We start from the raw sequence: 144,179 nt of genomic DNA on the forward strand, positions 1-144,179 counted from the left end.
TGTTTTGATAGAAGATGTTATTAGATTGAGTTCCTATATTTATGTGTAGATTGATGTTCTTTTCTTTTTTTTTATTGAATAACTTATTTGATTTTTTTTCCTTAAAAAAAAAACTTATTTGATGTTTTTGTATTTGATTTCTATTTTTATGCGTAGATTTTATTTGCAAAAAGAATTTAATTTATATGCACCGTCGGTGTAACGTTATTTTGCACATGCGACCAATAATATACCGACACATTATGTATGGTCATTAAAAACACATGATGTATCATATTCATTAAATGATGTGGCAACGCGTCATTGGATGTATGTGTAAAAAAAAATTACACCGACGGTGCACAACAATTAAACTCTTGTTATAGTAGAAAAAATTACTAAAGAAGTTAGGAAAATATAACTGATTGCGTGCGTGCACATAGTAACGTAACGTACGGGAGTGGTATGAGGTTGTATCTATATATATCTTGTGTGTATGTAAAATAACTTTAACACACATAATCACTATTTGATGTACTACATTTGTTCCATATGTCTCATATTTTTCATGGTACACTACATCGGTAATATGAAGGTTGTAACATATCAACTTAGAGACTTAGCTTGAAGGTAATGAACTAATGATATCCAATATTTGTTTGTTCACAATATTTTGTTCATTTTGTCTCACAAATAGCTTTCAAAATCTCGTACAACACACATGAGATTATGTATGTGCATGAAGACAAAAGGTTGATGATGAAAGATGTGAATTTTGAAAGGGTAAAATGCACAAAATATAGTAAACAATGAATGGTTGTAGATGAGTCTTTAAGTTGATATGTTATGCCCCTCATATGCATGATATTATCATGGACTCCATTTGCCTCCAATGAGCTTCATATGGTTGTGAACTTTTTTTTGTTTCTTCTTTTGAATTGGTAATTTTTTTCTTTTGTTGATAATCTTTTGTATTAGTAATTTGGTTCAAGGGAAGGTGACTCTGGTAATTAGTAAATTTACTATGTGATAAGTCAAATCTGACTAAAAATTGTTGCTATCAGAAATTAAGCTTGAATTCTCCTGAACGATTTATCCTAAAGATCGGTCATCAATAGCTTTTACATGAGATCTATTAAACTATATCAATATAGAAAAAATATTATTAGAGTTTTATTGCTTCAAAAAAGATATTAGTTTTATTGTAAATAATTGTTCATTAGTTTATTGAGAATCATTAAGGATTATGTATACATGATTGCTCATTATAGTTTGTTGAGAATCATTAGGATATGTATTATCGGTCACTTCTCCAAGATTTCTACGGGGCATAAATCATGAATATTATTATAACACGAATTTTATAAAATCTACTGTTAGATTGAAAATTTATAGATGACGCTCAATTTATTAGAGAGAGGAGGAGGGGGGAAATTACAAAATTGTCATTGCACATATATACAAAAGTTATGAATATTTTCTTTATGTCAATATTGTGTGAAAATAATTGTGTTTGTTTATCATTTGTTTGTTTTAATCCGGTGTTGTATAGTACTTGTTTTTCATCAAGGAATGAATGAACTTTCTTAGAATTTGAGTCGGGTCTAATTCGTACTTATAAAATCGACTGCTTGAAAGATGATTTTTTTTTTATTAAAAACTTATGATCAACGTTTGTCAAAAAAAGAAAATCATAGTTGGTTTTTTACTTATCATCAAACAAATCTATAGTGAAATATCATGTTGATTTTTCCAAAAGAGATCATGACCTAAACGTCTAAGCACGTGAATTATGAATAGACCTAGACACGCAAACCATGTAAAATGACAAATAAAACATTGATTGTGATGTGGTATACTATTGATTGCGATACCTTCGAACGAACCACACTATTACCAATACCAAACCAAGTCTTTTTCCGTTGATCAAAAGCTCTACCAAAATAACCAAATAGGTGAATATTTTCATTTCTTAATTTAATACTGTAGTAATAGTAATAGATGTGTTTATATGGAGATCTGAATCAAGTACTTAATAGTAAAATATGATGTTTGTACTTTGTACTATAAGATTAATTTAGTATGTAATTATTGGAGACATTGTTAGACTGACTAGAGTTTGAACTTATTTTCCGTATATAAAATTTGGGGTAAATAGTGTGATACCCCCTGCAAAATAGGCGAGTTTTGCGTTACCCCCTGCAAAATATTTTTTTGAGATTACCCCCCTGCAATGTCAAGATTCCTTGCGTTACCCCCTGGCTCAACAAGTGGGCATATGACATGGACGAATCTTGACGTGGCATGACACGTGGAAATTAATTTATTTTTTATTTATTTTTAATTGCCAACTCAGTAATTATTTATTTTTTAATTAAAAAAAAATGAAAAAAACTTTTTTTTTTAAAGAAACCTTTTTTTTAAAGAAATCTTTTTTTTTTTAAAGAAACTTTTTTTTAAAGAAACTTTTTTTTTTTATAGAAATTTTTTTATTTAAAGAAACTTTTTTTTTTCGTTCCGTTCATATGCAGCGATTGTTCTTCGTTTTCAATTTCAATTTGGGGGTTAGGGCAAAACGATTGTTCTTGCGTTACTATGTGATTGCAGTTTTTTTTTTTGTTACTCTATTATTATTAGTTATTATTATTATTAGTTTTTTGGTTACTATTATTATTATTAGTTTTTTTTTCATCTTCGTTTTTTTTTGGTTACTCTATTATTAGTTATTATATATATATAAGAATTTTTTTATATATATATAATAACAACTTTTAGTAAAAAAAAAAAAAAACTTTCTTTTAAGTAAGTTCATAAAAATATAACAACTTTTAAGTTTTTTTTTTCATTTTTTTAATTAAAAACCCACATTAATTAATGAGTTGGCAATTAAAAATAAATAAAAAATAAATTAATTTTCATGTGTCATGCCACGTCAAGATTCTTCCATGTCATATGCCCACTTGTTGAGCCAGGGGGGTAACGCAAAGAATCTTGACATTGCAGGGGGGTAATCTCAAAAAAATATTTTGCAGGGGGGTAACGCAAAACTAGCCTATTTTGCAGGGGGGTATAACACTATTTACCCTAAAATTTGATATTTATATTTATGTCGAATGAGATAAGCTCGCGAAAACATTAAAAAAGAAAACATTAAAAAATATTGATATGCATAAAGGTGAAAGTTGCAAGAGAAAGATATGCAAAATGTGGTACAAGCAAAGCAATCAAGCAAGACTGAAAACGCGTGGATTAAATGGAAAATAATTCCCATTCCTTTCATAATCGTCCAAGATTTAAGACAAACTAATTTATTTATTTAACCTATAATAATATGAAATAGTTTATTTGATTTTTTAAAAAAAAAGAAGGTATTGGACATACCAATACAATATAGAACACTATAGAGTATAGACAAATTTTTAATGTATGGAACAATTTATTATTTTATACGATGTTTAATGGACGCATGTTATTTTGTTATTTTAGAATAAAAAGTTGTCATATGGTTAGTTTAGTAATTTTCAATTTTTGTCTAATTCTTAGCCCCTCAGTTTTTTTTAATTAATTTTTTTTCAATTTGTTCAGTCTTAAAACCAAACAATAAATATTAACTACTAATTTTAGTAATTTAATAGAGACTTATATTTAAGAACAAACTTTACGACAAATATGTGTTTATATGTAGGAATACAAAGAGTATTATTTTTCGAGAACCAAATTAGATTTCATTGTTTTTCCTCATAAAAAAATTATGTTTCTTGACCAAAAAAAAAATTATGTTTAATTATTATTTTTAATTAAATGTGTTTTTAAATTGGTTACGTTCACATGTACCCTGTTGACATAAGATTTTAAAAATATTTTAAATTGGTTCCACCATTGCAGCTCTGTATTTGTGTTCAACGTGGGAATATCACCATATTTAATTAGTTTTCAAGATTTTAAAAAATAAAATTAGTATCCGGTAAAAAAAAAAAAATAGTAAATCACTTACCACCAGTATAGTAGAAATCTATTAATTTTTTTTTTTTTTTGTAATTAGAAAAACTTAACTTCATGAGTTATCTTAAAATTTTCCTTTCTTTAAAGAAGTGGTGTCTATAATAGATTACAACATGAATGGTATCCAGAGAGCCAAGACTTAGGACAATATAAGTGCCATGGCATGGGACCAACATTATACTTATATTGTGCTAAGTCTTACTATGTCCAAATAATTCATTTTTATTTCTATAAACCTATTTGGCCTATTTAAATAAAAAAACTGGGAAAAAACAACCACCGCACAAGTACACAATCAACAAACAATATGAACACCACCACCACCACCACCACCATCATCATCATGTGCTTCAATTTCTTCGTTTTGTAACACCAGCATGTTCCATGATTATTTTATCTAACCTTATATGTAGCAAACTACATGATACTACTATTATATACAGAAGAATATTCTTCTTTCCTAACTTGCAGCTTGGCATTCCTTCCCAATACCTAGGAGCTTGCCTGTGTCCTTTATGGGAACAAATCCAACATCAAGATTACCACAATAAATGTCCAAGAACTTTTCCCTACTTGGCCAAATTCCAGCTTCAAATACAATTCTAGCCAACATTTTCACATCAAAGTTGACTATCCCTTTATTCCAATCATTAACCAAATCATGAGATAATTTGGTGGAAGAATCCCTTGAGCTAAACTTAATCTTCACATCCTTGTCACTTGACTTCTTCAAGTAGATGGGTTGCTGCACAATATCCCTGGAGAGCCCCACGGATCGATAAAACACCGAGACAGAGAAAAGGTCAACCATAATTTCTACCTTTCTGTTTGGATTTGTTATGTTTAGTTCAATCTCAAATGTGTCTTTGAGCTCCGAATCAGAGACAGTGAAGTTGGACACAGAGATTGAACTGACTCGAAAACGAGGTTCATGGGGGTCCATGACACTCCAAGCTATAGCAATGATGACAGTTAACAAAAGAAAGAGTAAAACAAATGTCCAGGTAAGTCGGCGGACTACACCGAAAGTAGAGGATTTCGGTGTCCCCGAAGAAGCATTAATGCCTGTATGAGAAGGCTGAGGCTCCATGTAGAATTTGGAACTAAGGTATGTGCTAGGGAGGTATGTTAATTTTGAACCAGAAAGAACTTTAGTATTGTCTCTCTTTAGCAAAATAACAATCTTGTAATAGAAGGTGAATTAGGCGAATGTATAGTGTTAAATTGCAAAAGGGGAAGTACGTATATTTATTTATATATGGTAATAACCATGAGGAGGTGGCAATTCTTCTGGCGTATAAATTGGTATACTTTAAAAGGTAAGAAGCAGCTTCCACGAACCATCCTAGAAATAAAGCATGAATATGAGAACTGAGAAGCCAACATTAAGGGAATCACACGTAGATACATACCTGAATAAATATATAACAGTGAATTAACAATCTGCCAATAAGAAAAGAGCATGCTTAATAAAGGTTTCTTGTGCCAAAATGTCTCTATCTTTGAAGACTACTTGTCGGTTTTGTAGAATTTATTTATGGACGGTTAATTTCATTATTTACAAAGCATTCATTCCTAATTGCTAGTTTAATTATGGTTTATGACTTTCTGTGTCATTATTATGTATGTCTTGATTTTTTCTTTCTGATGTTTAGTTTATTCCAATAAGTCATAATTCTGATTGACCATATCTAGGAAGATTGGAGAATATTGAAGTGTACATAAAAATTGTTAACTATGTATGGCATGGGGCAAGGCTCCTCCTCGTAAGTAAGCAAAATTCATTTTAGAGAGTAAAAGTAAGTAATATCAACCGTTGATATACAAATCATAGGTGTTTATAATACCAACCATGCATTGATTTTCTCACTTTAGAAGAGACAAATTTGTTGGCCAGGGCTTCTTAAACAATTGACAGTAAGTTGATGCTATTAATTTGAATGGTTATTATTTACAGTAGCACAAAGGCACTGAAACAATGGGAAAAAAATGAGAAGAAATGATAAAGCTTGTTTGTTCTCTTAATTCAAGTGGCACTTGTGTACTAATAAAGGAAAAAGAAGAATAAAAAAAACATACCAAGAATAAACCTCATTAACTACGTCCCCCACTTTCCTCAAAGATGAATCCTTTCAGACTTTTGGCCAACCAAATGGCTGTCTCCCTTGGGGAGACCTTATCTTTTCCAAAGGGCTTCAAAACAACTGCAAGTTCCTCCAATCTATTTTGCTGCAGCAAATCTGCAGACAATTCTAACAGCCCTTCAAGTGCATCAGCTCTCTGCTTGGAAGATTTAACATCCAATAATTCCTTTTCTGGCATTTCCGCTTCGGCTGTAGGAGGGTTATATTTGGTATATTTAGCGGAGTCAGGTTTTGAAACTAGTGAGTCAGGGTTTTTCACATTATGTTCCTCAACACCAGGATAGTTAGAAAAAATTGACTTCAAGCTCAAGTTTCTGATTTCCATATTATCAGTAGTACTTGAGTTAAGGCTAGTAACTTCAGAGCAATTTGAAGATTTAAGGGACAAAGGAGTTCCCGCGTTTCTCATTTCTAAATCATCCTTTACAATGTTGATAAGTTTACCAACATCTACATTTGTAACTCCCGTCTCAGTTGATTCCTTTACTGGAAGCTCACTTCCAATACGATAACTGCTATGGCGTATAACATGGATGACATCATCAAAAGCTGGGGGAAGATGGCCAGAAGCTGGCCTTTCTGTTGCTGGATTCTGTAAAATCATTCTCTTCTCGTCTTGTAAAACTTTCTGGCTTGAAATTTTAGTAGATATATTCAGAGGAGCAGTTTCAGCCACTGATGAGACTCTTTCCCTCACCATGAATTTCTCGTCACCAGTCGAGACGCACATAAACTTTGACTGGCTAACTTTACCAGGCCTACTATTTGGCAAGCTTACTGGACTAACATCACAAACAGACTTTTCTCCAGAAATAGGGAATGGATGCCTAAAAGTTTTAATTGAAGCCATTTCCTTAGAAATATCTTGAAGGTCATTGATTTCTTGTGTCACTTCGGCAGAGGGAACATCACACTCACAGGGACCAGATGTAGTTGTTTTATTTACGAGAAAGCTGTCACCAGAAGCATACATTACCTTAGGATGTTGAACTGAGTGATCCAGAGTTAAACTGGGACTTAATTTCTCACTACTAGTAATGGTATTCTGAAAAATTGGTGTAAATGGAGAGGTTTCACCATAAAAAATTTCATCAGGTTCGCTGCTATCTGGAAGTGATTCCACCTTTTCAGTGTGATTAAAACTCCCATGTTCAGGGAGTGTTGGTTCACTCAAGTCAATAAAAGTGGTTGCAAAGTCAGAAAATTCGAATCCTTGAATAGAGACGGAAGGTGAGACAGAAATGCTGTTGTCTGTTTGCATTCCTTTGGTACTCCTTTCAAAAGCCTTCAAAGGCTCTCTAGAAACATGTGCTAGATGGCCCCTAGTCAACTGATGATGGCCCATCTTTAGGTCCTGAGCTATTTTATTTGGACTTATCTGTTCTGTATCATTTGCTGCATTTCGCATATCATGTGCGGCCTGCCTTATACATCTCGGAAATGAGGGTGGTTTAAGTAGGCTTGGAGGAGTCTTTTGTTTTGGCTTGGCAGGAATTACAGCTTCTGCTACTACCTGTTTGATAGGACAAGAAGGCGACAACTTATGCCTAGGTTTATTTTTTGGTGTAGACTCTATCACCTGTAACTTCTGATATAGATTAATACAAAAAAATTGTGTCAGTGCCATAAGGATATCTTTAAAAGTAACTAATGGTAAAGTATATCATCATTTCTAATGGTAATGTACCTGATGTTTTGTAGTATGTGATCCTTCGATTCGTTTTTTACAATTAAGTGTTGCTTTTGAAGGTCCGATAGTTGGCACCTCTAAAATAGGCTTCAATCCAGTAACACCAAAATCAGGCTTCGGCAATTTAGACAATGTCTCTGTATTGATTTTCTGTATTGATATACCACCAGCCTCCATCAAACTGCCTCTCATTGGAGTACTTGTCTCTCTAACCTTTTCATGTTTTGGTGCTATCATTACATTCTTAACTGCTTTTACTTGCTTAGATCCAACATTAGAATGGTGTTCAATGTGAGTTTGCTTCCTAATCTCCTGTTTATCTGTTTTGGCATTGACATTGCTGGAGCTATTTCCTTTTCCACCTGGCATGAGAAGGTCAGACCCATTATCGTCAATTGATGTCAGGTCTACCTCGTTGATTTTGTTATCACCCTTTGGTGCTGCTTTTGCAGCGTTTCTCTCACTTGACATCAAACTACCTTTATCACTACTCCAACTATTACTGTTTTCACTTTCGGCCATGTTTTCCCGAGGAACATGGACAGAAGAAATTGGCTTTTCAGGAGAAGAGGCTGATGGAGGACAGAGAGACGAACGATATTGATGAACATAAGTCTGCAAATAAGGGTGCTTTAAGATATCGGATGCCTGTAAAATACACCAGGATAAGTACTGACGGGAAACCTGTTTTACTTGGCAAATAATGTTATTCTTTGAGAGAAAAACTTACTGATGGACGATGCTCGGGGTTTTTCCTCAGCATGCCTTTTATCAGTGTTTTCCTGTATTTGTGAGTTTACAGTTTAAGGTTTTCAGTACGCATACATGCGTAGAGAGGAAAGTCAAAACGAAAAAAGAAAATTATATGCCTCTGATTGTTCTCAACTACATGTTCACTTATGATGCTTAACGAAAACCAATGTGATTCCTAAGAGTAAACAAAATTTTAAGTTGTGCAACAAATGTAATGTGTAACTGTGCCCTAAAGTTCACCCACACAAACATGTGCATCTATACTAGTAATTTTATCTTTCTGCCATACCTACTTGACTTCAAAGGGTAATCTTAATTCAAGTGATCACTGACTTAATTAGAAAATTAATGATATTATATGCTAAGCTTAGCAAAAGTAGAAACTTACAAGGATGGAGAGTAACAGGGAGGCAAAGCACCAATAGAGGATCGATTTATCTTGCTTATCAATCCATCCATATCCTGAAACAGTACCATTCTTATCAAGAAAAAAGAACCATGATAAGTTACATTCACATACATAAATATCAATATGATAGGGTAGAGAATCACATAAAGTGTAACCAACTGAAAATATCCAGCAACTCTATTAACCAACTTACAAAACCAGCATAAATTTAGAGGTCTATCACAGATATCAGAATAGCAGCCAAAGTATAAGGTCACAATGAGGATTCTGGAAGGTGGTAGCTTGTATGATTCTGAAAGGTGGTAGCTTTGCAAAATAATGCCTTAATCTGGATAACAGCCAAATTCAATTATTCCTACTTATTCTAGTTTTATTCCTTAGACCATTTACACAAACTGATACCATATCTTTTTTGCTGCACAAAATCATAAATTTGGTAACAACACATAAAACTAATACACTAAAGATTGCAGAATATCTATATATAGAGGAAATCTTACAAAAGCTTTGAAAGCAGGGCGGTGAGCAGCCATCTCATATATACAACACCCTGAACCAAAAAAAAAAGTACTTAAACTGAAGCATAGCCAATATCAGATATTCGTCAACCAAAAAAAAGAAAAAAAAAGTTACCTAGTGACCAAATATCAGATTTTAATCCATAAGGAATATCTGTAAGCAGTTCAGGACACATGTAGTTGGGAGTTCCTACCACCTGCATACACATACTTACAACAATTAGCCATTTCCGCAACTAGTGACTTCACTTTATTATGAAATAAATGCAATAATATTTATAATATAGCTTAAAAAGATTGGGCCAGTCATATTATCAACATCCAAGTAGCTGGATATTATTAAAGGTTGGATTCGATCCATACAAATATGAGAAATAATGAAAACAAAAAGTACATTACAACATAATCTACTATCAGAATCAGATCCAATTAGAAACTAGAAAATTCTTATCACTAAATGAATAATAACCATATTGGTCTTTCCCTATCGACTTTGACATAAGGAAGCTAACTTATTCCACTCAATTTCTACATCCATTTTTTTGAGAGAAACTTGCCCTATCAACTTCCCGTTCATAACCATAATATTATTGGATATTTGAGAGAAACAAATAAGAAAAGCTTGCCGACGGCATCAGCAATTAAGAGAAAGAGAATGGTACATGACTTAATATTTCTATATGGCTACAGATCAACACCATCTTTCCAACTATAGAATATTCTCCATACCATAGACACAAGTTATAGGTACCAAATATCATCCTTATAAATTAACATACACCTAGCATCAATATGGAACTTAGACACTTTTAAGTGTGATCAACCTAAATCAGAAAAAAAATATTCACAGGATAACATAAACAAATTTAAAATAAAAGAAAAAGTGGAAGCATTTGAAAAGCAGAAGTAAGTTATTTTATGGATATCAAGGCTATTGTATTAGTCTTTCTGATCAGCTACAATAAATAGGCTAGCACGTTTATAGAAGAAGCAACAAGCTTAACAACAACAAAACAATCAACCAGTTCCCAATTTCACACCTACCGAAGAAGTCAAATCATCTGCTTTTAGTGTCTTAGCAAGTCCAAAATCCCCTATATAAGTATCAGGAAATTACAGACAAATTAAGGATGACCAATTAATCAATCATCTATCTCCAATGTAATATAAAAAGGTATATGAACTCACCTAGGCGAACATCTTGATCTTTTGTAAGAAAGATGTTAGAACACTGTCAGCAGAATTTGACAAAAGTTAACTTGGTACATTTTCAATTGGAATTTAGAAAGAATAAAAGGCCGTGTAGGATTTTTCATTGATGTAATACCTTTAGGTCACGGTGTAAAACAAAATTTGAATGCAGGTATTCTACTGCCAACAGTAATTGAGTAACCCATTTGCAGATTTTCTGAGCAATGCAAAATATTTAAGCAAAAATTCAAAATTTTAAAAAGTTAAAATCTAAACAAGAATATATACCTCCTCAGGAAAGTAAACCCCATTAGATTTTTTCATCAATGCTGCCCTGAAAAAATTTGAAGAGGAAACAAACACAACAAATTTTAAGCAATAAGGTTTTTGAGCTCACAAACTTTTACTTGACACTCAGCGTAGAAGTATTATTAGTAAGACTCACATGTCTCCACCTTCACAGTATCCAGTAACAATGCAGACATAGCAACCCTACAATACAAGTAAAACAATCACAAACTTAGATGAAAAGGAACCAAACAATCACAAACTTACCATACAACTATCTCTAGTCTCTAGTTTACAATAGAGAGAGCACAACACTGAAAACAACAAATTGTTGAAGTGTGTTAGAACAAGCTAATGATACAAGTGATTTTGATTATCTTGAATTAAATTGATTAGATTAAAACCGAGTTTGAAGGGATGTAAATTATGTTTCAATTTTACCATGAAATATATAAAATTTAGCACAAACTTTTTAATTCAATGCAATAAATTTTTTTATCACTCTTAATCAAACTGAAATTTGGAACCAAACACTTGTGTGTTTACTAAAAATGCATCGAGTTTACTAATGTTTATGATAAAATGAACTTTATTTACTAAATTATTCTTTTTTTTTTACCAATACTAAATTATTCTTATTACTAATACAATGGTTATTTGTGTTCTGTGGATGTGGTAGATTGAGATATTGGACAAAATTAATCAATAATGCATTGGAATTTAAAATCTCTAAAGCTTAATTCAATTGACAATGTCAATATTTTTAGGTTGGACACCTTCGCCAGAGTTCGAACGCGAAACTTTGCAGTCATATGCATGAATTTTAGTTGGTATTTACAACTTTGTCTTCGGACCAAAGAAATTTTAAAATGAAAAATAGTGAAACAAGCAGATAGTATTAGCTATGTTCCTCATTTCAAATTACCACTAAATATAGACCTAAATCCATTTTTAGATATCTAATGTGAAAACAAAATGTCAAACACTTTTCACAATCCAATGTGAAAAACAAACACACACAAACAAACTCAAGCCACTAGTCACTAGTGTTGTAACTCACCTTCTCAACCCAAGCCTCCTTGAATTCAACAATGTAAGGGTGCTTAATTCGAGCAATAAGAGCCATCTACAAACAATTCCCAAAATCAACTACTCAAATTCAAATCAACAAGCAATAAACAAGATTAAACAATGATCCACAAAGCAAAAACCAAACTACTTCTTCTACCTCTTGATGTGCAGATCTTCTACAGCGTTCCGTTTGCCGCGCAAGCCTAATTTTCTTCAACACATATCTACAACAACAAATAAACACAAAGCAAAGCTTCAATTCTCAAATTCTTCTGAATCAATTCAAAACCAAAATCACAACACAAAACGCAAATGCAGTACCTCTTCTTCTCCACTTTGTGATTAACAAGAATTGCAGCACCAAATGCACCACGACCGATCTGTTCCATGATCTCATACTGATCCATCTTAGAAACCATTGCAATTTTGCAAATGCAAAATCGATTCACCAAAACACGAAAATGTGTATAACAATAGCAATTTGAACTTCTTCACTGTAAACGAAAATTCAATTCAATTTCATAACCGTTTGAGAAATGAATGAACGTTTTGGGTTTTTGTTAATGCTGTTTTGCATGCTTTGGTTATACTCAACTGTTTGTTCACACTCGGCAATAATTATAATTAAAAGAATTAATTGTATCAATTATTACTATTAAGGTAAAAGTGATATCTTATGCAGTAATTGCGATGATTACGGTTTATTTTAGTTACTTAAAGTTGAACTAGGAGAAGAAGAAGTGGGTTTTTCTCTCTATCATGAGATGAAGAAAGTAAAGAGGGAGCCGGTTAGGGGCATACACAGACAGCTGGTATTCCAACTACTTCCCAGCCCCACCTTTCAATTTTCGGTCTTGTATTCAACTTTTCTTTCATTTACTTGAATTTAATTGGTCAATGAGATTTCCATTGTTCCGAAGAATTTGAGTTTGAATTTTTACGGTAATAATTTTGACTAGATTTTACTAGATTTTATTTATTTCGTGATTAAACTCTCAATTAGCAAACTCGCTTGTGTAAGGGTTAAAAACCAAAAAAAAAAACAAAACTTTATTTATTTATTAATAGAAAGTTCTCCCAAAAAGTTGACGAGAGCATAAGATAGAGCCCTCAAAAAGTTCCTTTATTGAAACTCTTACCAAGGGAAATGGATTAACAACACTCGATTTCAATGTATTGACGTCGTCTGATTAAGTCAGATGATTTAGATTTAAAAGTAATTTTACTCTTTTATAAACATTAAAATTTTCAATTTTAATCGAACAATCTTAATTTTATTGAATGCATATAGTCATGGGTGTTGACTGCATCCAATCTAGGTCCCATATTTAGCTCTAAAATTTTAGACTTCGATAGAGCTTGGTCCTCTCAATGCAAAATCACTATCATTGCAGCTTTGGTTAATCTTATCAACTTTATTTGGTTTGCTCGTAACACTAGTACAAATATGACATATTACACAAGTAGTTTACATCTGACGAGCATATGTCAGATGTAAAACGCTATATGGAGTAGCATTTACATCTGGTAGTAATATCCACTGAAGGGAAAAATATATAGACATAACTTGTTACATCTGGTTCTAATATCACCAGAAATAAAACTGAACGCGGTGGCAATATTGTAATTATGACGAAAATTATCTAAAATAAATATATATCTGGCCATATATAGAGTCAGATGTAAAACGTCATGTTGAGTAAAAAAAAAAACAAATTTTTTGGAACCAAACAAGTGACTTAACACTCACACGATTGAGACACTCTCGCCAACTTCAAACCCTCAAGAACAACAGGGAAGGTCACACGATTTTACCAAACCCTCAAGAACAACAAACCCTCAATTCCTCTCTCGATTCGAAACTCACTCAATCACGACAATCCCTCACTCTCACTCGTCCTCTCTCACTCGTTCTCTCAATTTCGTCATCTCTCTCGCGAACCCTAGGTCCCAAATCGAAGTTCAGTGAAACAAATTGAAGCTCGTCTCAGATCGGTAAGTTCGGCTTATGAACGGCTTGCCTTGGATTTGCTTATTGTTGATCCTATGTCGGATTTGGTGGCTTCGGTTTTTGAGAAGATTTGGTTGAGTCCGGCGCCTTCAAAAATTATCGCGTTCTTCTGGCAGCTCTTGAATTTGCGTTGTTATGTTATGCCTTTTTAGATTTTTCAAATTCAATTTGTTCACTCTTTTTAGTAACTTTTCAATTGCTTCAATTATAGTAATAGTTTTTATTTCAATTAGGTTTTAGTACTCAAATTCTACAATTCACTGTATAGTATTGAAAGCATGTCTTTTCAATCAAGGGGATTTATTCTAGGGTTCTACCGTTTTTGGATTTATACTACAATATGGGTTTCATGGTTCTCCCTTCAGTTACTTTGTTTTTTTTTTGTTTTTTTTTTTGGTGCAAACTGTTGAACAAAATTAAACGTGTGTTTTGTATTTATGTGTTAAACAGAGAGAGTTTGTATGAAGACGAGGAGTCTGATCCGCACCAAAGGCAACTTGCCGCACTACTTTTATCAAAGGTCTTCTGTTACTTGGGTGAGCTGAATGACTCACTATCCTATGCCCTTGGAGCTGGTCCTCTGTTCGATGTTTCAGAGGATTCCGACTTTGTCTATACTCTTCTAGGTGAGTGAGAATTGTTATTTGCTTTTATTCTATTTCATTTAAAGTCGTCGTATACAGATCTTGCAACTGGACTGCACTGCTAATATTTGTCCTGTTGGGTATTACTTGTTAGTGGTTTTATTCTTTTCAGTATAATAATCAACTGCAAAACAATGTCACTTTTATATTAATTAATTTTGTTCTACAATGAATTCATGATATGTTCCACTTGACATTTTATAAAATCTTCTCATACTTTCATCTAAAGCTATAGATAAATATGCTAGTTTCAAGTCTAAGGCGGCAGCAGAGTCAAATGATGAATCTACCAAAGTGGACCCTAGACCGGAAGCAATCGTGGAGAGGCTGTTCGATAAGTACGTATAAGCCACCGTACTTATTCTTGTGTTTTTTGTATCCAATTGTCTCTTCTTAACACTTTGAGTTTACTCATTATTTGTTGCTTTTCCTCAATTCAGGTGTATAGTGGATGGAAAATACCAACAAGCTATGGGAACTGCTATTGAATGCAGGAGATTGCGCCTTGTTTACTATACGAATGGCAGCAGGAACCGTGTTATTGTTTCCGGCGGTGATTTGTTTGTCGTGCGCTGCTGGGTTTTTTCTGGAGTTGTTTGTTGTTTTCCTGCTGCTTTTAGTTTTCTGGTGTGTTTATAGTGTTTGCGCTGCTTTCTGTTTTTGCTGTAAGGGGTTTTGGTTTTAGGTGGCTTCTCCTTGTGAGATTTTGTTTTGTTATCAGGTTTTAACCTATTTTCCTCCTTGTTTACTTCTTGTACCTAAGGTGGTTTAATGAATATGCTGTTTCTAAAAAAAATAAAAAATAAAATATGATGTTGAGTTATGAAATATTAAAATACTGTTGCTGAATGTTCTCTGATTGTGCTCTTTATTAACTCACTCGTATTCAAATGTCTTGTTAGGTTTTCAATGAGATCAGTTCTTGCCCATAGGAAGGAGAAGAAAGGATTTCAGCAGCTAGGATCAAAGAAAGAATTCATCAAAACTTAAGGTTAGGGGAAGACTTGTGTTTAATAATTGGGTGAATTAGATTAGGTTTTATGCTGTCTTTAATTCTTCCTTTTGATTTCTGTTTGTGATTCTGATCATTGATTTTGTACTTCGGAGTGCAATTTCTTTTTGCCTTGATCTGCTATAATTTGTGCATTTACATTCTGCAACTTTGCTTTGGGATATTGGTTTATGCATTCATGTTTTGAGCGTGTATATTTTCAATTGAAAATTGGAAAGAAAATCAGAGTTTCTAATTCAGAGATTAAAACCATAAATTATTTGGGACTGTTTTGGGATTTTTGGAACTTAAAATTGAAACTTTAATCTCACCTTTTTAATTGATATGGCTGAGGTTTGCTTGTCCCCTGTTTAGTATATATAGGAGGGAAATACAGGATTATCAAAAGATATATAAGAAAGTACTCTTATTTGATTAACTAGTAAGTCATTGATGAGTAAGAGCTTATATTCAGGTACAATCAGGTAGGTCATAGACTTATAAGAGATACAAACTAAATATAAGACATAAAGAAAATAATAAAAAGGTATTGTTATTACATTACTGGTGGCGTGAATGTCTATTTAATCCTTGAGTGGTGTCCTAAATGGGTTACTTTTGAGAAGATGATGATCTATGAAGTTTGTGAAGGGGAGTTGGTCATCTAATGTACATAATAACTCGTTACTGACATAGAGAGGAATGTGGTCATCTAATGTTCTAGAACCATATAATGTACATAATATATTTACAACCTATCTCCTTGGTTGTAATGACTGTGGATATTATGTAATGAAGAACATGCTTGACATTGTCACCGCTAGTATTACAAAGAATTGGATGGAGGTATTTTTTTTCTTCTTCTTGATTGGCAAATTGATGTAGTTTCCTGCATTCTGTGTAGTTTCCTAGCTGTGTAGGACTTCCTTCCACAATTAGAAATTCTTGTAGTTTCCTAGCTGTGTTTCTTGTTGTAGTTAGCTGTGTTTCCTGTCCTGTTTCCTAGCTGCATTAGTTGTTGTAGTTTCCTAGCTGTGTTTTGTATTTGGAATTATAATGGCATCATTTTAATCCTAGCCTTCTCACTTCTCATATGCTTCATTCTTGATCATGTATATGTATTGTAGGTGTTCGATGATCCCACGTCATTAACCGAGGAGGAGATGTATGAATTGCGAAACAACTGGGCTACTTGTTTTCTATGGTCATCGCTAATACATCCATGTCAGGTAACGGAACTTGTAAGCATGGCTGTCTTCGAGAATTTAGAGGTCCTGGGAGAATAATAAAAATGGCCCCCCCTTATAAAAAAACATAATTTTTTTTTAAAAGAAAGAACATAATAATATATTTAAATTGTAAACAATTTTCAATAACATCAAGAGTAATCGTTCATTCTTGTGACTAATAAAAAAAGGTCATATTGTAGCATTTTTTAAAACAATTTCATCAACCAAGTCTTCATATTGTATATTCTCCAACAAGTTATCCTCAATTGCTATCAATGTTAACCCATTAAAATGTAAATAATAACATCAATAGTATAAAAAAATAGTTATATATATTTTATTTTTTTTGGTAATAAAATACATTTTTAAGTTAATATCAATAAAAATTGATAGTATTTTTAATAAAAGTTAATTTTATAAATATAGTTTTTTTTAATAAGTAAAGTATAGATATTATGATTAAAATTCGATCAATAATTGACTCAATGATCATTAATTCAGTCTATGTTTAATTGTGTTTAACATCATTTTTTTAAACCTTTTGATCTCTTAAATTGTTTTTGAAAAATCTGTCAAAAAGTTGAAAAAATGGTGAAGGGGGGAGTTGAACTCACACCCCTTACCTCTCAAAAGAAACTTGCAATCACGGGATAATTGATCGATACTTGTTCAATATAAACTATAAATAATATTAAATTAAAATTGACTATATTTATTATGAATAGTTCTCTTAAAATTAAAAAAATTGTCTCATGCAAGACTCAAACTTGCCACCCCATGATACTGAAATGTTAGGAGCAATGCGAGGACCACTCAACCAATGGACATTTCATGAAGTACATTGTCCGACAAAAAACTACTTATCCAATATTTTAAATGATGTGCTTCAAAAAATATTTTGAGGCCCCAATATTTTGGAGGTCCTGGGCTGGGGCCTGGTTGCCCTGACCCAAAATCGGGTCCGCTTGTAAGTCTTCTTCCAATTCTATTAGGAACTTTAAATTTCTTAAGATGTTCAAACTAGATATTCAATATCATAAATGCTCCAGTGACTAAGAAAGTTATTTGGAACCCTGCTTTGTTTAATTGGACCAAATATAATACAGACGGAGCTTTTAGAGGCAATCCTGGCTTGTCTTCATGTGTTGGTATTTTTAGAAATCATGAAGCTGATGTTTTATGTTGTTTTGTTGAGTCTCTGAGCATTATCTCTTCCTATTTTGCTGAACTTTGTGGTGTTATGAGGGCTATTGAATTGGCTCATCAAAGAAACTTATACCAATCTCTGGATATAAACAGACTCGATCTTGGTAGTGTTAGCTTTCAAAAATTATGGAAAACAGAAAGTTACTTGGTCTTTAAGAAATAGATGGAAAAATGTCCAGGTGCTTCTTAGAGAGATGAATTGCATAGTCACACATACTTATAGAGAAGGGAATGAAGTGACAAATATGCTTGCTAATCATGGTCTTTCCTTAGACGCTTTTTGTTTTTGGCAAGAAACTCCTTTGTTCATTATTTGGATCCTCTTCAGTATTTTTCCTCATGTTTTCTCTTATTTTTCTTAATCCAAGAGTTGATTTTCTCTCATTTCTATTCTTTGTGATTTACTAACTCTTCGATTAAGAAAAAAGAAGAAAACATGGAAAAAATTAGAGAAGATCCAAAACCAAATTGTTGTGTGAAAAACAAGCTAGGAATATCTAGCTTTAGATTTTCTACTTGATGGAGTTTAAGCCTATCACCACTCCTATGTATTATATCTCTTTTAATATATTTCTTTTTTTTTTATTTTTGGAAAAGGCTAACGAGTGCCTTTGGGACACTACATATTTTCGGTCTTTTTTTAAGCTCATTAAATAATTAGTATATCTGGTCTATAGACCTAATCAATACATCAAATATTTAATGAACCTAAAAAATAAATTATTTTTTATAAAAAGGATTGTGGGAAGTATTTAAGGACAGTAGGGGCTAGTTAGCATGACCCTGTTATGTTAGGGTATGATAACATGTGTCAGGAATAGTAACTATTTATTATAAAAATTAAAATTTAAACTTTTGAAAAATTAAATGCATATTTATAAGATAAAATTTTAACATTTGGTACTTTAAGATGTATCTTTGACCAGGAACGGAGCCAGAAATTGAACTTAGGGGGGACCGAGTATAACATATACAAAAATTTATAAAATAAATCTAAAGTTAATATTTGTGAATCTATATTTTATGGGTCATTTTATTAAGTCGGATTTTGTGGCTCCTCTATTTTTATATTTATTGTAATTTTGGTCTAAATTCATGCATTGTACCATAAAATTTGTGATTTTTTACATAAAAATTGTGAATTTTAATCTCAAAAGACAGTTTTTTTTTTTTTTTTTACAGTTCAACAGACATATTTTGTTGTCAAATTCAATATTGCAACAATAAATCAATTTTTTTTTACAAAAAGAAATATCATTTTTAGTTGAAAAAACATTTCAAATTTACAACAAATTTGTAAATAGTGCCTAGAAAGTTGAAATAAAAAGGGGACCAATTTTGTGGGTTTAATAAAATAGGAAGAAAATAAGGGAAATTACACCAATAATATAATAAAATACTAGTATAAATAATTTTTTTTTTTTAAAAAAAGAGGGGGGACTGTGGTCTGTGACTCTCTGCTGGTCCCCCTACTAGCTTTGTCCCTGTTTAAGACACATGTTAATATTCATTTTTTATTTTTTGACTTACTCTCTTGAGGTCTCATTTTACCTCACAAAAATGAGTCCAAATCTCCGCCATTTGTTTCTATCTTTGTCCTTCTGTAATTTGCGCATGTCTCTCTAAAATTTTTATAGAGAAGATCAAAAGAAAAAAGGAGAATATCCAAACTTCTTTGCAACTTTCGCCTAATAAAATGAAGCTTCTTTCTTTCTTCATTATTTTGTAAATAATTTAATCTCCAACCGAAAAAAATTAATTAATTGAATGAAGTGATTAATTAATTCTCTTTAAAAATGAATTATATAGAAAAATCCAAACTTAGTATTTAGGTAGAACAATTATTTTTCGATAGCTAACAATTTTGTTTTTTATATATTACAACTGAATTTAGAGAAATATAATTATTTTTTACTGCAGGCGCATCTTCAGCCAGCCGATAAAATCTCTCTTTACAAAGCAAAAAATACCAAAAGAATCACATCAATCCTTTTCACATTTTTCCTACGAGATGACTTCATGCTGTCATATTTTGGACGGAGACAGTAAATTTCAAACCAAAAAAGTGAAATAATCCATAATTTCCATAGCCATAATTTCTATCAAGTCGACTTATTCAGAATGGTACAACCAATTATGACTACTTTTACCTTAAACTCCTTATCCAAGTACATGTATGTAGGTAACGAAATAGTAAGTCTAAACAGAGATAGATAGACTCATAGTTACATGTGAAGCTCATATACTCCAAAAACGACGGTGAAGTATCATGTTCAATACGTATTCGATATCGATATTCGTCCGATATTTTCCGATACACGTGTCAAAGAAGTATAGGAAATTAATATTATTATTTTTTAAAAAAATATAACTGATACGTGTCGGATACATCTCTGATACGCGTAACAGAAAAATATCAGAAAATTAATACTCTTTGATAATGAAAACGTAGGAAAAGAGACTGATACAATTCGTAATTTTTCTTTTTATCAGGACTTGAACTCTGGATCTCAAACTCCTTAACCATTAACTCAACTAGCTTAACTAGCTGAGTTACTCATCTCACTCCCCTTTTTGGGTAGTACTTAACTTAATATATGTAATTCTCACTTGTTTTCTCAATTTGAGTAATTTGAATATTAATTTTTTTATCATTATCGATTTTAGTTATGTTTATATATTGTGCATTTATATATATATATATATATATATATATATATATATATATATATATATATATATATATATATATATATATATATATAAAATTTAAAATTTGATTTTTAAATAAAGTATCGCGGCCGTATCGTATCGAGAATTTTGAAAAAAATTCTGTATCGGTGTCGTATCGTATCGGTATTGTGTCACGTATCGGGGTTTCATTTGATTTTTTATAGGGTTAAAAAAAAAATTAGTCTCTAAAAAATTATTGAATTCTATTTTGTGTTTGTATAAAAAAAACAAAAAAGAAGACATCTTTTGATCCTATAAAATTATTATATATGGAGTTTTAATTTATGTTGTTAAATTAATGTGTATTTTTGAATAATTATTTAACATGTATAAATTATTATCTTTATCTTTCAAAATTTTAAAAAATCAAATTTAATTTTTCACGTTTTAATAAATTAGAGAGTTTATTTTAAAAAAATAGTATTTTAAACACACCTAGAAAAATTAATTAAAAAATTTAACAATAATTAAATAATTTTTAAAATTTTGAAAAATAGCAGACTATAATCGAATGCATAAAAATTTTGTTGGGATGAACTCATGTCACTTTTTTTATAGGAATCAAAAACAAAATTTAGTAATTTTGTAGGGAAAAAAATTTAACCTTTTTATATTAATTTTAACAAAAATAAAAATTGAATTGAATTAAGAAATAATAAAAATATTTTTCTTGTAACCAACATGGGTTGTCTTGGTGGTGAAAGTTTGAGACCTTGAATTTACTCCTCTTAAAGTTTGAGTTCTTCCTGTTTTTCGTGTTGGACTAATCCATAAAAAACGAAGTTTTAACTATATGTGAATACACTGTCCATCTTTGTAAACGAGGTCTCGAATTCGAGCCGCGATTTTTTAAAAATGTGAATACACTATCCTTTTACCATAAGCAAGTTCTACCATACACAAGTGCATCATATGGTGTATGGTGCACAAGTCATCGTTTCCATTATAACAAATATGAATTTTACAAAATCCACAATAATTTGATCGAAAGTTTATATCATATAGATCATCCATAATTTTTTTAGAAAAAATTGAAAATCGGTTGAAATGTTATTGTGACCCGTCAAAATTAACGGTTTATGAATTTTTATTAAATACCGTTAATATCCGTCAAAGTTTAGGTGCTTACCGGAACAGTTTGTTTGAAGAGTGCACAACATTCACCAGAAAAGTTAAAAAATGAAAAAGTAAAAAAAAAGAAAGTAAAATAAGGATAAAATGGTAATATTTTTAAATATATATGTTGGTGTAAAGGGTTAAATGTAGGGGTAAAAAAAAAATTTCCACGATCATGTCATGGCCGGCCCGACACATTCCTAGGCCCCGGACAAATTACAAAAAGAGGCCCTTTAAAGATAAAAAAAGTAATAAAGATCAAATGTTTTTTATTTAAAAAACACTTTTTTTAAAAAAAAAAATAGTTATTTTTATTTAAAATGTAAATAACATCAATAATAAATAATATAAAAAATAATTATATTTTAATCGATGGTAATAAAATACACCTTCAAATTAATATCATTAAAAATTAATAGTATTTTTAATAAAAGTTGTAACTTAATTCTAGAAATGTAGTTTTTTTTTAAAAAAAAGAGAGTAAAGTATAGATATTTTGATTAAAAGTATATGATTGAAATTCTTTAATAAATTTGATTCAATAATTGAGTATATATTTTGTTGTAATGGGTTCAACATCATTGAGAAAATTATTGAATCAAATTTATTAAAGAATTTTAATCATATATTTTTAATCAAAATATCTATACTTTATTTTTTTTTAAAAAAAATTATATTTCTAGAATTAAGTTACAACTTTTATTAAAACTACTATTAATTTTTAATGATATTAATTTGAAGGTGTATTTTATTACCATCGATTAAAATATAACTATTTTTTATATTATTGATGTTATTTATATTTTAAATAAAAATTACTCTTTTTGCATTTTAAATAAAAATTATTTGAACTTTATTAATTTTTTTAATCTTTAAAGGACCTCTAATTTGTCCGGGACCTCGAAATGTGCCGGGCCAGCCTGTTGAAGATGATCCTTTCAAACCAGACAACATCTGTAACACACATCATCACAAAGTCTAATTTTAGAAAGTTTTAAATTGCGGACCGCATCACCTGATGCGGTCCAATCTCATTAAGACTTTTTACATTAGCATCACCTGGAAAACAATGTTTTAAATTGCGGATTGCATCACTTGATGCGGCCGCAATATTGCGGATGCGGATGACAGCGCAACCGCATCAAATCACAAATGCGGTGTGAACTTAAATCACACGCGATGCCAAAACGAAACCGCAACGCATCGACGTTTTGACAGCAACAGGTAGAAATTTGGAATCTCGATGAACATTTGAAGAAAAGAAGAAGATGAAACACACTGAACCACTGAATTTTCACTCATATTGTTTTGGGTTGGGTTTGGAAGTTTGGTTTTTGTGCTGGGTTTGGTTAAATTGCCATTGTGGTAGAGATAACTATAAATAAAAGATATATAAGAAATTACAATAATTATAGTTTTTATTATGTGTTTGTGCGGATAGAAATTTATTTCACACCGCAACAGTCGCAATCTGCGTTGCAGCAACCGCAATGGCCGCAACCACAACACCGGCAATCCCAACCGCAGAGAGAGAGAGAGATGTGAAATTATTTTCAATTTCTTTAAAAAAAATTATAAATGATCTATATTATATAAATTTTCAATCCAACAATGAATTTTATAAAATTCGTATTCGTTATAGTTTTTTACGATTTATGCACCATGGAAGACTTAGTCTTCCATGTTAGAACTCACCATGTAAGAGTTCCATCAGAATTCACGGCAAAGGTGCGGCGGTGATGAATAAAAACGACGAATGGAAGACACAGAGAAAGAGAGATGTAGAGGTAACAGAGGGATGCGATTTGAAGATGGAGATACAGAGAAAGAAAATTGAAAGGTAGAAGAAGAAAGAGTGTATATCGTTCATATGAGAAGAGAAGGAATCTTTAAGTTCTACTCTTAACCGTTTGATTATTTATTTTCCATGTGTCAGTTACAAATCTCAAACAATCAAGAGCAGTAATTGTGTGATGCAGTTTTGATGTGTAATCTAAATCTTTCATTGATGCTATTTTATTTTGTATTAACCCCCTGATTTCCATTGAAATGGAATACCGATAATCCAGAGTTCGGCCGCGAGATAAATAAAGTTTGACAAAAAAATTCCATCAAAAATAAAATTCGAATTCTCACAAATAATTTGTCATCAAGGGTGGGCAGCGGGTCTGGTAGGACAGGTTCAGGCCCAAAAACACCACCCAACCCGACCCTTTTTCAAGGTTCAAATTTTGAGATTGTGTTTCTCGAGATATGTCCTTTAACTTATCATGTATTATATTGAATAAAATAAAAGCTTATAGTTTATATAACCCAGACAAGTTCTTTTACCACTTAACTAATTTTAGAAAATTGAACCCATTCATTTTAACCAGTCTAAAATAAAAAATGTGTGACTGACATCCTCAACAACCATTCCAATTGACTATTTTTCAAATTCAAATTATTTGCTTTGAGTTGATTTGTAGGCCAATGTCCACCCCTATTCATCATAAGAGGAGCTACGAATAGACTCAAAACTAACTATTTGAATTGATTACATTTAGTAAAAAAATATACATGTTAATGCATAAATATTATGTATGCTAAAATACCCCTATTCAACAAACTGATTATCTTGGGTGGGATAACTGATTAAGATAGTTGAGCTAAGTATTAAGGAGCTGGAGGTCTAGGGTTAAAATCCTAGCAAAAAGGAAAAAAACTAACGTAACATTATAATATACTCCAATGTATCTAAAAAATCTACGATATAGTCTAAATACATCAATATTTCAATGTATTTAAAAAATGAATTTCCTTTTATATTAAGGACGAGGGACTACTAACAATTTGCAATTAAAAAAAACGATAATCTTTTATTTTGATAATGTAATCAGATTGTGCGACAGAGAGAATCAGAAATAGCTACATCCCAAAAAAAGTTTGTAGAGACTCAGAAAGGAAACATGACGTATACATTGATGATGCTCACTCTTACTATTTGACATTCCAAATCAAATCAAAGATCCTTTTCACTTTTTTAGTTCTTTTTTCACATTTGAAATCATATATTTTAAGCTAGATTTGCATTTTGCAGTAGCTGCAGCCAAATGATTCTCGACAACACTCCATATATATAAGACGGCTATGTCAGTCACAGATAGATATATACAGAGCTATAGTACAGATATTGCTTCCTCATTAGTGTCTTTAATCATTATTTTTTCTCAAATGGCTGCATCATATACATCATGCATTTTTAAATTATTAAGTTCTTACCACTATAAATATATGTCTCCTTCTTCATAAACTCCATGCAAATTATTAACTTCTCTCTAAAAATTATGGCTTCAAAATTCATCTTTTCTTCTTTCTTTATACTTGTTCTGTTTTGCTTGCTTCTTATGAGGGAGACTTCTGGTTTGTCATTAATTAATCTTTTTTTTAATGTTCTAAATTTTTTCAATATTTTAATTTTAAAAATTAATTTAGTTATTTTGTATCTTTTTTTATTCATGTATGTTGTTATAATATAAAAATTCATTACATATATAATAAATAATGTTTATTTACTTGTAGGTTGCAATTCTACATATGCATGCTCCTATGCTAATGGAGGAAGTCTTAGAATGATTCAAAATAGGAAGGTTTGTCACATTATTTTAGGCTTCTAGCATACATAATATTTATGCATTAAAATATATTTTTTAGTCAAAAAAAAAAATTTATTGTAAAATATATGCTTATCATATGTTATTATTTTTTTGTTGGTGAGTACATGTATTATTATTAATATTTAGTCAAAATAAAAATAGGGTTTTTTTTTTTCTTTTTATTTTCCTAAGATTCATTATTTTATTTTATTTTTCTAGTTTAGGAATATATATTGTACATTTCTTACTTAACTTATTTGCTTGTGTAGATGCTGTCTGGTTTGAAGGTTAGTCTAGAAGGATCTTCAACAAAGATGAAGTATGGTGAAAAGGCAGTGATTGGAGAGTTGAGGAAGGTTCCTAGTGGTCCAGATCCATTGCATCATCATAACATTGGCAACCCTATTAAGCCTGAAACTCCTTAAACTCAATATGAAGAAAAATTAGTTTCTATGTTTTGATCTAGTAATAGTATTATTAGTTACAAGTAGTCATGCATGTGAAAAAGCAAGTTTAAGTCTAGCAATTTTGTTGTGTTTTTGTGGAAATATGTAGCTTTTTTATTTTTGTTCTTTCTTATGTTTATTAAGCAGTTTGTAATTTCATGCATTGAATTTTAATTTAGCACCATCTGTATGTCTTTAGACAAGGAGTACTATTTTTTTTTGGGTGGTATCTTGTTTTAAAATATTTACACACATGTTCCATAATCTATTTTAAATTTAAATAGATTGTGAATTTTAGGACTGGTAAAATCCTTATGACCATATCAATGTAGTTCACATTAATGATTTTTTAAAATGAAACTCAAACTGTAAAGTTTTAATTAATCAAATTTGTCCTTTCTTTGAAAAGCCAAAAATTTATATGTGGAAAATAGATATTTTGTTGGTGATAATATAATGTTATTGATAGATGAAATAAAAGTTATTAATAATAAATTATTGATAATATAATTATTGATAGATGATATAATGTTAAAATGATAAATTATTGAAAATTTATACACGAAATAAAGAAACTAGAGTTCGAACTCTGATTATGGTGTCTTTGTTTTTTGTAGTTTCTCTTGTACGAGTCTCTATTCGTCTAGTGCAAAGACATGATTATTATTAAGGAAAATGTTAAATAGTGCACCCGGTGCACTGGTTAACACATAAATACGGAAATTTTGTCTTAAAACTCGTGCATTCAATACATTAAAAGTGTTAAAAATTGTTTTTATCAACATTAACTTTATGTTTTATTTCTATTTTGGGTATGGTTAACAAGTAAATCGGGTGCACCGTTTAAAATGACCCTATTATTAATAAAATTTGCCGTTAAAAAAAATAGGGTCTTGTTAACATGTGCCCTAAGGGCACATGATAAGATACCTAAATATAGAAATTTAGCATTTAATGATACAAAATATTAAATGTTAAAAGAGTTGATTACACGATTTTCAAAAGCATATTTTCACATTTATCTCATTAAAATGTGCCTTAAGGGCACAAGTTAACATTTTTCAAAAAAATATTAGCATTTCTATAGACCCATGATTTTGTGGACAATTTTTTAGGTTATTAAATTGGAGAGATATATAGTGTATTGTTTATTAAATAAATATGAGTACTTAGTTTGAAGGTTTCATGTTCGTTAACTTGTGTCAATTTTGGTGGGTTAGTTCATATAAAAAAAAAATTGACTTTAAATAAGATCCTCATAAGTGGACGATAAAATTAATCTCCTCAAATTAGTCAGTTTATATGCCGAATTCAGAGTTTTTAAAAAAATATGAGTACTATTATTAAACTTATAAATAAGTAATAATGTGTATATTAAAACCCATTTAAGTACTTAAAAAAATATTCTCAATACCCTTTTTAAGTACTGAAAAAATATATTCTCAATTGTGGAGGCTAGGGCTGAGCATGAATCTGCGACCCGACTAGAAATCAATAATACATTGAAGCATTCAGTCGGATGTGGGTCGGTCTCGGGTTAACACTTGCAAAAAATCGAGCATGAATGGTTGCATAGGGCAGGTGCTGGTCTCTTAAATTCTATCTCTTCGTAATAAAAATCGACCGAACAACCATTAAGATGCAATTTATTTTTTTTCCTTCTCTCACTCTCTCTCAATCTCATATACTATTCGTTTTGTTGATTTTATCTATCTTTGATATAAGAGAGAAATATATTTTACTAGCTTATAAAATGTTGATGAAAGAGGTGCCAAATATATATTTATACTTCTCTTCTACTTAATTTATTATTTGTCTTTAGATCTACAAATTTGAAACAATTAACATGTCACTCTCTTTGTTTTTTCATTTAGTTCTTCTATCTTTTGTTACATTGTGTACAAGATATTGAACTATTTAAAAATTAGGAATTTTTTAATAATGAATTTTTAAATGTAAACAAAGTTTCAATCTAACCCCTAATAACCAACTCATTCTATCCGCTTCCCGTAAGATCTGCCACCCGAACAAACCGAATATGTAAGCCGTCGAAATTGGGTCTAAATACGATGGATGTCCCTAGTGGAGACTATTTTAGTCCTACAATTTGAACTAGTAACAAGAGTATTTATTTATTTATTTATTTATTTATACTTTCCCTATATTTTCTGGTTTTCAATAGAAGTATTCATATCCAATTCCAAATATAAATATCTCTTACAATAAAAATTGAAAACTAAATTTGTAAGCTCAATTAACAAATGTTGAAATTATATTATTTGCAACCAAAGAAGATTTTTTTTTTTTGAAAAAGAAGAAATATTGATAGTGTTTGAGTTTAAACTCGATTTTTTTTTAATTTTATGCATAAATTATATGTGATACTTTTTTTTTGTACAATTTTCTGTTGTACATTTACTAGTATTATTCAGTCTAGGCAACGAAAATAAAGTTGAATATTCTATGTTCTGAGAAACAAATTGTCAAATTCTGTTGGTTACAGCAATTTTATGGATTTGGACATAAACAACATTGACATGATGTTTTTTAGCTTCTTTCGCCCGCATACTACAACAACAAATATACGACTATAGACTATAGTCTGTCTCTATATACTAGAACTATATTCTTGTGTGGACTCTAATAATATGCTGAAGAAAGTCTATTTGTGATAGAGTTACTATTTTAATTGTGTTAAAATAAGTGATAGAGTTAACTATTTTATGTTTGTTAATGCACAATTTTAATTGTTTTTTACTAACATTTATGTTTATTTATTAATGAAATGATTTTTTTTAAAGTAATTTATTAATGAAATTATTAAAGTAGATTATGTGGAGTCCCCGTGAGCATAACTCAGTTGTTAGGGACGTTATATGTAAAATGCATGGACTGAGGTTCGAACTTTGATACTTTCATTATTTCACTTTAAAAAAAAATGAAACTCTATAGCCACCAAACAACTCGACAAAAAAATTATGTGAATTTTTGGTTGGAACAAAAAATTTATTATACTTCGCAGTCCAATTTTGAATTATGCCCTTTTCCTATCTCCTAGAAAGAGAAGAATGAACCAAAAAAAAAAAATAGATTACGTGAATAATCATATAATCAAAATGTTTCATTTATATTAACATGCACAAGTTATTTATCACGTGGTGTATGATGCACAAGTCTCGAATAATATTATAAAGAATACGAATTTTATAAAATCGGCCATTGAATTAAAAGATTATATCATATAGATCCTATATAGAAATTTTTAGAAAAATTAAAAATCATTTAATATATTATTAAGACCATCAAAATTAACGATTTTTGAATTTTTATTAAATATTGTTGGGTCGTGGTAAACAGTGCCGCCGGAACACTTGTTAAACATACCAAAAATAAAAAGAATTAATGTTGACAAGACAACTTTTTACCCTTTCAATATACTGAATGCACCAGTTCCAAAAAAAAAATTCTTTATTTATATACTTCCTCTGGTCCTTTTTATAAGGAACACTTTGGAAAAAAAATTTGGTCCTTTTTATAAGAAACTTTGACCAATTTTCAAATGTTTTAAATGTTCAATTTCACTTATGCCCTTATTTATTATGAGAGAGAATTTAAAAATAAGTAAGTTAGTTGAATAAAGAGTAATTAAATAAGGGTATACATGGAATAAATTTAAATTTGTAAGAGTATTAAATGAAAATAACTATGTTAAATGTGCTTTCTTGGTCTGTGTAATTTTTTCAAAGTGTTCCTTATAAAAAGGACCGGAGGGAGTATTTAAATAAGGCTTAATTAATAAAATAGTCCCTTAAAGACATTTTTGGTTTCACATAGGTCCCTTAAAGAAAAAAAGTCCGAATAGGTCCCATAAAGAAAAAAAAGTCCGAATAGATCCCTTAAAGACATCTTCGTTAATCAGTTTGGTCTTTTCCGTCCATTTTTTTGAGGACCAAATTGATTAACGGAGATGTCTTTAAGGGACCAAACTGATTAACAGAGATATCTTTAAAGGACCAATTCGGACCTTTTTTTCTTTAAGGGACCTATTTGGTCCTTTTTTTCTTTAAGGGACCAATGTGAAACCAAAAATATCTTTAAGGGACTATTTTACTAATTAAGTCTTTAAATAATGCTCAGACACTATTTAATACTAGTATTTTCCTTTTAAGAGGAAAAATAATGAGAAAAAATGGAGAGCGTAACTCATTCGAGACCGGTGAGAGTAACAAGTTTCTCAAATGTTACTCATGATGACGTGAGTTAATAGGATGTGACAGCAATCATCTCACTATTGTGACGCAATTGAGATCAATAATTTTCTATTTTCAAAAATACTCAAATCTCCATTTATAGGAGCGGCCGAGCGGGAAAGGATCCTCTCCGGCATGTTTTTTACCGTAGAGTGTTCCGTTTTAATCATATTCATCCAATTCTATGGGATTTATTATAATAGTAAAACATCAATTGTTGAGATTTCACTGCAGACAATTTACACTGCAGAGGATCCATTCCCTTATAGGAGCACTAATATATATGTTTCAGAATATTTGTGATTTATTTATGTGTGTGTTTGGTTGTGAGAAGAAAGAGAGAAGAGAGAAAGATGTGAGAAAAAGTATGAGAAGAAAGAATTTGGTGAGATTTGATGTGTTGTTTGGTACAAGAGAATGAAAAGAGAAAAAGAAGAGACAAAAATATGTTTAATTTTTGAAAGGATAATTTAATATATTTTTATTTATTTTATTATTTAATTTAAGGCAATATTTTTATAATAAAATAATAAAACTAAATAATACTTCATTTTGACTATATACACTATTCATTTATCTTCTTTGACCTTATTTTTCTACTAATAAATAAAAACAAATATTAGCAAATAAGATGTTGGATTCATCTCGATGAGTATTTTCGAAATACAATATTTTTGTAATTTTTACTATTATACAATTAAAAATATTAATCATCAAAATTTATGCATTGGCATGCATGACGCAGTCAACTGACTCACTCATTGTGGGACGAATGAAGTACTACTAAGAAACCAACTTACACTTGCTGCACGTTGATGATGTACTCCCTTCGTCCCAAAATATAAGAATTCTTTGACCACTGCACGTATGTCAATACATACTTTTGATTACGAATATTTTTAATTATCTATTAGTAAAAATTATAGAAATTTGATATTTAAAAAATATACATCTGACGGTGGTTCTGCAAGTGCACAGAATCACTACCAAGTAATAAAGTGATAAGTTTATCGTTCTCCACAGGGATTGTGCCAAAGTTACTAGTTTCGAAATATCGCTAGTTGCTTTCGCTTTGTTTGTTTGAAAGGTATCTTTTGCGAGTAATAGTAAATGACAGGAAAGTAAATGACAGAAATTAAATGACAGGAAAGTAAATTTGGTGTTCATGATAAACTCTCTTAAGATAAATCTATCAAAGTTGTGGAATTTAAATTAAACTAGGAAAAAGAACAACAAGAAACTACTAAATTCCATAACTTTAATTCCTAGTTAAAATGACTAAACTCTCATGGGTTTCATTCCTTCTTACTTTACTTCTGGGTCAACCCAACCCGAACGGGAAGAAGAAGGTCAGTCAAACAGTGGTCCACTTTTTACATTTGTTGAGGCAGACCAATTGAGCATTTCCCCAATTTGATTAAAACAACAAAACATAAATATACATCTAATAATGAACCGTCATCAATTAAATCACCGTTTAAATCGAAAAAAAATGAGGATCTTAAATTTTTATTTCTTTAGAATATCGTCAACAGTTATTACAACTATTATATTGAGCTTTGACTTATTTTTAAACCCAACTAAATCAATGTCACTATTATATTGAGCTTGGACCCGGACTAGGGTTATGATTGTGTAGTGGATTTGGACCCGTAGGAACCTGCCTCAATCCTCTAAAATATGGCTTTTCACCATTCCTGATTCTTGATAATCCAAGCCGACCAACCTTCAAAATAAATATTTTACTCAATCAAACTAAACAACATATGCAAAAGCTTAGAATTTTAATTTAGAAATGTTGTATATAAAAAATACAAAATCTTTTTAATTGAGTCTTTAAAAATGAAATTGTTTTAATGTCATCTTCATTGATAAGATTTGAAAAAAAAAATGCTTTAAATAGTGCCACAAACCTTCCTGTTCACAATCTCATAAGGATTTTCTCCCTTATCATCAACACAAGCATATGCAGAACTGCAACCTACAAAGTAAACAAAATTTATTTATTTATTTACTATTAATAAAAAGATGACTCAATAAAGATATGTTCATTTTTTGTAAAAGAACTAATTAAAGCATTACTGCACAATATTAGGTTATCCATGTAACACAACCATCAAATATGTGATTGTTATCAATCGGCCTAATAATTGAATAAAAAACATGAATAAAACAAAGAAAAATATAAATCAAGGTTTTTTTTTAAAAAAAAAATTAAAAAAGTGAGAAAAGGATATGTAATTATAATAGAACATTGACAAACCATAAGTCTCCCTTATAAGAAGCAAGGAAACAAGAAATAGTATAAGGACATAGGAAGGAATGAATTTTGAAGCCATTGGATTAGATTTTAGATGACAAATGTTTGTGGCTAATTAGAGTAATGCAAATTATATAGTAGTAGGATTTGAAAGATGGTTCATGCATGGTGCCATTTTTTTTTGGTACATTGCATGGTGCCATTTTTGGAACAAAAAGATTAAGCATGAATGTATAATGTTATTTCGCCCCGTGATTAATTAAACATCGAATTGTTTTGAAAATAATTAAGCATTGAATATTTACTTTTTAGATTCATAGAATGTTTGATGTATATGGTCTATAATATGGACTAGATACATCTAACATTTTATGAATTTAAAAATTAAATTTTTTCTTGTAATAAGGACCGGAGGGAGTATTGACTTTGAATATTAAATTATTTTAATTTGCTTTCAAATTTTTATTTGGAGCATAATTTACTAGCCTTGGAGTCATGTTTTTAAAAACATTCTTTAAACAATATGTCAATTTCTTGACCAAATAAAAAAACAAATTGTTTTAGTCAATTTTTAATTGATTCATCAATTACTGTGCACTCAATATTCATTACTACTCCTATAACACATATGAATATTTGTCGAAATTATTAGTCGTTTTGACTATATTACATAAATTAAGAAATGTAATTCTTTGTAAAAAAAAAAGAAATGTAATTAAAATATTATATGAAAAAGAGAAATTATAAGTTAGTTTATAAAATTGTGTTTCATTAATTCTCTAGCGACACACAAATCAGCAATGGTTGGGCAATCGTCGCAAAGTGCTTATTTTCTTGTAGTGAAGTGAGAGTAATAAATAATTAAGAGTATAATAAAAAAAATACATTCGCTTATATGGCATTTGGTTTTGTTGGATTGCGAGCTCGCCGCTCATTTATGCAGCTTATTTGGTTGCGTTGCGTTTCGGTTATATGGCATGAGCGAAATAGCAGAGTCTTTAAGGAAATCGAATTTATCATACACCAGACGTTGGATAAAGTTAAATTATATTCACTTTAGTGGTTGAAAGTTCGCAATGTTAATCTTGGCCTAAACACCCACGAGTTATGAAAATTACAACCGATGGACATAGTTCATTCCTTGGTATAATCCTTTAAAACACAAAAGGAAAAAAGAAAAGCACAATTGAGATTTTTTTGGATTAATGTTGTTTTATCTTGTTAGTGTTGTCTGACATTTTGTATTATTTTTTGTAGTCTTTTTTGGCACACCTTGTGCTGAGAAGATTATTTGGTCTCTGTTTTATATATGATCCATTTTTGTTCAAAAAAGAAAAAGCACAATTGAAATTTATTAGTCGACGCATCAAATAACTTTTAATTGAACAACAATTTCCCTTTGTTATTTTTTATGTCTTCTCACTCTTTATGTTGTAGGTTTCATGGTTACATCATTTTACGATACATTAACACCAATAAAGAATCACATGTTTCGTGCTTTGGGATGCGTTTGAGTAAATTGATAAATTGTGGGAGAGGATATATTGGTGTTCATGATACTCTTAAGCTAAATCTATTAAAGTTGTGGAATTTAAATTACAACTAGGAATAGAACAAGAAACTGGTAAATTTCATAACTTTAATTCCTAGTTCAAATGACTAAACTCTCATTTGGTTCCATTCCTTCTTACTTTAGGTCTGGGTCAACCCAACCCAAATGGGAAGAAGAGGGTCAGCAAAACAACGGTCCACTTTGTATATTTGTTGAGACAAAAAAATCGAGCATTTTACCAATTCGATTAAAACAACAAAAAAATAAATATGCATCTAATATTGAACCGTCGTCAATTAAGTCACAGTTTAAATTGGAAAAAATGAGGATCATAAATTTTTATTTCTTTAGAATATCATGAACAGTTATTACAATTATGATAATTTATGAAATTAATCTATTGGTGCACCACTTATTTAGGCAGTTCATGTACTCAAAACTGACTGATCCTCAACTTTATGATCTATGACTTGTTTTCAAGCCCAACTAAGTCAATGCCACTATTATATTGAGCTTGGAGGGGGAGGGGGAGGGGGAGGGGGAGGGCTATTGTGTCGTGGATTCGGACCCGTAGGAACCTTCCTCAATCCTTTAAAATATGGCTTTTCACCATTCCCGATTCTTGATAATCCAAGCCGACCAACCTGCAAAATAAATATTTTTCTCATTCAAACTAAACAACATATGCAAAAGCTTAGAACTTTAATTTAGAAATGTATATAAAAAATAAAAGGTTTAATTATACTTTTGGTCCCTTATCTTTATTTTAGATTTTAAGTTGATCCCTTATATTTTAAACGTTTTAAACTGGTCTCGTATCTTTTCTTCTATTTAATTAGTTTTTTCCTCCCGTCAAATTTTTTACTAACGCTGTTAGATTTCGACACATGGCAAACGAGATCCACACTTGGACAGACACATGGATTTTTTTTCCATATCATTTTTATATCATTTCCTTTTAATTTTAAATTAAAAATAAAACAAAATATAAAACAACGTTAAATCTTCATCGTAAGTTCATCAAACCTCTTTCATCTTCATCTTCTTCAAACCTAGTGACCCATTATCTATATCTTTCAGCTAATCAAAATCAAGAATCAAGCATAAAACAAATCCGAGAAACAACAATCGAAATCTGAGAAACAAATCAAAATCAAGCAAAAACCCCTACAAATCTATCTATTTTCTCTAAAAGATAACAAAAAAATTTGTAACCCAATTCCAAAACCCTAATCCCCAATTTCGACCTAACACATCTCCTCTCCAACGAAATTCTCCTCAAAATCCTCTCCAAACTTCCCAATCGATTTTTGTATTCATGTTGCAATTGAATCTTGTTATTTAATTTTGGAATGATGTTGTTCTTGTTGTTCATGTTGGAATGGTGTTTTTAAATTTTTTGGGATTCTGCACATTTGTAAATGCTTTGTTCTTGGCATAATAATCAAAATTCACAAGTAGTGCTACAAAGTAGTGTTCTCATTGCCTTCAATATTTTTCATTACATATGGCGTTGAAGCTTTGTTTTCTCCTTTACAAAATCTTAAAAATGTGGTTCATATGATTTTGAGAAGAAGGGATTAAGAAAAGAAGCTTTTTGTACAAATGAACCAAGACTCCAAATCTAATTGTTTTATATTTTGTTTTTGTTTTATTTTTAATTTAAAATTAAAATGAAATGATATGACAAATGATGTGACAAAAATTCATGTGTCTATCCAAGTCTTGTTCGGTTTGCCACGTGTCGAAATCTAACCGTATTAGTCAAAAATTTGACAGTAGGAACTAACTAATTGAACGGAAGAAAAGATAAATGATCAATTTAAAACGTTTAAAAGATAAGAGACCAACTTGAAACCTAAAATAAAGATAAAGGAACAGAAGTGTAATTATGTAAAAATAAAAAAATCTTTTTAATTGAGTCTTTAAAAATGAAATATTTTAAATGTCATTGGAAAAATAAAATAAGAAACCATGCTTTTAATAGTGTGACAAACCTTGCTATTCACAATCTCATAAGGATTTTTCCCCTTAGCATCAACACAAGCATATACAGAACTGCAACCTACAAAGTAAACAAAATATTTATTTATTTACTATTAATAAAAAAATGACACAATAAAAGACATACGTAAAAAAAAAGACATGTTCATTTCTTGTACCAAAAAGGCTAAACACATGAAATTGTACTAAAAGAATAAACAAATTCTTTTTTCCAACACTTTTTTTTGACACATTTTCCAACACGTTTTTAGTTTTCTAGTGTGTATACTCTAAAATTAGGTAAACTTTTAAGTACCTTAAGAGTATGGTTGGATATATATATATATATATATATATATATATATATATATATATATATATATATATATATATATATTTATAGTGTTATATGTGTGATTTAAGGACCGTGTAAAGCATTAATGCACAATATCAGTTTATCCATGTAACACAACCATCAATTATGTGATTGTTATCAATCGGCCTAATAATTGAATAAAAAACATGAATAAAACAAAGAAAAATATAAATCAAGGTTGTTTTTTTTTAAAAACAAAACTAAAAAAGCAAGAAAAGGATATGTAATTATAATAGAACATTGACAAACCATAAGTCTCCCTTATAAAAAGCAAGGAAACAAGAAAAAGTATAAGGACATAGGATTGAATGAATTTTGAAGCCATTGGATTAGATTTTAGATGACAAATGTTTGAGATGAATTAGAGCAATGCAATGCAAATTATATAGTAGTAGGATTTGAAAGATGGTTCATGCATGGTGCCATTTTTTTTGGGTACATTGCATGGTGCCATTTTTGGAACAATAAAAAGATTAAACATTGAATACCCCCTTCGGTCCTTATTATAAGAAGAAATTTACTTTTTAGATTCATAGAATTTTTGATGTGTTTGGTCTATAATATGAACTAGATACATCTAACATTTTATGAATCTAAAAATTAAATTTTTTCTTATAATAAGGACCGGAGGGAGTATTAACTTTGAATATTAAATTATTTTAATTTGCTTTCAAATTTTTATTTGTAGCATAATTTACTAGCCTTGGAGTCATGTTTTTAAAAACATTCTTTAAACAATTTGTCAATTTCTTGACCAAATAAAAAAACAAATTGTCAATTTTTAATTGGTTCATCAATTACTCTACACTCAATATTCGTTACTACTCCTATAACACATATGAATACTACTCCTATAGCAATGAAGTGCACCCATCCAGCTTCTTGGATAGCAGGACAAAAGTTGAGGCAGTCATAAATAGCGTTCCATAAGCTACTCGCCAAAGGACATGAGAAAATTTGAGGAACATGAGAAAAAACAAATTGAGAGAATCGACTCTCGTGAAATGTTTATTCAGTGTTCAACATTAAAAAATTGATCAATTCATTTAAAAAGTATTTGAAAACTAAATACTTTTTATCTCAAGGTTGTTTAGTTTTATGAAAAGAAAGATGGAGGAAAGAAAATTTGTGAAACCAATGAATGAACTTGGACTAACATTAGTCCAAAGTCCAAATTCATTCATTGATTTCTGTAATTTTCTTGCACCCTTCTTTCTTCAAATCATACCAAACACACTGTAAAATAGAATCATCTATACCAATACAGTGTTGTACAAAGTGGTATTGTGATAGACAGTTAGACCCCTTAATTATTTTGTTCAGGTTCAATCTCTGACTGATGCGAATGAAAAAAATATTTGTTAAAATAGGTCAACTCCTTAAATATATCTCAGTTACCGCAGAGCAAAACATCATAATTTAATAGTTACACTTGATCTCTCGTCATTTGTTGGATATCACAACGTATAATAAGCGATAAATGTAAACATATTTTAAAAGTTATAGTATATAATCGATTGCATTGATACATTGAATGATGTTAATGATATGTAACCAACATAGTTAACTCTTACTTTATTGTATGCACAAAAGAAAAAAATCTACAAGCAAAGCTTAAAAGAACTCTTACCTGATCTCTCTTTACGTTGTAGGTTTCATGGTTACATCATTTTCCGGTACATTAACACCAATAAAGAATCACATGTTTCGTGCTTTGGGATGAGGATATATTGGCGTTCATGATAAACTCTCTTAAGCTAAATCTAGTAAAGTAATGGAATTTTAATTACAACTAGGAAAAAGAACAAAAACTAGTAAATTCCATAACTTTAATTCATAGTTCAAATGACTAAGCTCTCATTTGGTTCCATTTGTATATTTGTTAAGGCAGACCAATCAAACATTTTACCGATTTGATTAAAACAACAAAAAATAAATATGCATCTAATATTGAACCGTCATCAATTAAGTCACTGTTTAAATCAAAAAAATTGAGGATCATAAATTTTTATTTCTTTAGAATATCATCAACAACTATTACAATTATGATAATTTATGAAATTAATCTACGGTGCACCACTTTTTTAGGTGGTTCATGTACTCAAGTGACCGATCCTCAACTCTATGATCTATGACTTGTTTTCTAGCCCAACTAAGTCAATGTCACTATTATATTGAGCTTGGACCCGGACTAGGGTTATTATAATTGTGTATTGGATTTGGACCCGTAGGAACCTTCCTCAATCCTCTAAAATATAGCTTTTCATCATTCATGATTCTTGATAATCCAAGTCGACCAACCTTCAAAATAAATATATTTATCATTCAAAGTAAACAATATATGTAAAAGCTTAGAACTTTTAATTTAGAAATGTATATAAAAAAATAAAAAATCTTTTTAATTTAGTCTTTAAAAATGAAATTTTTAAATATCATTGGAAAAATAAAATAAAAAACCATGTTTTAAATAATGTGACAAACCTTCCTATTCACAATCTCATAAGGATTTTCTCCCTTAGCATCAACACAAGCATATGCAGAACTGCAACCTACGGAGTAAACAAAATTTATTTACTATTAATGAAAAGATGATTAAATAAAGATAATGTTCATTTCTTGTGCCAAAAAGGCTAAAACACATGAAATTGTACTAAAAGAAAAAACAAATTCATTTTTCCAACACTTTTTTTTTTACACATTTTCCAACACGTTTTTAGGACTCTAATGCTACTATTTTGTATTGTGTGTATGCTAGTATAAATTTAGGTAAAGTTTTAAGTATCTTAGAGTTTGGTTGGATATATATCCGGGTATGCTCTAAACATACTTTATTTAATATTTAAATTTTATTTTAAAATAAAAAAAATCATAGCTAATGAATACATATTCAATAAAATTTTAAAAGTGTTCACTTAAAAACTACATAAATCATTAATAAAACACAAGGTTATAAAAAATTAAAATGAATACCATGCGTGTGTGCATTTTTATTGTTGTGAATAATGTATGTAATACACAAATTTATAGTGTTATATGTGTGATCTAAGGATTGTGTAAAGCATTAATGCACAATATCAGTTTATCCATGTAACACAACCATCAATATGTGATTGTTATCAGGCCTAATAATTGAATAAAAAACATGAATAAAAACAAAGAAAAATATAAATCAAGTTTTTTTTTTTTTAAAAAAAAAACTAAAAAAGTGAGAAAAGGATATGTAATTATAATAGAACATTGACAAACCATATGTCTCCCTTATAAGAAGCAAGGAAACAAGAAAAAGTATAAGGACATAGGAAGGAATGAATTTTGAAGCCATCGGATTAGATTTTAGATGACAAATGTTTGTGGTTAATTAGAGTAATGCAATGCAAATTATATAGTAGTAGGATTTGAAAGATGGTTCATGCATGGTGCCATTTTTTGAAACAAAAAGATTAAGCATGAATGTATAATGTTATTTCGCTCCGTGATTAGTTAAGCATTGAATATTGACTTTGAATATTAAATTATTTTAATTTGCTTTCAAATTTTTATTTGGAGCTTAGTCAACTTTTTTGTAAATTTGGAGCATAATTTACTAGTTTTGGAGTCATGTTTTTAAAAACATTCTTTAAACAATTTTTCAATTTCTTGACCAAATAAAAAAATTGTCAATTTTTAATCGGTTCATCAATTACTGTACACTCAATATTCATTACTACTCCTATAACACATATGAATACCCCGTTTCAACTTAGTCGTTTGACCAGATTACATAAAGTAAGAAATGTAATTAAAATGTTATATGAAAAAGAGAAATTATAAGTTAGTTTATAAAATTGTCTTTCATTAATTGTATGAAAAAGATAAATTGAAGAATAGAAATAAGTGAGAGTAATACATAATCAAGAGTATAATAAAAAAATAACATTAAATGTTTCATTGATATTGTAAAGCGATTTATAATTGGGCACAAATATTTCCCTCAGAGCAACTTATACTCTACCCGTTCATTTTTATTTGTAGTTTTAGATTTCTGCACAATTGCCAATACACAACTTTGATTGCTAATATTTTTAATTATCTTTTATTAAAAAATTTGAACATTTTATATTTTGAAAATGTATACTCGTCGAGACAAATTGAACAACATCTTTTATGCTAATGTTTATTTTTATATATTAGTAGAAAATTACGATCAAATCATATTATATGAATAGTGAGCACGATTCTCAAACAACAAAGAAAAAGGAACAGAGTGTGTAATTTTGAACGGTGGGAATATTGTTGACTACGGAATAGCATACTAAATATGCTTACATTCATTGTTTGAAGTTTTTGTTTTTGTTTGTAGATAGACAAAATGACAAACCAATGAAAACTCACATACACAACATGAAGAAATCGGGGTTTGAACCCAGGTCATAATGTCCAACCTATCAATTTTAGCGTTTCTGCCAGTTGAGCTATGACTTGTAGATGAAGTTCGCCTGTTATTATTCCTAATCAGTATTAATTTACTTTCTTGAATATTGATGCCCTTAATGACTAATTCTAAAATTAAATATAAATGGATGAATTTGGGTCGCTCCATAGTTGCTAATAGGTAGGGGCTGTTACTGGTTTGCTTTCCTCCTCCCCTTTTAGTAACAAAATGTACAAGACAGAGTTGATTGATTTACAGAATCATATTGAAGATATGACATTTGCGAAAAGAGAGTGCAAGCTTTACTATGACGAAACCTAAATGTTAAGTGCGTCCATCGAAAGTCATTCGGAATCCAATACAAGAAGGCAGTTGAAGTCCCCTCACTCTTAATTTTATGGGAAGACATCACGCTTCGCTTCATGGCCTGTCCCTCGGTGTGGTCAGTACTCCATACTGTTGGGCAGCGAAACTTACACTTGGTAACTAAGTCAAGTGCGAAGCAATTACCCCTTTTTGGAAAGTACCCCTCTTCGATCTTTTATTAGGTTGGCGCAAGGTACGACATTGGAGTTTATTAAAAAGGTAAGAAGGAATGACCAGATGTAAAGTCCGCCTAAAAGAAAGAATCACGAGTTTACTCGGTGCTTTTCATAAATTTTGAACCTAAGTCTGAGATTCCCTTCAAGTATTAGCAATAAGTGGATATGAATAAAATATATTATAATACTCGCTATTATAAAAAAATAGTTGAATTGCAGTTTTGATATTATAATTTTCACAATTTTGTGATTTTGGCCCTTAATTTTTAAAATAGTACTTTTGACCTAATTTTTACAAGGAAAATGCTAACTGAAAGTTACCATGAAAATATAATCATATAACATTGTGTGGACGAATATTTTTAAGTGGATGAAAGTGACTTATATTCATTTTGAGGAGGTTTGGAGCCACTTCAACAGTTTTGGGGCTTTGGTGAAGAATAATAAAAATGCTAAAGGTCGCCATCTGATTTGGTTAGCTACCACGTGGAGTTTATGGCGTGCTCGAAACAACACAATGTTTAGAGGAGTGGTTGCTAATGTGTCTGTCATAGTGGATCAGATTATTTTTATTACGTGGTTTTGGTTTATAGGTCGTATAGGGAACAATTCTTGTTATAAGTTCTCTGATTGGTGTATTGATCCATTAGCCTGCCTCCATAGTATATAATGGAGGTTCACCGAATTGTAAGGGTTGAGTACACCTTATACTCCTTATAATTCAATTATTTGCTTATCAAAAAAAAAAATATAAGATCTTGTTTGATTTATTTTGATGAATATTTTTAAAATATCAAATTTCAATAATTTTTACTAATAGATAATTAAATATATTCGTAATCAAGATTATGCATTGACATACGTACGATGATAAATAAATTCTTATATTTCAGGACATATAAACAACAGAGCTGGTATATGGAACGACTAATGATTCTTAACAATTACAGTAAGCTTGCTAACTACTACCTATTAAGCTAACAAAAGGCAAACGGTGGAGGCAAATAGGCGGGTGGTGCCTCGTGCTAACTACTACCTATGATTTTTTTCATTTCTAACATTAGTTATTTTGGTACTGTAAAATGTAAAATAAGAGGGAATTTCCAGTTTGCTGAAAAATAGTAAGAGGGAAATATATAGGATGGTTGTTCGCGGTGCGGTTTAGTTCGGTTTTGAGTATAAAAATCATCATAACCGAGAAATAAAAATGCATGTGGTTCGGTTTGGTTCGGTTGATTTTTAAAAAGTCATCCAAACCAGAACAAACCAAACCAATGCGGTTTGAATTGATTCGGTTGGTGCGGTTTACAACATAACATTTTAGTAACGAATAATTTTAAACATAAAAAAAAACCTTGAAGTTCCAAAATTACCAATAATTTTTTTTTTTATCTAAATTAAAATAACATTATAGTATCTTACAATTTTAAATATCCAAAAAAAGAACTTGAATTTCCAAAATAACATCACAGTTCCGATAAAAATTGTTTATCTAAAATAACATTACAGTATAAAATATAAAAACAACTTGAAGTTTCATTAATTTGGTCGACTGACTTGGTAATTCGGCTATGTATATTGGAATATAAATATATTAAAGTAACTTAATGCGGTTTTTGCGGTATCCGCAGTTTTTGTGGTTTTTGATTTGATTTGGTTCGATTTGTGCTTTTACTTTTGGATCCGTTCGAATATGATCACCCTAGTATAGTAGTATATAGTGTGCCGTGATTTTCTTTGTTGCAATTAATTGTAAAAAAATAAAAATCAGAAAAGGAAATTAGGTGGGGCGTATATCACATGGGGCGCATAAGTAAGGCTTATGCACCATGCATAAATACCCCAGATTATTTAGCGCGTTCCCAGATTGCTAGCGCCTCTCAGATTTCTTAGCGTGCTCCCCAGATTTCTAGCGCACCCCTCAATTTTTTTTTATAAATTTTTTGATTAATTTTGATTAATTGAATTTTAGTTTATTGATTAGGGATAATTTTCAGAGTATTATGTATGATTAAATGTTTTAGTAATTAGTTTTAAACTAAAATCATGTTAAAATCATTTTGCTGTGGAATGGTTTCAGAGATATGTACTCCAAATCCATTAGATGTACTTAATCATGCCAAAATCATTTTGCTGTAGAATGTTTTCAGAGGGTTGTACACCAAAACTATTAGATGTATTTAATAATTTTTATGTTAATTGTGATAAATTAAACCATAATTACAGTACATGTTTTAGTATGTAATTTTAAATTAAAATATGGCTATATAATCATCCAACACAATTAATTTAAAATGGGTTTTTATAGCATGTACTTCAAAGGAACAAAAATAATTATTTAATTGAAAATGGGGGCGCGCTAGAAATCTGGGGGAGGACAAAAAATCAGGGGGCACACTAGAAATCTGGGGAGGAAAAAAAACTCGGGGGCACACAAGAAAATATGGGGGGCCGCGCAAGAAAAAAAACCCGGGGGACGAGAAAAAAAAAAACTGGGTAGCGCGAGAAAATCTGAAGGACGCACTAAACATATGTGGTGCGCTAAACAATTTTCATTATTTATGAATGGTGCACGAGGAAAAAGCTTATCCACAACGGTAACCACTCCGGTCGCCGGTGTAGCAGCTTTGTTTTTACAAACATGCAATTTTAAGCACGACAACAACCTCAATTGAATTTTAGTCTCTTCTTCAATCAGAATCCGACAAGCAAGAAGAAGAAAATAGCAAAGGCGAATCAAGCAGTGCTCATATAAAAACTAGGATACATAAATTTTAGGTGATGGCAAAACCTCATGAACTCAAACCATTCTATGCAACACTTCTTGACACATGTTCTTCCACAAAACACTTAAAAAACCTCAAAACAATTCACGCACGCACAATCAAATTTAACATTTCACACAATGATTTCATTAGAACCAAACTTGTTTCTTCTTATGCTTCATGTGCTCAATTACACCAAGCAAATATCATTTTTTCATTCACAAATCGCAAACCCACTTTTCTATTCAATTCTCTTATTAGAGCTTATGCATCTCTCAATATGTTCTCTCATTCTTTATCACTCTTTAGGCAAATGAGTTTTTGTTATAAGCCTTTTGATTGTCATACATTGCCTGTGGTGTTAAAATCTTGTGCCTCGTTATCGGCTTTAAGGCTTGGGCAACAGGTTCATGGAGCTGTTTTGGTAAATGGGTTTGGATTCAATTTGAGAAATTTGAATGCTTTGATACATATGTATGCTAAATGTGGGTGTTTAGTTTTTGCACGTAAAGTGTTTGATGGAATGTGTGAAAGGAATGAGATTACTTGGTCAACAATGATTGGGGGTTATGGAATGCATGGTAGGTTTGAAGAAGTTTTTCAGATGTTTAATAGAATGATGGAAGTAGGAGAGAGGCCGGATGGTGTGACTTTTACGGTTGTTTTGACTGCGTGTAGTCATGGTGGTTTTGTAGAGAAAGGGAGGGAAATTTTTGAGATGATGAAGGTGAGGTTCGGGGTGAAACCGGAGCTGAGGCATTATACATGTATGGTGGATATGTTGGGGAGGGTTGGTTTGGTGGAAGAAGCAGAGAAGTTGATTTTGAAAATGGATGTTGAGCCTGATGAAGCTGTGTGGGGTGCCCTATTGGGGGCTTGTAAAACTCATGGGAAGGTTGATGTGGCTGAGAGAGTTGAAGAGAGGGTTAATTGGACAGAACTGACTGTTGTTGCATCCTCAATTTGAAATTGATATATATTTTCTCATAACAAGACATGGTTCTTCATTCTTTTATATCACTACTAGTAATCTTAGTATATGGGACCTATCCCATCAAGGGTGCTAGAAAACCAGTTGGTATAAGGTTCAATTTTCCTCTAAATGTAAATGAGATTTTGGTGTATAACATTTTTCTTTCACAATTGTATCATTTATTTAAATTATTTAATTTATAATTTTTGGATATTGCATATCGCTTCTGCTGTTTCGTTCTCTTTTAATTATGTGTGCAGGATTTCATCGGCTAGCCTATATTGTCGGATTAGTTTGTCAGAAGCAGAGCTGTTTGTGAGCAAACGTCTTGTCTTAATACCCTGTTTTGGTTGCATCTCATAAGGTTATTGCCCGGCTGTCTTGGGACGGAAGTGATTTTGCTTCTGAAGCCTGAGCTTTATTAAGTGGCTTGACGCGAGATCCTAAGACACGATATTGTTGACAAGTTTTCTGCTAACTGTGTTGTTGCTGCGTTGAGCTTTTGTGTGGCTTATTAGCTTGGTTGCCTGGCTGTATTGTTTTCTAAACCCTGCTGGCAGTGCTTTCTTTTAGTTTGGGCCTTTTGTATTGGTCAGATGTAGGTACTGGTTGTATTGGCTGCCATTTGAGTAATGCTTTTGATCATTGCTGCAAGGGAGGTATATAACTCTATGTAATGAATTCTTTGTATCAGACATCTTTTGGTGTTGTGAATTAGCACACCTTGTGCCTAATTCACCCTTTAATACATTTTTACTTCTTCAAAAAAAAATTTCATTTATAATTTTGTCTTTTTGATACAATCAAACAATTTTTTTAAATAACCACATATTGTAATTTCAGTTGTTTTCTAACAGATTGTAAATTCCATGATTTATTACTTAGAATCCGTTGCAAGTAAGTTATAAACACAGTCTACAAAATAGAAGAAAAAGATAAGGAGAGGAAATAAAAAAGGAAAATAGATAAAGAGGAAGAAAATTGAGAAAACTAAGCTTTTTTTTAATAGTCAGACATGGATAAGCAAACAAAGCTTTTTTTCATAGTTTGATTTTTTCTAGAGAATTCATCTAAGATGCAATAAAAATTGACTATATATCTTTTTTGCTACATGACATGAGGCAAAGTTTAGGTCTTAATGTTTTTGGATTTGTACACAGAGTAAACTATGGTAATAAATCACTTTGTTGAACTCAATTAGCAGGTCTGTTGTATGAGTTATGTTTTTGTGCAACTTAATCACAAAATTCAATCATCCTCATAAGATTCTTTTCCAACAAAATCAGGAACATAGCCACATAATTGCAGCTCAAACGACAGAAGCTCCAAGGCTGAGTAAATATTGTCGTTCTCTTCATGATATTTATCACCAGACACAAAATTGTGAATGCTGGAATCAATCTCAATGGAACTAAAGCCTGGTTTCTTTCGTAAGCCACGGTCTTTCATTTCCATCCTAACCTTGCTTGCACCATCCCATTTTCCAACAGCAGCATATATGTTCGAAAGAAGCACATAATTGGAATCTCCCTCCGGGTACAATTCAACAAGATATTTCATCGCTTTTTCAGCCAATTCAACATCACCTTCAGTCCTACAGGCTGCAAGCAATGACCCCAAAACCACTTCATTAGGCTTCATGGGCATTTTCTTGATCACATCCCATGCTTCCTCCAACCTCCCTGCTCTACTATAAAGATCAACTAAGCAACCATAATGCTCAATCCTTGGCGAAACTCTACAAACTCTCGTCATGTCTGCAAAGATTTTTAGTCCCTCATCAAGTAATCCAGCATGACTGCACGCCGTGAGTGCACCCGTGTAACTGATTCCATTCGGCTCAAACCCTTCCTTCTTCATTGAATGGAAGAAATTAAGCGCCTCATCTGCAAGCCCATTAACAGCAAAACCAACAATGATCGAATTCCAAGACACCAAAGTCCGTTGAGTCATCGCATCAAACACCTGACGAGCAAGCTCTATACATCCACATCGTGCATACATATCTATCAACGAATTCAAAACTCTAACATTCTCTCTCAACTCTTTCTTCATAATAACAAGTCTATGTACCCACAAGCCAAGACCAAGTGCACCCAAATTAGCACACGCTGAAATGATAGCAATAACAGTCACATAATCAGGAGCAACACCAGCAAGCTGCATTTCTCGAAAACACTCAAGAGCTTGTTCATAACAATCTTTCTTCACAAACCCACCAATAAGCACAGTCCAAGAAACAGCATTCTTCATAGGCAATTTATCAAACAGTTTGAGTGCATTTTCAACATCACCATTCTTCATATACCCATCAATCATTGTGTTCCAAGAAACCAAATTTTTGACACCCATTTGATCAAATACCAACCTAGCGTAATCCAATCGGTGACATTTAGCGTACATGTCAATCAACGCAGTACCCACCATTACATCGTTCATAGCGAAACCATATTTGAAAGCATAAGCGTGTATTGTTTCTCCAAAGGCTATGCTAGTTTGGGAGGGATAGTGAGCGCAAGCAGAGAGAAGTGTGATGAGAGTGATGTTGTTTGGTTCAACTTCAGCTTCTCTCATGTGAATGAATTCAGAAGCTGCTTCGAGTAAATTGCCATTTTTGCAGTGGTGAGAAATTGAGGATGTCCATGCTACTGTGGGGTCGGTGATGGGTTTGTGTTTTTGAGAGAGGGTTTGGTTTTTGTTGGGTTTGTTTGTTGGAGAAAAAGTGGAGTTAGGTTTTTGATTTGGAAGATGAAAATGTGAAGGTGGTTTTGGAGGGTGAGAGTGTTGTGTTGGAGTGGTATGATTCATTGTAAGATTCATTGTTCATGAAATTCAAAATTCGGTTTCTTTTGGGGTGGTAACTGATTTTTGGTGGTGAATGGTGATGGAGTTATATATAAGGAGGAAAACATTTATAATTTTATATTAAGGTTTTGCGAGTAGTATAAGAATTAAGCAAAGTCTTATATGAGTTTATTTTGATAAATTCATTGAGTTGAGAAGTAATTTTTTTGGTTTTCACCCTCTCGTTCCTAGGAGAAGGGGATCCTAGTAGTCCAGAGTTTGGGGCGAGTTCTGACATCAAGTGGTTCCAGTTTCCTCCCAAATGTAGTTGCGGGGATCGAACCGTGGTCCTCCTTACCAAGTTCAGCGCCAATCACCACTAAACCAACTAACATTTGGTGAGTTGAGAAGTAACTTTGATTAATGTGATTGATGTGTTTGGATTCACATTCACTTCTGTCAAATAACGACACAGTTTCACGCTATAATCAATAATGGTCGTTGATTTGAGATTGGACGGTTCAAATTTAAAATACAGTTTTATAAAAAAAAATGATCTCAGCCGTCAATCAGATATCAGACAGCTTAGATAAGTTACAACACCCTGTTGTAACCGTGGCAAATCTTGTTCCGTGATTGAGTTGGAGTGATTAGAAGTGACCAGACGTTGAGCAGCGAACCGTCAACGTTGAAATACCTGCAAGTACTCTGACACTCAGGTCAGTATGAGAGCAAAAAGTGTGATATTTAATAAGGATATGAATTGCATACCTTCATTACATTGAACGTTTGTGAGTTATTTTCTTGTGATATTATTTACATGTTCATGTAGGTAGAAAATAACTCATCTAATTCTTAGGGTAGACAAGTTCTTTTGGTATCTCATGCTGATACAATAACCAACCTCATACAACATGAACATCACAAGAAATAATAGCATATTTTTGTTTGTTGACATAAACTTTTATAATACATATTACATAGCATCTTTATATGAATATAATAACTTGCTTTGTAATGCATATTCAATACTATCAAATAGAAATTGTTTCTTTGTGATGTAGGCCACAAAAATGACCAAAACAACATTTATCTACATAATGGTATACTCTGCAGTATTTTAATGTCAAAAGCAATACAAAGACTAAAAGCAAAAGAAAAATAAAAGTAGACATGGTGAATCCAAGTCAATTTTCTCAAGAACAAATAAACAAGAAGAACAAAAATCCACTGAAATCAACTCATAATCATCTAGCATCATTAGAAGTGAAAGAATCAGCAAATCCAGTAGGCCTCAATGCAATACTTCCTTTACTGTCTTCAAGACTAGCAGTAGTACTATAGCTAAACTCATTGCGTTCTGCATCCTTCCAAATTTTCAACAATTGAGGAAGTTGTTGAGTGTCGTCAATTGCGGAATAGCAATCGAGTTCATCGTTAACCGGTCGCCATTTCTCCACTAATGCTCCTAATACATTGACAGCATGACTCATATCTGGCCTATGGTATGCTTCCCTAGCAGTGCAATGTCCGGCAAGTTCTGCTACAATAGTTATACTTTCATATGTTTCTTCATTTGGTTCCAAAGCTGGATCAATGGCAGACATAAGCTTTTCTTTGTTTGATTTAATTCGCCAAAACCATTCGGCCAAGTATCGGATTTCCTCTGACCGGCTCTCGTCAAGCGCCGTTAGTCCGGTTAGAAGTTCCATTAATACCACGCCGTAGCTGAACACATCAACTTTTGTGGTGATTTTCCCCATCACTGAAACACATTAAGACAAACATAGTACGACGCTTAGACACCACACATATACGTAATATGACCGCTATGATGCAGTTCTTTTACATTGAACTATGGGGTTAAAATTACGATTGTACTCAAAATAGACGAGGGGAGATAAAAAGATAAGATATACTTTCATATTCTGTCCCAATCCGATGTTTGAAAACTGAGCAGGATATATGATAAGTTAATCACGTCACCGATCATGCAGTAGGTTACATATTTTCCATAGAAATGAGACATGTTATGTTAACTACCTAGAAGTTTTGATTTTAACAACATTGTGAGTGAACATAAAAAAAAGGAACTACATGCTGATGTTGAAAAGACTGTAGTGATTCCGCGATTAATTATATGCTGTCAATGCTCAATATCTAAATATATTTGATAGTTAGAACTTAGAATAAACAGAAGATTTAAAGCAAGGACATACCAGCATATTCAGGGGCAAGGTAACCAAATGTCCCGGCAAGTTTGGTTACTATAGATTTTTCGCCATTCGGGGCAAGCTTCACAAGACCAAAATCCGAAACTTTTGCGCGAAAATCATTGCCTAGTAGAATATTAGAAGACTTGAGATCTCTATGAATAAAGGTCTCGCGAGCAAGACCATGAAGATATTCCATCGCTCTAGCAACATCTAGTGCTATTACAAGCCTTTGTGACCAAGATAAAGGCTTCAACGCGAATTTTCTCCAATGAAAAAGATGTTGACTCAGAGCACCAAGTGGCATATATTCATAAACTAAAAGTCTCTCATTGCCTTCAATGGAATACCCTAAAAGAGATACCAAATGTCGGTGACGAACCTTAGAAAGAACATCTATTTCTGATTGAAACTCATCCAATGCCTTATTGCCAATAACTCCATTCTCCATTCTCTTTACTGCTATATTGGTTCCATCTTCTAACTCCCCTTTGTAAACAGTCCCAAATCCACCGCGGCCTAGCTCATTTTCCGATGCAAAATCGTTAGTAACCTTGCGTAGCACTTGCACCGATATGACATTCTTACCAGCCTCAATTAAGTAAGAGTTTTGAGTTTCACCACTTAAGCTACTCAGTGAACTTGAGCCAGTTTTTCCTGATAAGCTTCCAGTGTTTTTGCTTGAAACCGCAATTTTAACTATACTTCCTCGATCAGAAGGATCTCGAGGGTGAACCACAATGGAACTTGGAGCATCCGACGATGCTTTCTTGTTCTTAAAGAAACATAAAACAACCAAAAAAGCTACAACTGCAAACCCTGCAACTCCAGCCACTGTTGCCACTGTCTTGAATATTTTATGATTTGAGCTCGGAACCGGCTGGTTCAGTGAAGATGGAGAATGTGAAGGGTTGTTCTCCGAACTCGGTCCACTGTTGCCACTAATAGTAGGACTAACACTCCCTCCAGTGTGATTATTAATTAGAAAGGGGTTACCGACAGTAATAACTTTCACACCCTCATGAAAATTTGGCAAAGGAGATTCAATATTATTATCAGTTAAATCCAACAACCTCAACGATTTCAATTTAGTAAAATCACTAGGAACTGCGCCGGTTATATTATTTCCAGCGAGCCTAATTTCAAGAAGTGAATCTAACTTAGCAAGTGAGGGACTTAAACTACCATTAAGCTTATGTTTTGGTAGATTAATAATAGATACACCAGAGTTTGAATTGTTGCAGCTTAATCCAAACCATGGTCCTGTGCTACTTGTACATGGTTTATTACCTGACCAATCAGAAATCAGAAACGATGGATAATTCAGATTATTCAGAAAATCAAGCAGTGCTGTAACTTCTGAGGAACATTCAAGTCCTGGCTCAGTTTGACAAAAGAGATTATCATCATAAGAAAAGTTTGCGGCTTTAAACTTCGGTATCGGACCCATAAGCATGTTATTGTTCAAAACAACTGAATCAAGGTTCATTTCGGCTAAGGATTTTGGAATCAGCCCAACAATTTTGTTACTATTGAGATTGAGTTCCTTCAAAGAAGTGAGATTTCCAATATTGTTTGGAATTGTACCTGAGAATTTGTTTCCATGTAGCCAAATCTGTGTTAAGAAAACCATCGAAGCAATAGCATCAATAGAACCTGTAAAACCGCTTTCTCCTTCTTGATTATTCAACCACAAAACCTGAATTGAAGATTGAGCAAAAGTAGCCGGAATCATACCGGAAAGTTTGTTGTTTGAAAGCCTTAGACTAGTGAGAGATGGCAATGTGCCTAGAAAATCAGGCAAAGATCCAACCAAATTACAATGAACAAAGGAAAGTTCAGTTAACTGTGACGAATTCTCCAAATCCGCAGGAAATGACCAACCATTAGTACTCACATTGAGTTGATTTTCTTCCAAAGACAAAATCCTAAGACTTGTTAGTCCATTGAAGAAATCAACAGGAATAGCATCAAATGAATTGTAATCCAAGAAAGCAAATTCCAATTTTGATAAACCACGAAAACTAGGTAACATACCAGTAAGATTGTTTCGTTGAAGACCTAAATTGGAAAGTTCTGAGAGTTGGTTAAAATTTTGTGGCAATTTTCCTCTAAGACCAAGATTCTTAGCTTGAATCTGAGTGACTCTATCATCAGAACAAAACACATAAGGCCATGAAGGAGAACCACATGGATCATTGTTACCTTTTTCGGGCCATTTCAAAAGTTCAGGATTTTCTAACCCTTTTCTAAAATCATTCAAAACTTTGAGATCATTAGGGTTTGTAGCACCATAACATATTGTAATCATTGAACAAAAAAGTATCAATTTTGAAACTTGTTCTATCAACATAACTTCCATGATTGGCCTAAAACAAAATAAAAACCAAACATTAACAAGGAATGAACTTTCCTAGGACACTCAAAACTTTGTATATGACAAAGATCAATGTCTAAAAATGAGACATTATAGAAAGAATGAAAGAAAAAAGTTTAACATGGGAGTGTAAAAATGAGTGCTAGCATAGGTAGTTATTATTTATTGTTACTAAAACAAGGTATGAACAAGAGAATTTTGCTTTATTGAGAAAATGTTGTATGGAAGATTGAGAAATTAAATTGCTGAAATGAGATAAAGACAATAACAAGAGAATGTGATTGTGCAGTAGTACCTTCAACTTTGACAATTTGTTTTCTTCTTTTTTCACTTTATTCCACCATGACTGCCACTAGGAAAACCTTCTTTTGCTTTCTATTTTTATTTTACACTCACTCAAAATTGATTCTTGTTTATGTAAATTGATTATGATTATGATTATATTTTCCGAGCAATTATAAAGATTAATCTCACAAGTCTGCTAAAACTAAAATGACTAATAAGTCCTTTCAGTTACTAATCAGGTGCGTTTTTAAGACTGAATTCGAAATAAGACATTTGAATAAATTAAAAGAGAGGCGAATCATCTCATTTAAGTAATTTTAATTAATTTAGATTTGAATGATTTGAATGATTGGTTGGGTGATTTTTTGTATTAAAAAATTGTGGGGTGAATCAATGAATGAAATAAAGGAAAAGGAAGTTTTAACCATAATTTTGTCGCATAGATTGGTTTTCTAGTGGATGATATTCTTCCACATATAAATTAAGTGGGCCATTTTGGTCTTCCTTTGTGATATTTTTTTTCTATAAAAATAAAAAAGAAAATGTGGTTCATGGATAGATTTGTACTTTTGAGGCGTAACATCAGCAACAAAAGCAACGTACTACTGCTTTAAATAAAGTTCAAGACTAGTATGTATGAATTAAAAAAAAAAATTACTATATATTTGGAATGAAATGTATTTATTTAATTAACTCCCAAAAAAATATGTGTTCTTAACAAAAAAAAAACAAGTTAATGTGTTATTTTGGGCATAGAAAAGAAAAGATATGTAAATTTTTTTGGAGAAATTTGTGAGTATCCATCCACTCAAGAATTTCTGAAAAATATGTCAAAAAAAAAAAGAATTTCTCAAAAAATTGTAATATTTTTTTTTGTTTTGTTTTGTTTTCATGTGCTGTTATTTGATTGAATGAATAAAATGAGGAAAAGAATCTTCATACTAATTATAGATATCATTGGACTATTTAAAGAAAATCTTCATACTAATTATTAATTAAATGATATCTATAATATACTTACTTATTTTATCCTGCGAATTTCACTGAATAATAGGAGTATCAAGGTTGAACCAATTTAGATTGGTCTGATGGTATTGGTTTGATACTCGAGAGTGTACTCCTCTTTAAAATCTTAGGTTCGATTCTCTCTAGTGTCAATTTGGATGAACTATACTCCTCCTCACCGGAACTTCTCACACTTTTGTTCTTTTTTTGTTGGTATTGAAACAAGAATCACATGCAAAAGAAACCGGACACCCATTATGGTAGTCATGTGTTTGTTGAATGTTGATTTAATAATTTTTACGTACAAAACCAAAATAAGAAACAAAAATGGTGGGTCTAGTCTCGTTTATAGGCTTTGATGGTGGAAGCTCGATTTTAAGAAAATGCTCCGCTAATATCGGTCGGTATGCAGATTTTCTTTAAATAGTCCACAATTAACTTTTAAGAATTTACCAACAATTGAAAAAACTTAGCTTCTAAAGCAAGCAGCTAATTTTTCTACACACATTTCCACTAAAATAACCCAAATAACAATCCCTAATTTGGGAAAAAAATTTGGGATTGCATTCTATACTAAATTATGGATCATGTCTAACAAGAAACTCTTTAACATAGTAATAATTCACTCTATTTTGCATCATGAATAATGCTAGCAACACACTCTTTAACAAACACACTCCAACACACTCTATTTTATTGGTTGAAATTCACATGGGTCCCATAAAAAAATGTGGACCCATATAATTTTTATGGGACCCATATAAATTTTAATCAATAGAAGAAAGTGTGTTTATTAAATAGTGTGTTGCTAGCACTCCTCACTGCCTCATTTACTTCACTTTATTGCATAGTATTATTAGCTAGAACATGAAATGCCTCTGTCTGTTTTAAGACCAACTTCAAACAGTGTAACATGCATTGTCAAATCACATTACTAATTTCATGTCGAAGCATATGCCAAGAATACTCACAATTCCCATCAATACCAGCCGACAATGTTTGTTCATACCTTTTTTCTATGGTCCCTCTTCTAACCAATGGGGATAAACACATTAGTAAGGTCAAACTGCATCAATTTAAAGGTATATATTCAATAATTAGTGCTATTTATTTTAATCCTCCACTAAATGCAGTGTGCATGTTTTGGTTTGGATGTGGAGCATTTTTATATTCCCAACTGTTAATAATAATTAATAATAATAAGTCACAATATTCGCATAAACATTACAGTAACAAAAAATTTAAAAAACCAATTTCAGGAGAGGGCTGAAACCACTTGATGCCAGAGAATTAACCCCCGAATCAGATTAAACTGGTGGTGAAAGCAAAAAAAAAATTTAAAAACCTATTTGCAATGAAATATCAAAGTTTCAAACATTACAAAAGGTTGTAGAGAAAGTAAATATCACAAAAAGTTAATCTGTTCTCCACAATGGCATTTTATCTTTTACATAATCTTTAATGGCTTCTATAACTTTGACAGAAAATGTCTCGTCTTCTGGATAATAGGCAACATGATCTTCCAGTAGAGGCAATGGTAGGTTGAGAATACCTTCAAGTGTTGCATGTAAACAATATGCTGAATATGTTACATGATATCCACCTTCCTGCACAATAAGAAGTCGTCCATCACTGTGCCTCGTCACAAGACTATGAACAATCCGCCCGATTTCTCTATAGCCTTCCATTGTTAAGCATTGCCTTCCATTTGGATCAAACTGAAGTACATGCAGAGTTTAGTGTAAGTGGATTTGGATTTGTTTTGTACAAAGAATTATTAAACACAATCTTGTTTGCCCTCAGAGTCACAATCTTTGTATTAGGCTCTGTTTGGATAAATAGTTCAGATAAGTGTTTGTAAATAAGGGCTTATGTATAAGTTATTTCAATAGAAAGATAAAATAAAGTCAAACTGTTTTTATATAATCTATAAGTCATTTTATAAGCTATCCTAGAAAGCTTAAAGAAATAAGCTGAAAACAGCTTATGGACATGAAATAAGTTGTTTTTATAAGCTCTCACAAGAGCTTATACTAGTAGACTAGCTCAAATAAATCAACCAAAACAGGCCTAAAGTTCATCCCATAAAAGTCATGCAAGTATCTTGTCAGGTTTTGATTTCTATATGAAAGCACAAGACTAAACCAAGTCTATAAAAACTCCACAATAAAATGCTAACTACAATCAAATTATGAATGAGCAACAGCAAAAAAAAGATAAATAGAATAACTTACTGCACTTGAGTCTTGTCCTATAACCAACACTATCATATCAGGCTCAAATTTATGGATTGATGGAACAACCAACTCATTGAAGGCATATACATATCCTTTGTCCCCAGTTCCGTTTGGTAGAGGTATGTTTAAGTTATAACCGTACCCTTCTCCTTCACCTAGCTCATCAATAGAACCACTCTGCGGATGAGACGGACCCCATGATCCATGGTTCATATGAAGAGAGATGGTAAGAACTTTATTAGATGAATAAAATCCCTCGGCCGTACCATTTCCATAATGAACATCAATATCTATAACCACGACTTTCTTACATCCAGAATCTAAAGCTAATTGTACTGCTAATCCAGCGTTGTTAAGGAAACAGTATCCATCAGCTTGAGAAGGCTGAGCATGGTGACCGGGAGGTCTAACCAAAGCATAAGCAACTTTTCCATGTCCATCAAGCAAATGCTTCATTGAAGATAGTGTAGTCCCAGCAGCAAGAAGTGCGGCATCCCATGATCCAGGGTTCAAGAATGTGCCAGCACAAAGCATCTTTCCCCCTTCTTTATCAGCTTCTACCAGTTCATTTATGTACTCTAGAAAATTTCAACATTTGAAATTACATCAAGCACTGTTTTGTAAGTATAGCAGGGTCAGAAAAATGAGAGAATATCAGAGAAAGTGAGAGAAAATGGCTGACATAATTTGTGGAACTGAACTGTAATTTTGAATTATGATTTCTCAAACATACAGAAATATTACATAGGAGTTATTTAGCGTGTTAGAGGATAAAGAGGAAGCGCCGAGGATTAAAAAAAATGCTGCCAAGTTCGTCGTTATTGCAGATCAACTTTTCAAAAGATGATTCTCCAACTCGCTCTTGAAATACCTAGCTCCTAAACAAGCATAGTATGTAACAGCCGAAGTATGTGATGGAGTTTGTAGAACTTCACATTGGAGGGGTAGCACTAGCATCAAAGGAAGATTGTTCCACCTATGTAAAGAAGTGTGATAAGTGTCAGAGATTCTCTAATCTTCATCAAGCTCCCCCAGAATACTTGAGCTCAGTGGTTTCACCTTGGCCCTTCTTTAAATGGGACCAGATATTGTGGGTCCTTTCCCTTTAATGCAAAGGCAGGGAAATTTTTTTACTGTGGCAATGGACTACTTCACCAAATGGATAGTGGAGCAAGTTGTCACTATCATGGTAGAAAGGATCAAAAAGTTTTATTGGAAGACGAACATTTGCAGGTTCAGCATTCCATAAATGATAGTAACTGACAATGGAACTCAATTTGCTAGCACAAGTATGACCAATTTCTGCAAGGAATGAGGGATACAACTTAGCTTCACATCGGTGGAAAAATGCTATAATTCCAATTGAGATAATTGAGCCCAACGTGAGAGTCCTTTTTGCTCAAATGGGAAAAAATGCTAATAATTTGTGGGCCAGCTTAGACCTCCAAGGGGAAGTACGAGCTCGAGATCACTTGAAAGAAGAAGCGAGTAAAATGAAGGCAGCATGGAGGTGCGACTCAAAGGTAAGAATAAGGAGTATCAAGCAAGGAGATTTAGGACTGATGAGAAACCCAGGAGTTGAATAACCAGGGAAGTTGCACCCACGATGGAAAGGACCGTCAAGAGTCAAAGAGGACATGGGGAAAGGAGTCCACCGCTTGGAGCACTTGGATGGGTAAAAGGTACCACGAACCTGGAATGCAGTAAACGGGGGAGTACGAGAAGGGAAAAAGAAAGCGAGCAAGCTTTAATTTTCATTATGTTAGCTTAAAGTTATGTTGAAGTAGGTGACAATGAAGGCAAGAATGCCAATAGTTTATTCTTCTTGTAATGTTTCTTTTATCTTTGTAATATTGCAATCAAGGTTGCTTTCCAAAAAATTGTACACCTCCTACGTTATAGGAAAATTTAATGCCTTAATAAGGTGCTTGGGAAAATGGAAGTTAATGAATGTAACAATATGTATAAGTGTCGTGCCATGTCAACGTTGGACAAGTCTTCAATCTGAAGTGTGGATGCTACGTAGGTTACAAAACAGTTGCAGTTTACAAGACAGCAAATGACTTACTGCAAACAATCTAGAACATAAGTAATACAAATGCTGCTCACAACACAACCAAAACACATTCCGAATTACCTAAGCACAAAACTGAATGCTAAAATATAACACACTAAAACCCAGAGTATAACTACAGTACAGCAATATGCACAAAATAATTCTTCAAAATAAAGTGAGAAAATTTTAACGAACATGGCCGAAATCGTCTAATGTGGCTTCTGATGTGGTCATAATGTGAATAAAAATTACAACGCCACATCAGCAATCCTGCGGCTGCAATTGCGGATGCGGACCATAATTTAAAACCATAATCCATTCCATTTCCATGCTACTAACCTAGACTCACATCTATAAAAAATTTAACTTTGTAAGCAAAGCACAAATTTTGACCAAAACCCAATGTTACTCCTCATCTAAGAATACCAAAAACCTCTATGATTACACAAGTCATGCCAATAAACACAATATATGAATACAAAATGATAAGAATATGGGTAAAATTGATAGTACCAGGAGTGTGAAAAGAATGGAGGTCAGTGATGAGAGCAGGTCTCCCATGGTTCCAAGAAATATGAGGAGAAATAGGACCATTTTTAAGGATAGAGACCATGTTTTTGACTCTGTCTGAGTTTTCAGGATGTTTCTCCAACACCTCTAAGAAACCAGGATCAATTCCTGTGTCAAAAACACCTTTGCCTGTATCATGGTTGAGCATTCCATCATGCCAGAAAACATCGATTTTGTTCACTGAGGAAGATTGGGATGAATCTGTATTCGTTGTTGCCATGGGAATGAATGACTGTGAGTGAGGTGCGACTTAGTTGGTAGGGATTTTAGTGAAAGAAATTGTTGGATCATATTTATATCCATTTATAATATGGTTTATTCAAAATTTTCAATAAATCTGATTAAATAATTTTTCCTTTCCAAAATATAAGAATAAGGCTCAATTTTTTTCGTTTTATTATAAAAAAATAAAGACTCAATTTTTTCGTTTTAAATTAACTTTATTTTATTTAAATAATTAGATTAAGATTGGACGGTCACCAATATCTTGAATATGTGAATGCGTGATCACATTGAATTTAGTGAATTCATTTTTAATTTTTATAAACAAATGCATCTTTGTGAAGCTTAACATAGACGAAGCTCAGAAGGATAGTACAACTAGGTGTGAAGGTGTTATTCGAGGTAGTCAAGATAGTCGCTTAGTGGTTTCACAAAGGGTGTGGGATCTTGTAGTGCATCGATCTGTAGTGGAGTTGTGAGAACTTTTTGAAGGACTCACATATGCAAAGAGAATGAGGTTTATGGCTATTGAAGTGTAAAATATCACCATTGAACATAAAATATTTTAGAACAAAACAATTTGTGTACACACAACTTTATTCTCTAATCTCTTAAGTAACTATTTCTTCTTTTCGTGTTTAGCTTCAACCATATTTGATTTTTGGATTTAAATCCTTTATTGTTGTTGTACTGTGTAGCGGTTGTAGAGAATTTGTATGATGTAATCTTCGCAATCACTCACTAACCGTAACAACATGAACCGAACCATTGCTGTCAGAAATCGGTTGCACAATTCCCCTATGCATTAACTCAGCCGGCACAAAATTCGCAAGCGAAGCTAATTCGTCAACAGCTTCACAAATTTGCTCAACACAAATCACAATATCAATAAGCAATGATGCAACCGTAGAAGCCGGTATTATCTCCAAATGATCAGCTCCTTCCCATGGATTTGTTCTTAGTATAGATTTAAGAGATTCAGCAGCATTTTTAGCATTTAAAACATGAGATTTAGGTGTTGATGACTTAGACATTTTTTTAATCATCAATGAAGATTCTTTTAGGGCCTTCCCTAACTCCATGCTAATAGTTGTGCATGATTCTTGAATTCTGCTCCGAAATTCATATGGGGTCTGTATTGAAAAACATGTTTAATTAGCATACTAATTAAGTAACTAATTGCTGATTTAAGAATAAATGAACCACATTCATAATTTGTAATGTAGAAATGAGAAGGAATTTTTTGTGCCATACTTTGGAATTGTGGAGATATACACTAAGAGCTTCAAGTTTGTAGGCACAAAACCGTGTCAAGTTCCCAATCTTTAAATATTGCTTCCATGGATGGCGAAATCTGAACCGTCCATGACGAGGTTCCCATCTTGCCAAAACAGCCTATCAAAATCCAAAGAAAAATTAAATAACAAATAATGTAATTTTTTTTTTTGGTCAATAAATCAAGCCCAAGTGAATAGATTCACACTTAGGAGAAATGGAAAATCTGATATTCAAACTTCAACATCTCTAATAATATTCGCTAGTAATTGAGCTACTTTACGGGACCAAATAATGTAATGATCTGCTAATGTTGTAAAACTTTTTTTTAATAGATGCATTATATCACATAACCGTAGTAATAATATATCCACAAATATCTATAGCGAATTGTCATAGGATTTATGTGTATATATACAAATTTTATAGCGTCAGCATGTATACTTTAATTTCTTAAAGGCTTAATGAGATTATTATTATTATTATTATTATTATTATTATTATTATTATTATTATTATTATTATTATTATTATTATTATTATTATTATTATTATTGTTATTATTATTTTTCGTAATAAAATGTTACTCCCTCCGTCCCAAAAAGAATGACCCATTTTGAATATATGCACTATTCATATATATTGTTTTGACCATATTTTTCTACTAATAAATAAAAATAAATATTAACATATAAGATGTTGTTAGATTCGTCTCGATGAGTATTTTCAAAATATCAATTTTTTATAATTTTTACTATTATACAATTAAAGATATTAGTCGCCAAAGTTATGCATTGGCATGCGTGTTTCGGTCAACTGGGTCATTCTTTTTGGGACGGAGGGAGTATGCTAGAGAACATAGTTATTGGTCTTCACCATTGTTTCTTCACTGCTTTTTGAGGAGAGGACACTTTTATATCTTTCAAGAAATTGCTTATCATTCTCAACTTCTGTATTCTCAGAATTGTTGAAATACTCATCTCCAAATCCTGCGTTTGACAATGTTTCCATTAGTTTGAAATCTCATGAGATGTATTAATATCTAATAGGAACATTGCAACAAATTATATATCATACATGGTACTTCACATGAACATGGTAGGGATACTGTGTAGAGATTGAAATACGAACTCGATATTCTTCACTTATGTATATGAACCGTGAAATTTTAGCCATTATAGTACTTGACAAAATAAAAACATATAGTTTAAAATAAAAGTCGTTCGGTCTTATAAGAATATTTCAATTGATAGCTACTAATTAAGAACATTATTGAAAAGGTCGAACCCAAAAATTCCCCAATTTTCCACACTTATAACCAAAAAAAAGAAATTGTTCAAAAGGCATTTATATTTAAGTGTTAATTTTGACTAAATGTTCAAGGATTTAAGAACTTTGTAATCCTATAGTTATAAGATATCACACATCAATATGCATACTCCTCTTCAAATTAAAATTTGTCCATCAATTGTTTTGTTACACTGGTAAAATAAATTGATTTTTGATCGAGAGAGATTTATAGTCATCAAAGAAAATAAAAGTAAAAGACTTTTTTTTCTTTTTCAAGTAACTTAATAGTTAAAATTTTATCTTAAAATAAATAATTAGAATGTTTGAAGTTTGAACATCAATTTTTACATATAAAATACGATATTCTTACCAATTAAACTAAACAGGGTGAAAGATTTAAATATTTCTCCAAAAGAATCAAAACAAGTAAAAGACATTTATTCATTACACACACAATAAAAACAACAAATAAATGATGTGTAAAGGAAGACATGGAATTTAGTGGGAATCAAACAAGCTAAGTGATTATTGGACGGTGTTTATTCAAACAAGCAAAGACATGCATTTTGGATTTTACCATACACCCCCATTTTACTTCTATTTCAGTATTAGGTGTAGAAAACTATCTTAATAATTTACACTTGCCGTGTAGAACAAATGTTAATTTTTTAATTTATTTATACTGTAGTAAGATAGTAAAATATGATTAAACGTTTTGTTAAAATTTGTTTATATTACTAGTGTCCAATTTTATTTTTTTCGGTTTGTTACTAGTGTGCAATTATTAAACTCAAAACAATGTAAATAGTTCTGCATGATCTTAAAGGCAAATGCATGACTAATCAAAGGAAATATAACTAGGTAGTTTAACTTTAAGGTCTAATGAAAATAGGGTGGAAACTTAAGACAAAAAAAACTAGATGATCGAAGGCCTATAGGTAACAGAAAAATATTTATATGGTCACAATATTTAATTACACTCATATAAAATCGGATCATAAAATTTGATTAAACGTTAGTAAAATAAAAATACATACCTTGTAAGAACTCCGCAACCTTTTCAATATTGCCAACAATTTTATTGTGAAGATCTTCTCCAATCCAAACAGGGCATATGAAAATACACACTGTAATAGCTATACAACTCCCAATTATGATCGTTAATAACCTCCCATAAGCAATTTCTAGAAGTTCATGACCAGTCATATCCGAAAGAGATATCAAACAGAAGGTTAAGATGAATATGATCATTCCATAATCATATCTCGCCTTCAATTTAGGAGAAAATCTCATAAATGTCACTCTTTCAGCTGTAAAATAAAGGGAAAAAAAAATGACATCCTGAATAAAAATAAACAACTTAATTTTTCAAGTCATACATAGCTATGTTAAGATGAATATAGGGTCTGTTTGTTATAGATTTTTCTAAAATAGATTCTTATAGTGTTAAATGATTTTGTGTAAATTTTTTTTACAAATAAACTTTTTATAAAAGCTTCAAATGAAAATTTGGTTTGAATAGTTATTTTTAAAATGTTATTTTAGGTATTTGATCATTTTATTGAAAAAAAAAATTGGATATCAAAATTTCGAAAAATCTCTAAATTTTGAAGCTATTTCAAATAGATTTTCATAAAAATCATTTTTGAAATACAACTTTTTGTAAAAATTATGATTTTGACTATGTTTTGATCTTCAATAATATGTGTATATGTTATATGATTTCAAAATTAGTGTTTAAATTTAGAGAAAAAAAAACGAATATAAAAAAACTTGTAATATTTTAAAAAACGATTTTAGAAAATCTATTTTCAAAAATACAAAAAAAAAAATCTATTTTTTTTAAAGCTGGAACAAACAGGTCCATAATTGATCGAGAATATAAAAATTATTTTTATTGTCGGTGTATATGAACTAAATATATTAAGTATTAGGAATGAATAAAATTACACTTACCAATCACAAAGACAAAGATTGAAGTCATTACAACTTTTCCCTTATCCCCACAAAGAGTGGCTAGTTTGTTACTTGCAACACCGAGCGCACCCGCTAACCCCGTTGCCAACATCCTATTGAAACCTTTTCCGAGTGTTGCACCTGAAAATTAATGCCATTTGTATATCTTTTAACAACTAATATTAGTATTGTAGTGCATTAGAGGAGAGTGTATGTTTGTAGAAAGCTCTTAGTAATAGTGGGTTTAACTCATCCTTACAAAACCGGCTTTTAAGGTGAGGCTTTTCTCTAATATATAAACACTTAGTAAGACCATCTCTCAACCGATATGAGACTCTTAACAAAAACGTTGAACTTATGCCTCCTTATCACTCAAACCCTCCAAAACATAAACCCAATTAATAGATTATTACATAACACATAACTATAACTACTAGACTAGATAAATTTGAATAATCGATGCAAATTTTAGGAGCGGAAACATATAAATTACTCTTTTTTTTTTTTTGTGGTTGAGCGTTAAAGATGCAAATATTAGAGACCTATTTTTGACAATAACTTAATATTTTTAAAAAATCGTCTTACCCACAGAAAGTTCAAGGACAATAACAACGGTAAGAACGGCCCATATTACGTTGTCACCAAAACCATAGAAAGATGGACGAAAATGATGCAAAATATAAATCAAAACTAATGCCAATCCAACTTTGAAGGAATGAATAACCCTTCTAGGGTCATCTTGGCCAAACTCTTTTACCATATTTGTGACCTTCATTAAATTAGCCCATGATTTCTTAACCAAGGTTCCTAAGGTATGTGTGAAGCTTGTAGTATCTTCAACATTTGGTGAGACCATTTTGAAATATTGCTCTTAATTTTAAGGAATTATAGTTCTTGAAAGTTCACAAAAAAAAAATGCAAGATTGGGAAAATATATTTGCCTTATTATATGAACTTAGTAATATTTTTTTCTTGAGCTATATGGGCACATATATATACATGTTAATGTATGTATGATGAGGAAGCTAGAGTTAGCTTGTTAGTGTTTGAGTAGCTTTCTCAAAATAGTATCTATTTTTTTTTATTAATATACAAAAAAATTATTATTTATTTAAAGGTCTTAAAATTAGTAATACATGAAAAATATTTAATAATACTTTGTTGTTGTGGAAAAAATGGCTTATGAGCTAGCATAGGAGGTGTTTAGATTATTATATGAGGAACCCTCCCGGTAATTGATGTAGTCGGTGGTCCTAAATTGTACACTACAAGAAGAAAATTTATTAATGACGTTCAAAAATTGTTAGAACCATGAAAAAAATTGGGTGGCTTTTAGTATGAACTTATGGCTAGATGGGTGTATATAGTTTTTCTTTTGATCATTATAATTTAATATAGTTTCTTAATCAGATGCATTGATCAAATCTATGGTTTGACCTGATGAGGAAGCGAGAGAAATTTGTTGTGTTAGGCACAGGCGCAGAGATATAGAGTCTCACACTTAAAGGAAAGATGTTGTGGTTTGTTAAAGTCCCACATTTAAGAAAAATGAAACTGAAGAACTATATAAGTTAGAGATTCCATAAACACAATATCTTATAAGGTTTAAAGTGAAGATATAGTGTTCAATCTGCTTGTATAATTGCTCGTAGTCTAATTATCGATACAATCTAGTGAAACTCCATTTATGATCAAACATATTCAAACTTTTCACAGTTGTGTGTGCGTCTTCTTACTCCAAAGTGTGCGTCCTTACCCAAAAAATAGAAATAGTAAATCGTACCATTGGTGTTCACCCTGTCTTCAATTGTTACCACTAACCTGCTTCATCTACTCCCATCTCCTACGCCCTTCACTACCGGCCAACCACGGTAAGAAACCATAGAGGGAGAAAAAGAGCGACGACAAAGGAGAAGAGAGCAACAACTCAAGTATTTTTTATCCTAAAAATTTATATAAATGCTTGGAAAATAATATTTTAAATCAGTTATTAAAGAAGTTTATTTAAAAACTAAATATTTTAAATCGATTGTAAGAATAACCGATTTAAATTCTAGCAAATCATTTTGAAACTTCAATTGAATTACGAAAATGTAACTGGATTCAAAATAAGGCCATTTTAATCCACATTACACACCGATACACACACATATTCTTCACATACTATTTAAGTACGGTTGTATAGACTTGTAGGCCTCACGTTTTATTTCGTTGTTTGTCTCATTCAAAGATTAAGGATGTGGGACAAAATTACTCCATCAGTTTCTTTTTAAATGTTGTTTTAACATAAATTTTTTTAACTAAAGGTAATGAATTGCTGTATTTTTTTTTCTTTCCAATTCTACGCTCATTTAATCTACGATTTATTTCTCTTTCCAAATTAATTTAGCATATACGCTCTTCCTATTTCCATAAAATTTTATTGAAAATGTGAAGTGGAGTTATTGAGAAAAGAAAGGTATAATTGATAAATTGAACTTTAAACCATCAAAATGACACTTAAATAGGAAAAAAAAAATTCTTTTAAAATGACATCTAAAAAGAAACGGAAAGAGTAGTAGAAATCGTTAAACTTATGCCTCCATATCACTCATAAATCCAATTAGTAGAATATTATAAGTTCACATATGACAATAGCTACTAGAAAAAAGTTGAATTATCAATGAAAAATTAGAAGTGGAAGCAAATGAATTATCTCTCGTATATTTTGAGGTTAAGTGTAAGAGATGCAAATATTAGAGACTAATTTTAATCTTGTCTCCCCTTATTTTCGTGAATAACTTAATTTAAAGGAACTTAATTAATAGAAACTTACCCACAGAAAATTCAAGGACAAGAACAACGGTAAGAACGGCCCAAATTACATTTTCACGAAAACCATAGAAGGATGGATGAAAATGATGCAAAATATAAATCAAAACTAATGCCAATCCAACCTTGAAGGAATGAATAATCCTTCTAGGGTCATCTTGGCCAATCTCTTTTACCATATTTGTGACCTTCACTAAATTAGCCCATAATTTCTTAACTAAGGTTCTTAAGGTATGTGTGAAGCTTGTAGTGTCTTCAACATTTGGTAAGATCATTTTGGAATATATTGCTTTGAAATTTACGTACTATGAACTTAGTCATATTGTCTTGAGCTAAGGGCACATATATATATAGGGCGGATGCTGCCATGGACAAATGGTCCATATGGGGCCATGTTTAATTAACATTGGATGATGAAGGTTTACCACATCATACATGATACACCACTCACACAATAATCCATCCGTCCCAAAACAATTGTCCCCGTTGACTCTTGACATTTATTTTGACCGTATTTTTTTTACTATTGTATAAAGACAATTATTAGCAAATAAGATATTGTTTGATTTGTCTCAATGAATATTTTTACAATATTAAATTTTTAATTTTTTATAATTTTTCATGAAAGAAAACTAAAGATATTAATGAATCAAATTATGCATTGATATGCGTAAAGAACCATTGTTTTGGGACGGAGGTAGTAATTGCTTTCAACTCCTCCTTTTTTCCCTCTCTCCTTCACTGCCCACTAGTCTGACACTCACCCTCTCCAATGTGACACATCACGCTGCTTCAAAATAGAAGCACCGCTCCCTCCGTACCACAATATAAACAAGAACAATCAAAAACAATAAAATAGAAACAAAACAACAAAAACAATAAAAAAAAACTATAGAACGTTTGGTCAATAAAAAAAATATAGAAATAATAATATGAATACAATAAAAAAAATTATATGTGAATCTATGTATAAAAATATGAACAAAACAAGAACAATAAAAAGCTTATAGAAAGTTTTAGTCAATACAAAAAATTATAGAAAAAAAAAGATAAATACACATAAAAATAGGAATATAAAAATAGAATCATAAACAATATTTTTCATATAAAAAAAAGAAAAACAATATTGCTACCAAGTTGTCGTTGGAGGAAGGTAAATGTAATTTTCTTTGTAAGCGCTCTTTGAGTCCTAGGGTCATCCCTGCCTCGGTGCCTTGGGCTAGGGCACCATCCTCTCACCCTAAAAAAAGAAAAACAATATTGCTACCAAGTTTATCACTCCCTCCGTTCCTTTTTACTTGTCGTGTTGGAAAAAATAATTTGTTTTAAATTATTTGTCGTTTTGAATCAATGATAAATATTTGTCCTGTATTTTATTATATTTATCATCGATGAGAACTAATATTTCTATTACTTAAAAAAAAAAAAATTGTTATGCACAAACCCTTTTATTCTATAATTTTTTATGCTTGTATTCATGTATTTTGTTTTGTTCCTATTTTTATGCTTATTCATTTTATTTTTTTATATTCTTTCTATAGTTTTTTTTTATCTTGTTTTTTCTATATTCATTCTACAATTTTTTTATTGACTATAATTTTTTTATTGTTTTTTATTTTGTTCTTATTTTGTTCTTATTGTTTTCTATTTTGTTCTTATTTTTATATCCATTGTTAATTACTCTTATGTTTTTTTTAATGATACGTACTCTTATCTTTTCCAATAAAACTAATTATTGCTATATATTTGAAAAACTAAAGTTTGATATTTTTTAAAATTTGTTTTGATATTTGTCAAAAAAAATTTGTTTTGGTATATAACATATTAAATACCTTACCAAAAAAAATAACATATTAAATTTTTATTTTTTTACATAATATATTAACCGGAGGGAGTAATTAATTACTTTAGAGTCATGCTAAACAGTGACCCCGAGACAATAGTTAAACATACTAAAAAATAAAATAAAAAGACAAAATTAATGATATGAATGTAACTTTTTACATCTTTAATAGGTTGAATGCACAAGTTTCAAGATAAAATTTCTATATTGGTAGACTTAACTAGTGTTGGGGGTACTGTTTAGCATTTCCATTACTTTATTTACAAATTTAAAAGATAAACTATAAAATTCAAAAAAATTACAAAATCGCAAATTTAATCTCTGCAAAAAATTAATTAAATTAAATAAAAATCTAATCCACATTTACGTATGCATAGTCTACACCCTTATCATCTTTGCCACTTTGCTTTCACAACCACACTTCTCTCGTTATCCCTTCAATTCAATTTATGACACCTTTACTTTTTGGTTTGTTATTGTGATTGAAGATTCAATTTGGTCCCTTATTTTTAAAACGTATTAATTTGGTCTCTTACGTTTTAACTGTTTGCATTAGTTAGTCCTTTCTGTCAGTTTTGTCACATGTGACAACTAATTTGCATATGTGGACAGATACGTGGATACTTGGACACATTGACACGTGTATAGTTCAAACGGTGTTAATGACAAAATTAACGAAAATGAATAAATTGAAACCTAATGGAAACGTAAGAGACCAAATTAATACCTTTTAAACATAAGAGGTCAAATTAAAACATAAAATAAACGTAAAAGACCAAATGTGTAGTTAAACTACTTCTTTCTATTATTTTTTACTTTTTATTTAAGTAAAAAATACGTTACATAAGTTAACAGTTTTTTTTTTTAATAAAATATGTTAAAAAAATTTAGTGTAATATATATGAGAGTGATGGAGAGAGAGAGAGTTGAGATGAAAGAAAGATAATGTGTTGATGGTGCATGACATTATTATGGGTTGTAGATTAATCTAAAGGCAAATTAGCCTATTTTCATCATGGACCATTTGTTAGGCTGGTCCATGTTAGAATTAGTGTATATATGCATTGTATGATAAGAAAGACGTGTATCACGTGTCACACATTTTTTATTTATTTTTGGCATTATGTGTCACACTCACACATTAGCTTGTTAATGTTTTAGTTTTTTTGACTAAGCTTGTCAATGTTTTAGTTGTTTTCCAAAATAGTACTGCTACGTACTTTTTAAGTTGTTAAAAAAATTTGTAAAAAAAAAATTGTTAAAAAATTATTCTTTATTACTTATTTAAAGAACTGAAAATTAATAATACATCAACCCAAAAATATATTTAAGAAAACTTTGTTGCGAAAAAATGGCTTATTATATATTGGGGACACTATCGAGTTAAAGACTACACAAAGAAAATTTATTATTGACGCTCAAAAATTGTTGATTACCATGAAAAAAATTGGATGGCTTTTAGGATGAATGTAACTTATGGTTAGAGGATTTTTACTTTGGAATAACAATCTATCCTACTTTAAAACATAGATTGTGGTTGGTGCAGTAAAAACAATAGTAAATGCAGTGTAGTCGGCTATATAAGAACCGTCCGATTAAAATTAGATAAGAGTTTTAACATAGTAATATTTGAATCTGACTCAGCAATTGTTGTGGATCTTATCGTCAAGGGATGTCTGATCAATCACCCGAGCGTGACTATAATTTCCCGCATTAATCGCCTTAAGATGCAAGATTAGGAGATGTCCTTTCATCATATTTATAGGCGCAGACAAACCAGGTGCAAACTGCCTTGCGAGACACACTCTTACTATACCTACGGGTATCCAAATTCTTCATAATCCCCCGCTGGGTTGTGTTAGTCTTTTGTGGCAGGATAGTGTTGGTTTCCATTTTAGTCATAGAGTTCCTCTTTAGTTTGGCCTAACAACTTCCATTAATTGTAGAAAAAAACAATTTAAGCTTGGATTTTCTATTTATAAATAAAGGTTATGTTAATTTGTGCCCTAAGGGCACATGTTAAGCTACCTAAAAGTAAAAATATAGCATTTAATGAAATAAAGAATTTAATGTTTAGAAAATTGAATACACCACAAGTTCAATAATTTTTTTCCACATTTATCTCCTTAAAATGTAGGTGAATTCTTCGGTACACATATTATGTGGATGTGTACCGGTACACCGCTGATGTGGTTAACAAGTAATATAGTAACTAATGCAGATTTGTCAAAAAAAAAATTAATGCAGATTTTGTTTCTTTATTAAGTTTTTTATATTAAACACTACTTTTTAATATTGGCAAATGTATCCTTCCAAGATAAATCAAACCATGCATAATATCTTTCAACTTATATATGATTTTCAACAAATTCAAATATTTTAATAATATTCTAATATCTTATAAATAATATTATTTTAGTATTTTGTATTTTCTTAAAAATTAAAATATGATTTTAATAACTTTTTTAATTATTCAAACAAAAAAACTTTTAAAATTATTAATATGATTGATCCAACTACGATTTTAATATTTCAATATTATTACCTTTCTATTTTTTTTAATATTATTAGTTTGTAAAGATTAATATTCATTTACCACCTAATCATTAGTGCATATAATTATTAAAAAATATTTATTTTTTAGTAAAAAAAAAACTTAAATTTTTTAATACGTTTATATATTTATTGTAATATTGTTAATCTTTAGTGATTCGTTATATTTTACAAGATTAAATAAGTTTGTTATCGATACAAAATTACTAAATTTAATTTTTCATCTTCATAAGAAAATGTCATGTTTTGATCCCCACAAAATGTTTATGCATGCAATTTTGGTCATGTTGTAAAGTTGATGTATATTTCTGATGATTTTGCAAATATGTATAGCGTATTATAAAAATTTTGTCCAAAAGTAAGGAGCACAAAATTTGATTTCTAGGTCAAAATATTCGTTACTTTTATCTTGATATTTTGATTTACAAAATTCATATTTAATTCGTCTCATATTAAAAAATACTAAAGTTTTGTAAATGAACTTTTGATATTGTTCTAGACATGCTTAATTGTCGAAATTTAAATTCATAAGTTATTGTTAGTCCAATTAAGTGATATTGAACGACATGCTTAATTGTTAGTCTCATTCCCACTTGGTCAAGTTGAATAGTGAGATTGAGAATGTTTGATCTCCTTAGTTCCTTTCGGTCTAATTGGTTGTGACTTAACAATCCTTTCATAATAACTAGGTTTCTGGTGTAATAGTTTGTCCAACAATATGAGATTGAACAATGTTAAAATTCAACTTTTTAAGTGTTTATCATTTCAATTAGGTCAAGTTGAATAGATTACCTGAGATGAATTGATTCCCTATGTCACAATTGAGAAAATTAGTTGAGACTTAACACTCATTTCATATGAATTACGTTTCTTGAGTCATAGTTAATCTACCTAGTTGATGTTGAACTGTTACATTGTCGACATTTAAATTCTTAAGTGTTTTACATTTCAATTTAGTCAATATTTATTTCTTTGGTTCTTATCGGTAGAATTGGTAGCAACTTAATAATCCTTTTCTGATAACTAGGTTTTTGATTCACAGGTAATCCAATTAGTTGGCATCGAAATATTATATTGCTAAAAATTTAAATGTCACGAGTCTCGTTCCAATTAGGTCGTATTGAATTGTTTGAGAAAAAAAAATTAAAATCAAACACGTACAATACAACTGAAGTTGTCCTGTCAAGTCCCTTAAGTTTTAGCATATCAAACGCACCCTTAATCATAGTTGGTAGAATTACTCTTTTTTTTTTTAAGAATCACACACTACATGAAAACCTCAATTTTCTAATAAAACTTGTTGAGAGCTTATGTAAGTAAAGCCCTCAGACTTATTAGGGGGCTTCTATGGTACATATGAAAAAATTCAATCTACCGATACATTAGATCAATTAATAATTATTTATTAAATCAAAAAAATTAGTTGCCGATTATTGTATTTCAGAGATAATAATTTCATAAGAAAAGACACAATTTCAATGTTTTATAAGCAATACACAAACGTTTTTACATTTTTTCATAAAAAAAAAATCAATATTGACTATTATGAGTGACAAAATTTTTATTTTTTTTATAATTTTGATAAATAGTATTTAGTTATTATAATATTTTAAATGATAAAAAATGATTTATTTTGGAAAAATATTCATTTACCTAATAATTTAATGATCTAATATATCGGAAAAATATTCATTTACCTAATAGAGGTCTGGATAGGGTTCAATTTGAAAGCAACTCGCAGGTTTTAACTGAAGCTATTCGAACGAGGCATAGTGATAATTCGGAATTTAGTTTAATTGTTGCTGATATTATCTAAATTATGTTATCGTGTATAAACTTTGAAGTGAAGTTTGTTAGGAGACAAGTGAATATGGTTGCTCATTCACTTGCTCGGGCGACCAATTCTTGAGCTAGTTTTCGTAGATTTGAGATTATTCTCTTATGTATTGAAGATTAACTAGTTAATGAAAGGCGTTAAGTTTGTTTGATTAAAAAATTAAAAAAATTTGAAGGAATATTTTTAGTAAAGGGTAATTTTGGTAGAAACTCTCAAATATCTCTAATATTGTACAAAAAAAATATTTGAGAATTTCTACAAATATATATATATATATATATATATATATATATATATATATATATATATATATATATATATATATATATATATATATATATATATTTGAGAGTTTTCCATAAAAAAAAGGTACCGTATATATAATATTTGAGAGAGTTTTTAAAAAAATATATAACATTTGAGATATTTGAGAGTTTCTACCAAAATTACCCTTTATTACAAATATTTTCTCACCTCCCTTTCACTCCATCTACTTCGAAACAAACAAACCCTAAAGGAAAATGTTACTCCATCCGATTCTATATATAAGAAAAAGTTTATTTTTTACATTCATTGTAAAATTGATGTATCTAGATAACATTATAGTCTAGATACATCAACTTTACATTGAATTTAAAAATAAACTTTTTCTTATATATAGGATCGGAGGGGGTATTTAGTAAGAATTTTTTGATGCAAGAAAGAGAAGAATGATACCCACAACCTAAAACAAAAAAAAAACAACCGCCGGAAATTGAAAAACCTCGAAATTGCATATATGAAACAAAAATATGAACTTTACGATAAATTGAAAGAAATGCTTCAAAATGAGTGATGCTATAAGTATAAAAAATAATAGAAATTGATGAAAAAAAAAACTCTTTTGTAAAAAAAAAAACCATTTTGAAATTTTTGTAAATTAAAAATCTCATCTCATTTAAAACATCTCATCTTTTTTTTTTATTTATTTTTTTTTACAAAACATCTCTATTTATTTTGACAAAAGACAATTTAGGAAATTTCTTTAATTTCCATTTTAAAATTTTTGTAAATTAAAAGAGTAATTTAGGAAATTTCTATTTAAAGAAGTCTTGAAATGTCATGTTAAATTATTATTACATGTGGACCAATTAAAATTATACACCTTAACAGTGTACCGGTACACGTCCACATAAGATGTGTACCGGAGTGCTCACCTAAAATGTATCCTTAATAGCACAAGTTAACATTCTACTATAAATAATTTATATCAACTATAAAATCTGATCTGTCCGATTTTAATTGGATAGTTCATATGAACATACAGACTGCATACTACACTAAATTCAAATCCTTAAGACATATGAAAGTAAGTTAGGATATCTTCTTTCCTTTCACTGTATATTGACAAAAACTCTCGATATATCTCTTTTAAAAACACTACTTTAATATAAGTGTATTACTGTAACTTAGTTTTTTTTTTTTTATATATTTTTAAATTCATTTTATTCCTTTTCATTATTACATTATTATTGACTTTCAAACTAAAACAGCGGACATATCTATATTCACCATCGAGGACATGACATCAAATATTCCTCATTCACATAAACCATTACACACATACTTTCTTCCCGGTTCATACTTTCCCAGTTCATACATGATATACTTCATATATGTTTGGCTCTTTTATAGGTTTTAATTTGCTCTCTTACACTTAAGAAATTTAACAGAAAAACAAACTTATAATGTAAGAGACCAAAATCAACTAAAAAATTTTAACAGATAAAAGATCAATTTAAAATTTAAAATAAACGCCTAAATATGCAATTATAACCATATATATATATATATATATATATATATATATATATATATATATATATATATATATATATACCGTGGCTAATAGACCGTGGCTAAAGAGCAAATAACCATGGCAAATGCATTTCTTTACCCACAGTGCAAATAACCGTGGCAAATAGACCCTGGCAAGAGCGATTTTTTTTAGTGTAAACATATAAGTTGTCACATTCATTAAATGATGTGGTAATATATTATTATATGCATCTGTAAAATAACTTTACACTAACGTTGCATATGAATTAAACTCTATCTTGTTTGCAAAAAGGGTTATTTTAAATATAAAAAAAAACCTATGGTTAGATGGGTGTATATTAATTTTAAACCTATGTATAGTTTTTTTTTATCACTATATCTAATATAATGTTAAACAAATATCTTGTTAAATATAAAGGTTTTTAGAGTTTAATTAGTAGATATGCATGATCAGTGTAAATTAACTTTATACTGACATTCAATAAGAATGATTTAACTTTTTTGTATTATATCAAACAAGAAGTTGGATAAAAAGGGATGACTTGACAAAATAAAAAGTTATCATTATTGATTGACAGTGTAAAATTATTTACACAGTTAATGTATTTTTTTTCTTCATGCTTTTAACAACACAAATTTTAGTTGACATTTATATTTCCAAGAGTTTGAAAATTTTATGTTAAGTACGTAAAAAAAAGAATTTGACATATTTTGACTTTTTTTTTTGTACATATATTTTGACTTTATTTCCCTGTTAAAAAAAAAAGTCATACTTTTCATATCTCTCAAGTCATTTATCTCAATAAGATATCTAGAATGAAGGCAGTGGTAGACACTAGACTCCATGCAGTTCCGGCAAAACATAATTAGAGATTCCAAATAGGTTTTATTGTGATGACTTATAAAATTAAAAATTACATAATGATTTTATGAAAAATAAATAAAATATGTAAATATTGCTAAATCTTAACTTGTGTGATCGACTCTTGGACCGGCCATGATATCTCCCTGTTTGTAATGAATAAGGGCACAGTACACAACACCACAACTCGATTTACAAGTAGAAACGCAAAAATAATGGATAGAAAAAAAAGTGACAAATTGAATTGTAAAATAATTGACATACAATATAGTAGTATTAATTACTAATTAGAGAGTCCAATGCACACATGATTGAAAATTGTTACTTATATCAACTTATCTACTGAGTCAGCTATTGACAAATTTAATGATTCTGGGATTATTTTACATAATCCTCTTAACAACTGCGAGACCATTGTGTAAATACTAGCTAAGTATGTCTTAATCATATTTTTTACACAAGTTTCTTAGTTTGAGCTTTAATTTTTGTATACTTTATATTTAAATTCTTAGAATTGGAAGTTGAGCCTAACCCAACTCTACAAAACCAGCTTGTAAGGTGGAGATTACCTTCACTTATAAATACATATTTATACCATCTTATAACAGATGTGAGACTTCTTAATAGATCCCCTCAGACCCAGCGTTATTGGGCTTGAGACACAGATATAAATGGTGGATGACTCGGTCAAAAACTGGGTAGCACACGGCTCAACGAATCATAAAGAGACTCGAATATTATCTTAGAATTGAGAATTAGGCCTAATACAATCTTACAAAACCGCCTTGTAAGGTGAGAATTACACTCACTTATTCATATTTATGTCATCTCGCGACCGTTGTCAGACTTCTTTAACTTCTTTAACATAAATTAAATTAAATGATCTACTGTATTGGTTGGTAAAAAATGTAAGCATTACTAGGAACTCATTACGTGTGGAGTTAATAGTAGAAATATGTTATTATTGGTTAATTTGTGTTAAGATTGAGAATTTTTTAACATGTGAGACTGAATTTCGAACCTCCTTCTTAGAGAATTTTTAATAGTGATACTATTTTGGGTTATATTTTGTATTATTTATATAATTTATACATATTTTACTTTAATAATACAAAATTATGCAACTCCTAATCAACTTATACTTCTAACTTTTTTTTTTGTTACAACTTATACTTCTAACTTATTTTATAGAAATTATTTAAATTGATCCATTAAATAAGACAATATTATGTATAAAAACAAAATAATAGTAATAAATTGATGACATAATACCTTAAATAATTATTTGACTTTTTTTATACTCACCCAGCCACGTCATATAAATTTCTGCAATAGAAAATTTCTTGTGTAGGATTGCACCTAACAACACATTTTTAGTCATAATTAACTATCACACATGAAGACCTAATTTTTTTTTGACAAAACATTAAGACCTAATTAAATCTAAGAAATTTAAATTCATCTAAGAGACCTAATCTAAATAAATAGTATTAAATAAGATATAGAAATTATTTAAATTGATCCATTAAATAAGACAATATTATGTATAAAAACAAAATAACAGTATTAAATTGATGACATGATACCTTAAATAATTATTTGACTTTTTTTAAACTCACCCAACCACGTCATATAAATTTCTGCAATAGAAAATTTCTTGTGTATGATTGGACCTAACAACACATTTTTAGTCATAATTAACTATCAGACATGAACACCTAATTTTTTTTTGACAAAACATTAAGACCTAATTAAATCTAAGAAATTTAAATTCATCAAAGAGACCTAATCTAAATAAATACTCGTAGTAAATAAGTAAACAAAATAGAAAAGAAAAAACGATAAAGAACTTCAAGGGTGGCAGCGTTATACTCTGTTCTAATATTCTTCCTTCCTCCTGCGCAGGTCCGGCCCTGGCAATGAGTGTCATGACTTAAGCCCATTATTTTAAGGAGTCCAATTTTTTTTATTATGCCTACTATTATATAAAAAAATAAAAATTAAAACAATTATGCTTAATTTATTATGCCTATATATATATATATATATATATATATATATATATATATATATATATATATATATATATATATATATATATATATATATATATATATATTACTTTGATAATATGGCTTAACATTTTATATGTTAAAATTTTAAAATTAAGTGTTTGAATTTTAAATAGTAAAATTTTGTCTAAATTTTAAAATTTTCATGAAATAATATTTCATTTAATATCTAATGACACATTCACTCCAAACCAACCTGCTCAGTAACGAATTGGATTCATTCACATTTGTCATAAAAAATACAGGTTCTACACCCAACATAAACCAATTAAATTTGATTGGATTGGATAACGACTTTGATCAAAGCTAGCTCAATTTGACCCAGAGACAACCCTAATAAATCTCATATCCGCAATGTAATTTATTTTTAGTAATTTATGTAATTTTCATTGAATTATATATAATATTAATTAAATATGTTTTTATTTATTCATCAATTAATTTCTACAATTAAAAAAAATGGCAGCATAAATCTATCACTTCCTTTACTGGTGATGGTTTAAAATAGTAGGGCAGTTTTGTATATGTTTGAAAATATAGTAGATTGATATTTTTTTAATTTAATTTATATACATCGTCAGTGTAAAGTTATGTTATACATGCATCTAAGAACATATTGACACATTATGTATTATCTTTGCTGTTTAAGAAAAAAAAAATCATGTGTATTGTGATTATAACACTACAAAAAAATGCCTTTTAGCCACGGTCAAAACCGTAGCTAATGGTGTCATAGACCGTGGCTAACAAACTTTTCCACGATAATTTTGAGGGTGGCTTATCCTGCCATTGCAAAAGCCACGACTAAATTTGGTTTTTCCCACAGCAATAACCGTGGCAAATATTGTTCTTTTTTTAAGTTGCTCTGCTTTCATGCTTTCTTTTGATCTTTCTTTTCTTACACTATTCAAATACAACAAATAGATATATTCAAACTTTATTAACACTAAATTAAAAAAAAAAAAACCATTTTTTTTAAATTTCTTTACCCACAGTGGCAAATAACCATGGCTAAAGAACGAATTTTTTTTGTAGTGTAAACAGAACAAATAACCATGACAAATGCATTTCTTTACCCACAGTGCAAATAACCGTGGCAAATAGACCGTGACTAGAGTGATTTTTTTTGTAGTGTAAACATATAAGTTGTCACATTTATTAAATGATGTGGCAATATACTATTAGATGCATCTCTAAAATAACTTTATACTAACGTTGCATATGAATTAAACTCTATCTTGTTTGCAAAAAGGGTTATTTTAAATAAATAAAAACCTATGGTTAGATGGGTGTATATTAATTTTAAACCTATGTATAGTTTTTTCTTTTTTATCACTATCTAATATAATGTCAAACAAATATCTTGTTAAATATAAAGGTTTTTAGAGTTTAATTAGTAGATAGGCATGATCAGTGTAAATTAACTTTATACTGACATTCAATAAGAATGATTTAACTTTTTTGTATTATATCAAACAAGAAGTTGGATAAAAAGGGATGACTTGACAAAATAAAAAGTTACTACTATTGATTGACCGTGTAAAATCAATGTATTTTTTTTTTCATGCTTTTAACAACACTAATTTTAGTTGACATTTATATTTCCAAGAGTTTGAAAAAAAAATTAAGTCAAAAAAATGAATTTGACATATTTTGACTTTTTTTTTGTACATATATTTTGACTTTATTTCCCTGTTGAAAGAAAAAGTCATACTTTTCATATCTCTCAAGTCATTTATCTCAATAAGATATCTAGTTAATGAAGGCAGTGGTAGACACTAGACTCCATGCAGTTCCGGCTAAACATAATTAGAGATTCCAAATAGATTTTACTGTGATGACTTATAAAATAAAAAATTACATATGATTTTATGAAAAATAAATAAAATATGTAAATATTGCTAAATCTTAACTTGTGTGATCGACTCTTGGATCGGCCATGATATCTCCCTGTTTGTAATGAATAAGGGCACAGTACACAACCACAACTCGATTTACAAGTAGAAACGCAAAACTAATGGATAGAAAAAAAAGTGACAAATTGAATTGTAAAATAATGGACATATAATATAGTAGTAATTACTAATTAGAGTCCAATGCACACATGATTGAAAATTGTTACTTATATCAACTTATCTACTGAGTCAGCTATTGACAAATTTAATGATTCTGGGATTATTTTACATAATCCTCTTAACAACTGCGAGACCATTGTGTAAATACTAGCTAAGTATGTCTTAATCATATTTTTTACACAAGTTTCTTAGTTTGAGCTTTAATTTTTGTATACTTCATATATTAAATTCTTAGAATTGGAAGTTGAGCCTAACCTAACTCTACAAAACCAGCTTGTAAGGTGGAGATTACTCTCACTTATAAATACATATTTAGACCATCTTATAACAGATGTGACACTTCTTAATAGATCCCCTTAGACCTAGCGTTATTGGGCTTGAGACACAGATATAAATGGGGGATGACTCGGTCAAAAACTGGGTAGCAGACGGCTCAACGGATCTTGAAGAGACTCGAATATTATCTTAGAATTAAGAGTTAAGCCTAACTCAATCTTACAAAACCGGTTTATAAGGTGAGAATTACACTCACTTATTCATATTTATGTCATCTCGTGACCGTTGACTTCTAACTTCTTAACATAAATTAAATTAAATGATCTACTGTATTGGTTGGTCAAAAATGTAAGCATTACTAGGAACTCATTACGTGTGGAGTTTATAGTAGAAATATGTTATTATTGGTTAATTTGTGTTAAGATTGAGAATTTTTTAACATGTGTGAGACTGAATTTCGATCATCCTTCTTAGAGAATTTTTAATAGTGATACTATTTTGGGTTTCAAACATTAACATGTAATTCATATAATATTTTGTATTATTTATATAATTTATACATATTTTACTTTAATGATATAAAATTATGCAACTCCTAATTAATCAACTTATACCTCTAACTTATTTTATAGAAATTATTTAAATTGATCCATTAAATAAGACAATATTATGTACAAAAACAAAATAATAGTATTAAGTTGATGACATGATACCGTAAATAATTATTTGATTTTTTTTATACTCACCCAGCCACGTCATATAAATTTTTGCAATAGAAATTTTTTGTGTAGGATTGCACCTAACAACACATTTTTAGTCATAATTAACTATCACACATGAACACCTAATTTTTTTTTTACAAAACATTAAGACCTAATTAAATCTAAGAAATTTAAATTCATCTAAGAGACCTAATCTAAATAAATACTCATAGTAAATAAGTAAACAAAATAGAAAAGAAAATCGATAAAGAACTTCAAGGGTGGCAGCGTTATACTCTGTTCTAATATTCTTCCTTCCTCCTGCGCAGGTCCGGCCCTGAGCTAAGGCAATGAGTGTCATAACTTAAAGCCCATCATTTTAAAAAATAAAAATAAAAACAATTATGCTTAAAGAAAGATGCAAAACGTGACTGAGGTCCAAATTTTTTATATACCTGGTGAGGAGGTTCAATTGGTAGAAAACGTGATTAAACATAATTGGTAGGATTACCAAAATAGAATCCGCAGAACAAAAACGAAACAACGGCACCACTTTTGCCTTTGTACACCTTGAGTTTGTTTCCTGATTTTCTAATTCCTGCATTTTTGTAAGGTATGTATAGATGTTATAGCTTTTTCTTATTTATGTTTTGGTGTTGTTTTGTTTTTTATCTTCCTAATTTTATTAACAAGTTATTTAACTTATTTTCAAAATTGTTAATACGTAACGGATTTTTTTTCCATTCAATTTCAACTATTTGAATCTTACAGTTTTTCAATTCTTCTTCGAAGTCAGCATTCTACTTCAGAGGTGCTAAGTAGCAATGTAAATTTGAATCAATCAAATGAAAATAATAAAGTTGATGATAATTCAATTTGGTGATGGCGGTAGACACTAGTGCCGGAAGAGTGCTGACCAAGGTTGTCAGATTCGAGAGTCTACTCAGACTTGAAAAGGGTCGTAGACTCGATTCGTAGACTCGTACGAGTTTATGGAAACTTAAAAATGAGTTTCAAAAGCCTATAAGTTACTTATAAATGACATATGTATAAAATGGAACACCAATTAACATAAAATTCAATTTTCAAATAAAAATTCAATTTTCAAACTCCAAACAAACTTGTCAACAAAAAAACTCCATAATAAAACAAACAAAATAGCAAAGCTCCGGTGAAATATATATGATAATTGCTTCAAAGATCAAAAGCTCCGGTAACATCATCATCATCATTATCTTCACCATCATCATCAAACTCTGCCCAGATAAAACACTTTCTTCGTCATTAACCAAAGTTGGATTGCTTGAACTTCCACTTAATTCAACATTGCTACCACCATCACTTTGCACAACATTGGTAATAATAACATCAGGTTCCTCAACATTGTTAGCAGTAACATCAACTTGTTCAACATTAACTTCAGTTTGCTCATTATTTTCATCATTAAGATCAATTTTTCACCAAATACTTAAAAAAATTAACCTGTTAAAAATATTTAAGATTTCTTTGGCCTAAAAAAAGACAAAACATATTTTATTAACCAAACACAAACACAATAAAGCAAGTGATTGTGTTAAAGTGGAATTGTTCACTCGCTAACGGTAACAATATGTACTGAACCATTGATATCAGAAATCGGTTGCACGGTTCCACTATGAAGTAACTCGCATGGCACAAAATTCACAAGCGAAGCTAATTTATCAACAGCTTCACAAATTTGCTCAACACAAATCACAATATCAATAACCAATGATGCAACCGCAGAAGCCGGTATTATCTCGAAATGATCGGCTCCTTCCCACGGGTTTGTTCTTAGTATAGATTTAAGAGATTCAGAAGCACTTTTAGCATTCAAAACATGAGATTTTGGTGTTGATGACTTAGACATTTTTTTAATCATCAATGAAGATTCTCTTAGGGCCTTCCCTGACTCCAAGCTAATATTTGTGCATGATTCTTGAATCTTGCTTTGAAATTCATATGGAGTACTCTGTATCACAAACCACAAAAACAAAGTTAGCATATATATATATATTATGTCACTTGATGGAGATATACACTAAGAGCTTCAATACCATACTTTGGAATTGTGGAGATATACACTAAGAGCTTCAATTTTGTAAGCACAAGACCGTGTCAAGTTCCCGATCTTTAAGTATTGCTTCCATGGATGGCGAAATCCAAATTTTCCATGACGAGGTTCCCATCTTGCCAAAACAGCCTATTAAATGAAATAACTGTATAGATTAATCTCTCGAGGTAACTGATATTTATTTAATGGATTATCTTTATCTAACAAATGTTTTTTAATATATATACATCGGCTAGTGATCGAACTCAAAACCAAATTATAATACACACTGATGACGATGTACATTTTTTACAAATGTAAAATGTGATTGGACATATGTAATGTATACTAATTCTTAAATTAAATTGATGTTTGTTTTTGTTGTTGCAAAAAATGCTATACTAGAGAACATAGATATTGGTCTTCACCATTGTTTCTTCACTGCTTTTTGAGGAGAGGACACTTTTATATCTTTCGAGAAATTGCTTATCATTCCCAGCTTCTATATTCTCTAAATTATTGAAGTATTCATCTCCAAATCCTGCGTGTGCCACCATTATTAATTTTCATTAGTATACATACATACATACATACATACATACATACATAGTCAGGATCAATTGACACCAACTAGTTTGATGTCAAATGTTACACATCTCAATAACGTTTTAACAGATATAAATTTTATAAAATCCACCGTTGGATTGAAAGTTTATATCATATAGATCATTTATGTAAAACTTCAGACAAATTCAAAATCATTTGATATGGTATTGAGGTACATCAAAATTAATGGTTTGACTCTTCTTTTATATGTCGTTAATCTTTATGTGTCGCAATAGCATATCAAATTATTTTGGATTTGTCTGAAAATTAAGAGAGCATGTTGTTTTGTAATTGTTCAAACCTAGTTTAAAAAGTTAATTTCATTTCAAGTTAGTTGGTTGTAATTAACTAACTTGCTAGTTAGTAGTTGATTAGTTGATTACTTGCTTATCAAGTTAACCACCTATCTTTTGTTTTCTATAAGTAGAAGTTAGAACAAAGTGTGTAAACAACTTTTTCTCATATTCTCTAATCAATAAATCTCTTTTCTTTTCTCCCTAAATCTTCTTTCTCTTCTTCAATAACAAAAAATATGTGCTTGGTCTCCAAGAGATGATTGTCTTCATAAATATATTTTTGGGTTTTTTAAAAAGTTTAAAAAAAATAGCAGATGACTAAAGGTCTATACTATATAGCTAAGAAAGAAAGTTGTTACAATTTAAGGTCATATACAAAATAAAAAAGAAGTTAACTTAAAACGAAAAAATATGTTGGCAACTCAATATATATATTTTTAAAGTAATTTAGTGACTAAAAATTCCACCTTTAAGAATAAGTGAGAGCATCAGAGTTTGAAACTCCGACCCCTTGCATATATGATATAATGTCTTTGCCTCTTAGTCTCTCTCGGCACGTCTGGTGCTGAGGAGATTTCTTGTTTATATATATATATATATATATATATATATCATTTTAATTTGTTCAAAAGAAAAAATGTAATGTTCCTGCCAACTGGGCTAATCATGTCATATATCATATATTATCGAAAGTCTATAATGCAAATGATCGATACACAGTGTGGGAGTATCATAAACTCTAGAGTGGCAAGTTCAATTTATCGCGATAAATTTGATTAAATGTCAGTATAATATATATACGTACCTTCTAAAAAGTCTGCAACCTTTTCAATATTACCAGCAATCATATTGTGAAGATCCTCTCCAATCCAAACAGGACATATGAAAATACACACCGTAATAGCTATACAACTTCCAATTATGATTGTAAATAACCTCTCATAAGCAACTTCTAGAAGTTTATTACCAGTCATATCCGAAAGAGATATCAAACAGAAGGTTAAGATGAATATGATCATTCCATAATCATATCTTGCCTTCAATTTAGGGGAAAATCTCATAAATGTGACTCTTTCAGCTACAAATTGAAAGAAAAACCAATTAAATTCTCTTCATGTACCACGTAACTAATAGTGCACATTTAAAATTAATAGTAAGTTTGACAGAATCACGAACCGCGTAATTTATACTTACCTATCACAAAGACAAATATTGAAGTCATTACAACCTTTCCTTTATCCCCACAAAGAGTAGCTATTTTGTTGCTCGCAACACCAAGAGCACCCGCTATCCACGTGGCCAACATTCTATTGAAACCTTTTCCGAGCGTAGCACCTGATAATTAATACAATTACTATTTCTTTTAAGGGTCGCTAACAAGAAGGACATGTTAAGGAACTAAAAATGGAAAGAAAAAAAATTATTTTAAAAAAACAAAAATTTAAATTTTTAAAATGTTAAATAATCAACTTTTTAAAAAATATTTTTAAAATTAGTTTCTTACCCTGATATATAGCATTTGTGTTTTCTTATCATTCATAACGTTAATCCAATTAGTAGATCATAAGTTCACACACATGACTATTGGTCAACAACAAAAATAGTTCACACATGACTCTACTAAAAAATGTTGAATTATTATCAATAAAAAATTAAAAAATTAGAAGTTGAAGCAAATGAATTATCTCTCTTATTTTGTGGTTAAGCATTTCTGATGGTTTTCAGATGGAACATATTTTGAGTTTTATATAGAATTAACAAGTAGTTCTTTCAATACTACGTCGTATTTTACAATTGATATTTATTTTGCTTCAATATAGTTAAAAAAACATAAGGTACTTAAGGTATATTTAATAATAATAATGATGATATATTATATTATTACAGCTAAATATATACCGTACTTTTGCAAATTTTATTATACTCATTTTATCATGTCAAGTTCCTCCATTGAAGAGGAAAAAATAAATAAAAGAATCTACCTTCTATGAAACTCATTAAGATATCTTTATCGGAGATACTCATGTAAGGGATGTACATATTAAAGACTAGTTTTAATCTTGTCTCCCTTATTTTCGTCAATAACTTAATTAAAATAAAATTAATAATAGCAGAACTCAAAATTTAAGTTCGGTTTGGTAGGAACATCGTATTATGTATGTAGGGATAGTGTTTGAATCTGAACATCCCATTTATTCACCTCATTGTGAAATTTCTAGCCACTATATAGATTTCTTAACAAAAAATAAACAAAAAAAGGAACTTAATTAATACTTACCCACAGAAAGTTCAAGGACAATAACAACGGTAAGAACGGCCCAAATTATGTTGTCACGAAAACCATAGAAGGATGGACAAAATTGCTGCAAAATATAAATCAAAACTAAAGCCAATCCAACCTTGAAGGAATGAATAATCCTTCTAGGGTCATCTTGGCCAATCTCTTTTACCATATTTGTGACATTGACTAAATTATCCCATGATTTCTTAACCAAGGTTCTCAAGGTATGTGTGAAGCTTCTAGTGTCATCAACATTTGGTGGGACCATTTTGGAATATTGCTCTTAATTTTGGGTAATTAAGGTGCTTGAAAGTTCACAAAGAAATGCAAGATTGGGAAGATATCTTTGGCTATGTAATATGAACTTAGTAATATTGCTTTATAATTTTACGTACTATGAACTTAGTGATAGTCTTGAACTATGGGCAGATATATATACATGTATGTATGATAAGGAAGACGTGTATCACGTGTTATATTGTTTTGGGGACTTAATTGAGTCATTTTTCGAGTTACTTCCTCCTTGACAAAACTGTGGCACTGATTTATAATACGGTGTTTCTCTGATTCTTTTTATAAGAAATATTTTGAAAAAATCATACAGATCAAGGAAGCACATTTAACATAATTATTTTTATTTAATATTTTTATAAATTTAAATTTATTTCATGTATACCCTTATTTAATTACTATTTATTCAACTAACTTACTTATTTTTAAATTCTCTCTCATAATAAATAAGGGCATAAGTAAAATTGAACATTTAGAATATTTAAAAATTGGTCAAAATTTCTTATAAAAAAGGCCAAATTTTTTCCTCATAGTGTTCATTATAAAATGAACCGAAGGGAGTACACCATATACATTAATTATACAATAAATCTAAATTTGAGACTTTTGTTTGTAATCATTTATTTACAATTTTTTAATAATAGTTAATAAGCACGTATCAATTCCTCCAGCTCAAAACTTCTTAAAAAAAATTAAATTGGTCCCACAAATAATCCTATATTTCACCAATAACTTAACATCATTATAAATAAGTACCACAAAATTATATTTTAACAATGAGTGAGAGAGAGAGAGAGGGGGGGGAGAGAGAGAGAGAGAGAGAGAGAGAGAGAGAGAGAGAGAGAGGATGCTTAAAAATAGGTACTCTCCGTTGAAGATGGTCTTTAGAGCATCCATAATAGAGCTCTCCACTTTTAAGTATTTAAGAGCATCCAAAATGGAGAACTCTAATTTTGAGTACTTAACCGGGTCTCACGTGGACACATCACTCATTTATTATTTTTTAATAATAGTACCTAATAGGTAGTCAACTCCTCCAACCTAGCACTTCTTAAAAAGTTCTAAATGGGTCTCATCAATAATTTCACATCAATTCAAAAATGTGTGTGGGTCCCATAAAAAAATATTTTAATCTAAAATAAGGTGGGTCCAAGAGGAGAGAGAGGGTTCTTAGGTGAGAAGTGATACCTAATAGGTACTCAAAGTTGTTTTGCTCCAATGGTAGTACCTAATAAGTACCATGAGTACCTAATAGGTACTACACTTGGAGATGGTCTAATTGAATCTCATATGTATGTACTTAAGGCGAGTTTCAAAGGAGAGAGAATTTTTTTAATGTAGAACCAGTATCTAGTACTCCCCGTCTCAAAACGTTTAGGGCCTATGATATCAGCAGAATAACAATTATCCTCAGTTATCCTCAGTTAATAAGCACGGATCAATTCCTCCAACTCAAAACTTCTTAAAAAAATTAAATTGGTCCCACAAATAATCCTATATTTCACCAATAATTCAACATCATTATAAATAAGTTCCACCAAATTATATTTTAACAATGAGTGAGAGAGAGGGAGAGAGAGGGAGGGAGAGAGAGAGAGAGAGGATGCTTAAAAATAGGTACTCTCCATTGAAGATGGTCCTTAGAGCATCCACAATAGAGCTCTCCACTATTGAATACTTAATTGAATCACATATGTACTTAAGGCGAGTTTCAAAGGAGAGAGAATTTTTTTAATGTAGAACCAGTATCTAGTACCCGTCTCAAAACTTTTAGGGCCCGTTTGGTGCGCAGGATAAGATAGTGACAGGATATGATATACAGCAGGATAATGATATATAGGATAAGATATATCAGCAGGATAACAGTTATCCTCAGTTATCCTATCATGTGTTTGGTGCACACAGGATAACAAACATGATAACTATTATATCATATTTTTAATACATACTTGCTCATAACAATGTGATAAGATACATAACATATTTAAATGACAAAATTACCCTTGTAAAACAATTTTAATTTTTAAAACTTATATTGCAATACCTTGAATTTTATAAATAAAAATATAAATAAGTAATCAAATAACTTTATAAAATTTTAAATAAAAATCATGAGAAAATAAACAAATTAAATTTTTTATATGAATCATGTTCAAATAAATAACTCAAGTATACATGTTAAATAAGCTAAATAAATATATGATATATCTCATACGTAAATAATAAGACTACCATTGCAAAAGAATTATATTTAATTTGTTATTAAATTTAAATTAATATCCTTATTTTTCAATTTTTTTAATAATTATTTTACTCTAAAATATTGTAATTTTAGTAGAATTTTGCTTTTTTAAATTATATAAATTACAAAATTACCCTTGTGAGAAAATCACATATATTTAAAATTTAATTATTTTATTATTAATTTACTACCAAATTATTTTATTATTTATATTTTATTAATTTTTAGTTTTTAATTTTAAAATATATTTTATAGAATAAATCAACAATTTTTTTTCTCATCCTATCATATCCTGCTGGTAACCCATCTCAAATTCAGGATAAGAATTTTAATTAGAGAGACAGGATATGATAAGCTTCAGAATTAACTTATCAATGTTATCATATCTTGTTGTGTCATCAAACACTGGATTCAGACAGGATATGATATAGTTATCTTATCTGTCTCTTATCCTGTGCATCAAACGTGCCCTTAGAGATTTGCAAATAGATTAAGAAATATTAAAGTTTAATAAGTTAAGTCTTTTTTTAGCATTACTTTATTAAAAAATAGAATGTTCATTTAATAAATGCTTTAATTTTTGTAAGGATACAAAAGGTAAAACATCATTAATTGTATATTAGTTTTAAGACAAAACTAAAAAAATAAAAGATTTAAGCCACTAGGTTTGACCTAGTGATGAGAGGTTCGGGTAGTACGTTATAGGTCATATGTTCGATTCCCAACTTATTGTAAAAAAATAAATCAAAAATTTGAGATGAAAGGAGTACTCAATTTTATTTAGCTCCAATAAAAATACATATTAGGTAGCAATGCTTAAAAAATAATTACGATCACTATTGGAGATGGTATTACTATTAGTTATTTCCAAAATAGAATCTGCTTTTTAAGTTGTTAAAAAAACATTTTTTTATTAATTGACGTAGTCGGTGCTCCCAATTGTACTTACATGAAGATGCACATGTAGAAAGTGATGTCTATGTTGGGGAGACTATGGAGTTAAACACTAAAAGAAGAAAATTTATTAATGGGTGGCTTTTACCATGAACTTGTAGTTAAATTAGATTAGATGGGTGTATATAGTTTTTTTTTTTATCATTATTTAAGATAATATTAGACAATTTTTTTGATAAATCTAAATGGGTTTAGAGTTTAATGAATACATTTTATAGTGACAAAATGATCTAATATTCTATATTATATTTCAAAATTAATTTAATTTATATCATGTATAGTGTTTAAAAATACATGATGTGTCACATTCATTAAATAATGTGATAACATATCATTGAATGTTTGTGTAAAAACATTTTACACCGATAGTGTATTCAAATTAAATTCTTTAAAAATTAGGTGAAGAGAGATGGCTTGACAAAATATAATACAGTATAAATATTAATTAACAGTGTAAAATGGTCGATGTATTTTTCTCATGCTTGTAACAACACTTTACTTGTAACAACACTAATTTTAGTTTGACATTTTTTTTTTTCAAAGTCTGACATATTTTTTTGTTAATTTGTTAAGTAAAAGAAAAAGAATTTGACATATTTTGACCTTATTTCCGCGGTTACCCCCGCGTTAAAAAAGTCATGCTTTTCATATCTCTCAATTTGATAATCTAGAATATTTGTTGCTTTTCTATTGAATGAAATCGGTTTTTGTCAACCGTTTGATTTTATAGTAGAGACTTCAATAATTAAGAGTCCGACTAAGAGGTAAATAAAAGTGTGTTTGAATTGATTTATTTTTGAACTTATGTGAAACAACTTATACAAATAAATAAACTAATTTTATGTATTATTATGAACATTTCCATATAGTTTATGAGAGAACAGTTCATAAAAATACAACTTTTGTTAGTGAAAATTTATTAACTAACCTAAAAATTTATTTATTTTCATAAACTATTTTAGTTTTTACCATAAAATAAAAAAATAAATTGTTACTTTATATTTTTTTAGATAAATTAAGAGCGTCTAGATATCAAGTTATAAGTGGACATCCCAACTATGTTGGCACCTCCACATATCCCCCACCTCTATCTATTAGCTCATATGTATTAATAGAAATAGAAAAAAAATATATATACATGGAAGATAAACGGCCAACAAGTTGTGCCGCTAGTCCTTTCTGAATGGCAAAACCAATCATTTTGAAAACAACATACATAGACCTAGGAGAGACAACATTGTTATGCATGACCTTTTGAACTATTTTCCAAAGATCAATAGCATCTGGTGCTAAGAAGTCAAAAGTGTCAAACGTAAAAGGTGTTGTGAATTCGGATTGAATCACATCAATAATCCTTGATGTGTGGAGCAAATCGAATAAGCAATCAAAACGTGGAAATAGCAATAATAATCACGAACAAAATATAAGCAATAAAACTGTAAAGAACACGAAGCAATTGTTTACCCAGTTCAGTCAAAACCGACCTACTCTGGGGGAGAGAGCCACTCTCCGTTCCACTATCAATGAAAAGCTTGATTACAACGAGATTCACTACAAAAGATTTGCAAGAATTAGACTTCAACCCTAATTCTACCCTTTTCCCAAATCTCTTCCCGTGACCAAGAGATTTCAATGATAAGTGATTACAAGATGAAAGAATCAACACCCAAAACCTAGAGATGAACCAAGAGTAACCCTCTTAACCCTAGCCGCCTGGGGCGCCAAAACAGAGAGCCCCTTTTTTCCTGCTTCAAATTTCGCCCGGGGCACAGGTTTTTCGCCCGGGGCGGAAAACAGCAGACTAGTGTTGTTTTTTTCTTCACGTTTTCAAGGCAAATTTGCAACAAAAGGTATAAAAGCATGTTGATTGTCAGAACATTTTTTTTATGTTTGGTCACTTTGCTTGAAGCAGCTTTGAGGGCCGCTTGACCCACAATAAAATCCACTGTTCTCAATCCTACAAGTGGGGAAACTCCAGTCAAGTCCACACAAGCATGCTTCCCTCCTATCCGACCGTAAACGAGAACATCTACAGGTATAAGTGTCGATCTCCCTTCTTGTGGGTCAGTCAAAAAGTTCACAGGCGTCTCTTTCTTCACAGATACACTGGCGTGCTTAAGAATGTCACAAAGAACATCTCTGACAAAGTCATGCCTATATTTGAAGTCTGGAAGCTCCTTACAATGAACTGCATGCTCCCTAAATTGATCCAGACACACTTTACGATAAACATGGCAAACCTCATCAATAGGAAATATAGGAATCATGAGACGGTATCTGAGAAAGTGTGGCACTCTACCGGTGACATATGTTGTCTTAACCCATCGATGAGGATAGTTAAAAGAAAATCTTGAGCATGAGATGCGTTCAAACACTCAAATTCATTTTTTATTTAGGATAATGATTCATTATACGCATGGATCGGGCAAATCCGGTCGATCCAGTCAAACCCACTCAATCCAACCAAAAAATTGGATTGGATAGAGAAAGTGGGTGGATATGGATTTCAAAAATGAAAAATGCATTAAAAAATTGAGTTCCGAGTAAAATCAGACCCAACCCAAAAAACCCACTAACCACTAGTGCTATGTTTTTTGAAATTTTTTATGAAAATAATAAAGATTTTGTCATTTAATCATTAAATATTTTTATATTGAAAATAAGTTATACTATTTTTTAAGAAAATAAAATGATATATATTGAATAATTTTTATAAACAAATATGATAATTCATCGCACTATTTTAAATAAATAAATAAAAATATTGAATAATTTTCATAAACAAATATGATGATTCTTCGTTTAGTCATTTGATATTAAAAAAAAAAAATTCATTTGGATAACACACTATCCAACCCGTAAATTAGTGGGTATATACAAAAAATAGGTGATTATTTTTTATAGTGGAAAAAAGTTACACTATTTTTCAAAAAAATACAATGGTTGAGTTACTTTTATGAAAAAATATGATGATTCGACATTTATATTTTTAATATAAAAAAATGAAAAAAAAATCGGATAACCCACTACCCAACCCAACCTAAATAATGTAATTGTTATCCGCCGATAATGTAAAACTTTTTTTTGAGATGCATTAAATCAAATATATCCACAAATATCTATATTGTGAATTGTTATATACTTATAGGATAGAATATATGTATAGGATCGTGCTAAACAGTGTTTCGAGGAACTTGTTAAGCATAACAAAAAAAAAAGATAAAATTAATATTGAAAAGACAATTTTTTGAATGCATGTATTTCAAAACAAGATTTCTATTTTAATAAGTTTAACTGGTATCCCCGATCCGGACACTGTTTAACATTTTTCATATGTATACGCAAATTTTATAGCGTCAATGTATATACGATAATTTCTTAAAGGCTTAATGAGATGAATTGATGATTTTTTTGTTTGTTTTGAATAAGATGTTATGCCAGAGAACATAGTAATTGGTCATCACCATTGTTTCTTCATTGCTTTTTGAGGAGAGGACACTTTTATATCTTTCAAGAAATTGCTTAGCATTCTCTCGGCTTCTGTATTTTCTGAATTGTTATCTCCAAATTATGTGTTTGACACTGATTCCATTAGTTTGACAGTTTGAGATCTCTTGCGTTTAAATATTATTTTGTAGTGTAGGGTGATCTACAATATTTGTACAATGTAGTGATGTAATGTAACGTTTGAAGTTGAGAAAAACATAAGAAAGGTGAGTTGAAAAATATTAAATTGTATTGTAAACACAATAAAAAATATACAAATTAATAATAGTGGGATTATTTTTCAACCTAGATCTCTTTCTTAAAACACATTCGGTGTCTGAACTCATATCACTGAACTATATCTTCTGGAACTATCGTAATAACATGTTGAGGTCCACTACTATTACAACATGGTTGTGGAACTTCTTTTTGATCCTCGGGAGCAACGTTACTTTCTTTGTTCTTAAATTTTGCTAAGGTGGATAATTCTTGTACGGACTCTACAAGTTTTTCAATGGAACAAACCACATCAAGCAATAATGAAGCTACCGTTACAACAGGAACAACCTCAAACAAATTTGTGTCTTCCCATAATTTTGTTTTAATCATGGATTTAAGGTTTGTGGCATAAATCTTAGATGTTGTAATGTGAGTTTTTGCTGAAGTTGGTGGAATCATTTTGTGGATTGATATTGCTAATTGCTTTAAAGCCTTTCCTGTTTCTATGCTTATTTGAATGCATGGTTCTTGTATTTTGCTTCTGATTTCCTTTGGTGTCTATAAACATATTAAAAAATAAGTCATTAATTTCTCCGAAAATACTCAACTATATACAATAAAAATAAGAAAGGTGTTACATTATAGTATCAGAACCTTAGTAAAATTGACAAGGAAGCCATCAAGGGCATCAATCCGATATGCGCATTGCCTTGATAGGTTTCCAATCTTTTGATATTGTTGCCATGGATGACGATATCCAAAACGTCCATGGCAAGGCTCCCACCTCGCAAAATTCATCTGCAAAAATATAAAGAATTGAACTACTTAATAAGTTGTTAATAGTGACAGATCTAGAAATTTTAAGTCGTACGTACGAGTAAAACTCATAAATCGATTTTGTTTTGTTCTCCGTACCAAGTTATCTTCAACTTGTTTTGAATTAAGAACACTCTTATATCCTTGCATAAGTGATTTATTTGATTCTCCAGCCTCTAATGTTCCAAAATATTCATCACCAAAACCTACAATTTTGCAAACATATATTGTCAATATCAACAATTATTAAACATTAAATTTAGTACATGTATAATTCCATAATAAAAATTGACTTGCTTACACACCTTCTAAAAATTTGCTTAGTTTTTCAATGTTATTTGATACTAGATTTTGAAGATCACAACCAGCCCAAACAGGGCACAATAAAATGTTAACCAACACAGAAATTAATCCACCAACTAGAATTGTTGTTACCCTATCTTGTGCAGTGTCAATTATCTCATGCTCTCTAAAGCTTGATACACATACCAAACAATATGTCAAGATAAACACTAGCAAACCATAATCATATCTAGCTTTCATTTTAGGTAAAAATCTAATATATGTCACCCCTGCAGCTGAAACAATTCAAAAAAAAAAATGTATTAGTTAATTTTATTTTAGATACTTGTTTCTAATAATGAAATTGTGGAGAGAAAAAAAATGGACAAGTAAATATTACTTGCTAGAAATATTATGATTCCAAGAAGTATGGATTCCATTATTGTATTTCCACTTGAAATTAAATGAACTATATAATATGATCCAAGTCCAAGAACACCAGCCAAAAATGTTGCAAAACCTCTATTTAAACCTTTTCCAAGCGTTGCTCCTGCATGTGCCACATAATCAAATTAATTACCTACAAGGTAAAAATCAAGTCTACATTTTTAAATATTTTTTTATTAATATTATTTCATTAATAATTATGAAATAATTGTCCAAAAAAATTTATTCGTCGCCTGAGAGATTCGAACTCTCACGGGGAAACCCCATGTACTTAGCAGGCACACGCCTTAACCACTCGGCCAAAGCGACATTGTTAAAATACATAGAAAAGAAAAATATGTTAAATATTTTTCTTATGCACAAAATATTTTTAATTTATAAAACTCCTCTAATGCGAATTGTTCGGGATAACCCGAGTTCCATTCCTAGCAAGAACAATTCTTGACAAGGTTTTGTTTACATCGCTGCCAAAGTCTGGATTGTCGGGGTCATGTCCTTTGATTCAGAGGGTTAATAAAAAAAAACATGATTAAAACTAAAAACATAAGGGAAAAAAGAAAAAACAGAAGAACTTACCTACAGAGAATTAAGAGACAACAATGACAGTGATAACAGCCCACATTGCAGAAGAACCAAAACTATCATAAAGTGGTTTAAAATAGTAAAATGTTGAAACCAATGTAATGGCAAGTGATACTTTCAAAGAATGAATAACCCTTCTAGGATCATCTTTTCCTAGTTTGTTCAATTGCAACATTACATTGATTACATTAGCAATAAATTCACTTGGCAAGTTCATTAAACATTGCCAACACTTTGTGATCACCATGCTATGAAAATTGTACAACCCTAGTTAAAAGTTATAGAAAATTCTTTTTATGTGTGATTGGTTTATATCTTTGGTTGTAATTATTTGAAGCTTCTGCTCTATTGGAAAATGGAAGAGCAGATAGCTTTAGAAGGTAATTGAGGTTTATATCCTATTTATAGCTGAGAGAAGAGCACACACAAGTCATAGAAAGTTTGACTACTTTTTTTATGCTACTATTATTTTATTTAGATTACATGTTTTTCTAGCATCGTCTTCACTCAACTCTCCTACGGTTTATTGAGGCAACTTTTTAGGTTTCGAGAGTTCACCAAGGACACGACGTACCTAAAAGTAACGCTTAATATTACTAATTCAAAAAAATATATATTGATTACTAAAAGATTACGAAAGAAGTAAGAAATTTTGAAAGAAATCGCGCAAGTTTTTTTGAGATATAACTATTGTTCCTCATTGGATCAATAATTCTTGAGTTTTATAAGTTTAATATCATCACCAATAATATATGTCTCATTCTTAATCTCGCACCAACCTTACGAAATATATCTTCTTCTAAGCTAACTTTAGAGAATAATATACAACTTCAAATCTATTTAACACTACTAAAATTATAAGTAATAAAAAATTTAAGAGTTTTACACACTAGTGACTTTTGTCAACCATCACTAGAATTACTAAGAATTTTTGTTGTTACTTAATTCAACTTTTTTAATTACTGATATATGACGGTAAATCACTTATGAAAGTCGTCCACCATACACCTAACAAAACTTTTTTTTTTTTTTTTGAGGTAAGGTTCAACTAAACATTCCTAGGATTACAAAAAAAGTAATACAAATTTGAAGAGCTAATTTTAAGTGTTGTGTACACTATACATGCATATGCCTTGGTGGGTTTTAACAACGGCTGCTATAGCCACCGGGTTTGAAGACACATATACATGTTTTCTCTTTAATTATTTGCTTTGCTTTTCAATATATTTTGTCTTATAACAACCGGCGGCGACCACCGGCAGCCACTACTGATGGCGAGATTGCAAAAAGATGTGTGTAAAGTTGCATAAAAAGAGCTTAAGTAACATATTTTAAGGGGATTGATCATATTATATAATTGAACTTGATTTTAACATACTAAAATATGATGCACCCACTGGTTAGTGGTTAGTACTTTGAATACTAATTAATTAATTAATTAATTAATTAATCATTTAATTAGTGGTGTACAACTCTTATGGATTATACACGATTATCGATCTCCACCATTCGAAGTTAGAAGAGATGAACAAAAAAGTTGATGGGCGTATCATATAGTAATTAAAACGCACTATGGACGATCAAATGATAAACCGGGGCATATAATTATATATACTCCTTTGTTCCTTACATTTTATATTTTTAAATAAAGAAAAGTTTATTAAATATAAACAAAGAATACAAAAACTGTTGAAATAAAACTGTACTTCTCATTGATCACTAACAACAATACAAGCCTATATAGACAAAGTCCCAAACACACAAAACAGTTTTTTGACTTAGGCAAGGCAAGCCCATAGTCAGGCTAGGCACACGCACTGGCGGAACTAGGGGGTGGCTGGGGTGGGCCGCGGCCACCCTCGAAAAAATGAGAAATTACTTTAATACCCTTAGTAATTTTATAATATTAAATGTATATATATTTATTTGCACACATAGAGTATTAAAAGTTGTGCGTAGCACAGTGGTAGTTCAAGTAGTCATAATGCCCTTGCATCTTGGGGTCATGAGTTCAACTCTTGCTGGCCCTAGTTTTGATTTTTAGTTCTTTTAAAAAAAGTATGTTCAATACCCAAGATTTGAACCTAAGACATTTCACATGCCACTAAACCAATATTATTTTATAGAAAGTTGATTTTTATAGATATAATAATAATAATAATATAAATGATATACCAACACAAACAATAGATAATTTCTATTTTTTTTTCTCCAAAAAACAAGCCAACTATTTTCAAATAAAAACAATCATTCTCTTTTATGTATACATGTATTATGATGAAATATATAATTTTTTTATGATTAATTTTGTGCAAGTATTAGTTTAAAGTAACACGTGGTACACGTAGAATATTATTTACGGTATGTAATTTAATATTTTTAGGATCAAATTTGTATTTTCTATTACTTAAATTTTTGTTAGAAATATAATTTTTTTAGCGGCCCCCCCTAATTTAATTTCCTGGTTCCGCCACTGGGCACACGCGCGCGCAGGCAAGCTGCTGCAGGCCAGCCTTGCTTGAGGCCCAAGCTATCAACTAAAACACAATTACACATAACAATTGAACTCTACAACAATACAAGTGATCATCCTAACAATTGCTCCCCTAAATTGAACATCATTTCCAATCAATTTATCAACTCCAAAGTGCACAAGCCCAGCTTATCTCTATTTCTACTGAAGCTGTCAAAACTCAATGGCTTGGTCATTATGTCTGCTACTTGCTCAAAGGATGAGCAGTGAACCAGCTGAATTATACCTTCCTTAGTCAAGTCTCTTAAGAAGTGGAACCTCACATCTATATGCTTACTTCTTCCATGCATCATAGGATTTTTAGATAGCTTGATTGATGAGCTATTGTCACAGTAAATGGTGATGCAGTTCCCTTTCCTTGCATCAATAGCAGTCAGAATTCTAGATAACTAAACTCCTTGACATGCACTACCAGCTGCAGCTATAAATTCAGCTTCAGTTGTAGATAATGTCACAATTGGTTGTTTCTTGGAAGACCATGACACAGCCTTAGTGCCAATCATAAACACATAGCCAGATGTGCTTCTTCTGTCATCAATGTCACCAGCATAATCAGAATCAGACCACCCAACCAGCTCATCTCCTTTACCTCTTTCATACCACAAGCCATAGCTAGTTGTTCCCTTCAAGTATCTGAGTATTCTTTTCACAGCAGCCATATGAATTTCAGTTGGTCTTTTCATATATCTTGCCACTAAGCATACAGAAAAAGCTAGATCAGGTCTGGTTGCAAGCAAGTACATCAAGCACCCTACCATTTGCTTGTATAAAGTTGAATTGCTGGCTTGTCCTGTCTCATCTTTCTGAAGCTTGCTACTAGGCACAATTGGATTGTTCACACTGTTACAATCACTCATCCCAAATCTCTGCAAGATTTCAACTGCATATTTTTGTTGATACAAAAATATTCCATTACCATCTTGCTTTATTTCCACACCAAGGAAGTACCTCATCTTCCCTAAATCTGTCATTGCAAAATTTCTTTCCATGGAACTCTTGAACTCAGCAAACAATTTCTCACCATTGCCTGTGAAGATCAAGTCATCAACATACAAACTTACTAATATAATTCTTCCATCTGTTTCACTCTTGACAAATAGGGTATGCTCATGAGGACATTTTTCAAATCCTTCATGATTAAAGTAAGCTTCTATCTTGCTGTACCAAGCTCTAGGTGCTTGTTTCAATCCATACAAAGACTTCTTCAGTCTGTACACCAGTTGCTTATTTTCCTTATGATACCCTAGAGGCTGATCTACATACACTTCCTCATTGAGTTCTCCATGCAGAAAAGCACTCTTCACATCAAGCTGAAACACATACCAGTTTTTCAAAGCAGCTATAGCAAGAATAGTTCTGATAGTGTCCCACCTTGCAACAGGTGCAAACACTTCATTGTAGTCAATGCCTTGCTGCTGAGAATAGCCTTTTGCAACCAACCTTGCTCTATATTTTTCAATCTTGCCCTGTTCATTGTACTTGGTCTTGTATATCCATTTCACTCTAATCTTCTTTACACCAGCTGGTAATTCAGTCAATTCCCAAGTATCATTGCTTTCAATAGCTGAAATTTCAGCATCCATTGCTTTTCTCCAAATATCATGCTTGCAGGCCTCTTCATAAGAAATGGGATCAGTGCTAGGAGTGAAAATAGCAAGATTGTGCATCTCAGCATCATCTGTAACAAAATCATCAAGGTATCCTGGTCTTTTTGAAACTCTTTTATCCAAGGGAGGGTTATCTTCTTCATCACTACTCTCTGAATCTGGAACAATTTAATCACTCACATCATTGTGTTCTCCTTGATCATTATTGTCCCCATTCAAGATTTCATTGTGATCATCATAACCTTCATTCCCTTCTTCACTGTGTTTGCTTGTTGTGCAAGCATCTGTGTCAGGGATTACTTCTCTTCCCTTAATTGCTTCAACTCCCTTACTTTCCCAATTCCATTGTTTTGTCTCATCAAATCTTACATCTTTGCTCACAACTATCTTTCTTTTCAAAGGATCATACAGTTTATAGGCCTTGGATTCATCACTTATGCCTAAGTGAATGCAGACAATGCTTTTGTCATCAAGCGTTTTCCTCAGATTGTCTGGTACATGAACATAGGTAATGGAACCAAAAACTTTAAAGTGACTTACTGAGGGTTTGATTCCACTCCAAGCCTCTTCTGGTGTAACATCTTTTACTGCAAAAGTAGGGCATCTATTGAGTATGTGGACTGACCAGTTGACTGCTTTAGGCCAAAAATTCTTTGGTACATTCTTTTCTGACAACATGCATCTCACCATATTCATAATAGTCCTATTCTTCCTTTCAGAAACACCATTCTGTTGAGGTGTATAGGCAGCTGTAAGTTGTCTTCTGATCCCTTGAACATCACAATATTCATTAAATGTAGTAGATGTATACTCATCACCTCTGTCAGTTCTCAAGCATTGTATCTTGAGTTTAGTCTCATTCTCCACCATAGCCTTGAACTTCTGAAAGGCAATGAATGCTTCAGACTTTTCACTCAAGAAGTAAGTCCATGTCTTTCTGCTTAGATCATCAATAAAGGTGATTAAGTATCTTTTCTTGCCATTAGATTCAGGATTGATAGGGCCACAGATATCAGAGTGTACTAGCTGCAATTTCTCACTAGCTCTCCAGAGTGTTTTCTTTGGCATGGATTCTCTCTGTTGCTTTCCCTTCATGCAGCTGTCACACTTTTGATCTGGTTCCTTCACATATGGTAGGCCTTGTACCATTTTCTTCTGGGCCAAGATGTTGATTCCTTTGAAACTCAAGTGTCCGTATCTTTGATGCCAAAGCTGAGCATCATTGGATTGGGTTGCTTTGTAACAATTTGGAATCAACACTGGTGCTTTGATTATGTACATTCTATTCATTGACATGTGAGTGAACATAATCAATCCCTTTTCTTCATGGTACACCTTGCAAGTGTCATTCTTGAACACTATTGTGAGATTTTTCTGCTGCAGTTGGCCTATGCTCAACAAATTGTTCTTCAAGCCAGGGAGATAGTACACATTTGTGAGAATTTGAACATACCCTGCAATGTACAACTTCAAATTCCCTTTTCCAACTACAGCCATTTTGGAATCATCTCCTAATTTCACTGAATCTTTAAAACTATCATCATAGTCAAACAGCCAATCCTTATTTCCTACCATATGATTACTACATCCTGAATCTAGAAACCAAATTTCATACTTACTTTCATTGTTGCTTTCAAAATCTTTAGTACCTTGAGCCATAAGCAAGATTTCTCCAGCCTCATCAAATTCAAACTCTGCATAGTTTGCATTATCTTCATCCCAACTTGGACATTCAGATTGAAAATGGCCTAGCTTGTGACATTTGTAGCATTCAACATTTTCTTTGTTGAATCTACCTCTGCCACGTCCTCTCCCTCTACCACCATCTCTTCCTCCACGCCCTCTCCCTCTACCACCATTGTTACTCACTTTCAAGACTTGTTCTTCATCTCTTTGACCTTTCATTCTATGTTCATGAACAAGTAGACTGCTTTGCAATTGATCCACAGTCCAAGTAGTGACATCGTTTGATTCCTCAATTGAACAAGCTACATAGTTGAATCTTGAAGTTAGAGAACGCAAGATTTTCTCAACTACTATACCTTGAGTCATAGGTTCACCGTGCATCTTCATCTTGTTAACAATGGTTAGGGTGCGTGAGAAATAGTCATTAATTGACTCACCAATCTTCATATTCAGAGATTCATATTCTTTTCTCAGAGCTTGCAGCTGAGCTCTCTTCACTTTTGATGATCCTTGATACTTCAATCGCATAGAATCCCAAATATCCTTAGCTGTATCTCTAGAAAGGATGGTTTCAAGAATCGTGCGATCGATTGCTTGAAACAGATAATTCTTTGCCTTCAGATCTTTCAATCTACTTTCTTCAGATGATTTCAATTGCTCCTGCGTTGCATTTGCAGGTGCCACAATCACGCCATTCTCGATCAAATCCCAATATTCTTTAGAACGTAACAAATTTTCCATAAGCATGGCCCAATGATCATAGAAGCCATCAAATCTTGGTATAGAAGGTTGCATATAGTTGCTTGAATCAGCCATGGAAGCTAGAATCGAAGCTTTCTTGAAAAAGGAGAATGGAAAAGTTTGTTGTAACTGACTAACTGACTTTTGTTCTTTTGGTCTTTGTGTAACTAACTACGGTTATTTGCCAAAGAGGAGGTTTGGATCGATTTAAAAGGTATACTGATACCAATTGTTGAAGTAAAATTGTACTTCTCATTGATCACTAACAACAATACAAGCCTATATATAGGCAAAGTCCCAAACACACAAAACAACTTTTTGGCTTAGGCAAGGCAAGCCCATAGTCAGGCTAGGCACGCGCGCGAGCAGGCAAGCTGCTGCAGGCCAAGCTGCAGGCCAGCCTTGCTTGAGGCCCAAGCTATCAACTAAAACACAATTACACATAACAATTGAACTCTACAACAATACAAGTGATCATCCTAACAAAAACTGGGGACAAATAATGTGACTTAATTAGTAAATCTACACAAAAGTGTTGCTCAACTTAAATGGATAATGAACCGGTGGTTCAGAAATGATTTCTCTTAGCTGGTGACGATTCAGCTGATAGGAGTGATGAATGGTGATGGTGAGATGGTTTCTTGATCTTTATGGGGGAAAAGGTACATGTAAAAATGTTAGCACTTCAACGCTCAAATCATTATTTAAAAGAGATAAAATGGAGTGTAGAATTGGAGGCGCGAATATTTCATACATAGGGCTTAATATATGAATACTTATATATAGGAGAATATTAGAGTTTAGAGTATAATGGGGTCCCCAATGTGTAGATGATCTACCACATATAACACCTGAGTTGTCCTTTATTTTGAGAGCACGTTTGGATATTGGGGGCGTTTAGCCTCTATCTGTGCTCGTGGCTTGATGTATGTTGGACTTTTAGACGATCAAGAACAGTTAATAAATCATCAACATAAATATATAACCTAATCAATCCTAACAAATGAACACAAATCACAAACACAGAACCCGTGTGTGAACATGCATGTAAGTTGAAAGAAAAAAAATATATGATGTGTGAACATTTTCGAGTGCCAATTAGATGTTAAAAATTGACGAATATATACACCGACTGTTAACACAAAAATGGTAAATTAAATGAGAAACAGTGACGACCAAAGATCGGTAGATTACATGAGAAACAGAGCAGGGCATGACTATGGGAGACATTGGCTTACTTAAACTCCATTTGGGTTTTTTGAGAGGTGCCACACTAATGCTTGTGCATCATTGGTCAAGATACAGCTCGAAGAATTTGGATTGAAGAAGAGAAGGGAAATAGGTGAGAGTTGTGGCTGATTTTTAGGTTTACACCCCGGTCCGTAGCATATATGCATTTGATAAAAAAAATGTGTCTGAAACGGTTTATGCGTTTTAGTGAAGTAAGTTTTGAATCTCCATTTTTTTGAAATTTTCTCTTTGTTTTTTTTTTTGTTGGCGCATCTATTTTTTTAAGAAGCCGAAAACAATTTCTCATTTTTCTGATAAATAGTAAATATCCATAAAAATTTATAAGAGATTTTGACTATAGTTAAAATGTAAACACATATTTTGAATACAAAAAAATAAAATGTAAACACATATTTTAGTTCAAAACTTTTTACAAAATTTAAAATAATCTAAATTGGTCAAAATGAAAGTTAAATGTGTGTCTGTTTGATCGGTTAAAAATAAGTGACTAAACTGGATAACTTCCATCGTATTATACAATAAGCAAAATTACACTGCAAGTGTTTTATCTTATTTTTTTGTAACATTTTGGTCTTTTATCTTTTTTTGTAACAATTTGGTCATTTATCTTTATAAACTGGAACAAATTAATCCTTTGTTTAATTTTTTATTGAAAAAATGATGATGTGGAAGGCCACATAGGATAAATTCATTTATTTTAATCCTTTTGCCTATACAATATTTGATTTGAAAATTATTTTTGAGACTAAATAAACTGAAGACTAAGAGACTGGACAAAAAGCTAAAATATTTATCTCTCACTGAATCATGAGATGACTTTTTATCCTCTGCATAAATTGATTTAATGTTTTAAATTTTTACTATATATTATTCTATCATGTATTATCAAACACAGCGTATTTTGATAAGCAAACAAACTCGAAAATTGCTTTTTTGGCCCCCCATGTTTACTTCGAGGCCCCCAGTTTGACCATGTTGCCCTTAAGTTTGACCATGTTGCCCTTATAAGGAGTTTGGAATCTGCAATATGAACTCACCTAATTTCGTATTGTATGATACAAAATGATGTTGCACAAGACCTAACGTTGGATTGTTAGCCAAATTTTGAGTAAAACATATGGTTTCATTGCGGCGGTTACGAAGTGTAACGGTTTTAAAAAATTTCAGCATTTCGTTAGTTACGAAATGAAATCGCTGAGTTTCGTAATGCATGTTACGAAGTATGCGTATATAGGCTAGGTATCAGAAACTTTACTTTCATTACCAATAGAACACTCAATCGGATTTTTCACGACCTAGGGTGATTTTGGGACGATTGAAAGGCTTCAAAGCAACGTTTCTTCACCAAAAGAGGGATCTCACACTCATTTGGAGTCACACAACAGGTAATTTATGCTTTATACCTTTTTTTTTTAAGTTTTCATAGAATTGCTGTCGTTCTGCGTTTTGGTAGTTACACTACGAAGTGACTTTGGTAGTTACGTGACAAATTTTACAGGTTTCATGAACTATTGTGCTTGTATTGGTTCAAATTGTTACGATATGGTGTTAACTGACGCTTGTTATAGAATTTTCTCATGGAATACAATTCACACGCCAGGTATGGGTCCTGTAAATTGCAGACATAATAAAGCAACCAAATGAAATAGGTCATCTAAATTTCCAACATAAACCCTTGTTCCTGTAGCGATTCAGTGAGACGAATAGCAGGGCTTGAATGAAACTGGTTGAGATCCTTGTTCGTCGTTCTCGATCGCGATTGAAACCCTAAAAATCGCCCTTCACATCCCTAAGAACCCAGTTTTCTTCAAAATACTGAAGTGTTGGGGTTTTACTGGAATAACACGCCTAGGATACGAAATCAGGCATCTTCATTTAGTAGAATACGAAACCTAGCGTATTCGTTTTCGTAAAATATGAAGTTTAGCGTTTTCGTTTCGTAGGGTACGAAGGGTAGTCTTTTATTGGTTTTTGCAAACTTTTCTATGATGTTGTAGCCATAAGATACGAAGTATAGCGGGTTCGTATCCTATAATACGAACGCAACTAGGCCCAAAATTTGGGGTATTTTGGGATTTTTGGGGGGTTAAAAGGCAACATGAGGGCCTAAAAAGCAATTTTCAACAAACTCTTAGTGTAATTTGATAAGCAGCCCACATGTACAGAGTATGCCCAGCTTGGACTACCATAATACCATGAATTGACTCAAGTGACTTTCTAGAACATAATGATGAGAGAAAAAATGAGACTCATTTTTAATTGTAATCCTTTGGCTTATAATTTTTTTTTTCCCTAAGAAGCTAAAAAAAAAAAAAAAAAAAAAAACTAAGAAGAAACTATTTACAACAAAAAAAAATTCTATTGCGTCATTCTTAAGATGATCATGAACGCTTTTTGGAAGAAAATCATGGGTTAAGAAGTCAGCATCTGATAATGCTCCAAATTAAGCGAAAAAATCTGCATATGGATATGTTTGTTTGGTTTGATGGAAAGAAATTTACGCAAACCAATTAGTGAACATGGACTAACTTTAGTCCAAATTCATTCATTGATTTGCGTAATTTCCTTCCACTTTCTTTCCATCATATCAAACGGACACGATAAAGAGAAATATTGGTCTGAAAGAGTGGCTTCTTAATATCTTGGATCAACAGCATGAATATGATACTTAACCTGAGAACCTTTTACGTGATCGTTTAATGTTGAGATGAAAAGTTCAAAAGGTGTTTATAACGCCAAACATAAGTATTTACACATGTTTTCTGGTTATTTCAAAATTTAAACATAATTTAACAAATAAAAATATCAACATCATAAATCAAATAATCGATTTATAAATCTAAATTTTGTGAGCATTAAATTTAGACTTGTCACTTTAGCATTAAAACAGTCACATAAATACCTTTTAGCAGGGTTGGATGAAAAAGAAAAATGGTGCAGATATATTATTACTTTAAGTACCAATTTTTACCAAATACCTAAAAGATTAACCTGTTAAAAATAGTAAGTTAAATGACAGTAAGATTTCTTTCGCCTAAAAAAGACAACATATTTTATTGACCAAACACAAACACAATAAACCAAGTGATTGAGTTAAAGATGAATTGTTCAAATTTTGACTGAAACAATTTTTTATCCAATTTTACTTACCTCCTAAATATGAGACCTCTTTCCCTTAAAACCAGAAGATTAGGACTAATGGAGTTTGGACGAAATTATTATGAACTCAACTAGTTAAAACAATAAGATTAAGACAATAATTGCACTTGAGAATTAGTTAAATATGTTTAATTTAAATAAATTGTTATAAATTTTCTTAAGATAAAAAAATAAAATTGGATTAATAAAAAAAAAGAAAAAAAGGCCTTGGTCTACTAATCAATCAATAGACCAAACAATTCTTAGCTGAATCATATCATTCCAAATTAAATAAAACTGAAAAATATATATAAAACCAATACTATTTTTTTTTAAATAAATATAAACCAATACTACTGTAACCTTATATTGCTTCCAAGTTCCACCTGACATACAAAACCACACTCACTTTTACAACATTTGAGTATTTCATGTAATAATGTAATAACACTAAAAGTAGAAGAGCAACAAAAGAAAAAATGCATTGCTAACATGACCACATGAACCTTTTCTTTCCATACCCTTCAATATCTATCTATACATCTCATATAAATCACTACCAACTTCCAAAATGCTGCTGGAATTGCACCATCGCGCAAATAAAATCGATGCATGTCATCTGAGAGTTGAGTAATGGATCAGAAGATAATCACGGCAACACATGATACACGACATGTTGGCTAACACCAGAAAAATAAACACTCGGTTACAATATAAGAATACATATTCTTAATCTTGAGATGCTTTTCAGTTTTCACTACCTACACTTTCATTCCTCTTCAAAATGGATTCATATATGAAAATTTCATATATGAGATGTAAAATAGAAAGTTAGACAATGTTAAGACCACATGATATCGCGGATTTGATGTTGGTCATGGCAAGTATTACTCGACTTGCTCTCAACACATCCATACTTTAGAAGAAAAGTGATTGGTTTAATAGTACTATTAGGCCTTCTGTGGTAAAGTGTTGTAACCTATCATGTCATCAATTGCATTCGAAGAAGACGCGTTACCCTTCATTGTTTGCTCTAGAAGACGAACGAGTGACATAAATATTTCCATTCTCGTTACGTCCCTGTTTGCCTGCAAATTAAACCACCAGGAATTTTAGATGACATCAAAATCGACGTGCAAAAGAGGGTTAAATATGTTTCAGATTCTATAAATCACGATCTTTCAAGTTTAGTCCCTATATAAATTTTATGGAATTTTACAGATACCAAATATCTAATACTTAGTTAATGAAGGTAACAACACATATGTCTGTTTACGGAGTATTACCTCAACAACGAAACGTGCCCAAATTTTGTCGTTGCGGGCTTCCATTACCCCCTTTAAGATTGTTAAGCCCAATCCTCTGATTAAGTCAGCTATTTCTAGAAAGAAACCGCGTTCCTCACAAAGCATCTGTAAGAATAACCATGCAACCAGATTATAGAGGTGATGAAGAAGTTAGAATCGAAGAACTTCATAGATCTATAAATTAAGCATCAGCATTACCTCTACTAGCATCTGACGAGGCGGATTCAAATCTTCGACTATAATCGGACAAACCATTGATTGGGAGCCAACCTCATATGCCCATGTAGCCCCTCCCACAAAGTTGTCTTTCAAAAGCAGCCCACCTTCGTTACTAACGATCTACATATTTAAAGAATAAAGAACACATATTTTCCCCTTATTAGTGCTTCCTCGACAAATTTGTGTGTATGTGCGCATGTGTATGTGCTTGTTGTGAAAATAAATACATTTCATATCATAACTAGACAAGTTTCCTGAGACAAGAAACATATGAGTGAATATTTCCATACCTTAGAATCCCCGGTCTGTTTCAGCTTGTCGGCGTGCTTTGTCACACTTTGCAAGAAACCCATATGCTTAATGGTCCGTTCCAGCAGTGCATCTATGCTACACTGTTAAACGATAACAAATAGATCAAAGAAAAAACGTCAGTGCCTGAATATATTTAATATCTTTTGAAAAATCTGAAATGAGATAAGATATAAGAGAGGAAATACCTTCGCTCCATTTGGAACAATCTCTCGTAACTCTTTGACGCGATCTTGAATCATTTGACGATCTTTAGGTCTAGGCCTGGGATTCTCACCTGGTTTAAGCCTTTTCCGATTAGGTTTGCAAGCTTCGTCCGGGCGCTTAGAGCATCCAGTTGAAACACTATTTTCACGCTTCACATTGCCACCATTCTCCAACCATGAACTAAGTTGGGAACCACATATAGTAGTTGTTTGAGAGAGGTTTCCAGTATCATCCTTGCTACAACCAGACCTTAGAGAACTAGTTTCTAAGGCTCCCGTTTTACCTCCATTCTTCGAAAAACCAAACAAACCCTCTTTGAAATTACCGGACATAACCTGCTTGCAAACACGAGAGGGAATAGAGGTGATACTACTATTCCCGGTCAAGGTTGTCTTGCAAGACATGTCATCCGAATTATGTATCAAAGGACGTTGGGCCTTTGAGACCACAGCATCTAAGAGGTTGTCTGTTGACATGCCAGAAAAAATGCCACTGTCCAACATTGATTCGTTAACTGAATAATAACCAGAATCTGTACCCTCTTTGTTCGTAGATATTTCCTTTTTAACCATATTTTCAGCATTGGCATCTGATTCATCAGCAAACAGTTCATTCCAGTGTCCTTTGAGAAGTTTGTTTTTAAAATCAACACCTAAAATATCAAACAGGTCGTCACCGCCCGATGGAGATTGTTGAGCACAAGTTTCCTCGTGTTTAGGATTCGTTGTCATCACAGATTGATTAGTACCACCATCTTTCTGAAAGCAATCATGATCAAAACCAGGGATATGACTATTAATAGGCACATGTTCCGCCGGATTAAAAAAGGTGATGTTAGAGGCCTGAAGCATGTCATAGTCTATCTTTTGACCTCTTGAAGCAAAGTTTGAAACTTCGGGAAGAATCTTCTGATCAGAACATTCTAGAGGCATGTGAACGACACCTGATCGACCAGTCAAATTTGAACTATCATTCAGTGATTCTGAACTAGTAATCAGATTTGTCCTCAATAGACTATTCATCCCACCGTGTACTGGGATTCCTCTAAGAAATGAAGTACTGCCACCGCCAACGTTATGGCTTCCGTCCGTTTTTAGTTGAGAAATGTTTAGGGAACTTGACACATTAATACAAGGATTAACATTATCTTGATTCCCAACTGCTGATAAGATTTGTTGTTCCATATATTTTAGGTTATAATCACTTGGACCTGATAGACCAAACGGCTCAGAACCAGCTAAGTTATTGAATTCAGATCTTCCGTTATATGAAACAGAATGCTTTTGCAGATTTGAATTGAAATTTGAGGGTATTACTTTAGCTTCCACAACTCTATCATGTCTTTGAACAATAGGCTTTGAAGCATGAAATGAATAACTTTGCTGATTGGAGCCATTAACCACTGAAGGAGTGGAATTTGAGGTAATGACTGATGTACCAGGCACACCGGAAGTAGCACGTCCATCAAGTCTTTCATGTGAAAGTTTAGCTGAATAGTCCTCGGATAGAAGGGCATTAGGAATACACCCTAGTTGCAAGATCAGGCTCTTTACTTCATGCACAAATCCCATATTCTCCATTATCTGTGCCATTAACATTGTGATTTAGTTGAGGAATAATGGGATAGATAACATTCATGAATTTAACAATGCTCAAATGCCAAAACAAACAGCAATACTAGACTAAACGACACAAATTAAGTGCACTGGCATAAAATCATTGGAATAGGAAATAGTTACATTACATTGCTCCAGAATTACAGAACAAAACTTGCAATGAAAGAAAGGGATTTACCGGATAGAAAGAACCAAGTTGAATAACCCCGTGCGGAAGCACAGGAATTACTGCTACTGTCTGCAAAAATAATATAATACAGTAATTAATTACGAAACAGCGATGAAAAGTGTAGAACAAAAAGTGGAACAAAATGAATATCACAAACCTGCATTCCAGCTGAAAATTGCTGATGCATTTCAGCATATACCTAAAAAAGAGCACACTTATATGAGAAATCGAAATGTAAGTTCAGAAGAAACTTAACTTATTGATAATCACAAAACTCATACTAGACGGAAGAAACATAGTATCCAATTTACATTAGAACAACAAAAAGAAAAGCGTCATACCTCAGGTGGATATGCACTTTTAGCAAAATTGTTCAAGAGAATCCATTCATGACTGTTGGTAAATGCAACACGTCCAATTATACTGAATAAAAGCAAAAAAACAGCACATGAGCACCATTGGAACAACCTAAAAACAAGTGAAAATGCGCAAAACGTGATAAAGTACTTACCCTTCACCTGCAACAATGACTAGATTATTGACCGTCATTTTGCTAATCAAAGAAGAGACTCTATCCTCCTCTTGTATTCCTAGATGAGACGATTGAGACTCAGAAGAAAACCAGCACCCTTCCCCGTTAGGATTAGGCAAATTTGGCATCCCAACAATGCCGTGAGGGGAAGGACATGACAAGGGTTCATAATAGCATTCTTCCCATATTAATAGCCTGCAGAGTCAAACCATATACTCAATTAAGTCAAACCAAGAAATTTTACTATCAACAGTTAATCACCATATAGTAAAAAAAAAAGTACTCCCTCCGATCCTTTTTACAAGATACAGTTGATTTTTTAGGTTCATTGAATAACTAATGTATCTGGTCTTTATTACACACCAGACCAGATACATCAGTTATTTAATTAACCTAAAAGTGATTTGTTTCTTATAAAAATGACCGGAGGTAGTATAATATTTATTAACAACCATTTGGATGCTGAGAATAATGTAGAATTAAAAAAAAAAATACTTTCACATATTAAGTCAGAAATAAACAAAAGATTGAGAAGAACAAAGCAAGTAACACATCACAAGTCACAACAATAGTGGTTAGAATGACAAAGATGGACCACAAACCAAATCTTGAATAGCTGAAGAAAACAGCTCAGTTTTTTGTAAGTGGAAAATAACTCTAAATGGAATCAAACAAGAAAGACAAAATTCTGAATTAACAGAATCCTTTACAGAATCACAGACAATCAATTCAACAAGTTGTGTGTTTGGTAAACAACAACAAAAAATATATTTCTTTTGAATAAAGAAATATAAGATTCTTGAAGACAAAACAGAAGCTTTCAAAGCACAAAATTCCAAAGCAAGATCCAATATTCAGCACAGTATGAATACAAATCAAATCCAGGGAAGTAGTGACTAATCAATAATAACACATAAACATGTCAATCTTATCTAGTAAACAAATAAACACCAGAAACAGAATCAAATGTGAATACTATTTTCGTATGATTAGTACACATACACAAGCATCTCAAATCATGGACAAACGTAGTAAATATTTGTATTGACGGCGATTTTGGCAGAATCAGGTTGTGCTACATGAATTTGTCAAAAGTTACCATGAATTTACACTTTTGATGTGTTTGGTTCTATGGTGGTGAATATTGATTTTGATCGAACTGGTTTTGTAAAATTGATTTTGGTTAAAAATGAGCTAAGATAAAATGATTTATATTCGGATATATTCACATGAAAGTGAATTGAACAAGTTTGGAGGCAAAAGCTACAAATTTTAGCTTAGAACTAATCATAAACCCCCAAAATATACTAAAATCAATTTTAAGTCTTCATAATCACTTTTAACTCTCTCAAAAGTAAATCCAAACATGCACTTAGAATTTCAACAATATTACTATGTCATCCTAATTTCATCAAACTCACTGTCAATCCAAACATGCAGGTATAATAATCATTACCAGTGCATCAAAGTTAATATGGAATAATAAAATTTTCACCCCTACCCCAAATTTACCAATTTTTTTCTAGATTAACAAAACAACATAAAAAATTGAAATGACCCAAAATATTCAATTACCCTAAATTAAAACATCACAGAAACAAAAACAGAAAACTTCAAGAAAAACACAATCTTGATATGTTAACATGAATCACTCTTCATACTTACTTAGAATTGTTGCAACCAATCTTCCAAAACACAGCATAAGACCATTGATTACTACCACACAAAGTCTTCAAAACTTCTTTCAACAAAAAACCCATTTTGGTAATTCTCAAAAAACCACTCTTACTTTACTTTTCTCAAACCTAAATAGCATTCACAAACAGAAAAATCAAAAGGGTAAGAGTCAAACTTGTTGACTATGCATTTTTCAAGCAAGTTTTCTTTTTTTTGGATTCCAAATTCCAAATCCTAACTACCACGGCATGACCCTCTTCCTGCTTGTTGTGTTCTTAATCCTCCACTTCTCTTTCTGTTTGGATCCAAGTTAACAGTGCTCAGTTTCCGGCATGCCATTCTCTAGAGAGAGAGAGAGAGAGTAAAGTTAAGGTTTTTTGATTTGCAAAAGAGTAAAGATAGTTTTTTTTTTTACACTATGCCACGAGATTCAAGTTTGTAGAGAGAAATAAGCTTGCCCATTTGAAAAAGATAAGAACTTTGGAGAGATGAATGTGAAAGAGAGAAATGGGAGTTGTTGGGTTTGTGTATGGTGTTGAGTTGAGAGAGATGAAGTTTGTGATTTTCTTCTTGTGAGTGTGGAAGTGGAACTGTGTAAAGCAATGATATTTGAGAGAGAGAGAGAGAGAGAGAGAGAGAGAGAGATGTGTGGTGTTATGGTATAGTCACTGGTTTGTTTGCAGAGGTTGCTTTTGTCGGGTAATGAAACAGTGTCGGGAGTCAGAGAGAAAGAGAATTGTGTTTTGTTTTGAATAACTTTGTTTGGTGAATCATAGAATGAGAGAGAGAGAGTGTGAAAATCAATGTGAAGAGAAGAGAGGTGAGGTGGCACTGGCAGTGTAAAAGTGGGGTTGTGAGGAAAAATAAAAGAGAGTAGTGGCCATGATATATGATCATATGATACTACATGGTCTTGTCCTATTCCTCTGGTGCTGGTAACTATCATGCTTACATCATAAATATTGGTGTGTGATTTTACAAATTTAACCATGGTGATAAAAGGGTTTCATTGTGTTTTGAGATTATACTTTGTGTATTTGGACATGAATACTCATTGGATATCATTAGTAAATGAGGTGGGGAAATCATGGTGTAAAGGGAGCTCTTCTCATACTCTCTCATTTGGTGTCAATTTACTACTTCCTCCGACTTTATTTATAAGTAAATGATGTTTTTTAGATTGGTTGAACAACTAATGTATCTAGATTAAATATTGGCTAGATACATTGGTTTTTCAATTAATTTAAAAAGTAACTTCTGGTTATAAATATAAGGTCAGAGTATAAAGAATGTTCCTCCTACTTCACATCTAAGGATTACTTGTAGTTGAACTGAGTCGTTCAATTATAAATCAACGGTCTATATTATTTCATATGAAAAGACATATTTTTCAATTCAAATTGGTTGATAGGTTGACGGTATAGATAAAAAATAGTGTGAAACTGTGTGTAATTAATACAACAGTTAATAATGATCCTACTTTACCTTATCAAAACAAGTGTAGCAAGGACAGCTTAATTATTCTAAGACTAATCGCTCTATTTTCGAGTTGATTCCTCCTTATATTGAACATTTTTTTATTAATGATATGAATTAAATTTGCTCCTTTAAAAAAAAAAGTGTAGATCTGTAAAAAAAAAAGTGTAGTTGTTCATCATTTTACATTGTGCCATGTATTGTGATGTGATGTCCAATAATTATTTTTTGCGGCGTTCAAATTTGTTAGAGTTTGATTGTTAGGTAAGTAAAGTTTGGCCAAAAATAAATTTCTTTTTAAATTACATCTTGAGGTTTTTTTATAACCGCTATTTATCAAACTTTTATTCTGAATAAGAGCTAGTTTAATTAGTAAAAAATTGATTTGTACTTTATAAAATAGCATGAGTTCAGAAAATGCATAATAGTTTTCCCTCTTATCTATTAACTTTTACTTTTTTAAATTTTAACTATTAATTCTTAATTAGATTTTATTAACCATTTGAATTCAATTACTTTTTTTTTCTCTTTCTTAAGTATATTTTCCCTTTTAGCTTACTCTTAATTAAATGAATTTGTATTTTTCACTCAGGGCCGGTCCCGAGTTTTTAGAGGTCACATGCAAATTTTAAAAATAACCTCTTAATAAAAAAAATTAATACAAAAAAAAAATCCTAGATTTTAAATTGCAAGCAGGAAAATACCAACACATTATATAGTATCATACTACTACACTGAAATGAGAGTTCATATTTAGTAGCCTTAAAAAAATAAAATACAAGTGATGATGCATAATCACCCTCATCTTCAATTGTAAAAAAAAAAAAAAAATCATCCTCATCTTCATGGTCAAGTTTTCAACCACCCAAACAACAAGTCAACAAACACACCTTCTCTATCTATCCAATTTCTATGTTCTTCTCCCAACAAACAACACACCTTTTAATTTTAAATTCTAAAAACCCTAAATTGTGAAATTTTAATTTCTATCTATTTTTTAGCTTCAATGGATATTGAGTTTCTGAGAATAGGAAGAGTGGGTAGGGCGACGGTGGTGATGGGTGGATGGCCGTCATTTCTTGGTGGACCAATGGTGGTTGTGTGGTGGTTTTAATTTGTGTGGTGTTGTCTTTGTCATCTATGTATTCACGTGTTATGTATTGTAATTATTTGGGTATTTATATTTTGCCGCAATATATTAAGTTTTACACCCGTATTTTACTAATATTGGTACCTGTAAAAAAATTGAGGCCTTCCTATTTTAGAGACTCACTGCCACATACCTTGTTGCAGTTGTATGTATGGGTCGGGCCTGATTTCACTCCCAACAGCTAACTCAAAATACGAGGATTTCCAAATATGTTTATAAATTTAATAGCTTGAGAATCTTGATAATGTGAGACGATTCTAATATAAATACAATATTCATACTCTTACTCTTAACTTGCAAGTACAATTCTCATATTGCCATTCTTAACTCAACTTTGATCTTTTGTAAAAAAAAAAAAAAAAAAAAAAACTCAACTTTGATCTCATACAATTTTTAAATTGACTTAAATTTCACTTCTAAAAATTAGCTAAAAGATATATAAGGATGTTCAAACACACATATATTCAAGAGCTCAATTAAGAACCTGTCTTCAAAATTAAGAACCTTAACAACATATGACTTCAATACAATTTTAATACTTAGATGGAAGAGGCACAGCTCATGCTTGTATTTAAATTCTCTTATTTATTTATTTATTTATTGAATTACATGGATGATTTTGAATACAATTTGTCTATTTTATTATGATATATACTTATCCTAATTAATATTAATATCGAAATCTCATTCCTATGTTGCATGCCTTCCTGACAAGAGTGTTACTTAATCCCACAGGGTAATTGTTCTTTTAGAACTAAATTAATAAAACAATTAATATAATGCTCTCTCTTGTCTTGGTATTAACATGTTGAAGAACATATATATGTAAGCAACTTCACAAGAATAACTACTACTATATTGGAGGCAACTTCTAGCATATGGTGCACGGTGCATAAGTTAGCGTTTTTATTATATCGAATATGAATTTTACAAAATTCATTGATGGATTGAAAGTTTATATCATATAGATCATCCATAAAAAAATTTAAAAAAATTAAAAATCATTTGATATGTTATTGAGACTCGTAAAGATTAACGGTATTTAATAAAAATTTATAAACCGTTAATTTTGACGGGTCTCAATAACATATCAAATAATTTTCAATTTTTTCAAAAAAAATTATAGATGATCTATATGATATAAACTTTCAATCCAACGGTGAATTTTGTAAAATTCGTATTTGTTATAATAAAATCACTAACTTATGCACTATACACTATATGGTGCAGTTGTGCATGTTAGCCAAAGTTCTATATTGAATGGGTAGTTGGTTGGTTGTGCTCTTTCTTCTTAGAAAAACATTATTACTATATCTCAAATTGTGTGCATTATAATTATAATAAAATCATAAGTATAAGAATGATGCAACTATGATCCTAATCTGGATCATAAGTATTCAAAGTTTAGGATAGCATGTGAAACAAAAATGCATTCAAAGTCTAGGATAGCATGTGAAACAAAAAGAATACTGTAGTACATTTTCAATTGTTAATGAACCACTTTTTGTTCTCAATTATATTCGATTCTTGCTTTTTGATGTCTTTATAGAGCCAACAAAAGAGATGGAATTTTTTTAAAGTAGTGAAAATTCAATATGAATAAATGGAATGTCAAGGATTCAATGTCTCTACCAACTAAATTAAGTGATCAGTTCTTTCTATTTTTAATATTATGTTTTCTTTTGTCAAGTAGCCTAGTGGCTAGAAAATTCACTCTTAAAGTGGACAGGTGGGATGACTGAGACTGTTTTTTTCTTAATGAAGTAGCTTAGTGACTAGATTTATATACTTTGATTTTTATGTTTGTCCTTTAAACAAAAAACGTCTCCAATTTTAACTGAATTTTAGTTGTTCAGTAATGATTGACGCTAAATTTCGTAGGAATGACCATGGTTCGGTCCCCGCAACTGCGATCGAGAGGAGATTGAAATTACTTGATATCAGAACTAACCCTCGAATCAGATTATGACGATCCAGAGACCGGATACTCGTGGTGAAAAAACATATCTCTAATTTTTATTTGTTTAATAAGGTTATGTGGTCGATTTTTTACACATCTTATGCTACTTTTTTTTATTAATGAAATTCATATATAGTAATTCTTTTTTGTAAAAATTAAATGATAATATTACTTTTTTTTTTTACAAAATGATAAATATTATTTCAAACTCACACACAACTAAAGTTTTCAATAAATATATTCGATCTAATAATATCAATATTATCATTAGATCTAAGAGACTCTCATGTGTTTCTTCTACATACTAAACTATACTAAACTATATGAGTAATGTAAATCCCTACTGGAATTTTTAATTTGGTCTACTGACATGCATCCCAGTCATTATCCTAAACTTTACATTAAATTAATACATGTATAAAGTATCTTTGCTAATTGAGACACTTAATTACCTTTCTTGGACGGTTTTGTATACTAATTTTATTTATTCTTCTTTATTTGACAAATCTAATTACTAGTATATTCTTTGATCATTCAAAATCATCACTAATTATGAAACATAAAAACTATATAATATAATAGAATATACAATCTATCTAAGGTTATGTGGTCACACACAGATCATGATGGATGATGGATGGAATATTTTTTTTATTAAGCCGTATGATAATTCACAATAGAAGCAAAGCATATGTCAGTGAAAATGGAATTGTAGATGATGATTGGTTGGTCACTATGATCTGTCTTTTATTTTATGTGTGACAAATAAACATATAGAGGACATAAAAAGATGGAGCACTAACTAGTTGGAGAAACGATTGTACACTTTTTTACTTTTATTATATTTCACCTAGCTGTAGAGCATGGTAATTTTTGGGGACACAAGGAAAAATAGATTCCTATTCAAAGGTAGAATGAAATGTATCCAATCACATGTGTTGGGTCATGAGGGGTCCGAGGGATCATCATATCGGACTTTGAATAACTACACAAGTGAATTGGACTCGACACCAAGCGACGTGGGACTCAACTCACACTTGAAATACCAACATCTTCCCCTCAACATCTCTCTTCTCCTCAAGTGTGAATCCATGCATTGCTTGAACATCTTGCCAAGAAGACTTTCGACACAAGGAGCCGGATCAACAACTATCGACTCTGATACCACTATTGGGTCATGAGGGGTCCGGGGATCATCACATCGGGCCTTGAATAAACTACACAAGTGAGTTGAACACCACACTTTAACCCAAAACCTTAAGGCGTTAGGTTTATGGATCCTCTCACTTGTAAACCATTCAACATTCACTATTTTATCCGATGTGAGACTCAACTCACACTTGAAATACCAACAACATGGTACATGGTTCGACTTCACAGAAGTTAAAAACTCTACAATAAAGAGGAGGTAGAAAAGATTATAAAGTGGTAGTGTCGGAATTGTCTAAAAGAGCGATTCGGGTTGTTACAAACTTCGCCGTGTAAATGCGTGCTGTCAATGATGACAAATAATCCAATTTCAATGTATAAAGGGGATATGTGGGAACAAATAGCACTGTTATATGGGAGAATATAAACCTGGTCGTGTTGAATTTAGCAAACCGTTATACCAGTCAGTTATTAGCATAGCAATATGCTCAACCAATGAAGAGGCTCTTATATATTATTGAGCGACTTGTTTTGGTACCCGGATTTATGGAAAAATCTCTGTTTAATTGTGCAAAATGTAATGCCCTTTCACATTTGGGATGGGGGTACCTACTATCTAGTTCATTGTTAAACAAGTTAATTAATCAGTAGTTCTGAACTTTGTTATGTTACTATGCTCCATTAATTAAGATTTCTAATGTCTTTGGTCACATTCTTTGTGAATTGTCGTCACATGGTGAAAATGATAGCATTGGCTTGCTATTAAGTATTTCCGACAAAGTTTCAAAAGATAATATCGTTAGTAGTATTTTATTTTTTTTCAAAGGATAATGGTAAGTTTAATCTGTCACCAGTCATAGATTTATTTTCAAGTTTGAGTTTGAACTTGAATCCAACCTTTTTAAAAGTCCGTTATAATTTATAAGTCTACTTAAGGTTGATTGATCTGCTAACCGGTAAGTACTAAATAGAACGGTATAAGATAGAACAATACAAGATAAAATTAAATATATTGAAATTTTTTTATCTTGCACGATGTTTAACGGACAAAATATCCTTTTAATATTTTAGACAATTTGTATAGAAGATAAAAAATTGTCTCATAGTTCATGAATAAAAAATTCAGTTTTAAATAAAGTAACGATCTAATAAGTTAATTAAGTTATATATATTTTGAAATGTAATGTGATATTTAGAGAGCATGATTTTATGTGTAAAAAATTAATGTAATTGCATAGAAGGTTTTAGAGTTCTTAGAGCACGTACTAATAAAGATAATTATATTTATCTCCTTAAAAATATTAGTGGAGCTTGAATCCGGAAACAAAAACTATTTTTCTTTACCACTAGGACCAAATTCTTGGAGTTACAATTCATATGTACTTAAAAAAATCAGTTTGGTAGGCAATAGCTAGTTCCACATGCAAAACTAATTTAAAATTTAAATTCATTTTAAAATAGTTAAATAAAGATGACATGCTTAAATGAAGAATTAGATAAGTTTATTAGTAGTAATGGAGTTTTTCCAAATCTTTAAGTTCACATGCCAACACCGCTTCCCATAACAATTTAGAAAAGCTTCATCACTCACTACGAATAAACCTAAAAGACTTTTTTGAGAGCCTGAAATCCAATATTATTAATTAAGGGTATGTTTGGATTGAATTATTTTTAAACTCATACAAAATAACTTGTAATTAAATAAGATTTTTTTTTTTGAAACTTAAATAAATAAAATTTTATATTAATTTATAAGTAGTTTTCACTTATGAAAAATGTATTTTTATAAGCTATTATTTTATAAACTACTTTGACAAACTTATAATAATACATAAAAACTTATTTATTTACAAAAGTTATTTTATATCGCTTAAAAATAAGCTAATTTAAACTAGTCCTAAGTAGATTTTCTAAAAGCGTTAATTTGATCAATTTTAAAAATTCTCTGACCTATTGTAAAAAAAATAACCTAAACCTGAAATAAGCTTCAATTGCCCCATCCTAATATATTTTCAGACAATAGTGATTAGTGACAACATAAACATAGAACGGATTGATAAAAAATTGTACGTAGTATAGAGAGTATATAACAACAAATATAACGGATCAGTGTCCCTACAACGTTATTCAGAGGTCAATTTTCTTTCAATTCTATAACAGAAACAATGAAAAGGAAAGAAAATAAAATAAAGGAAAGAGATAAAATAAGACAGAAAGATCTTTGTGTAGGATTTTGCAAGGATTATAATTCAGAATTTAGTGCAAAAGATGGGGATAAAAGGTAACCACAAATGATTTGGATGATAATGATGATAGGACTGAAAGGGCTCTACAAAAGTCACTGTGCCGAAAATAAAGGGATAAGCCCAAATAAGCTTGACAATATTGACAATTTAATGCAAACCACCAATATGTTTATGTAATAAACAAATCAACTTCCAAATAGTATAATCCATTTTGGATTTTTCCTTATGTGAGGATTTCTTGATTTTAATTTAGTTTCTCTCCTTGAATATTTTTTATGATTCTTATTAATCCACCTCTCTCATTTGAAGTATCCTTGCATAGTGTGTGTGTATTTTAGTGTGATAGCACATATTCTTAATTATCCAAACAATATAAGACATTACATCATCTAGTGGGAAGAGTTGCCCCACATATTCTTAAATTGCCCTACAAATTATTTGGTGGAAAACAATAGTTTTGCAAATTTGTTCGACCTTTAAGTAAAATTTGATCAAAAATTATTTTCACTAAAAAATACATTCGGATTCTTCCAAACAATCTGTTTTAAAGAGATTTCATTAACCACATGAGCCTAAAATCTAAATGTCTTTGTTAGTAAATGTATAATTTTTACCTTTACTTTTGTTGTTGATATTTCTCTCTTTATGGTTTAGTAGTCTCTATTCCTTTTTTTTCTTCAAATTTTATGCTGAGGTTACATAATTTATTGATGTGGCATCCAATTTTTATAGCCGACTCCTCTTATTTTTTTGGGTACCAAAAAATTCTCTGTTAGCAGGCCGAAATTGGGCATTGACAAGTTCAAAACTCAAAAGGGGGTGCAGTCAGTAATTTAGTCTCTTTTAGCCCAATAGGCTGAAATACTTTTATCAATACTAAGGGGGTGCAGTCAGTAATTTAGTCTTCTTTTATATTATTTTCTTAGTTGTTTGAATTCTCTAAAAAGACCCATGACCCATAAGCTGCTTGAAAACCCTAACTAAGTGTAATATTGTTGCTTTGTTTGGATATGAAAATTCTGAAGCAATTTTATGTTTTACTCTTCTTTTTCAACCCTAGATCGAATTTAACTATAGCACAGTAAGCAGGGCCGGCCCAAGCATAAAGCAGCCCAAGTTAAGGCTTTAGGCCCCCCCAAATTTTTTTTGAGGGACCTTAGTTCAAGGACGAATATCCTCTCCTTTTAAAAGTTGCCCAAAGTCCAAACTAAAATTAATGGGAAAATTAAAATTGTGGTAGAGGGTGCAAGACATGTACTGATGTAGATGAAGTGCTTCTTTTATGGATGCTATCTGTACATTTTTGCAACCATATGAAAGCTATTTCTCTCCTTTTTATGATTAGATTTAGTAATCTTGATCATTATCAATAATCTTTAAGATTACAAGTTTGTTAAAAAAAATGATTATGTACAAGTAGAATATGTGAAGCAGAAAAAAAAGAAAGAACAAAAAACTTGTCCAAACAACAAGGTAAAATGCATGTATGATTAGTTTGAAGGCATGCAGGGATGGACAAAAAACATGCAATATGATGGTCCATCATTGTGCTTGCCAAAGCCTAAATCTACTTTAAAGTTAGAATTGCTAATAACTTTTCCTTTTTATCCTTTTGCTATTTTTTCTTGTTTGACTTTAACCATAGATGATTGGAATATATGGATAATAATTATTGGCATAGCATTCATCTTTAACATCCATATAGCAAAGTCAAGGAAATATATACTTTAATTGAAATATATAGGTAAACTTAAACACAGTATAGCATAGTATTAATGTTGATTTTTGCTTTTTTGGTCGAAAGCTAATGTTGATTTAATTGAATTCATTTTCACCAATCTAACAACAATCTTGAGTTGAAAAAAAATCAAACGGGGGCCTAAAAAGCAAAATGCAAATCAAAAAGAAAATAACAAGGCCCATTAATAGAGTATAAAGCCTTTAATTAAAATTTTGGCCTTAGGCCCTCTTTTGTACCAAAAAAAAAAACTTTAATTAAAATTTTAGGATTCCACTCTTATAATTATATTTTTACTCCTACAAACCACTATATATTTCAATTTTACCTTTTTATTTTTCCATTTAAAAAATTTTCATTTCTTTTTTGCACCCTTTTAGTTAACTTTTTTTTTTGGAACAAGTATGGGTTCATCTCACATCAAGTGTTCCATTTGATAAAAAAATTTAGGCAAAATTACACTATAAGTCCTTTATTTTATTTTTTGGTAACATTTTGGTCCTTTATCTTTTTTTTGTAACATTTTTGTCCTTTAGCTTTTTTTTTTTGTAACACTTTGGTCCTTATCTTATTTATTTATAAAAAATAAAGGATCAAAGTATTACAAATAAAAAAAGATAAAGGACCAAACTGTTACAAAAAAAAGGGACTAAAGTGTTAGAGATAAAAAAAATAAAGGACTAAAGTGTTACAAATAAAAGATAAAGGACCAAAATGTTACAAAAAAAAGATAAAGGACAAAAATGTTACAAAAAAATAAGATAAAGAACCTGTAGTGTAATTTTGCCAAAAATATATCAGAAAACTTTTAATGTGGTCCGATTAGCTAATTTTTGCAGGGTGGGATGGGTAGCTCAACCGGTTAAATTAGTTGGGCTAGGGGTTAAAGAGTATGAGGTCTAGGGTTCAAGTCCTTATCAAACTGTTCCTATAAATATTTTCAAACCGAAAACTTACAGTGCTTTTTGTTCTAGTAATCCGAAACTCTTTTGAGATTTTAAGTAACCGACGAGATATTTTTGTAATTTAGAAGGGTGTGCGAGAAATTATGTAGCGCAAAAAGAATACTCTTTCTCAAATATGTTTGGATTTGTTTGCGAATTTGGAGGGAAAACAATAGAGAATTTTGAGAGGGTAGAATTTTGGGATATTCTTTTTTTAGAATATAAAATTCTCTTAATATGAAAGAACTCAAAAATTGTATTGGAAGAAATTTCAGAAGATTTATACGAATTTTTCAAATTTAATATTGTTATAACATGTTCAAAATTTAAAATATTTTAATAAAACATTCATTTATTATTCTCTACAAAAATAGTCTATTAAATTTGTAGAAAATTTCTCTATCAGGAAAAATATATTTTTCACTCCATACATTCTTCCTACTTAGCACATCATTTACTTTATTTTTTTAATTTTAATTTTTATTATGGAAGCATCATTTACTTTGAAGCTTAATTTGTTTTGTGTGTCTTCTCTTTCCTTCGTGGTTTTAAAGTTGAAACACTTTCCAAATCAACCAATAGCTCAAGTATGAGTCATGGACGTAATTAAACAAGTGGACACAATGCTAATGAAAATTCCAGAACGTGAAGCCAACTTAGAAAATTCAAACACCATAATAATAAATTAATTGTATTTAAAATCAAACGGTTGCTATGCTTGGTTTGACCCTCCATTCCCTTGTTTAAGCATCTATGACTGGTAAAAACAAGAAAAAGATATGCCAATATATTAAAAGTCTCGCATTGAATAGATAAAATTATTTTATATAGTTACCGCCGTTAATCAATCTAAAAGTCATATCCAAATTGAAATTCAAAAAATTTGGAGGCCCGACTACATAGAGCTGATTGCTCATGCTTTGGGCCGGTCTTGGATATAGTATTTAAATCATGAGACTCTTTTATCTACTAGTCTTTTAAATTGAACTCTTTTTATAAACTTAAATAATAATTGCTTATAAAAAAACTTAGCTTAAATAATTAATCTTTTCGAAAATTTGTGAGATATACACAATAGATTATCCTCTAACAATTGAATTTTTATCGTACTCAAGAACAAATGATCAAACACATAACCACTTGTTTAAGAGACTTAAATTTGTTACCACTTGGACCAATTAATCGTTGGTCAAACCTCACTATTTTTATTATATAAAAAATACGTGCATTCTTCTATATGTCACCATTACATTGATTATTCTTTGTGACCTAAATTATTTATATAGCCCATTTCTATTACCAAAGAAAGCAAACCCTTCTTTTCTCCATAATTTGTTAATACATTCCATATCAAATACAATAATGGAAGAAAATGAAATTCCTCAATTTTTTCTTTGTCCCATTTCACTTCAAATCATGAAGGATCCTGTGACAACAATTACAGGCATAACATACAACAGAGAAAGCATTGAACAATGGTTACTAACATCAAAAAGTTGCACATGTCCAATTACCAAACAACCCTTACCTAGAAGCTCAGAGTTTTTGACACCAAACCACATTCTTCAAAGATTAATTCAATCATGGCACTTACAAAATTCATCTATTAGCGTTGAAAAGATTCCAACTTCAACAATTGAAAAACTTGTTAAGAATCTTGATCATGAGTCATTAGAAAAATTGCTTGCTCTTGCTTTAGAAAATGAGAGAAATAGAATATGCATGGTTGAAGCAGGAGTAGCAAAAGCGATTATTCAAAAAGTGATTATAAATAATTTTTACAAGCAAGGTAAAACAACATCTCTTGAAGAAGCTTTGAGAATTCTTCATTTAATTTTGCCTCTAGCCATCACCAATAATGACAACATCAACAACATCAAATGTTCCATAGTTGATGACAATTTTGACTTAGTCAACTCGTTGACTTTGATTTTACAACTTCACAATGATAACAAAAATTTCAAGGTAATAAATGAAGCAATGATTGTATTAAAACTTATATTTGAGGTAAAAAATTCAACCTCATTGTTGAATTTAAATGTTGATTTTTTTAGAGAAATAGTTAAAGTACTAAGAATTAGAAATAAAGCACTTCCTATTAAAGCTATGAAATCAGCATTACATGTGTTATTACAAACATGCCCTTTAGGTAGAAATAGGTTGAAGATTGTGGAAGCTGGAGCTATAAAAGAAATCATTAATCTTGCAATTGAAAAACAAGAAAAGAACCAAACAGAGCTTATATTTAAGCTTCTTGCTGATTTATGTTGTTGTGCTGATGGAAGAGAAAAATTTGTGCAACATGCAGCAGGAATTGCAATGATTTCTAAAAGAACATTAAGGGTTTCATCAACAACTGATGATTGTGCTCTTCAAATATTTTGTTTGATTTGTAAATATTGTGCTACAAATGATGTTGTTCAAGAAATGTTAAGGGTTGGTGCTGTTTCAAAACTTTGTATGGTTATGCAAGCTGATTGTGGTTCTTATTTGAAGGAAAAAGCTAGAGGTATTCTTAGGTTACATTCTAATGTATGGAATAATTCTCCTTGTATTCAAGTTTATTTGTTAACTAGACACCAAAGGTTTGGTGAGTGATTTTGAAGAGACTTTGATAAAAAAAGTTCCTCCATTTTCTTTGCAAGATCCTCTCTTGTGGTATGGTGTAGCTAAATCTTGACTATTAGGTTAAATTCAAATTTAGTTACATCGATAAGAGACGATCTGGTTCAATTATTATGACTCCCCTCAATTAGTCTCTATCGAATTATTAAATGTACATTTTGAATATAAATACTAAATCTTTTTTGGACTTTGTGTATTGTGTAATGTTGAAATTTTATATATGTTTGATTTTGATGCAAAACTTTCTTCTTTATAGAAGACGTTTATTATTTTATGATGAGCGTTGATCAACATCTAACACTCTTGATGAAAAATTATGACAGATTTTGTTTTTTGGTTACGAGTATTATAATATAATAATAATTTAAAGACTAAATTGCATTTTTATTTGATAAAATAAAATACTAGATCCGCCCTAGTGTGCCAATTGCTATAGTATGATTTAATTCATATTGGGAGGAACTTATCTAGTGATCCAAGATGGATATATGAGGTGACAATTGAAGTTATATGCTCAGCCAAGATAACAATTCAATATTCATCTTACACTCAAATTATATAAGGACATATATGCATAAGGTGTACCATTCTCCTGCACATTTGTTCTTATATAACTTGAACGTAAGATGAATTAGAAAATGAATTAGAGAAGATTTTATTAAAGTCGAATGAGGAATTTTCAATGTGTGATTTACATATCATCATCTGATATTGATCATGTAATGGTTGATCATTGAGAAGATATACTTATGTGAGTTGGCGTGCAACATTTTAGCATGCACTTTTGAATTAACACATATTGAATTTGGACCCAATTCGGAACATCTATACTTTGGCATGATTTCAGATATATACATCTTAAAAAAAATAGAAAATTTATGTCATACAAAAATACATTTCAAGATATATGCTTTGAAAATGCACATCTGAAAATATGTTTATCTTGACACTTGAAAAATTAAATCAACGACCGGACACAAACATGTCTCTTGCAACTTTTGTTGAAACCATGGTTTGATAGTTATATAGGAACACCCAATCAAACACACTATAACTTGGGTCCTAAGGAATCTACTAGATGGGATTTGGGCTTTATTCAAATCTTGGACCCACCAATGTGAACTTGGGTGAGTCTCAACGGCTAACAATTGAAAATTGGCCACTCCCACACTTTTGCAGCTATTTTTTTTTTACATTTTCACATAAAAGTCTCTTCTGTTTTAACAACTTTTTTTTTCTTTTCAAGTAATTTAGTGGCTAGAAATTTCACTTTTAAGGTGAACAAGTGAGATGATCGGGGTTCGATCCCCGACCCCTGTCAAGATACTAGCTCTTAGTTGTGTACAGCTATAATAAAAGTTAGTTAGACCTATAACAAACTTGTAGATGCTATATATAGCTATAGCTATCAATTGTAGCAAGATCGATTCTTATTCTGTGAAATACAATATCTTTTCTCTCTTCCTTTATTTTTCACTTTATCTGTATTTTGCTTTCTTATCCATTGAAGCTTATTCTCTTGTTATGCTATCTAGAGCCTGAAGCTGCACACTCTGTTCAGCCATGGTACGCACCAGTCCTTTTTTGACGGAGGTTTCTATCTTCCTCGCTCCGATTAAGACATGTGTCACCAAAATTCCACGTCAACAGTTTTTTTGGTCAAAATAGTCAAAGGGACCAAGAAATGCAAAAGAGGGCAAACGTAGGGGACTAAAATCGCTCGTTTGAAACTAGGGGGACTAAAATCGCACAATTAGGAAACGTGGGGACCAAAACTGCAATTTAGCCTAAAAAAATGTTATAAAAGAATAATAAAATCTCTTAATAAGGATTTTTTTAATTTGGTGAAATGGAAAAAGGAAAAATAAGAAAGAAATATGATAACAAAATTAAATGAGATAAAGTTTGAGATCTAGCACATGCATGAGTACCAAAGCATAAGCATCCACTTAAAGTTCAAATAGAATAGTAATATGAAGCATATGTAATTTGTCACCACCACATGCCACACCAATCTTAAATTGAAGTCAATGCAGTGATTTAGATCAATAAGATAAACTACACAAATTGAGGTAACTAATTTTTCAAACTATGACTAATAAATTCATAATCCCAAAAAATTCTGAAGCAAGACACTTAAATTTCACCATGTCCATGTATACAAAAAAATAAAAGAACTTATGAATCATGACCCAATTAGATCATGGTGGATGTGGATATGCATTTGCTGCGGTGGAAATAGCACGCAGTAACACGTTTTAATAAATCTCGGTCATTGATTTTATATCGGACAATTTATATTTCATAAACATTGAAATAATCTTGACTATTGATTAAAATGAGACAGTTGATGCTGTAACTGCGTTGACGCAATTATAGCAGGAAATCTGTTTCCAATCATGATCATGGATAAGAAGATAACAAAGGAACAGGAATACATGTAGAAATTTTCCAAACAGAAGAATGCAATTTGAGAATCTCCTTAGCTTTTTCTTTAGTCTTAAAATTGCTATCAACTTGAAGAACCAAACACAACTTTGAAACAGCTCCAACTAGCAACATTTCATGTAAAACTCTAGAATTTGCTGAATATCTACAAATTGAACTCAAAATTCTAACTCCTCTATCACTTGCAACATGAGAAACCCTCAAAATTTTCTTTGACACAATAGCAATACCTGCACCATGATTCAACAACTCCGCACGCCCTTCGGCGCAACCACATAGTTGATCCAAACCTGTCAAAATCAATTCGCACGCCCTTCTTTCCGAAACATCGAAAAGAAGCTCAATGAGGACTAAAACCGCGCCACCTTCAACCGCTTTAATTCGGTTTCGCCCCCACGGTAAAAGCTCCACAATTAACTTCAATGCTGCTTTTGAAGCTTGTTGTGAAATCTTATCAATTAGTACTCTCATTAATTCTTCGAAAAGCACTTTTTTTACGCTGATTAAGTGAATCGGATCCGATACTTCAAACGCCGATTTCAATAGCATTGTTGCATAGCCTCTAGATTGATAGCTTCCATGCTTCAAAACATGAAACAATGATTCAATAAATTGAATGCTTTCATTGTTTATCAAACTCTTGATATGAACTTCAGAAGGGTTAAGATGAAACAGAATTTCAATAGCAGCTTCACTCAAAGAACTTGAATTTGAATTGTTCTTCATTGTTAAAGCTAAAAACTCTATTGCACCTGCTGATTCCAAACATTTTTTATTCCTTTCGCTTTCGAAGACGATCGAACGAAGCTTAACAAGACAACTATGTTGTTTTTCTGGGAATATCTTTGTTTCATTGATGAGTTTAAGAATTTGTGTTCTGTCTATTGGTGATTTTGGTGTTGGAATACGTTCAACACCAAATGAAGCATTAAGGGTACACCAAGATTGAATTAAACGACGAAGAGTGTGGTTTGGTGTAAGATTATTAAGATCGGTTTCTAATAAAGATGATTTTGTAACAGGACAAGTTTTGTTTTGGAATGAAAATAACCATTTTTCTATGTTTTCTCTGTCGTAGCTAATTCCTGTGGAAAGAGTAACAGGATCTTTCATAAGTTGGAGGGAAATTGGGCAAAGAAAATGAGAAGGAACATGAATTTCATCCATATAAGGATTAATGTAATGTAAGATATGAATGTGATTTTCTATAGATTGTAGTAATGAAAGAATAGGAACCAAAAAAATGAAGGAAAAAAAAAAGTTGAGTATTTTTGCTAGAGAATTGAGGTGAATTGGATTGAGAAATCAAATTTGTGAATGTTGATAATGAAATTTGTGCAAAATTTTATACAGTGAACAAGAAAGTCAACACACGGAAATTGAGAGAAATGGTGAGGGGTGTGTGAATTAATGAGTACCTTTTCCAAGACTTTGGTAGGAGAAAATGTATAAACAAGTGGATTTCATTATCTTTGGTATTAATGTGGGTGCTATATATATAAGTATAGGGTAAGACTATTGATGATTATAAAACAAGTTGAGGAGGATACACTTTATTTTATTTTAAATTTTGCTTATAAAAAAAAAAAAACTTTATTTTATTTTATTTATTTTATTTTAAATTTTCACTACAAGAAAACATAATATTACTGACCAAACTTATTGAGGGCTTTTAGCCCTCAGTAATGCATTTGTGGGTTATTGAAGGCTAGGAGCCGTCAGTATTGCTTCTTGAAGAACGAAATAATTTAAAACGGTACTATTACGCATTAGTGACGGTGTCAGGCCGTCAGTAATGCATGCGAAATTAAGACGGTGCCAGACCGTCAGTAAATATATAGCCGTTGCGCAATTAAGACGGTCCTGGGCCGTCAGTAATGCAGACAGCAATTACGACGGTCCCAGGCCGTCAGTAATGTTATGAACGTTACGCATTTATGACGGATTATGGCCGTCAGTAATGCGTATTTGAATTTTAAATTCCAACGGTTGTATATTACTACTCCTATATATTACTACTCCTTCACTTCATTTTTTCATTTTCATTCTCTCTCTAAATTTTCTCTAACTTCTCTCTTAAATTTTCTCTAATTTCATACTTTCAACTTAATCTCCATACAAAAAGTGGTAAGTGTTTGTGTTTTACTTTTACGAATTTAAAATTTTTGTTTTGTTATTTAAATGTATATGTTCTAATATTTGTTGTTTACCATTTTTAATAGCAAGTCTTATTCTTGTGAGGAGCGGAGTTCGTGGGCTAGGTGCGCGCCAAGTAAGAATCTACTCGGCACCCAAGTAAGTAACGTAATTTTAATTTATATAGTGATAGTTTTTTTTTACCGTATACTTAGTAATAGTTATTAATTAATACTTTGTAATTTGTTACTAATATTTTCTTATCACTATGTATAAAAGTTATTGTTTTTGTAAAAAAAATAAAAAAATTATATTTAATTTTGTTTATTTCGAAAACAGAATTATTTTTTTTAAATAAGTATTTTTTTTTTCAAAAAAACAGTATATTTATATTCTTTTTTTAAAAAACGAAATTTTTTAAAAAAAAATTTAAAAAAGAAATTTTTTAACAGTTTGTGTATTTTTAAAAAAGTAATGTAATTTTCATATCTCCATCTAAAAAGTGGTAAGTGTTTGTGTTTTACTTTTAAAGTTAAAATTTTTACTTTGTTATTTAAATGTATATGTTCTAATATTTTGTTGTTTACAATTTTTATTAGCAAATTCTCGTGGTCATCGGAGGTCGTGGGTTAGGAGCGGAGTTTGTGGTTAGGAGCGCGCGCCAAGTAAGACTCTACCCGGCACCCAAGTAAGTAATATATGTAATTTTAATTTATAATATTTAGTGATAGTTTTATTTTTACCGTACACTTAGAAATAGTTACTAGCATTTTATTATTACTATGTATTTAAAAAAAGAAAAACAATTATATTTTAAAAAATTATAATATATATGTTAAAAAGTCGGTAGTTTTGTCAACTAAAAAACTTAGTATTTTTTAGATTTAATAAACCATAAACTTTAAAAATAAAATGTTAAAAGTTTATATGTTATTGTTGAGTAGACATATATATATGTCCAAAATACTTTTGAAAAATAAAGTAATAAATTTAATACATATATTGATCTAATTATATATTAATTAAACTACGCAGATATGGATTTTACCAATCGTAATTGGATGTACGATAGACATAATCCTGGAAAGAGGGGCCGGGTTAAAGAGGAATTTAAAATAGGGGTCGAAATGTTTATCAATACAGTAAAATATAATGACATTGTGATACGTGAAGGGGGAATTAGATGTCCGTGTGTACTTTGTCGATGTACAAGAATACGGAGCGAAGATGAAATTAGGTCTCATTTATATAAAAAGGGATTCCAACCTAATTATTGGGTTTGGTCAAGTCATGGCGAGGGATGTTCCACGACTGTTCCCGTGAATCAAAATCGTGCTTCAAGCAGTGTTTTTCAGCCCGTTGTTGTTCCCGAATATTATCATCAGCATTATGATCCGTTTAATGAGATGGACAATATGATAACTAATGCCCTTGTGTTTAATACGCCGATTTATGTGCCAAATGATGTCGACGACCCTGCTGATGATGAATATGACGCTGATGTTAACGTCGAGAGACCAAATGAGGAAGCCCAGCGATTTTTTGATCTTTTGAAAGAGACAAATACACCGTTGTGTGAAGGCTCTCGAGACTCAAAGTTAACGGTGTTGATATCAGGCCCATCTAGTCCAACTGTAATACCAGGCCCATCTTACATGTTTTTAGCCGCTGTAATACCAGGCCCATCTAGTCCAACTGTTGGTATTGATATCTATTTACAACCTTTGATTGATGATTTGAAGAGATTGTGGAACGGTGTTGCGACGTATGATATCAACCAAAAACGAAATTTCAATATGAGAGGAGCTTTGATGTGGACCATTAATGATTTTCCTGCATATGGGATGTTGTCTGGATGGGGGACACATGGTAAACTAGGATGTCCTATTTGCATGATGGACACCAAAGCGTTTTGGTTACACAACGGTGGGAAGGCTACTTGGTTTGACTGTCATCGTCGGTTCTTGCCTACTGATCATCCGTTTAGAAGAAATAAAAATGCTTTTGTTCATGGTGAGACCGAGACTCGTGATCCACCAGATTATTTGACATCCCGACAAGTCTGGAACAAAGTGAAAGATATTCCAAAGGTTGAGGTTGTAGGTGGTGTTGCCTCTAAACCGCGTGGTTATGGACAAACACACAACTGGACAAAAAGAAGTATCTTTTGGGATTTGCCGTATTGGAAAGACAACCTTTTACGTCACAACCTTGATGTTATGCATATTGAGAAAAATGTGTTTGAAAATATATTTAACACTGTCATGAATGTCAAAGGAAAAACGAAAGATAATGACAACGCGAGGAGAGACATAGGGTTGTATTGCAAACGTAACGAACTGTTGTTGGTGGAGACATCTAACGGCAAACTTCTTAAACCTCGTGCAAACTATACTTTATCTCCTGACGAAGCAAAATCTGTTTGTCGATGGGTAAAAGAAGTGAAGATGCCAGACGGTTATTCGTCGAATTTGGCGAGATGCGCTGATGTTGACCACGGAAGGATGCGTGGGATGAAAATTCATGATTGTCATGTTTTTTTCCAGACTTTACTTCCGATTGCATTTAGTTCTTTACCCCAACATGTATTGAATCCGCTTATTGAAATCAGTCAATTTTTCAAGAATTTGTGTTCGACAACGCTAAGAGAGGCTGATCTCATCAAGATGGAAAATGACATTCCACTGATCTTGTGTAAGTTGGAGAGAATATTCCTCCTGCCTTGTTTGATTCTATGGAGCATGTTGTGGTGCATCTTGCATACGAGGCTAGACTTGGCACTACAAGATAAATGACATTTTGCGGCGATAAAATTCCTTGGCAAAACTCTAAAGTTGTTGGCAATAATACTTTCGCCAGCAAAAAAATAGTCGCTGCATATCGTTGCTATAAGTGCCGTTGCAAAAAGTTTTGCAACAACATTCAGCGTCGCTGCTATTGCTTATGTTTTCACAACAACTATTATTGTTGCTATTGTAACAAGTATATTGATGTCTTATGTGACATTTCTTAACGGCTAAAGTCGCCGCGATAAAGTATTAATTACCAACAAACAAAATTGCTGCCATATGTAACATGTCTTAACGATCAAAATTGATATGACAATAATTTGTTTTATATCAAAATATTCATAAGGTAGAAATTACCACTTTCAATCTTGAATCGTAAATTGATTTAGCATATAAATTTTTATATATAATTTTAAATTTTATTTTGTTAACTTTGATAACATTTTTTTTATGAGATTCATTTACTTTAGTAATAAAGTTCTTCAAACTTCATATACTATCATCTATTTTTTTCGAATGAACCTTAATTTATGTCTTATACAATGTCATCTCTTTCTCTCAAACCTTTTACCTCTTCGTGGGGTTTGAATTTTCTTTTGCGGCTTCATTCTTCATTGGAATCACAACTAAGAAAAGAAATTAAATAAGATGACATAATAACATACAAAAAGAAGATTGAGAAAATTTTGAATGGTGAGGATGAATATAGTTAAAGAGAGAATTTATTCCACCTCTTACCTCTTTTAGAAATGATATATTGTTTCTTGGTTCTTCTATCATGTCACATAATTTTAAAAGTGAAATGATACGATTATTTTTCCTTCGTGAAAGTGAGTTTATGTTAATAAACTATTTAAAGATATAGACCATTGGATTGAAAATTATTAACGGCTGAGAATAGATGACACAATTCACACGGATCACTACCAAGGAACATGTGCAATTTTTATGGTTGAAGGAATGCTCTATATATATGTGCGGTTACTTTTGTCAAAAAAATATGTGCGGTTACTCATTGTTTTTACATGCGGTTTTCTTCCACTAGAGGCACATGCTATATTATTCAGTTATTTATTTTTTTAAAAAAATGTTGAATGCTGATCCACTATGATGTCTTGAACGTGGGATTCATTTTTTTTTTTATCAAACTTGAACGTGGGATTCTAATATATAGCATCAATTGTATTTTTTATTTTTTTTATTAAAAAAAATTGCATCAATCTCTTCCTATTTTTCTTTTCTTTTTTGGGAAATTGGGATATTTTAATATATAATAACAAATTAATTTTTTTTACCAAACTATGTAACTCTTTTTATAAAAACTTCTTTCGGTGATTATTTTTTAGACAAAGTAATTCACATTTTAAAATATTATTATTAATTTATGGTATTTTAGAAAAAGTTTAAATATATATATTTTTCTCAAAAGTTTAAATATATTTATGGTATTTTAGAAAAAGTTAAAATACTATTCTCTCACTCCAAAAAAAATTACAAAAAAAATATATATTTTCTCAATGACTAGGCTTATTGTTGCCAAAAATATATAATTCCCAACGACAAGTTAAGTTGTTGTAAAAAGGTTGGGTTATTCCCATCGACTTTAAGTTGTTATTGGGATAAGTTGTTTTTACCAACAATATTAAAATTGTTGACAATATTTTTTTCTAATTGCAACGACTTGAAAATATTGTTGCTACATGTATATTTTTACCAGCAAATTTATTGTTGTTAGTATAAAGTCGCTGTAAAATGTCTTAATTCTTGTAGTGTGGTGGGCCGGTTCAATATAGATGGATGTACCCGTTCGAAAGGTTCATGGGTTATGCAAAACGTGCCGTGAAAAACAAAGCTAGGGTCGAAGGCTCAATTTGTGCAACATACTTACACCGCGAAACAATTTACTTTTGTTCGCATTACTTCAAAGACACGTTGTCATCAAGCCATATTCACAATGAAACTGAAACATCTCGGCCTGTGAGAATTCACCCATTAAACATGTCAATATTCAGCTTGCCTGGTCGTAATGGTGGTGGTGAGAAAGTGTTGTATCCTGGTGACAAAGTTCTCTATTCGGCGCATGTTCACTTGCTGATTAATTGCAATGAAGTCGAGCCATATTTACAGTGAGTATTTTTAATTAGTTAATAAATAATTATTTATTCCAATTAAGTTTGCTTATAACTAACGATATTTAATAACTTAGGATGTTTTTAACACAACATACTTCTGCTCAAATCAATTCGCAATTTCCAGCATGGTTCAAAGAATACATGTACCAACAAACACCCGCAACTCGTGTCATACAACACTTGAGAAACTTATCTGATGGCCCAAAGTCAACCGTTAAACAATGGCACACCTACTTTGTCAATGGTTACAGATTTGAGACACACAGTTGGAGTGAAGGAAAAACAACAGTAAACAGTGGAGTGTGTATGAAAGGTGTGACTGAAAATGGTGAAGGAGATTTTTACGGTGTCATTGAGAACATATTTGAAATCGAATACAATTACCTTGATTACAAGAAAACAGTCGTGTTGTTTTACTGTAAATGGTTTGATCCTTCAAATAGAGGTACCAGATATGATTCAAAGACTAATACCGTGGACATAAAAATGAACAAACATTATCCATTGTATGATCCGTTTGCTATGGCTCATAACGTCAGACAAGTTCACTATGTCCCTTATCCATCGACTATAAGGGATAAGCGAGGTTGGTGTGCCGCAATAACATCAAAACCAAGGGGTCTGATTGAAAAAAATGAGATAGATGAACGTGAAGATGAACCATATCAGGAAGATGAGATGTCCAATGTTGATGATGTCATTGCAGTTGAAACTTTTAATCAACTTTGTGTACAAGAAGAAGCCGAAGAAGTACCTTCTGATGGTGATGTTGATGAAGAGGACGTCGAAGCTAATGGTGATGATGAAGGCAGTGATGATGAAGATGTATCAGATTGGGATGACAATTAATTTTATAATATAGTTATCCGCGTTGTAATAATATTAATCGTTGTACTTGAATATTTGTTTTTTGTTGCATTTGTTTATCGTTTAATGATGATGAATTATAAAACAATATATATATATATATGTCATGTATATATATATGTCATGTATTTCTTAATTAATTATATATATATATATATATATTTGTCATGTATTTCTTAATTATATATATATTTGTCATGTATTTCTTAATTATATAAATATATTTGTCATATATTTTTTTATTATAGATGAATCCAGATGAAGAAAATTTCGATGATGACAATGTCGATGATGACATTGATGATGTTCCACCACCACCGGGTGTCGGACGCGGTGGACGTAGACGTAGATTACCCCGCCGCGTTGTTCGGAATCGATGGTTGGAGGGTATGCCCAAGTCTCGAACCGTAGATGGTGTGGAAGAGGAGTACGACTCCTACGACGACGATGATGACCACGAGGACGAGGAAATTGCCGATATTGCACTTCTAGCTCCTCAAAATGAATTGTTGGTTGACCGGTATGGTAGACCCATCATCATGCCATATACCGCCACAGAGTAAGTTAATTATTATTAAGAATTTGTGTTTAATAAATTAATTGGATATATATGATTATTATTCTTAACTAATATATATATATATATATATATATATATATATATATATATATATATATATATATATATATATATATATATATATATATATATATATATATATATTGTGCAGTTTGCAACCCCAAAATCCGGCGAATAAGGCAATCAATAATGCATTGAAATCCAAATTCCAGGCTCCATATCTCAACTAGACGGAGGTCAGGGCAGATGAGCGTGGATATCAACAATTTTGGAATGGCTTCAGGGTACGTTTTTATTTATAATTAATTTTTTATCCAATCAATTTTGTTACTAAACATATATTTACTAATTTATTAACAATTTTTCTTTATTTTTCGTAGTCGCAAGTAACTTGGCTAAATCACCACACAGCGGCTATTGAGGCTATATTCAACAGAAAAGCCACCAAGCGTCTGTCAACCTTACTTTTTGAAGCGCGGAAAAAGATTAAAAAGGATCCTTCAAAGCCACCACTTTGGCTCGCTGGTAACTCATACCCTATGTTGTGCCTCAGATGGGAAGAGGAAGAGTATAAGGCAAAGTGTATAAAGAACAAAGCCAACAGAAATACCGATGAAGCCAATCGTGCGTGCGTACACTCTGGAGGGTCGAAATCTGCCGGAACGCTTCGTCTTGAGTTCATTCAACAATTTGGTCGTCCACCCACCTTTATGGAAATGAATGACATGATGCACAAGTATGCAGATTCCGGTGAATGGACGGGGGCAAGGGCGCAAGAAGTTTCGGTAAGTATTTATATATATTATTTATTATTTATTTCTTATAACATTATTTTTTAAACATTATAATTATTTTTAATATTATAATTAATTAATTATAATTATTTTTTAATTTATTGTAGAGGTTGACGCAAATTTGGGCTGAAGAATATAATGCAAGCCAACTACGACTACCACCTCATAGGCGAGATAATGAGGAGGTTCGTCGAAACAAGATGTCATTGGCTTTTGTTAAGAATGCTGGTGGTGCGACTCGAGGTCGCAAATTCGCTGCTGGGTGTACATCTTCTTTATATGCAAGTGACCCAACTGGTTTGAGAGATGTCACTTACACATCTTCATCTTCATCTAGTACAGGACGCTCTCGTCCAGCTCAAAGAGAGGAAACCGATGATGAGTATGAAGCGCGAATGAGGGCCACGTATCGGGAAGAATTCCGCGAAGAGTACGAAGCAACATTTAATGAGCGGGTGGACCAACGGGTCCAACATGTATTGCAGGAATTCTTTGCGCAGCAGAGGGCGCCGGCGCCGGCGGGGGTTGGATCATCATCTCAGGGATCGGCACGACAAAATCAAAATGCCGGTGAACAAGAATATCGACCGGATTTGAATAGCATGGTCAATTTGAATCAGCTGCCGGAGTACCGAGAGGGTGATCCAGTACTGAGTATGAGCATAGAGGATATGAGTCAAATGCTTAATGAACCAATTCATTTACAATTTTTTGATCCTGTTGGGCAAACAAGTGGAAGCAGTAGTGGCGGAAGCGGTAGAAATAATCAACAAACTGCTTTCACCGAATACCATCGACAGAGATCATCAAATCCATATCAACAAGACTTCATAATCCCACATGACAACCCCAAGACAACTTCTTCCCGAATCAAGCCAGCTTTGATCTCAATCAAGCCCCAATTAACTTCGTTCATAGGCCTGTGGCACGACCTCCGCGAACGTCACTCCCCGGAGTCGTAATAAATGAGGGAGGTAGAGGCCGAGGCCGAGGCCGAGGAAGGTCGCGTCAGCCAACATACAGTGGCAAGGGGAAGCGACCACTATATCAGCCGCCTGACCAACCTTGATGTGTAATTTTAATAATCTGTTGTTGATTTAATTATTTGTATAACATAACGACAATTTATATTATGTTTAATTGTTTTCTTTTTGTAATGACAATATTATCATTATGTTTAATTATGCTTATGTTAAGTATTTTTATTATGCTTTTTATTAAATTTTAATATTTTTTTGTAAAAATAAAATTATATTTAATATTTTTTAATTATTTATTATGCAGTATATTTTTTTAAAAAAACTAAATTATTAAAACTAGAATTTTTTTTAAAAAAATTAATAATTTAATTATTTAAAAATCAATATTAATATTGATTTTTAAATAATTAAATTATTAATTTTTTTTTTAATGCGTTAACATTACTGACGGCTGCAGGCCGTCACAAATGGGAAAGCAATACTGACGGCTGCAGGCCGTCATAAATGAGTAAGTCTTTTGATTGTGACCGTTGGGCATTATTGACGGCTCCAGGCCGTCAGTAACGTTATTGACGGTCCTGGGCCGTCAGTAAACATTACTGGCGAGCTAATTGCAGAGGGCCCAAGGCCGTCAGTAATGCATGCATTTTAGACGAAATTTGTGCATTACTGAGGGCTTTTGGCCGCCAGTAAATGCATGTTTTCTTGTAGTGTTTGCTTATAAAAAAAAAACTTTATTTTATTTTATTGTGTTAACAATGTATTCGCTGTTCCTAACGATAAAGATTAAATTTTAAGTTTTGTGAGACTTAATGAAAACTAAATTCTCATTAAGAGACTCATGTCAGGAATTAAACTCAAGAACTTGATTAGGACTCGCGTCACTCTTGTGTGACGAGATGAACTTACTCCAACATTAACTATACGGATAAGATGTTATGCAATAACGTAACTCATTATAAACATTAAATTTTATCAATTCAATGAATTAATTTTTTTATTAAATGGATTAACTCTACAAATTATTATAAGATTTTAAAACTATTTGATATTTCATCTAATTAATTATAACTTCGATTAAACATATTTGGCTACATTAAGAGTGAATGAGGTGGTTGAAAACACTTGATATCGACCCTCAAATCAGATTGGGTGGTCCAGTGAACCGGATACTTATGATGAAAATAAAAAAATTAAAATAATTAAACATATGGCTACATTAGGTAATGCAAAAATTTAAGCTTATATATACTAGTATAACTTATAAGCTGGCTGAAAACCACAATAATTTATAATTAAAAAACAAGTAAATGCAACTGGATCTGACCAAGTTCCAGAAGCCCCGTCTGCTACTTTGCACCACCAGATAATCTATCGCCTCCAGAACCACTAGAATTGTTGAATTTTTTATAAAAAGTTGTGAAGTTGGGTTGTAAACTGTAATTTAATGTTTATTATAAATAATTAAGCAAGATATAATAACTTTATTATAAAATTTATAAATATTGTGTAATATAAAGGTGTGTTGTAACCAATAATGAATTGGTCCAATGATAAAGCTTTTGATCTGCTAAAACATGTAGTCAGAGTTCGATTTCTGACTCTTGTGTATGAAAAAATTAAGTTTGGATGAGAGAATCCATTTTATGTGCCCCACAAATTCTTAGAAACTCGATAGTATACGGACCCAAAAAAATATAAGGTGTGTTGTTGAGGAAGTTAACGTCGTTGTTGCCAATTGTAGAAATAAAAAAGCCTAATATAGAGGCTTTTGACTTTGATTTATAAAAATGAAATTAAATATAAAAAATGGGGATGGAGATTGTACAAATTGATATGTTCGTAGACCTTAATGGTTGCATGGGTGTTGTTTTGTGTCGCCGACAAGTTCTGATGGGTCTCATGCATTTTTCCATTATTGGATGCTCTCTTCTCACGCTTTTCTTGGCTACATCCATTAATGCTTCTTTTTTTTTATTACATTGGTGTTCTTCTTCTATCCATGTCTTTATATTATAGATTATTGGGTGAATATGGTAAGAAGTTTCATTTTTCTCTTATAATAATAGTATAATGTAGGGATTGGAGAGAAAGTAATGTGAATTTGTGAGCTAGTAAGCGAGCTTCCCTTAAATACAAAGATGAATAATGCTAGCAACACACTTTTTAATAAACACACTCCAACACACTCTCTTTTATTGGTTGAAATTCACATGGGTCCTATATAAATTTTAACCAATAGAAGAGAGTGTGTTAGAGTGTGTTTGTTAAAGAGTGTGTTGCTAGCACTCCTCATACAAAGAATTAAAGATGAGATGGGTTTTATGCATGAGATATATGTGCTCACAATAAATTTCTATAATCACTAGGGATGTAAAGGTAGTTAACATAGTTTTTTTTTTTTTTACTTTTCCTTTTTCTGTATTTTTTATATACACGAAGTGGTTAGGATCCTCTCCATTTTTGTGAAAGATCGCAAGTTTAAAAGTCAAAACATCACAGAAGATATCCCAGCCCTCTTAACAACGTTGGTATTATTGGTGGTTCTGCTAGGTGTTACGCATACATATTATCCATAGGGCTCATGTGTTACCCTTAAAACAGATTTTAATTCTATTAGTCTAAAAATAAGTCTTTAAAATTGGCTATCAAAATAGCTAATTGAACATTTGATCTTACTTGATAAGGATAATGTGTCTGGTGAAACGATGCATCTGTACTGTTGTTGAGAATGGAGTGTACCTGCAAGATGCTCAAACGCTCAAATCAGCAAAAAGATGAAGTGGTAAGTTTTAAAGAGAGAGATTGTAGATATGCAAATTCTTTGCATGAAAGATGTATATGTAGGCTCCGATTCGAAGTCACGACCATCAATGTGAAGGCATAACAGTCTCAATATTGATGGTTGTTGAAATCTTGACTACATTGATATTTAAGGTCAATTATTCTAATGTCGATTGTGACAGAAGTGATATATTATGTTACCGCATGCACATGGTTTGGGCCAACGTGCTCATTGGACCGAGTAGGGATATATTGGACCTTGAACCAGTCCAGAACAACATTATTTATATGAAAATAAATAATGTTTTTTTTACACTTATATAATTATTAAGTACTCCATTAGTATTAACAAGAAAATTTTGATTCTCGATTTTATCTTTTGTGTTCCTTTGCAGGCCTACACTCACTATCTTTCCGTCTCATTGAATATATGGCACTGAATGACTCCAAATATAGTCAAAGACAAAAAAATACGACAGTATTATTTTTATAAAATTGCTTATTTTGTACTTTTGTAATCGGATATATAGCTCAGTTAGTAAGGGACATCATATTTTATATGCAGAGATTGTGGTTCGAACATCGTACATCCCACTTATCCATCTTAAAAAGTGGAATTTTTAGCCACTATGCTACCTCACCAAAAAAAATAATTATGCAAAAAAAGAATGAATAAATTAAATTCACCAAAAATGAATTGAGGTAAGTGGTGAGGTTTTTGGTCACTTTAAACATGTGGTTCAATTTATGACTCCTAAGTACGAAGAAAATTCAGTTGAAATGAAAGAATTCATGACTTATTAATTGTTGAATAAATACTCAAAATTATAAAGGAGCGCAACGAACTTCACATATTTTATACAGCAGTTGAAATGAAAGAATTGATGACTTACTAAATTTTGTTTGTTTTATATATATGTAAGTCAATTTTTACGATCTGATCTCGATATTCATGTGCCACAAAATTATTATTATCCTCACTCACTCACATGGCATCGGAAACTTCGATACTGGTCTAATACAATTTCAAGACCATTAACGGATTCCCTCAGTTACAAATAAATTTACTCCAAAATAATAAATATATTTAGATATTGAAATTACACTTCTGTAAAAAAAAAAAAATAGATATTATATTGGAAATGAACTATATATAAATTAAATAATTGTGTACCTAAAAGAACATAAAATAAAATGAAACTTGATCAAATCTAAGATCACAAATGCAACTACTAGCCAGCCATGACATCAAATAGAAAGGGTGCAGCAAAAGTAACTTAGAGAAATGAAGTGCTCTAATCTTAATATTTTAAGAAATTTTTGTTAGGTTCTTTGAACTTTGTGTTGGGTGATTTTATTTGATAAGTACTTTGTATTGCGTGGAAACTAAACATGAACGGTCAAATAGAACAGCGATCAGCGGAGGATGATAAGATATGCATAAGATACGATTTTGTCAAATATTTAGTGGGTAAAAATTCTACTTTTAATTCCCACAAGTTTAGCTCTATTGATTGAGACATGACATTTTATATCAGAGGTTAGGGTTTGAACCGAACACCTCACTTATCCATTTTAAGGGTTGAATTTTTAGCTATTATACTATTTTATCACAAAAAAAATCTAATTTTAAAGTAAATAAGCAGAGTGTGCATATAGTTCGAAATCCGACTCTTGTATATATAATGTAATGTCATTGTCAACTAAGTTAAGCTCACACAAACAACCAGAGGCGGAGCTCCTGATAGGCTGGGGAGAGCGACCTGCTCCAATTTTCTTTTTATTGGTATATTTTTTAGTGGCGCGGTTTTTTGAGTAATTTTTATTTTGGAATTGGATTTATAATGGTCCACTCACGGTACTTTTTCGGCTAGCTCCATCATTGAAAACAACATAAAATTAAATCAAATTGCTAAAAGAATATTTATACAGTCACAAATATTTAATCATATTCGATAACACCATGTAAAATATATTATTTTATTATTTTAAAAATATAATTATTATTTTACCTTTTATCAAACATTGTGAAATAGAATGATCAAATATTTGTAATCCGAAAATTCCTCTAAATTGTCAAGGTTGTGTGAGCTGTGTACAGTACCTCGTGATAGTAATGGTCAGCATTTCATTTTTTATATTATTTTAGTGGGAACCCAACAAATTAGTTGTATGAATACAAGTTAATATTGTCAGATCCTGCAACTGCATGCAGAAATATTAATATGAACCACAAGGTGACTGATGAATCCTCATATCAGTCTCTATTTTTAGTCTTTTTAATGAAATTTTAATATCATTTTATTAATTTAGTGTTTAATTTAGAGTCATTTTAAATAAATTGTGATTTTTGATTTACCGAGTCAATTAAGCATTTTATCGAATAATATGGTATTTTATGTAGTTTTTATTTGTTGAAGCTATTGACATATTGTGTTTGACCAAAGTGGAGTACACTATTTTAATATCATGGACAAATTAAAAGGAATGATGGGCTTTAAGAATTGTTGACCCGGATCCAAAAAGTGAGGTGTTTAGGTTTCATTGGTTGAACATATATTAAAGGCAACACCACAAAAAGAAGAGGGGATTAAGAATCACGCACACCCTGGAGCAACATCACGCATCACTGGAGAACGGAATTGGAGAACGGCAATAGCACAACAAGCAGGAGCATCATATGTTATCTGGTTTTATTTTATTCTCTATGTTGCTTATTGTCACAATTATGTCCAGCTAAATTTCCATGATTGGTCCTTAGGGGATTCTAATTGTTATTTTTCTTGAACAATGTGATTATCATATGATATGATCAATGAATTACGAAGTTAGTTTCTTCAATTATTCCTTGTGCTTAATGCTTTGCATGACTTGATCAATTGTGTAATGATTTCAATTATTTGTTTTACTATGACGATAGGAATGAATGATCGATCTAGGAATGATTGATCAATTAACTTTCACTTAAGACATTTAGGATTGTTAATTGAGATTAAAAGATTAAAGGTTGTAAACCTCAATTGATCATAGATTACCTAAGACATTATGAATCGATGATCAAGGGAGAGGATTGTGTTACCAAGACATTGGGCATAATCATTTGAGATTTAATCTAATCATGAAACTAAATTGAGTAAATTTGTAATCATACATGAAATTACCAAGAGAAGTAGTAATTAGATGAACCAAAAGGATCAATCGCTTTTCTTTCATTCAATTTGAATCCCAAGTTATTTATAAGTTTATGATAAAAATTCAAACCAAGTTAAACTCCCCCCTTGCATTTTAATTATTAATCCTAAATTAATTTAATTGTTTTGTCGAGATTGAAACAATCCCTGTGGATACGAACTTTGATTTTATTACTTGACGACTATTTGTACACTTGCAAAATTTCTATCAAGTTTTTGGCGCCGTTGCCGGGGATTGTTGATTAATTTTGACAAGCCAATTTATTTTACTTAGGATTTTTATTTTTATTTTTATTTTTTTTCCTTTATATTATTTTCTTTTTATTCTTGTATATATAA

General features: G+C 31.2%; 13 protein-coding genes, 2 long non-coding RNA genes and 1 other non-coding gene across 16 annotated transcripts; 6 read left to right on the forward strand and 10 right to left on the reverse strand.

Annotated features, from left to right (window-relative positions):
- Positions 1 to 4,040: 4,040 nt before the first annotated feature.
- On the reverse strand, positions 4,041 to 5,791 carry LOC123897992 (NDR1/HIN1-like protein 1). Its single transcript, XM_045948834.1, has one exon. The coding sequence runs from the start codon at positions 5,069 to 5,071 to the stop codon at positions 4,442 to 4,444; it is 630 nt and encodes a 209-aa protein (XP_045804790.1). The 5' UTR covers positions 5,072 to 5,791; the 3' UTR covers positions 4,041 to 4,441.
- Positions 5,792 to 5,887: 96 nt separating this feature from the next.
- Positions 5,888 to 12,794, reverse strand: LOC123897991 (serine/threonine-protein kinase Nek5-like). The gene is made up of 14 exons (XM_045948833.1): positions 12,367 to 12,794; positions 12,203 to 12,269; positions 12,035 to 12,100; positions 11,132 to 11,178; positions 10,975 to 11,020; positions 10,823 to 10,903; positions 10,684 to 10,726; positions 10,540 to 10,589; positions 9,611 to 9,692; positions 9,478 to 9,527; positions 8,957 to 9,030; positions 8,546 to 8,597; positions 7,813 to 8,463; positions 5,888 to 7,713 (listed from the first exon to the last, which is right to left on the reverse strand). The coding sequence occupies exons 1-14, from the start codon at positions 12,462 to 12,464 to the stop codon at positions 6,076 to 6,078; spliced, it is 3,045 nt and encodes a 1,014-aa protein (XP_045804789.1). The 5' UTR covers positions 12,465 to 12,794; the 3' UTR covers positions 5,888 to 6,075.
- Positions 12,795 to 13,757: 963 nt separating this feature from the next.
- On the forward strand, positions 13,758 to 15,399 carry LOC123898588. The gene is made up of 4 exons (XR_006805350.1): positions 13,758 to 14,040; positions 14,507 to 14,682; positions 14,930 to 15,038; positions 15,141 to 15,399. It is a non-coding gene; the product is annotated as an uncharacterized LOC123898588 (long non-coding RNA).
- A 9,894-nt stretch (positions 15,400 to 25,293) lies between these two features.
- LOC123894433 (protein CLAVATA 3) lies at positions 25,294 to 26,035 on the forward strand. Its single transcript, XM_045944438.1, has 3 exons — positions 25,294 to 25,377; positions 25,537 to 25,604; positions 25,880 to 26,035. The coding sequence occupies exons 1-3, from the start codon at positions 25,302 to 25,304 to the stop codon at positions 26,033 to 26,035; spliced, it is 300 nt and encodes a 99-aa protein (XP_045800394.1). The 5' UTR covers positions 25,294 to 25,301.
- Positions 26,036 to 44,052: 18,017 nt separating this feature from the next.
- Positions 44,053 to 45,917, forward strand: LOC123898114 (pentatricopeptide repeat-containing protein At1g03540-like). Its single transcript, XM_045948995.1, has one exon. It carries the CDS (start codon positions 44,212 to 44,214, stop codon positions 45,160 to 45,162), a length of 951 nt encoding a protein of 316 aa, XP_045804951.1. The 5' UTR covers positions 44,053 to 44,211; the 3' UTR covers positions 45,163 to 45,917.
- Positions 45,918 to 46,125: 208 nt separating this feature from the next.
- LOC123897306 (pentatricopeptide repeat-containing protein At1g05750, chloroplastic) lies at positions 46,126 to 48,025 on the reverse strand. Its single transcript, XM_045947899.1, has one exon. The coding sequence runs from the start codon at positions 47,986 to 47,988 to the stop codon at positions 46,417 to 46,419; it is 1,572 nt and encodes a 523-aa protein (XP_045803855.1). The 5' UTR covers positions 47,989 to 48,025; the 3' UTR covers positions 46,126 to 46,416.
- A 956-nt stretch (positions 48,026 to 48,981) lies between these two features.
- On the reverse strand, positions 48,982 to 53,196 carry LOC123897305 (receptor protein kinase TMK1-like). The gene is made up of 3 exons (XM_045947897.1): positions 52,838 to 53,196; positions 50,172 to 52,534; positions 48,982 to 49,717 (listed from the first exon to the last, which is right to left on the reverse strand). Exons 2-3 carry the CDS (start codon positions 52,525 to 52,527, stop codon positions 49,200 to 49,202), a joined length of 2,874 nt encoding a protein of 957 aa, XP_045803853.1. The 5' UTR covers positions 52,528 to 52,534; positions 52,838 to 53,196; the 3' UTR covers positions 48,982 to 49,199.
- Positions 53,197 to 54,938: 1,742 nt separating this feature from the next.
- On the reverse strand, positions 54,939 to 58,980 carry LOC123898998 (histone deacetylase 8). Its single transcript, XM_045950054.1, has 3 exons — positions 58,639 to 58,980; positions 56,067 to 56,647; positions 54,939 to 55,550 (listed from the first exon to the last, which is right to left on the reverse strand). Exons 1-3 carry the CDS (start codon positions 58,913 to 58,915, stop codon positions 55,248 to 55,250), a joined length of 1,161 nt encoding a protein of 386 aa, XP_045806010.1. The 5' UTR covers positions 58,916 to 58,980; the 3' UTR covers positions 54,939 to 55,247.
- Positions 58,981 to 59,419: 439 nt separating this feature from the next.
- Positions 59,420 to 64,391, reverse strand: LOC123898204 (aluminum-activated malate transporter 8-like). Its single transcript, XM_045949101.1, has 6 exons — positions 64,024 to 64,391; positions 63,439 to 63,579; positions 62,520 to 62,792; positions 61,069 to 61,181; positions 60,172 to 60,312; positions 59,420 to 60,050 (listed from the first exon to the last, which is right to left on the reverse strand). The coding sequence occupies exons 1-6, from the start codon at positions 64,292 to 64,294 to the stop codon at positions 59,652 to 59,654; spliced, it is 1,338 nt and encodes a 445-aa protein (XP_045805057.1). The 5' UTR covers positions 64,295 to 64,391; the 3' UTR covers positions 59,420 to 59,651.
- Positions 64,392 to 92,822: 28,431 nt separating this feature from the next.
- LOC123898849 (aluminum-activated malate transporter 2-like) lies at positions 92,823 to 95,213 on the reverse strand. The gene is made up of 6 exons (XM_045949872.1): positions 94,854 to 95,213; positions 94,231 to 94,380; positions 93,854 to 94,126; positions 93,648 to 93,754; positions 93,387 to 93,530; positions 92,823 to 93,290 (listed from the first exon to the last, which is right to left on the reverse strand). Exons 2-6 carry the CDS (start codon positions 94,268 to 94,270, stop codon positions 92,862 to 92,864), a joined length of 993 nt encoding a protein of 330 aa, XP_045805828.1. The 5' UTR covers positions 94,271 to 94,380; positions 94,854 to 95,213; the 3' UTR covers positions 92,823 to 92,861.
- TRNAS-GCU lies at positions 94,505 to 94,586 on the reverse strand. The gene has a single exon. It is a non-coding gene; the product is annotated as a tRNA-Ser (tRNA).
- Positions 95,214 to 106,120: 10,907 nt separating the features above from the next.
- On the reverse strand, positions 106,121 to 112,740 carry LOC123897256 (transcription factor LHW-like). The gene is made up of 10 exons (XM_045947817.1): positions 111,840 to 112,740; positions 110,154 to 110,369; positions 109,984 to 110,065; positions 109,800 to 109,841; positions 109,652 to 109,711; positions 107,839 to 109,440; positions 107,632 to 107,733; positions 107,321 to 107,461; positions 107,102 to 107,227; positions 106,121 to 106,903 (listed from the first exon to the last, which is right to left on the reverse strand). Exons 1-10 carry the CDS (start codon positions 111,932 to 111,934, stop codon positions 106,766 to 106,768), a joined length of 2,604 nt encoding a protein of 867 aa, XP_045803773.1. The 5' UTR covers positions 111,935 to 112,740; the 3' UTR covers positions 106,121 to 106,765.
- An 11,109-nt stretch (positions 112,741 to 123,849) lies between these two features.
- Positions 123,850 to 125,131, forward strand: LOC123898738 (E3 ubiquitin-protein ligase PUB23-like). Its single transcript, XM_045949751.1, has one exon. The coding sequence runs from the start codon at positions 123,877 to 123,879 to the stop codon at positions 125,110 to 125,112; it is 1,236 nt and encodes a 411-aa protein (XP_045805707.1). The 5' UTR covers positions 123,850 to 123,876; the 3' UTR covers positions 125,113 to 125,131.
- A 1,801-nt stretch (positions 125,132 to 126,932) lies between these two features.
- Positions 126,933 to 129,027, reverse strand: LOC123898619 (E3 ubiquitin-protein ligase PUB23-like). Its single transcript, XM_045949627.1, has one exon. It carries the CDS (start codon positions 128,752 to 128,754, stop codon positions 127,543 to 127,545), a length of 1,212 nt encoding a protein of 403 aa, XP_045805583.1. The 5' UTR covers positions 128,755 to 129,027; the 3' UTR covers positions 126,933 to 127,542.
- A 5,445-nt stretch (positions 129,028 to 134,472) lies between these two features.
- LOC123898774 lies at positions 134,473 to 135,526 on the forward strand. The gene is made up of 2 exons (XM_045949786.1): positions 134,473 to 134,638; positions 134,719 to 135,526. Exons 1-2 carry the CDS (start codon positions 134,511 to 134,513, stop codon positions 135,491 to 135,493), a joined length of 903 nt encoding a protein of 300 aa, XP_045805742.1. The 5' UTR covers positions 134,473 to 134,510; the 3' UTR covers positions 135,494 to 135,526.
- A 332-nt stretch (positions 135,527 to 135,858) lies between these two features.
- LOC123898678 lies at positions 135,859 to 137,090 on the forward strand. Its single transcript, XR_006805401.1, has 4 exons — positions 135,859 to 136,070; positions 136,243 to 136,375; positions 136,472 to 136,876; positions 136,993 to 137,090. It is a non-coding gene; the product is annotated as an uncharacterized LOC123898678 (long non-coding RNA).
- Positions 137,091 to 144,179: the final 7,089 nt, after the last annotated feature.

This window comes from Trifolium pratense, linkage group LG7, assembly GCF_020283565.1.
Source record: "Trifolium pratense cultivar HEN17-A07 linkage group LG7, ARS_RC_1.1, whole genome shotgun sequence".
In the NCBI taxonomy this organism is placed as follows: Eukaryota; Viridiplantae; Streptophyta; class Magnoliopsida; order Fabales; family Fabaceae; genus Trifolium; species Trifolium pratense.

Excerpts from the sequence above, each read along its gene's own strand:
- LOC123898849 (XM_045949872.1), bottom strand. The coding sequence starts at position 94,270 with ATGGAATCCATACTTCTTGGAATCATAATATTTCTAGCAA. Across the intron at positions 94,127-94,230 it reads AATCATAATATTTCTAGCAA|CTGCAGGGGTGACATATATT; the intron begins GTAATATTTACT and ends GAATTGTTTCAG. Across the intron at positions 93,291-93,386 it reads TCCTTGTCAATTTTACTAAG|ACACCAAAGGAAATCAGAAG; the intron begins GTTCTGATACTA and ends ATATGTTTATAG.
- LOC123894433 (XM_045944438.1), top strand. The coding sequence starts at position 25,302 with ATGGCTTCAAAATTCATCTTTTCTTCTTTCTTTATACTTGTTCTGTTT. Across the intron at positions 25,378-25,536 it reads TCTTATGAGGGAGACTTCTG|GTTGCAATTCTACATATGCA; the intron begins GTTTGTCATTAA and ends ATTTACTTGTAG. Across the intron at positions 25,605-25,879 it reads GAATGATTCAAAATAGGAAG|ATGCTGTCTGGTTTGAAGGT; the intron begins GTTTGTCACATT and ends TTGCTTGTGTAG.
- LOC123898619 (XM_045949627.1), bottom strand. The coding sequence starts at position 128,754 with ATGGATGAAATTCATGTTCCTTCTCATTTTCTTTGCCCAATTTCCCTC.
- LOC123898738 (XM_045949751.1), top strand. The coding sequence starts at position 123,877 with ATGGAAGAAAATGAAATTCCTCAATTTTTTCTTTGTCCCATTTCACTT.
- LOC123898774 (XM_045949786.1), top strand. The coding sequence starts at position 134,511 with ATGTCAATATTCAGCTTGCCTGGTCGTAATGGTGGTGGTGAGAAAGTG. Across the intron at positions 134,639-134,718 it reads GAAGTCGAGCCATATTTACA|GATGTTTTTAACACAACATA; the intron begins GTGAGTATTTTT and ends TTAATAACTTAG.
- LOC123897306 (XM_045947899.1), bottom strand. The coding sequence starts at position 47,988 with ATGAATCTTACAATGAATCATACCACTCCAACACAACACTCTCACCCT.
- LOC123897305 (XM_045947897.1), bottom strand. The coding sequence starts at position 52,527 with ATGGAAGTTATGTTGATAGAACAAGTTTCAAAATTGATACTTTTTTGT. Across the intron at positions 49,718-50,171 it reads CCTTGCCCCTGAATATGCTG|TGATGGGGAAAATCACCACA; the intron begins GTATGTCCTTGC and ends AATGTGTTTCAG.
- LOC123897992 (XM_045948834.1), bottom strand. The coding sequence starts at position 5,071 with ATGGAGCCTCAGCCTTCTCATACAGGCATTAATGCTTCTTCGGGGACA.
- LOC123898998 (XM_045950054.1), bottom strand. The coding sequence starts at position 58,915 with ATGGCAACAACGAATACAGATTCATCCCAATCTTCCTCAGTGAACAAA. Across the intron at positions 56,648-58,638 it reads CCATTCTTTTCACACTCCTG|AGTACATAAATGAACTGGTA; the intron begins GTACTATCAATT and ends GAAATTTTCTAG. Across the intron at positions 55,551-56,066 it reads TAGGACAAGACTCAAGTGCA|TTTGATCCAAATGGAAGGCA; the intron begins GTAAGTTATTCT and ends CATGTACTTCAG.
- LOC123898114 (XM_045948995.1), top strand. The coding sequence starts at position 44,212 with ATGGCAAAACCTCATGAACTCAAACCATTCTATGCAACACTTCTTGAC.
- LOC123897256 (XM_045947817.1), bottom strand. The coding sequence starts at position 111,934 with ATGGGTTTTTTGTTGAAAGAAGTTTTGAAGACTTTGTGTGGTAGTAAT. Across the intron at positions 107,228-107,320 it reads CTCGTCAGATGCTAGTAGAG|ATGCTTTGTGAGGAACGCGG; the intron begins GTAATGCTGATG and ends TTATTCTTACAG. Across the intron at positions 106,904-107,101 it reads GGGCACGTTTCGTTGTTGAG|GCAAACAGGGACGTAACGAG; the intron begins GTAATACTCCGT and ends TTTAATTTGCAG.
- LOC123898204 (XM_045949101.1), bottom strand. The coding sequence starts at position 64,294 with ATGGTCTCACCAAATGTTGAAGATACTACAAGCTTCACACATACCTTA. Across the intron at positions 60,313-61,068 it reads AAAGCAGTGAAGAAACAATG|GCTGTTTTGGCAAGATGGGA; the intron begins GTGAAGACCAAT and ends GGATTTTGATAG. Across the intron at positions 60,051-60,171 it reads TATATCTCCACAATTCCAAA|ACCCCATATGAATTTCGGAG; the intron begins GTATGGCACAAA and ends TTTTCAATACAG.
- LOC123897991 (XM_045948833.1), bottom strand. The coding sequence starts at position 12,464 with ATGGTTTCTAAGATGGATCAGTATGAGATCATGGAACAGATCGGTCGT. Across the intron at positions 12,101-12,202 it reads GAAGATCTGCACATCAAGAG|ATGGCTCTTATTGCTCGAAT; the intron begins GTAGAAGAAGTA and ends AATTGTTTGTAG. Across the intron at positions 10,727-10,822 it reads TTTTACACCGTGACCTAAAG|TGTTCTAACATCTTTCTTAC; the intron begins GTATTACATCAA and ends TTCTGCTGACAG.